This window comes from Cornus florida, unplaced genomic scaffold, assembly GCF_030987335.1.
Source record: "Cornus florida cultivar Cherokee Brave unplaced genomic scaffold, ASM3098733v1 CherokeeBrave_3.0.0_Hap2_Chr08, whole genome shotgun sequence".
NCBI classification, from domain to species: domain Eukaryota; kingdom Viridiplantae; phylum Streptophyta; class Magnoliopsida; order Cornales; family Cornaceae; genus Cornus; species Cornus florida.
In genome coordinates, this window is record NW_026775578.1 from 89,959,722 (window position 1) to 90,103,900 (window position 144,179).

Consider the following 144,179-nt stretch of genomic DNA (forward strand, 5'->3'; position numbering starts at 1 on the left):
CATTAAAACACTCTTCGCGACTGCTAGGATACACGAAAGTTTTTAAATTAAAACTCTTGTTTTGTTTCAAAGATTCAATCTATATGCATTAAAAAGGTTTAATGACATAAAAGGTTCTTTTATTGAGATATTTTCAATCAGAGATTCGATTTTTACTCATTAAAACACTCTTCGCCACTTCATAAGTAACTCGAATAAGTTTAAATCACTACTCTTATTTTCTTTCAAAGATTCAAGGTTTATACATTAAATAGATCTAGTAACATAATTGATAACTTTATTGAGGTATTTTCATTCAAAGATTCTATTTTTATTCATTAAAACACTCTTTGAGACGTCAATAGGAACTCGAATAAGTTTTATTCAAAACTCTCATTTTCTTTCGAAGATTCAATCTTTATACATTAAAAAGGTTTTGTCGTATAATAGGTTCCTTTATTAAGGTATTTTCATTGAAAAATTTAATCTTTAGTCATTAAAACAAGTTTCGCAACTTCATAGGTAACTCGAATAAGTTAATCTCAAAACTCTCATTTTCTTTCAAAGATTCAATCTTTTTACATTAAAAAGGTCTAGTGACATACTAGGTACCTTTACTGAGGTATTTTCATTCAAAGATTCAATCTATACTCAGTAAAACACTCTTCGGGACGTCAAAGGGAACTTGAATAAGTTTCACTCAAAACTCTCATTTTCTTTAAAAGATTCAATCTTTATACATTGAAAAGGTCTAGTCGCATAATAGGTTCCTTTATTGAGATATTTTCATTCAAAGATTTAATATTTAATCATTAAACCACGATTCGCGACTTCATAGGTAACTCGAATAAGTTAATCTCTAAACTATCATTTTATTTCAGAGATACAATCTTTTTACATTAAAAAGGTCTGTTGACATACTAGGTACCTTTATTAAATTATTTCCATTCAAAGATTCAATCTTTACTCTGTAAAACATTCTACGGGACGTCAAAGGGAACTCGAATAAGCTTAACTCAAAAACCTCATTTTCTTTCAAAGATTCAATCTTTATACATTGAAAAGGTCTAGTGACATAAAAGGTACCTTTGTTGAGGTACTTTAATTTAAAGATTCAACATATACTCATTAAAACACTCTTCGCGACTGCTAGGAAACACGAAAGTTTTTAAATTAAAACTCTTGTTTTGTTTCAAAGATTCAATCTATCTGCATTAAAAAGGTTTAATGACATAAAAGGTACTTTTATTGAGATATTTTCAATCAGAGATTCGATCTTTACTCATTAACACACTCTTCGCCACTTCATAAGTAACTCGAATAAGTTTAAATCAATACTCTTATTTTCTTTCAAAGATTCAAGGTTTTTACATTAAAAAGATCAAGTAACATAATTGATACCTTTATTGAGGTATTTTCATTCAAAGATTCTAATTTTACTCATTAGAACACTTTTCGGGACGTCAAAAGGAACTCGAATAAGTTTCATTCAAAACTCTCATTTTCATTCAAAGATTCAATCTGTATACATTAAAAAGGTTTAGTCATATAATAGGTTCATTTATTGAGGTATTTTCATTCAAAGATTTAATCTTTAGTCATTAAAACACGTTTCGCGACTTCTTAGGTAACTCGAATAAGTTAACCTCAAAACTCTCATTTTCTTTCAAAGATTCTATCTTTTTACATTAAAAAGGTCTAGTGACATACTAGGTACCTTTACTGAGGTATTTTCATTCAAAGATTCAATCTATACTCTGTAAAACACTCTTCGGGACTTCAAAGGGAACTCGAATAAGTTTCACTCAAAACTCTCATTTTCTTTAAAAGATTCAATCTTTATACATTAAAAAGGTCTAGTCACATAATAGGTTCCGTTGTTGAGATACTTTCATTCAAAGATTTAATATTTAGTCATTACAACACGATTCTCGACTTCATAGGTAACTCGAATAAGTTAATCTCAAAACTATCATTTTATTTCAGAGATTCAATCTTTTTACATTAAAAAGGTCTAGTGACATACTAGGTACCTTTATTAAGGTATTTTCATTCAAAGATTCAATCTTTACTCTGTGAAACACTCTACGGGACGTCAAAGGGAACTCGAATAAGTTTAAGTCAAAAACCACATTTTCATTCAAAGGTTCAATCTTTATACATTGAAAAGGTCTAGTGACATAAAAAGTACCGTTATTGGGGTACTTTAATTTAAAAATTCAACATATACTCATTAAAACACTCTTCGCGACTACTAGGTAACACGAAAATTTTTAAATTAAAACTCTTGTTTTGTTTCAAAGATTCAACCTATATGCATTAAAAAGGTTTAATGACATAAAAGGTACTTTTATTGAGATATTTTCAATCAGAGATTCGATCTTTACTCATTAAAACATCTTCGCCACTTCATAAGTAACTCGAATAAGTTTAAATCAATACTCTTATTTTCTTTCAAAGATTCAAGGTTTATACATTAAAAAGATCTAGTAACAGAATAGATACCTTTATTGAGGTATTTTCATTCAAAGATTCTATTTTTACTCATTAAAACACTCTTCGGGACGTCAAAAGGAACTCGAATAAGTTTCATTCAAAACTCTCATTTTCTTTCAAAGATTCAATCCGTATACATTAAAAAGGTTTAGTCATATAATAGGTTCCTTTATTGAGGTATTTTCATTCAAAGATTTAATCTTTAGTCATTAAAACACGCTTCACGACTTCATAGGTAACTCGAATAAGTTAATCTCAAAACTCTCATTTTCTTTCAAAGATTCAATCTTTTTACATTAAAAAGGTCTAGTGACATACTAGGTACCTTTACTGAGGTATTTTCATTCAAAGATTCAATCTATACTCTGTAAAACACTATTTGGGACGTCCAACGGAACTCGAATAAGTTTCGCTCAAAACTCTCATTTTCTTTAAAAGATTCAATCTTTATACATTCAAAAGGTCTAGTCGCATAATAGGTTTCTTTGTTCAAATATTTTCATTCAAAGATTTAATATTTAGTCATTACAACACGATTCGCGACTTCATAGGTAACTCGAATAAGTTAATCTCTAAACTATAATTTTATTTCAGAGATTCAATCTTTTTACATTAAAAAGGTCTAGTGACGTACTAGGTACCTTTATTCAGGTATTTTCATTCAAAGATTCAATCTTTACTTTGTAAAACACTCTACGGGACGTCAAAGGAAACTCGAATATGTTTAACTCAAAAACCTCATTTTCTTTCAAAAATTCAATCTTTATACAATGAAAAGGTCTAGTGACATAAAAGTTACCTTTATTGAGGTACTTTAATTTAAAGATTCAACATATACTCATTAAAACACTCTTCGCGACTACTAGGTAACACGAAAATTTTTATATTAAAACTCTTGTTTTGTTTCAAAGATTCAATCTATATGCATTAAAAAGGTTTAATGACATAAAAGGTACTTTTATTGAGATATTTTCAATCAGGGATTCGATCTTTACTCATTAAAACACTCGTCGCCACTTCATAAGTAACTCGAATAAAATAAAATCAATACTCTTATTTTCTTTCAAAGATTCAAGGTTTATACGTTAAAAAGATCTAGTAACATATTAGGTACCTTTATTGAGGTATTTTCATTCAAAGATTCTATTTTTACTCATTAAAACACTCTTCGGGACGTCAAAAGGAACTCGAATAAGTTTCATTCAAAACTCTCATTTTGTTTCAAAGATTCAATCTGTATACATTAAAAAGGTTTAGTCATATAATAGGTTCCTTTATTGAGGTATTTTCATTCAAAGATTTAATCTTTAGTTATTAAAACACGCTTCGCGACTTCATAGGTAACTCGAATAAGTTAATCTCAAAACTCTCATTTCCTTTCAAAGATTCTATCTTTTTACATTAAAAAGGTCTAGTGACATACTAGGTACCTTTACTGAGGTATTTTCATTCAAAGATTCAATCTATACTCAGTAAAACACTCTTCGGGACGTCAAAAGGAACTCGAATAAGTTTCACTCAAAACTCTCATTTTCTTTAAAAGATTTAATCTTTATACATTAAAAAGGTCTAGTCACATAATAGGTTCCTTTGTTGAGATATTTTTATTCAAAGATTTAATATTTAGTTGTTACCACACGATTCTCGACTTCATAGGTAACTCGAATAAGTTAATCTCTAAACTATCATTTTATTTCAGAGATTCAATCTTTTTACATTAAAAAGGTCGTGTGACATACTAGGTACCTTTATTAAGGTATTTTTATCGAAAAATTCAATCTTTACTCGGTAAAACACTCTACGGGACGTCAAAGGGAACTCGAATAAGTTTAACTCAAAAACCTCATTTTCTTTCAAAGATTCAATCTTTATACATTGAAAAGGTCTAGCGACGTAAAAGGTACCTTTATTGAGGTACTTTAATTTAAAGATTCAACATATACTCATTAAAACACTCTTCACGACTACTAGGTAACACGAAATTTTTAAAATTAAAACTCTTGTTTTGTTTCAAAGATTTAATCTATATGCATTAAAAAGGTTTAATGACATAAAAGGTACTTTTATTCAGATATTTTCAATTAGAGTTTCGATCTTTACTCATTAAAACACTCTTCGCCACTTCATAAGTAACTCGAATAAGTTTAAATCAATACTCTTATTTTCTTTCAAAGATTCGAGGTTTATACATTAAAAACATATAGCAACATAATAGGTATCTTTATTGAGGTATTTTCATTCAAAGATTCTATTTTTACTCATTAAAACACTCTTCGGGACGTCAAAAGTAACTCGAATAAGTTTCTTTCAAAACTCTCATTTTCTTTCAAAGATTCAATCTATACACATTAAAAAGGTTTAGTCATATAATAGGTTCCTTTATTGAGGTATTTTCATTCAAAAATTTAATCTTTAGTCATTAAAACACGTTTCGCAACTTCATAGGTAACTCGAATAAGTTAATCTCAAAACTCTCATTTTCTTTCAAAGATTCAATCTTTTTACATTAAAAAGGTCTAGTGACATACTAGGTACCTTTACTGAGGTATTTTCATTCAAAGATTGAATCTATACTCAGTAAAACACTCTTCGAGACGTGAAAGGGTACTCGAATAAGTTTCACTCAAAACTCTCATTTTCTTTAAAAGATTCAATCTTTATACATTGGAAAGGTCTAGTCGCATAATAGGTTCCTTTGTTGAGATATTTTCATTCAAAGATTTAATATTTAATCATTACAACACGATTCTCGACTTCATAGGTAACTCGAATAAGTTAATCTCTAAACTATCATTTTATTTCAGAGATTCAATCTTTTTACATTAAAAAGGTCTAGTGACATACTAGGTACCTTTATTAAGGTATTTTCATCCAAAAATTCAATCTTTACTCGGTAAAACACTCTACGGGACGTCAAAGGGAACTCGAATAAGTTTAACTCAAAAACCTCATTTTCTTTCAAAGATTCAATCTTTATACATTGAAAAGGTCTAGTTACATAAAAGGTACCTTTGTTAAGGTACTTTAATTTAAAGATTCAACATATACTCATTAAAGCACTCTTCGCGACTATTAGGTAACACGAAATTTTTTAAATTAAAACTCTTGTTTTATTTAAATGATTCAATCTATATGCATTAAAAATGTTTAATGACATAAAAGGTACTTTTATTGAGATATTTTCAATCAGGGATTCGATCTTTACTCATTAAAACACTCTTCGCCACTTCATAAGTAACTCGAATAAAATTAAATCAATACTCTTATTTTCTTTCAAGGATTCGAGGTTTATACATTAAAAAGATCTAGTAACATAATAGGTACCTTTATTGAGGTATTTTCATTCAAAGATTCTACTTTTACTCATTAAAACACTCTTCGGGACGTCAAAAGGAACTCGAATAAGTTTAATTCAAAACTCTCATTTCCTTTCAAAGATTCAATCTGTACACATTAAAAAGGTTTAGTCATATAATAGGTTCCTTTATTGAGGTATTTTCATTTAAAGATTTAATCTTTAGTCATTAAAACACGTTTCGCGACTTCATAGGTAACTCGAATAAGTTAATCTCAAAACTCTCATTTTCTTTCAAAGATTCAATCTTTTTACATTAAAAGGGTCTAGTAACATACTAGGTACCTTTACTGAGGTATTTTCATTCAAAGATTCAATCTATACTCAGTAAAACACTCTTCACGACGTCAAAGGGAACTCGAGTAAGTTTCACTCAAAACTCTCATTTTCTGTAAAAGATTCAATCTTTATATATTAAAAAGGTCTAGTCACATAATAGGTTCCTTTGTTGAGATATTTTCAATCGAAGATTTAATATTTAATCATTACAACACGATTCTCGATTTCATAGGTAACTCGAATAAGTTAATCTCTAAGCTATAATTTTATTTCAGAGATTCAATCTTTTTACATTAAAAAGGTCTAGTGACATACTAGGTACCTTTATTAAGGTATTTTCTTTCAAAGATTCAATCTTTACTCGGTAAAACACTCTACGGGACGTCAAAAGGAACTCGAATAAGTTTAACTCAAAAACCTCATTTTCTTTCAAAGATTCAATCTTTACACATTGAAAAGGTCTAGTGACATAAAAGGTACCTTTATTGAGGTACTTTAACTTAAAGATTCAACATATACTCATTAAAACACTCTTCGCGACTGCTAGGAAACACGGAAGTTTTTAAATTAAAACCCTTGTTTTGTTTCAAAGATTCAATTTATATGCATTAAAAAGGTTTAATGACATAAAAAGTACTTTAATTGAGATATTTTCAATCAGAGATTCGATCTTTACTCATTAAAACACTCTTCGCCACTTCATAAGTAACTCGAATAAGTTTAAACCAATATTCTTATTTTCTTTCAAAGATTCAAGGTTTATACATTAAAAAGATCTTGTAACATAATTGATACCTTTATTGAGGTATTTTCATTCAAAGATTCTATTTTTACTCATTAAAACACTCTTCGGGACGTCAAAAGGAACTCGAATAAGTTTTATTCAAAACCCTAATTTTCTTTCAACGATTCAATCTGTATACATTTAAAATGTTTAGTCATATAATAGGTTCCTTTATTGAGGAATTTTCAATCAAAGATTTAATCTTTAGTCATTAAAACACGCTTCGCGACTTTATAGGTAACTCGAATAAGTTAATTTCAAAACTCTCATTTTATTTCAAAGATTCAATCTTTTTACATTAAAAAGGTCTAGTGACAAACTAGGTACCTCTACTGAGTTATTTTCATTCGAAGATTCAATATATACTCTGTAAAACACTTTTCGGGACGTCAAAGGGAACTCGAATAAGTTTCACTCAAAACTCTCATTTCTTTGTAGAGACATTTTCATTCAAAGATTTAATATTTAGTCATTATAACACGATTCGCGACTTCATAGGTAACTCGAATAAGTTAATCTCTAAACTATTATTTTTTTTTTTCAGAGATTCAATCTTTTTACAATAAAAAGGTCAGTGACAAACTAGGTACCTTTACTGACGTATTTTCATTCAAAGATTCAATCTATACACTGTAAAATACTCTTCGAGACGTCAATGGAAACTCGAATAAGTTTCTCTCAAACTCCCATTTTCTTTCAAAGATTCAATCTTTATACATTAAAAAGGTCTAGTCACATAATAGGTTCCTTTGTCGAGATATTTTCAATCAAAGATTTAATATTTAGTCATTACAACACGATTCGCAACTTCATAGGTAACTCGAACAAGTTAATCTCTAAACTATCATTTTTTTTCAGAGATTCAATCTTTTTACATTAAAAAAGTCTACTGACATACTAGGTACCTTTATTAAGGTAATTTCGTTCAAATATTCAATCTTTACTATGTAAAACACTCTACGGAACGTCAAAGGGAACTCGAATAAGCTTAACTCAAAAACCTCATTTTCTTTCAAAGATTCAATCTTTGTACACTGAAAAGGTCTAGTGACATAAAAGGTACCTTTATTGAGGTACTTTAATTTAAAGATTCAACATATACTCATTAAAAAACTCTTCGCGGCTACTAGGTAACACGAATAATTTTAAATTAAAACTCTTGTTTTGTTTCAAAGATTCAATCTATATGCATTAAAAAGGTTTAATGACATAAAAAGTACTTTTATTGAGATAATTTCAATCAAAGATTCGATCTTTACTTATTAAAACACTCTTCGCCACTTCATAAGTAACTCGAATAAGTTTAAATCAATACTCTTATTTTCTTTCAAAGATTCAACGTTTATACATTAAAAAGTTCTAGTAACATAATAGGTACCTTTATTGAGGTATTTTCATTTAAAGATTCTATTTTTACTCATTAAAACACTCTTCGGGACGTCAAAAGGAACTCGAATAAGTTTCATTCAAAACCCTCATTTTCTTACAAAGATTCAATCTGTATACATTTAAAAGGTTTAGTCATATAATAGGTTCATTTATTGAGGTATTTTCAATCAAAGATTTAATCTTTAGTCATTAAAACGCGCTTCGCGACTTCATAGGTAATTCGAATAAGTTAATCTCAAAACTCTCATTTTCTTTCAAACATTCAATCTTTTTACATTAAAAAGGTCTAGTGACATACTAGGTACCTTTACTGAGGTATTTTCATTCAAAGATTCAATCTATACTCTGTAAAACACTTTTTGGGACGTCAAAGGGAACTTGGAAAAGTTTCACGCAAAACTTTCATTCTCTTTAAAAGATTCAATCTTTATACATTAAATAGGTCTAGTCACATAATAGATTCCTTTGTTGAGATATTTTCATTCGAAGATTTAATATTTTGTCATTACAACACGATTAGCGACTTCATAGGTAACTCGAATAAGTTAATCTCTAAACTATAATTTTTTTTTCAGAGATTCAATCTTTTTACTTTAAAAAGGTCTAGTGACATACTAGGTACCTTTATTAAGGTATTTTCGTTTAAAAATTCAATCTTTACTCTGTAAAACAGTCTACGGGACGTCAAAGGAAACTCGAATAAGTTTAACTCAAAAACCTCATTTTCTTTCAAAGATTCAATCTTTATACATTGAAAAGGTCTAGTGACATAAAAGGTACCTTTATTGAGGTACTTTAATTTAAAAATTCAACATATACTCATTCAAACACTCTTCGCGACTACTAGGTAACACGAATAATTTTAAATTTAAACTCTTGTTTTGTTTCAAAGATTCAATCTATATGCATTAAAAATGTTTAATGACATAAAAGGCACTTTTATTGAGATATTTTCAATCAAAGATTCGATGTTTACTTATTAAACCACTCTTCGCCGCTTCATAAGTAACTCGAATAAGTTTAAATCAATACTCTTATTTTCTTTCAAAGATTCAACGTTTATACATTAAAAAGGTCTACTAACATAATAGGTACCTTTATTGAGGTATTTTCATTCAAAGATTCTATTTTTACTCGTTAAAACACTCTTCGGGATGTCAAAAGGAACTCGAATAGGTTTCATTCAAAACTTTCATTTTCTTTCAAAGATTCAATCTGTATACATTAAAAAGGTTTAGTCATATAATAGGTTCCTTTATTGAGGTATTTTCATTCAAAGATTTAATCTTTAGTCATCAAAACACGCTTCGCGACTTCATAGGTAACTCGAATATGTTAATCTCAAAACTCTCATTTACTTTCAAAGATTCAATCTTTTCACACTAAAAAGGTCTAGTGACATAAAAGGCACCTTTACTGAGGTATTTTCATTCAAAGATTCAATCTATACTCTGTAAAACACTCTACGGGACGTCAAAGGGAACTCGAATAAGTTTAACATAAAAACCTCATTTTCTTTCAAAGATTTAATCTTTATACATTGAAAAGGTCTAGTGACATAAAAGGTACTTTTATTGAGGTACTTTAATTTAAAGAATCAACATATACTCATTAAAACCCTCTTCGCGACTACAAGATAACACGAATAATTTTAAATTAAAACTCTTGTTTTGTTTCAAAGATTCAATTTATATGCCTTAAAAAGGTTTAGTGACATAAAAGGCACTTTGTTTGAGATAATTTCAATCAAAGATTCAATTTTTACTCATTAAAACACTCTTCGCCACTTCATAAGTGACTCGAATAAGTTTAAATCAATACTCTTATTTTCTTTCAAAGATTCAAATTTTATACATTAAAAAGGTCTAGTAACATAATAGGTACCTTTATTGAGGTATTTACATTCAAAGATTCTATTTTTACTCATTAAAACACTCTTTGGGACGTCAAAAGGAACTCGAATAAATTTCATTCAAAACCCTCATTTTCTTTCAAAGATTCAATCTGTATACATTTAAAAGGTTTAGTCATATAATAGGTTCCTTTATTGAGGTATTTTCATTCAAAGATTTAATCTTTAGTCATTAAAACTCGCTTTGCGACTTCATAGGTAACTCAAATAAGTTAATCTCAAAACTCTCATTTTCTTTCGAAGATTCAATCTTTTTACATTAAAAAGGTCTAGTGACATACTAGGTACCCTTACTGAGGTATTTTCATTCAAAGATTCAATCTATACTCTGTAAAACACTTTTCGGGACGTCAAAGGGAACTCGAATAATTTTCACTCAAAACTCTCATTTTCTTTAAAAGATTCAATCTTTATATATTAAAAAGGTCTAGTCACATAATAGGTTCCTTTGTTGAGATATTTTCATTCAAATATTTAATACTTAGTCATTACAACACGATTCGCAACTTCATAGGTAACTCGAACAAGTTAATCTCTAAACTATCATTTTTTTTCAGAGATTCAATCTTTTTACATTAAAAAGGTTTAGTGATATATTAGGTACCTTTATTAAGGTATTTTCATTCAAAGATTCAATCTTTACTCTGTAAAACACTCTACGGGACGTCAAAGGGAACTCGAATAAGTTTAACTCAAAAACCTCATTTTCTTTCAAAGATTCAATCTTTATAAATTGAAAAGGTCTAGTGACATAAAATATACCTTTATTGAGGTACTTTAATTTAAAGATTCAACATATACTCATTAAATCACTCTTCGCGACTACTAGGTAACACGAATAATTTTAAATTAAAACTCTTGTTTTGTTTCAAAGATTCATTCTATATGCATTGAAAAGGTTTAATGACATAAAATGTACTTTTATTGAGATATTTTCAATCAAAGATTCGATCTTTACTCATTCAAACACTCTTCGCCCCTTCATAAGTAACTCGAATAAGTTTAAATCAACACTCTTATTTTCTTTCAAAGATTCAACGTTCGTACATTAAAAACGTCTATTAACATAATAAGTACTTTTATTGAGGTATTTTCATTAAAAAATTCTATTTTTACTCATTAAAACACTCTTCGGGACGTCAAAAGGAACTCGAATAAATTTAATTCAAAACCCTCATTTTCTTTCAAAGATTCAATCTGTATACATTTAAAAGGTTTAATCATATAATAGGTTCATTTATTGAGGTATTTTCATTCAAAGATTTAATCTTTAGTCATTAAAACATGCTTCGCGACTTCATAGGTAACTCGAATAAGTTTATCTGAAAACACTCATTTTCTTTTAAAGATTCAATCTTTTTACAATAAAAAGGTCTAGTGACATACTAGGTACTTTTACTGAGGTATTTTCATCCAAAGATTCAATCTATACTCTATAAAACACTCTGCGGGACGTCAAAGGGAACTCGAATAAGTTTCTCTCAAAACTCTCATTTTCTTTGTAAGATTCAATTTTTATACATTAAAAAGGTCTGGTCACATAATAGGTTCCTTTATTGAGGTATTTTCATTCAAAGATTTAATATTTAGTCATTACAACACGATTCGCGACTTCATAGGTAACGCGAATAAGTTAATCTCTAAACTATCATTTTTTTTTAGAGATTCATCCTTTTTGCATTAACAAAGTCTAGTGACATACTAGGTACCTTTATTAAGGTATTTTCGTTCAAAGATTCAATCTTTACTCTGTAAAACACTCTACGGGACGTCAATGGGAACTTGAATAAGTTTAACTAAAAAACCTAATTTTCTTTCAAAGATTCAATCTTTATACATTGAGAAGGTCTGTTGACATAAAAGGTACCTTTGTTGAGGTACTTTAATTTAAATATTCAACATATACTCATTAAAACACTCTTCGCGACTACTAGGTAACACGAATAATTTTAAATTTAAACTCTTGTTTTGTTTCAAAGATTCAATCTATATGCATTAAAATGGTTTAATGACATAAAAGGTACTTTTATTGAGATATTTTCAATCAAAGATTCGATCTTTACTCATTAAAACACTCTTCGCCACTTCATAAGTAACTCGAATAAGTTTAAATCAATACTCTTATTTTCTTTCAAAGATTCAACGTTTATACATTAAAAAGGTCTATTAACTTAATAGGTACCTTTATTGAGGTATTTTCATTCAAAGATTCTGTTTTTACTCATTAAAACACTCTTCGGGACGTCAAAGGGAACTCGAATAGTTTCATTAAAAACTCTCATTTTCTTTCAAAGATTCAATCTGTATACATTAAAAAGGTTTAGTCATATAAAAGGTTCCTTTATTGAGGCATTTTAATTCAAAGATTTAATCTTTAGTCATTAAAACACGTTTCGCGACTTCATAGGTAACTCGAATAAGTTTAAATCAATACTCTTATTTTCTTTCAAAGATTCAACGTTTATACATTAAAAAGGTCTATTAACATAATAGGTTCCTTTATTGAGGTATTTTTATTCAGAGATTCTATTTTTACTCATTAAAACACTTTTCGGGACATCAAAAGGAACTCGAATATGTTTCATTCAAAACTCTCATTTTCTTTCAAAGATTCAATCTGTATACATTTAAAAGGTTTAGTCATATAATAGGCTCATTTATTGAGGTATTTTCATTCAAAGATTTAATCTTTAGTCATTAAAACATGTTTCGCAACTTCAAAGGTGACTCGAATAATTTAATCTCAAAACTCTCATTTTCTTTCAAAGATTCAATCTTTTTACATTAAAAAGGTCTAGTGACATACTAGGTACCTTTACTGAGGTATTTTCATTCAAGAATTTAATCTATACTCTGTAAAACACTCTTCGGGACGTCAAAGGGAACTCGAATAAGTTTCACTCAGAACTCTTATTTTCTTTAAAAGTTTCAATCTTTATACATTAAAAAGGTCTAGTCACATAATAGGTTTCTTTGTTGAGATATTTTCTTTCAAAGATTTAATATTTAGTCATTACAACACGATTCGCGACTTCATAGGCAACTCGAATAAGTTAGTCTCTAAACTATCATTTTTATTCAGAGATTCAATCTTTTTACATTAAAAAGGTCTTGTGACATACTAGGTACCTTTATTAAGGTATTTTCGTTCATAGATTCAATCTTTACTCTGTAAAATACTCAACGGGACGTCAAAGGGAACTCGAATAAGCTTAACTCAAAAACCTCATTTTCTTTCAAAGATTCAATCTTTATACATTGAAATGTCTAGTGACATAAAAGGTACCTTCATTGAGGTACTTTAATTTAAAGATTCAACATATACTCATTAAAACACTCTTCGCGACTACTAGGTAACTCGAATAATTTTAAATTAAAACTCTTGTTTTGTTTCAAAGATTCAATCTATATGCGTTTAAAAGGTTTAATGACATATAAGGTACTTTTATTGAGATAATTTCAATCAAAGATTCGATCTTTACTCATTAAAACACTCTTCACCACTTCATAAGTAACTCGAATAAGTTTAAATCTATACTCTTATTTTTTTTCAAAGATTCAACGTTTATACATTAAAAAGGTCTAGTAACATAATAGGTACCTTTATTGAGGTATTTTCATTCAAAGATTCTAATTTTACTCACTAAAACACTCTTCGGGACGTCAAAAGGAACTCGAATAAGTTTTATTCAAAACCCTCATTTGCTTTCAAAGATTCAATCTGTATACATTTAAAAGGTTTAGTCATATAATAGGTTCCTTTATTGAGGTATTTTCATTAAAAGATTTAATCTTTAGTCAATAAAACACGCTTCGCGACTTCATAGGAAACTCGAATAAGTTAATCTTAAAACTCTCATTTTCTTTCAAAGATTCAATCTTTTTACATTTAAAAGGTCTAGTGACGTACTAGGTACCTTTACTGAGGTATTTTCATTTGAAGATTCAATCTATACTTTATAAAACACTTTTCGGGACGTCAAAGGGAACTCGAATAAGTTTCTCTCAAAACTCTCATTTTCTTTATAAGATTCAATTTTTATACATTAAAAAGGTCTAGTCACATAATAGGTTCCTTTGTTAAAATATTTTCACTCAAAGATTTAATATTTAGTCATTACAACACGATTCGCGACTTCATAGGTAACTCGAATAAGTTAATCTCTAAACTATCATTTTTTTTCAGAGATTCAATCTTTTTACAGTAAAAAGGCCTAGTGACATACTAGGTACCTTTATGGAGGTACTTTAATTTAAAGATTGAACATATACTCATTAAAACACTCTTCGTGACTACAAGGTTACACGAATAATTTTAAATTTAAACTCTAGTTTTGTTTCAAAGCTTCAATCTATATGCATTAAAAAGGTTTAATGACATAAAAGGTACTTTTATTGATATATTTTCAATCAAAGATTCGATCTTTACTCATTAAAACACTCTTCGCCACTTCATAAGTAACTCGAATAAGTTTAAATTAATACTCTTATTTTCGTTCAAAGATTCAACGTTTATACATTAAAAAGGTCTAGTAACATAATAGGTACCTTTATTGAGGTATTTATATTCAAAGATTCTATTTTTACGCATTAAAAAACTCTTCGGGAAATCAAAAGGAATTCGAATAGGTTTCATTCAAAACTCTCATTTTCTTTCAAAGATTCAATCTGTATACATTAAAAAGGTTTAGTCATATAATAGGTTCCTTTATTAAGGTATTTTCATTCAAAGATTTAATCTTTAGTCATTAAAACACGCTTCGCGACTACATAAGTAACTCGAATAAGTTAATCTCAAAACTCTCATTTTCATTCAAAGATTCAATCTTTTTACATTAAAAAGGTCTAGTGACATACTAGGTACCTTTACTGAGGTATTTTCATCAAAAGATTCAATCTATACTCTGTAAAACACTATTCAGGACATCAAAGGGAACTCGAATAAATTTCACTCAAAACACTCATTTTCTTTAAAAGATTCAATCTTTATACATTAAAAAGGTCTAGTCACATAATAGGTTCTTTTTTGTCGAGATATATTCATTCAAAGATTTAATATTTAGTCATTACAAAACGATGCGCGACTTCATAGGTAACTCAAATATGTTAACCTCTAAACTATCATTTTTTTTCAGAGATTCAATCTTTTTACATTAAAACAGTCGAGTGACATACTAGGTACCTTTATTAAGGTATTTTCTTTCAAAGATTCAATCTTTATTCTATAAAACACTCTATGGGACGTGAAAGGGAACTCGAATAAGTTTAACTCAAAAACCTCATTTTCTTTCCAAGATTCAATCTTTATACATTGAAAAGGTCTAGTGGCATAAAAGGTACCTTTATTGAGGTACTTTAATTTGAAGATTCAACATATACTCATTAAAACACTCTTCGCGACTACTAGGTAACACGAATAATTTTAAATTAAAATCTTATTTTGTTTCAAAGATTCAATCTATATGCATTATAAAGGTTTAATGATATAAAAGCTACTCTTATTGAGATAATTTCAATCAAAGATTCGATCTTTGCTCATTAAAACACTCTTCGCGAAATTCATAAGTAACTCGAATAAGTTTAAATCAAAACTCTTATTTTCTTTCAAAGATTCAACGTTTATACATTAAAAAGGTCTAGTAACATAATAGGTACCTTTATTGAGGTATTTTCATTCAAAGATTCTATTTTTACTCATTAAAACACTCTTCAGGACGTTCAATCTGTATACATTAAAAACGTTTAGTCATATAATAGACTCCTTTATTGAGGTATTTTCATTAAAAGATTTAATCTTTAGTCATTAAAACACGCTTCGCGACTTCATAGGTAACTCGAATAAGTTAATCTCAAAATTCTCATTTTCTTTCAAAGATTCAATCTTTGTACATTAAAAAGGTCTAGTGACAAACTAGGAACCTTTACTGAGGTATTTTTATTCAAAGATTCAATCTATACTCTGTAAAACACTTTTTGGGACGTCAATGGGAACTCGAATAAGTTTTACTCAAACTCTCATTTTCTTTACAAGATTCAATCTTTATACATTAAAAAGGTCTAGTCATATAATAGGTTCCTTTGTTGAGATATTTTCATTCAAAGATTTAATATTTAGTCATTACAACACGATTCGCGACTTCATCGGTAACTCGAATAAGTTAATCTCTAAATTATCATTTTTTTTCAGAGATTCAATCTTTTTACATTAAAAAGGTCTAGTGACGTACTAGGTACCTTTATTAAGGTATTTTCGTTCAAATATCCAATCTTTACAATGTAAAACACTCTACGGGACGTCAAAGGGAATTCGAATAAGTTTAACTCAAAAATCTCATTTTCTTTCAAAGATTTAATCTTTATACATTGAAAGGGTCTAGTGACAAAAAAGGTACCTTTATTGAGGTATTTTCATTCAAAGATTCTATTTTTACTCATTAAAACACTCTTCGCCATTTCATAAGTAACTCGAATAAGTTTAAATCAATACTCTTATTTTCTTTCAAAGATTCAACGTTTATACATGAAAAAGTTCTAGTAACATAATAGGTACCTTTATTGAGGTATTTTCATTCAAAGATTCTATTTTTACTCATTAAAATACTCTTCGGGACGTTAATAGGAACTCGAATAGGTTTCTTTCAAAACTCTCATTTTCTTTCAAAGATTCAATCTGTATACATTAAAAAGGTTTAGTCATATAATAGGTTCCTTTATTGAGGTATTTTCATCCAAAGATTTAATTTTTAGTCATTAAAACACGCTTTGCGACTTCATAGGTAACTCGAATAAGTTAATCTCAAAACTCTCATTTTCTTTCAAAGATTCGATCTTTTTACATTAAAAAGGTCTAGTGACATACTAGGTATCTTTACTGAGGTATTTTCATTTGAAAGATTCAATGTATACTCTGTAAAACACTCTTCGGGACGTCAAAGGAAACTCGAATAAGTTTCACTCAAAACTCTCATTTTCTTTAAAAGATTCAGTCTTTATACATTAAAAAGGTCTAGTCACATAATAGGCTCGTTTGTAGAGATATTTTCATTTAAAGATTTAATATTTAGTCATTACAACACGATTTGCGACTTCATAAGTAACTCGAATAAGTTAATCTATAAACTATCATTTTTTTTCAGAGATTCAATCTTTATACATTAAAAAGGTCTAGTGGCATACTAGGTACCTTTATTAAGGTATTTTCGTTCAAATATTCAATCTTTACTCTGTAAAACACTCTACGGGACGTCAAAGGGAACTCGAATAAGCTTAACTCAAAAACCTCATTTTCTTTCAAAGATTCAATCTTTATACATTGAAAAGGTCTAGTGACATAAAAGGTACCTTTATTGGGATACTTTAATTTAAAGATTCAACATATACTCATCAAAACACTCTTCGCGGCTACTAGGTAACACGAATAATTTTAAATTAAAACTCTTGTTTTGTTTCAAAGATTCAATCTATATGCATTAAAAAGGTTTAATGACATAAAAGGTACTTTTATTGAGAAATTATCAATCAAAGTTCGATCTTTACTCATTAAAACACTCTTCGCCACTTCATAAGTAACTTAAATAAGTTTAAATCAATACTCTTATTTTCTTTCAAAGATTCAACGTTTATACATTAAAAAGGTCTAGTAATATAATAGGTACCTTTATTGAGGTATTTTCATTCAAAGATTCTATTTTTACTCATTAAAACACGGTTCGGGACGTCAAAAGGAACTCGAATAAGTTTCATTCAAAACCCTCATTTTCTTTGAAAGATTCAATCTGTATACATTTAAAAGGTTTAGTCATATAATAGGTTCATTTATTGAGGTATTTTCATTCAAAGATTTAATCTTTAGTCATTTTTTTCAAAGATTCATAGGTAACTCGAATAAGTTAATCTCAAAACACTCATTTTCTTTCAAAGATTCAATTTTTTTACCTTAAAAAGGTCTAGTGACATACTAGGTACCTTTGCTGAGGTATTTTCATTCAAAGATTCATTCTATACTCTGTAAAACACTTTTTGGGACGTCAAAGGGAACTGGAATAAGTTTCACTCAAAACTCTCATTTTCTTTAAAAGATTCAATCGTTATGCATTAAAAAGATCTAGTCACATAATAGGTTCCTTTATTTAGATATGTTCATTCAAAGATTTAATATTTAGTCATTACAACACGATTCGCGACTTCATTGGCAACTCGAATAAGTTAATCCCTAAACTATCATTTTTTTCCAGAGATTCAATCTTTTTACATTAAAAAGGTCTAGTGACATATTAGGTACCTTTATTAAGGTATTTTCGTTCAAAGTTTCAATCTTTACTCTGTAAAACACTCTACGGGACGTCAAAGGGAACTCGAATAAGTTTAACTCAAAAACCTCATTTTCTTTCAAAGATTCAATCTTTATACATTGAAAAGGTCTAGTGACATAAAAGGTACCTTTATTGAGGTACTTTAATTTAAAGATTCAACATATACTCCTTAGAACACTCTTCACGACTACTAGGTAACGCGAATAATTTTAAATTAAAACTCTTATTTTGTTTCAAAGATTCAATCTATAGGCATTATAAAGGTTTAATGATATAAAAGGTACTTTTATTGAGATAATTTCAATCAAAGATTCGATCTTTGCTCATTAAAACACTCTTCGCCACTTCATAAGTAACTCTAATAAGTTTAGATCAATACTCTTATTTTCTTTCAAAGATTCAACGTTTATAAATTTAAAAGGTCTAGTAACATAATAGGTACCTTTATTGAGGTATTTTCATTCAAAGATTCTATTTTTACTCATTAAAACACTCTTCAGGACGTTAAAAGGAATTCGAATAGGTTTCATTCAAAAATCTCATTTTCTTTCAAAGATTCAATCTGTATACATTAAAAAGGTTTAGTCATATAATAGGTTCCTTTATTGAGGTATTTTCATTAAAAGATTTAATCTTTAGTCATTAAAACACGCTTCGCGACTTCATAGGTAACTCGAATAAGTAAATCTCAAAATTCTCATTTTCTTTCAAAGATTCAATCTTTGTACAATAAAAAGGTCTAGTGACAAACTAGGTACCTTTACTGATGTATTTTTATTCAAAGATTCAATCTATACTCTGTAAAACACTTTTTGGGACGTCAATGGGAACTCGAATAAGTTTCACTCAAAACTCTCATTTTCTTTACAAGATTCAATCTTTATACATTAAAAATGTCTAGTCATATAATAGGTTCCTTTGTTGAGATATTTTCATTCAAAAATTTAATATTTAGTCGTTACAACACGATTCGCGACTTCATCGGTAACTCGAATAAGTTAATCTCTAAACTATCATTTTTTTCTTCAGAGATTCAATCTTTTTACATTAAAAAGGTCTAGTGACATACTAGGTACCTTTATTAAGGTATTTTCGTTCAAATATTCAATCATTACAATGTAAAACACTCTACGGGACGTCAAAGGGAACTCGAATAAGTTTAACTCAAAAACTTCATTTTCTTTCAAAGACTCAATCTTTATACATTGAAAGGGTCTAGTGACAAAAAAGGTACTTTTATTGAGGTATTTTCATTCAAAGATTCTATTTTTACTCATTAAAACACTCTTCGCCATTTCATTAGTAACTCGAATAAGTTTAAATCAATACTCTTATTTTCTTTCAAAGATTCAACGTTTATACATGAAAAAGTTCTAGTAACATAATAGGTACCTTTATTGAGGTATGTTCATTCAAAGATTCTATTTTTACTCATTAAAATACTCTTCGGGACGTTAAATCTCAAAATTCTAGTGACATACTAGGTACCTTTACTGAGGTATTTTCATTCAAAGATTCAATATATATTTTGTAAAACACTCTTCGGTACGTCAAAGGGAACTCAACTAAGTTTCTCTCAAAACTCTCATTTTCATTAAAAGATTCAATTTTTATACATTAAAAAGGTCTAGTCGTGTAATAGGTTCCGTTATTGAGATATTTTCATTCAAAGATTTAATATTTAGTCATTACAACACGATTCGCGACTTCATAGGTAACTCGAATAAGTTAATCTCTAAATTATCATTTTTTTCCCAAAATTCAATCTTTTTACATTAAAATGGTCAAGTGACATACTAGGTACCTTTATTAAGGTATTTTCGTTCAAAGATTCAATCTTCACTCTATAAAACACTCTACGGGACGTCAAAGGGAACTCAAATAAGCTTAACTCAAAAATCTCATTTTCTTTCAAAGATTCAATCTTTATACATTGAAAAGTTCTAGTGACATAAAAGGTACCTTTACTGAGGTACTTTAATTTAAAGATTCAACATATACTCATTAAAACACTCTTCGCGACTACTAGGTAACACGAATAATTTTAAATCAAAACTCTTGTTTTGTTTCAAAGATTCAATTTATATGCATTAAAAAGGTTTAATGACATAAAGGATACTTTTATTGAGATAATTTCAATCAAAGTTTCGATCTTTACTCATAAAAACATTCTTCGCCACTTCATAAGTAACTCGAATAAGTTTTAATCAATACTCTTATTTTCTTTCAAAGATTCAACGTTTATACATTAAAAAGGTCTAGTAACATAATGGGTACCTTTATTGAGGTATTTTCATTCAAAGATTCTATTTTTACTCATTAAAACACTCTTCGGGACGTCAAAAGGAACTCGAGTAAGTTTCAGTCAAAACCCTAATTTTCTTTCCATGATTCAATCTGTATACATTTAAAAGGTTTAGTCATATAATAGGTTCCTTTATTGAGGTATTATCATTCAAAGATATAATCTTTAGTCATTAAAACATGCTTCGCGACTTCATAGGTAACTCGAATTTGTTAATCTCAAAACTCTCATTTTCTTTCAAAGATTCAATCTTTTTACATTAAAAAGGTCTAGTGACATACTAGGTACCTTTACTGAGGTATTTTCATTCGAAGACTCAATCTATACTCTGTAAAACACTTTTCGGGACGTCAAAGGGAACTCGAATAAGTTTCACCAAAAACTCTCATTTCTTTGTTGAGATATTTTCATTCAAAGATTTAATATTTAGTCATTACAACACGATTCGCGACTTCATAGGTAACTCGAATATGTTAATCTCAAAATTCTTAATTTCTTTTGAAGATTCAATCTTTTTACATTAAAATGGTCTAGTGACATACTAGGTACCTTTACTGAGGTATTTTCATTCAAAGATTCAATCTATATTCTGTAAAACACTTTTCGGGACGACAAAGGGAACTCGAATAAGTTTCACTCAAAACTCTAATTTTCTATAAAAGATTCAATCTTTATACATTAAAAAGGTCTAGTCACATAATTGGTTCCTTTGTTGAGATATTTTTATTAAAAGATTTAATATTTAGTCATTACAACACGATTCGCAACTTCATAGGTAACTCGAATAAGTTAATCTCTAAACTATCATTTTTTTTCAGAGATTCAATCTTTTTACATTAAAAAGGTCTACTGACATACTAGGTACCTTTATTAAGGTATTTTCATTCAAAGATTCAAACTTACATCTGTAAAACACTCTACGGGACGTCAAAGGGAACTCGAATAAGTTTAACTCAAAAACCTCATTTTCTTTCAAAGATTCAATCTTTATACATTGAAAAGGTCTAGTGACATAAAAGGTACCTTTATTGAGGTACTTTAATTTAAAGATTCAACATATACTCATTAAAACACTCTTCGCGACTACTAGGTAACACGAATAATTTTAAATTAAAACTCTTGTTTTGTTTTTAAAGATTCAATCTATATGCCTTAAAAAGGTTTAATGACATAAAAGGTACTTTTATTGAGATAATTTCAATCAAAGATTCGATCTTTGCTCATTTAAACACTCTTCGCCACTTCATAAGTAACTCGAATAAGTTTAAATCAATACTCTTATTTTCTTTCAAACATTCAACGTTTATACATTAAAAAGGTCTAGTAACATAATAGGTACCTTTATTGAGGTATTTTCATTCAGAGATTCTATTTTTACACATTAAAACACTCTTCGGGACGTCAAAAGGAACTCGAATAGGTTTCATTCAAAACTCTCATTTTCATTCAAAGATTCAATCTGTATACATTAAAAAGGTTTAGTCATATAATAGGTTCCTTTATTGAGGTATTTTCATTCAAAGATTTAATCTTTAGTCATTAAAACACGCTTCGCGACTTCGTAGGTAACTCGAATAAGTTAATCTCAAAACTCTCATTTTCTTTCAAAGATTCAATCTTTTTACATTAAAAAGGTCTAGTGACAAAGTAGGTACCTTTACTGAGGTATTTTCATTCAAAGATTCAATCTATTCTCTGTAAAACACTCTTCGGGACGTCAAAGGGAACTCGAATAAGTTTAACTCAAAACTCTCATTTTCTTTAAAATATTCAATCTTTGTACATTAAAAAGCTCTAGACATATAATAGGTTCCTTTGTTGAGATATTTTCATTCAATGATTTAATATATCGCCATTACAACACGATTCGCGACTTCATAGGTAACTCGAATAAGTTAAACTCTAAACTATAATTTTTTTTCAGAGATTCATTCTTTTTACCATAAAAAGGTCTAGCGACATACTAGGTACCTTTATTACGGAATTTTCGTTCAAAGATTCAATTTTTACAATGTAAAACACTCTACGGGACGTCAAAGGGAACTCGAATAAGTTTAACTCAAAAACCTCATTTTCTTTCAAAGATTCAATCTTTATACATTGAAAAGGTCTAGTGAGAAAAAAGGTACCTTTATTGAGGTATTTTCATTCAAAGATTCTATTTTTATTCGTTAAAATACTCTTCGGGACGTCAAAAGGAACTCGAATATGTTTCATTCAAAACGCTCATTTTCTTTCAAAGATTCAATCTGTATACATTAAAAATGTTTAGTTATATAATAGGTTCCTTTATTGAGCTATTTTCATCCAAAGATTTAATTTTTAGTCAATAAAACACGCTTCGCGACTTCATAGGTAAGTCGAATAAGTTAATCTCAAAATTCTCATTTTCTTTCAAAGATTCGACCTTTTTACATTAAAAAGGTCTAGTGACATACTAGGTACCTTTACTGAGGTATTTTCATTTAAAAGATTCAATCTGTACTCTGTAAAACACTCTTCGGTACGTCAAAGGAAACTCGAATAAGTTTCACTCAAAACTTTCATTTTCTGTAAAAGATTCAATCTTTATACATTAAAAAGGTCTAGTCACATAATAGGTTCCTTTGTCGAGATATATTCATTCAAAGATTTAATATTTAGTCATTACAACACGATTCGCGACTTCATCGGTAACTCGAATAAGTTAATCTCTAAACTATTATTTTTTTTTCAGAGATTCAACCTTTTCACATTAAAAAGGTCTAGTGACATAGTAGGTACCTTTATTAAGGTATTTTCATTCAAAAATTCAATCTTTACTGTGTAAAACACACTACGGGACGTCAAAGGGAACTCGAATAAGTTTAACTCGAAAACCTCATTTTCTTTTAAAGATTCAATCTTTATACATTGAAATGGTCTAGTGACATAAAAGGTACCTTTATTGAGGTACTTTAATTTAAAGTTTCAACATATACTCATTAAAACACTCTTCGCGACTACTAGGTAACACGAATAATTTTAAATTAAAACTCTTGTTTTGTTTCAAAGATTCAATCTATATACATTAAAAAGTTTAATGACATAAAATGTACTTTTATTGAGATATTTTCAATCAAAGATTCGATCATTGCTCATTAAAACACTCTTCGCCATTTCATAAGTAACTCGAATAAATTTAAATCAATACTCTTATTTTTTTCCAAAGATTCAACGTTTATAAATTAAAAAGTGCTAGTAAAATAATAGGTACCTTTACTGAGGTATTTTCATTCAAAGATTCTATTTTTACTCATTAAAATACTCTTCGGGACGTCAAAAGGAACTCGAATAGGTTTCATTCAAAACTCTCATTTTCTTTCAAAGATTCAATCTGTATACATTAAAAACGTTTAGTCATATTATAGGTTCCTTTATTGATGTATTTTCATCCAAAGATTTAATTTTTAGTCATTAAAACACGCTTCGCGACTTCATAGGTAACTCGAATAATTTAATCTCAAAACTCTCATTTTCTTTCAAAGATTCAATCTTTTTACATTAAAAAGGTCTAGTGACATACTAGGTACCTTTACTGAGGTATTTTCATTTGAAAGATTTAATCTATACTCTGTAAAACACTCTTCGGGACGTCAAAGGAAACTCGAATAAGTTTCACTCAAAACTCTCATTTTCTTTAAAAGATTCAATCTTTATACAATAAAAAGGTCTAGTCACATAATAGATTCGTTTGTCGAGATATTTTCATTCAAAGATTTAATATTTAGTCATTACAACACGATTCGCGACTTCATAGGTAACTCGAATAAGTTAATCTCGAAACTATCATTTTTTTTCAGAGATTCAATCTTTTTACATTAAAAAGGACTAGTGACATAAAAGGTACCTTTATTGCGGTACTTTAATTTAAAGATTCAACATATACTCATTAAAACACTCTTCGCGACTACCAGGTAACACGAATAATTTTAATTTAAAACTCTTGTTTTGTTTTAAAGATTCAATCTATATGCATTAAAAAGGTTTAATGACATAAAAGGTACTTTTATTGAGATATTTTCAATCAAAGAATCGATCTTTACTCATTAAAACACTCTTCGCCACTTCATAAGTAACTCGAATAAGTTTAAATCAATACTCTTATTTTCTTTCAAAGATTCAACGTTTAAATATTAAAAAGGTCTAGTAACATAATAGGTACCTTTATTGAGGTATTTTCATTCAAAGATTCTGTTTTTACTCATTAAAACAATCTTCGGGACGTCAAACGGAACTCGAATAGGTTTCATTCAAAACTCTCATTTTCTTTCAAAGATTCAATCTGTATACATTAAAAAGGTTTAGTCATATAATAGGTTCCTTTATTGAGGCATTTTAATTCAAAGATTTAATCTTTAGTCATTAAAACACGTTTCGCGACTTCATAGGTAACTCGAATAAGTTAATCTTAAAAGTCTCAGTTTTTTTCAAAGATTCAATCTTTTCACAATAAAAAGGTCGAGTGACATACTAGGTACCTTTACTGAGGTATTTTCATTCAAAGATTCAATCTATTCTCTATAAACCACTCTTCGAGACGTCAAAGGGAACTCGAATAAGTTTTTCTCAAAGATTCAATCTTTATACATTAAAAAGGTTTAGTCACATAATAGGTTCCTTTGTCGAGATATTTTCATTCAAAGATTTAATATTTAGTCATTACAACACGATTCGCGACTTCATAGGTAACTCGAATAAGTTAATCTCTAAACTATCATTTTTTTTTAGAGATTCAATCTTTTTACATTAAAAAAGGTCTAGTAATATACTAGGTACCTTTATTAAGGTATTTTCGTTCAAAGATTCAATCTTTACACAGTAAAAAGTCTACGGGACGTCAAAGGGAACTCGAATAAGCTAAACTCAAAAACCTCATTTTCTTTCAAAGATTCAATCTTTATACATTGAAAAGGTTTAGTGACATAAAAAGTATCTTTATTGAGGTACTTTAATTTAAAGATTCAACATATACTCATTAAAACAGTCTTCGCGACTACTAGGTAACACGAATAATTTTAAATTAAAACACTTGTTTTGCTTCAAAGATTCAATCTATATGCACTAAAAAGGTTTAATGACTTAAAAGGTACTTTTATTGAGATAATTTCAATCAAAGATTCGATCTTTACTCATTAAAACAATCTTCGCCACTTCATAAGTAACTCGAATAAGTTTAAATCAATTCCCTTATTTTCTTTCAAAGTTTTCAACGTTTATACATTAAAAAGGTCTAGTAACATAATAGGTACCTTTATTGAGGTATTTTCATTCAAAGATTCTATTTTTACTCAATAAAACACTCTTCGGGACGTCAAAAGGAACTCGAATAACTTTCATTCAAAACTCTCATTTTCTTTCAAAGATTCAATCTGGATACATTTAAAAGATTTGGTCATATAATAGGTTCCGTTATTGAGGTATTTTCATTCAAAGATTTAATCTTTAGTCATTAAAACAAGGTTCGTGACTTCATGGGTAACTCGAATAAGTTAATCTCAAAACTCTCATTTTCTTTCAAAGATTCAATCTTTTTACATTAAAAAGGTCTAGTGACAAAGTAGATACCTTTACTGAGGTATTTTCATTCAAAGATTCAATCTATACTCTGTAAAACACTCTCCGGGACGTCAAAGGGAACTCGAATAAGTTTCACTCAAAACTCTCATTTTCTTTTAAAGATTCAAACTTTATACATTAAAAAGGTCTAGACACATAATAGGGTCCTTTGTTGAGATATTTTCATTCAAAGATTTAATATTTAGTCATTACAACACGATTTGCGACTTCATAGGTAACTCGAATAAGTTAATCTCTAAACTATCATTTTTTTTCAGAGATTCAAACTTTTTATATTAAAAAGGTCTAGTGACATACTAGGCACCTTTATTATGATATTTTTGTTCAAAGATTCAATCTTTACTCTGTAAAACACTCTACGGGACGGGAAAGGGAACTCGAATAAGCTTAACTCAAAAACCTCATTTTCTCTCAAAAATTCAATCTTTATACAATGAAAAGGTCTAGTGACATAAAAGGTACCTTTATTGAGGTACTTTAATTTCAAGATTCAACATATACTCATTAAAACACTCTTCGCGACTACTAGGTAACACGAATAATTTTAAATTAAAACTCTTGTTTTGTTTCAAAGATTTAATCTATATGTATTAAAAAGGTTTAATGACTTAAAAAGTACTTTTATTTAGATAATTTCAATCAAAGATTCAATCTTTACTCATTAAAACACTCTTCGCCACTTCATAAGTAACTCGAATAAGTTTAAATCAATACTCTTATTTTCTTTCAAAGATTCAACGTTTATACATTAAAAAAGTCTAGTAACATAATAGATACGTTTATTGATGTATTTTCATTCAAAAATTCTATTTTTACTCATTAAAACACTCTTCGGAACGTCAAAAGGAACTCGAATAAGTTTCATTCAAAACCCTCATTTTCTTTCAAAGATTCATTCTGTATACATTTAAAAGGCTTAGTCATATATTGGTTCCTTTGTTGAGGTATTTTCATTCAAAGATTTATTCTTTAGTCATTAAAACACGTTTCGCGACTTCATAGGTAACTCGAATAAGTTAATCTCAAAACTCTCATTTTCTTTCAAAGATTCAATCTTTTTACATTAAAAAGGTCTAGTGACACACTAGGCACCTTTACTGAGGTATTTTCGTTTAAAGATTCAATCTATACTCTGTAAAACACTTTTCGGGATGTCAAAGGGAACTCGAATAAGTTTCACTCAAAACTCTCATTTTCTTTAAAAGATTCAATCTTTATACATTAAAAAGGTCTAGTCACATAATAGGTTCCTTTGTTGAGATATTTTCATTCAAAGATTTAATATTTAGTCATTACAACACGATTCGCGACTTCATAGGTAACTCGAATAAGTTAATCTCTAAACTATCATTTTTTTTCATTGATACAATCTTTTTACATTAAAAAGGTCTAGTGATATACTAGATACCTTTATTAAGGTATATTGGTTCAAAGATTCAATCTTTACTCTGTAAAACACTCTACAGACGTCAAAGAGAACTCGAATAAGTTTAACTCCAAAACGTTATTTTCTTCCGAAGATTCAATCTTTATACATTGAAAAGGTCTAGTGACATAAAAGGTACCTTTATTGAGGTACTTTAATTTAAAGGTTCAACATATACTCATTAAAACAGTCTTCGCGACTATTAGGTAACACGAATAATTTTAAATTAAAACACTTGTTTTGCTTCGAAGATTCTTTCTATATGCATTAAAAAGGTTTAAAGATATAAAAGGTACTTTTATTGAGATAATTTCAATCAAAGATTCGATCTTTACTCATTAAAACAATCTTCGCCACTTCATAAGTAACTCGAATAAGTTTAAATCAATACTCTTATTTTCTTACAAAGTTTTCTACGTTTATATATTAAAAAGGTCTAGTAACATAGTAGCTACCTTTATTGAGGTATTTTCATTCAAAGATTCTATTTTTACTCATTAAAACACTCTTCGGGACGTCAAAAGGAACTCGAATAGGTTTCATTCAAAACTCTCATTATCTTTCAAAGATTCAATCTGTATACATTAAAAAGGTTTAGTCATATAATAGGTTTCTTTATTGAAGTATTTTCATCTAAAGATTTAATCTTTAGTCATTAAAACACGCTTCGCGACTTCATAGTTAACTCGAATAAGTGAATCTCAAAACTCTCATTTTCTTTTAAAGATTCAATCTTTTTACATTAAAAAGGTCTAGTGAAATACTAGGTACCTTTACTGAGGTATTTTCATTCAAAGATTCAATTTATACTCTGTAAAACACTCTTCGGGACGTCAAAGGGAACTCGAATAAGTTTCACTCAAAACTCTCATTTTCTTTAAAAGATTAAATCTTTATACATTAAAAAGTTCTAGTCACATAATAGGTTCCTTTGTCGAGATATTTTCATTCAAAGATTTAATATATAGTCATTACAACATGATTCGCGACTTCATAGGTAACTCGAATAAGTTAATCTCTAAACTATCATTTTTTTCAGAGATTCAATCTTTTTACATTCAAAATGCCTAGTGACATACTAGGTACCTTTATTAAGATATTTTCGTTCAAATATTCAATCTTTACTCTGTAAAACACTCTACGGAACGTCAAAGGGAACTCGAATAAGCTTAACTCAAAAACCTCACTTTCTTTCAAAGATTCAATCTTTATACATTGAAAAGGTCTAGTGACATAAAAGGTACCTTTATTGAGGTACTTTAATTTAAAGAGTCAACATATACTCATTAAAACACTCTTCGCGGCTACCAGGTAACACGAATAATTTTAAATTAAAACTCTTGTTTTGTTTCAAAGATTCAATCTATATGCATTAAAAAGGTTTAATGACATAAAAGGTACTTTTATTGAGATAATTTAAATCAAAGATTCGATCTTTACTCCTTAAAACACTCTTCGCCACTTCATAAGTAACTCGAATAAGTTTAAATCAATACTCTTATTTTCTTTCAAAGATTCAACGTTTGTATATTAAAAAGGTCTAGTAACATAATAGGTACCTTTATTGAGGTGTTTTCATTCAAAGATTCTTTTTTTACTCATTAAAACACTCTTTGGGACCTCAAAAGGAACTCGAATAGGTTTCATTCAAAACCCTCATTTTCTTACAAAGATTCAATTTGTATACATTTAAAAGGTTTAGTCATATAATAGGTTCATTTATTGAGGTATTTTCACTCAAAAATTTAATCTTTAGTCATTAAAACGCGCTTCGCGACTTCATAGGTAAGTCGAATAAGTTAATCTCAAAACTCTCATTTTCTTTCAAAGATTCAATCTTTTTACATTAAAAAGGTCAAGTGACATACTAAGTACCTTTACTGAGGTATTTTCATTCGAAGATTCAATCTATATTTTGTAAAACACTTTTCGGGACGTCAAAGGGAACTCGAATAAGTTTCACTCAAAACTCTCATTTTCTTTAAAAGATTCAATCTTTATACATTAAAAAGGTATAGTCACATAATTGGTTCCTTTGTAGAGATATTTTCATTCAAAGATTTAATATTTAGTCATTACAACACGATTCGCGACTTCATAGGTAACTACAATAATTTAATCTCTAAACTATCATTTTTTTTCTTCCGAGATTCAATCTTTTTACATTAAAAAGGTCTAGTGACATACTAGGTATCTTTATTATGGTATTTTCGTTCAAAGATTCAATCTTTACTCTTTAAAACACTCTACGGGACGTCAAAGGGAACTCGAATAAGTTTAACTTAAAAACCTCATTTTCTTTCAAAGATTTAATCTTTATACATTGAAAAGGTCTAGTGACATAAAAGGTACCTTTATTGAGGTACTTTAATTTAAAGAATCAACATATACTCATTAAAACACTCTTCGCGACTACTAGGTAGCACGAATAATTTTAAATTAAAACTCTTGTTTGTTTCAAAGATTCAATCTATATGCATTAAAAAGGTTTAGTGACATAAAAAGGTACTTTTATAGAGATAATTTCAATCAAAGATTCAATCTTTACTCATTAAAACACTCTTCGCCACTTCATAAGTAACTCGAATAAGTTTAAATCAATACTCTTATTTTCTTTCAAAAATTCAACGTTTATACATTAAAAAGGTCTAGTAACGTAATAGGTACCTTTATTGAGGTATTTTCATTCAAAGATTCTATTTTTACTCATTAAAACACTCTTCGGTACGTCAAAAGGAACTCGAATAAATTTAATTCAAAACCCTCATTTTCTTTCAAAGATTCAATCTGTATACATTTCAAAGGTTTAGTCATATAATAGGTTCCTTTATTGAGGTATTTTCATTCAAAGATTTAATCTTTAGTCATTAAAACACGTTTCGCGACTTCATAGGTAACTCGAATAAGTTAATCTCAAAACTCTCATTTTCTTTCAAAGATTCAATCTTTTTACATTAAAAAGGTCTAGTGACATACTAGGTACCTTTACTGAGGTATTTTCATTCAAAGATTCAGTCTATACTCTGTAAAACACTTTTTGGGACGTCAAATGGAATTCGAATAAGTTTCACTCAAAACTCTAATTTTCCTTAAAAGATTCAATTTTTATATATTAAAAAGGTCTAGTCACATAATAGGTTCCTTTGTTTAGATATTTTCATTCAAAGATTTAATATTTAGTCATTACAACACGCTTCGCGACTTCATAGGTAACTCGAATAAGTTAATCTCAAAACTCTCATTTTCTTTCAAAGATTCAATCTTTTTATATTAAAAAGGTCTAGTGACATACAAGGTACCTTTACTGAGGTATTTTCATTCGAAGATTCAATCTATACTCTGTAAAACACTTTTTGGGACGTCAAAGGGAATTCGAATAAGTTTCACTCAAAACTCTCATTTTCTTTAAAAGATTCAATTTTTATACATTAAAAAGCTCTAGTCACACAATAGGTTCCTTTGCTAGGATATTTTCATTCAAAGATTTAATATTTAGTCATTACAACACGATTCGCGACTTCATAGGTTACTCGAATAAGTTAATCTCTAAACTATCATTTTCTATCAAAGATTCAACCTTTTTACATTAAAAAGGTCTAGTGACATACAAGGTTCCTTTGTTGAGATATTTTCATTCAAAGATTTAATCTTTAGTCATTAAAACACGCTTCGCGACTTCACAGGTAACTCTAATAAGTTAATCTCAAAACTCTCATTTTCTATCAAAGATTCAATCTTTTTACATTAAAAAAGTCTAGCGACATACTAGGTACCTTTACTGAAGTATTTTCACTCAAAGATTCAATCTATACTCTGTAAAACACTCTTCGGAACGTCAAAGGGAACTCGAATAAGTGTCACTCAAAACTCTCATTTTCATTAAAAGATTCAATCTTTATACATTAAAAAGGTTTAGTCACATAATAGGTTCCTTTGTGGAGGTATTTTCATTCAAAGATTTAATATTTAGTCATTACATCGCGATTCGCGACTTCATAGGTAACTCGAATAAGTTAATCTCTAAACTATCATTTTTTTTTTTCAGAGATTCAATCTTTTTACATTAAAAAGGTCTAGTGACATACTAGGTACCTTTATTAAGGAATTTTCGTTCAAAGATTCAACCTTTACTCTGTAAAATACTCAACGGGACGTCAAAGGGAACTCGAATAAGCTTAACTAAAAAACCTCATTTTCTTTCAAAGATTCAATCTTTATACATTGAAAAGGTCTAGTGACATAAAAGGTACCTTTATTGAGGTACTTTAATTTAAAGATTCAACATATACTCATTAAAACACTCTTCGCGACTACTAGCTAAAACGAATAATTTTATATTACAATTTTTGTATTCTTTCAAAGATTCAATCTATATGCATTAAAAAGGTTTAATGACTTAAAAGGTACTTTTATTGAGATAATTTCAATCAAAGATTCGATCTTTACTCATTAAAACACTCTTCACTACTTCATAAGTAACTCGAATAAGTTTAAATCAATACACTTATTTTCCTTCAAAGATTCAACGTTTATACATTAAAAAGGTCTAGTAACATATAAGGTACCTTTATTGAGGTATTTTCATTCAAAGATTCTACTTTTACACATTAAAACACTCTTTGGGACGTCAAACGGAACTCGAATAGGTTTCATTCAAAACTCTCATTTTCTTTCAAAGATTCAATCTGTATACATTAAAAAGGTTTAGTCATATAATAGGTTCCTTTATTGAGGTATTTTCATTCAAAGATTTAATCTTTAGTCATTAAAACACGCTTCGCGACTTCGTAGGTAACTTGAATAAGTTAATCTTAAAACTCTCATTTTCTTTCAAAGATTCAATCTTTTTACATTAACAAGGTCTAGTGACATACTAGGTACCTTTACTGAGGTATTTTCCTTCAAAGATTCAATCTATACTCTGTAAAACACTATTCGAGACGTCAAAGGGAACTCGAATAAGTTTCACTCAAAACTCTCATTTTCTTTAAATGATTCAATCTTTATACATTAAAAAGGTCTACTCACACAATAGGTTCCATTGTTGAGATATTTTCATTCAAAGATTTAATATTTAGTCATTACAACACGATTCGCGACTTCATATGTAACTCGAATAAGTTAATCTCTAAACTATCATTTTTTTTCAGAGATTCAATCTTTTTACATTAAAAAGGTCTAGTGACATACTAGGTACCTTTACTAAGGTATTTTCGTTCAAATATTCAACCTTTACTCTGTAAAACACTCTACGGGACGTCAAAGGGAACTCGAATAAGCTTAAATCAAAAACCTCATTTTCTTTCAAAGAATCAATCTTTATACATTGAAAAGGTCTAGTGACATAAAAGGTACCTTTATTGAGGTACTTTAATTTAGAGATTCAACATATACTCATTAAAATACTTTTCGCGACTACTAGGTAACATGAATAATTTTAAATTAAAACTCTTGTTTTGTTGCGAAGATTCAATCTATATTCATTAAAAAGGTTTAATGACATAAAAGGTACTTTTATTGAGATAATTTCAATCGAAGATTCGATCTTTACTCATTCAAACACTCTTCGCCACTTCATAAGTAACTCGAATAAGTTTAAATCAATAATCTTATTTTCTTTCAAAGATTCAACGTTTATACATTAAAAAAGTATAGTAAGATAATAGGTACCTTTATTGAGGTATTTTCGTTCAACGATTGTAATTTTACTCATTAAAACACTTTTAGGGACGTCAAAAGGAACTCAAATAAGTTTCATTCAAAACCCTCATTTTCTTTCAAAGATTCAATCTGTATACATTTAAAAGGATTAGTCATATAATAGGCTCATTTATTGAGGTATTTTCATTCAAAGATTTAATCTTTAGTCATTAAAACACACTTCGCGACTTCATAGGTAACTCGAATAATTTAATCTCAAAACTCTCATTTTCTTTTAAAGATTCAATCTTTTTACATTAAAAATGTCTAGTGACATACTAGGTACCTTTACTGAGGTATTTTCATTCAAGGATTCAATCTATACTCTGTAAAACACTCTTCGGGACGTCAAAGGGAACTCCAATAAGTTTCACTCAAAACTCTCATTTTCTTTAAAAGATTCGATCTTTATACATTAAAAAGGTCTAGTCACATAATAGGTTTCTTTGTTGAGATATTTTCATTCAAAGATTTAATGTTTAGTCATTATAACACGATTCGCGACTTCATAGGTAACTCGAATAAGTTAACTTCTAAACTACCATTTTTTTTTCAGAGATTCAATCTTTTTACATTAAAAAGGTCTTGTGACATACTAGGTACCTTTATTAAGGTCTTTTTGTTCAAAGATACCTTTATTAAGGTATTTTCGAATAAGCTTAACTCAAAAACCTTATTTTCTATCAAAAATTCAATCTTAATACATTGAAAAGGTCTAGTGACATAAAAGGTATCTTTATTGAAGTACTTTAATTTAAAGATTCAACATCTACTCTTTAAAACACTCTTCGCGACTACTAGGTAACTCGAATAATTTTAAATTAAAACTCTTGTTTTGTTTCAAAGATTCAATCTATATGCATTAAAAAGGTTTAATGACATAAAAGGTACTCTTATTGAGATAATTTCAATCAAAGATTCGATCTTTACTCATTAAAACACTCTACGCCACTACATAAGTAACTCGAATAAGTTTAAATCAATACTCTTATTTTCTTTCAAAGATTCATCGTTTATACATTAAAAAGGTTTAGTAACATAATAGGTACCTTTATTGAGGTATTTTCATTCAAAGATTCTAATTTTACTCATTAAAACACTCTTCGGTACGTCAAAAGGAACTCGAATACGTGTCATTCAAAACCCTCATTTTCTTTCAAAGATTCAATCTGTATACATTTAAAAGGTTTAGTCATATAATAGGTTCCTTTATTGAGGTATTTTCCTTCAAAGATTTAATCTTTAGTCATTAAAACACGCTTCGCGACTTCATAGGTAACTCAAATAAGTTAATCTCAAAACTCTCATTTTCTTTCAAAGATTCAATCTTTATACATTAAAAAGGTCTAGTGACATACTAGGTACCTTTACTGAGGTATTTTCATTCAAAGATTCAATCAATACTCTGTAAAACACTTTTTGGGACGTCAAATGGAACTCGAATAAGTTTCGCTCAAAACTCTCATTTTCTTTAAAAGATTCAATCTTTATACATTAAAAAGGTCTAGTCACATAATAGGTTCCTTTGTTGAGATATTTTCATTCAAAGATTTAATATTGAGTCATTACAAAACGATTCGCGACTTCATAGGTAACTCGAATAAGTTAATCTCTAAACTGTCATTTTTTTTCTTCAGAGATTCAAACTTTTTACATTAAAAAGGTCTAGTGACATACTAGTTACCTTTATTAAGATATTTTCGTTTAAAGATTCAATCTTTACTCTCTAAAACACTCTACGGGACGTGAAAGGGAACTCGAATAAGTTTAACTTAAAAGACTAATTTTCTTTCAAAGATTCAATCTTTATACATTGAAAAGGTCTAGTGACATAAAAGGTACCTTTATTGAGGTACTTTAATTTAAAGATGCAACATATACTCATTAAAACACTCTTCGCGACTATTAGGTAATACGAATAATTTTAAATTTAAACTCTCATTTTCTTTCAAAGATTCAATCTGTATACATTAAAAAGGTTTAGTCATATAATAGGTTCCTTTATTGAGGTATTTTCATTCAAAGATTTAATTTTTAGTCATTAAAACACGCTTCGCGACTTCATAGGTAACTCGAATAAGTTAATCTCAAAACTCTCATTTTCTTTCAAAGATTCAATCTTTTTACATTAAAAAGGTCTAGTGACATACTAGGTACCTTTACGGAGGTATTTTCATTTGAAAGATTCAATCTATACTCTGTAAAACACTCTTCGGGACGTCAAAAGAAACTCGAATAATTTTGACTCAAAACTCTCATTTTCTTTAAAAAATTCAATCTTTATACATTAAAAAGGTCTAGTCACATAATAGGTTCCTTTGTCAAGATATTTTCATTCAAAGCTTTAATATTTAGTCATTACAATACGATGCGCGACTTCATAGGTAACTCGAATAAGTTAATCTCTAAACTATCCTTTTTTTTCAGAGATTCAATCTTTTTACATTAAAACGGTCTAGCGACATACTCGGTACCTTTATTAAGGTATTTTCTTTCAAAGATTCAATCTTTATTCTGTAAAACACTCTACGAGACGTCATAAGGAACTCGAATAAGCTTAACTCAAAAACCTCATTTTCTTTCAAAGATTCAATCTTTATATATTGAAAAGGTCTAGTGACATAAAAGGTACCTTTATTGAGGTACTTTAATTTAAAGATTCCACATATACTCATTAAAACACTCTTCACTACTACTAGGTAACACGAATAATTTTAAATTAAAACTCTTGTTTTGTTTCAAAGATTCAATTTATATGCATTAAAAAGGTATAATGACATAAAAGGTACTTTTATTGAGATAATTTCAATCAAAGATTCGATCTTTGCTCTTTAAAAAACTCTTCACCACTTCATAAGTAACTCGAATAAGTTTAAATCAATACTCTTATTTTCTTTCAAAGATTCAACGTTTCTTCATTAAAAAGGTCTAGTAACATAATAGGTACCTTTATTGAGGTGTTTTCATTCAAAGATTCTATTTTTAGTCATTAAAACACTCTTCGGGACGTCAAAAGGAACTCGAATAAGTTTCATTCAAAACCCTCATTTTCTTTCAAAGATTCAATCTGTATACATTTAAAAGATTTAGTCATATAAAAGGTTCCTTTATTGAGGTATTTTTATTCAAAGATTTAATCTTTAGTTATTAAAACACGCTCCGCGACTTCATAGGTAACTCGAATAAGTTAATCTCAAAACTCTCATTTTCATTCAAAGATTCAATCTTTTTACATTAAAAGGTTTAGTGACATACTAGGTACCTTTACTGAGGTATTTTTATTCAAAGACTCAATCTATACTCTGTAAAACACTTTTAGGGACGTCAAAGGGAACTCGAATAAGTTTCACTCAAAACTCTCATTTTCTTTACAAGATTCAATCTTTATACATTAAAAAGATCTAGTCATGTTATAGGTTACTTTGTTGAAATATTTTCATTCAAAGATTTAATATTTAGTCATTACAACACGATTCGCGACTTCGTAGGTAACTCGAATAAGTTAATCTCTAAAATATCATTTTTTTCAGAGATTCAATCTTTTTACATTAAAAAGGTCTAGTGACATACTAGGTACCTTTATTAAGGTATTTTCGTTCTAAGATTCAATCTTTAGAATGTAAAACACTCTACGGGACGTCAAATGGAACTCGAATAAGTTTAACTCAAAAACCTCATTTTCTTTCAAAGATTCAATCTTTATACATTGAAAAGGTCTAGTGACAAGAAAGGTACCTTTATTGAGGTATTTTCATTCAAAGATTCTATTTTTACTCATTAAAACACTCTTCGGGACGTCAAAAGGAACTCGAATAGGTTTCATTCAAAACTCTCATTTTCTTTCAAAGATTCAATCTGTATACATTGAAAAGGTTTAGTCATATAATAGGTTCCTTTATTGAGGTATTTTCATTCAAAGATTTAATTTTTAGTCATTAAAACACCCTTCGCGACTTCATAGGTAACTCGAATAAGTTAATCTCAAAACTCTCATTTTCTTTCAAAGATTCAATCTTTTTACATTAAAAATGTCTAGTGACATACTAGGTACCTTTACGGAGGTATTTTCATTTGAAAGATTCAATCTATACTCTGTAAAACACTCTTCGGGACGTCAAAGGAAACTCGAATAATTTTGACTCAAAACTCTCATTTTCTTTAAAAAATTCAATCTTTATACATTAAAAAGGTCTAGTCACATAATAGGTTCCTTTGTCGAGAAATTTTCATTCAAAGATTTAATATTTAGTCATTACAACACGATGCGCGACTTCATAGGTAACTCGAATAAGTTAATCTCTAAATTATCCTTTTTTTTTCAGAGATTCAATCTTTTTACATTAAAACGGTCTAGCGACATAGTCGGTACCTTTATTAAGGTATTTTCTTTCAAAGATTCAATCTTTATTCTGTAAAACACTCTACGGGACGTCATAAGGAACTCGAATAAGCTTAACTCAAAAACCTCATTTTCTTTTAAAGATTCAATCTTTATATATTGAAAAGGTCTAGAGACATAAAAGGTACCTTTATTGAGGTACTTTAATTTAAAGATTCCACATATACTCATTAAAACACTCTTCGCGACTACTAGGTAACACGAATAATTTTAAATTAAAACTCTTGTTTTGTTTCAAAGATTCAATTTATATGCATTAAAAAGGTATAATGACATAAAAGGTACTTTTATTGAGATAATTTCAATCAAAGATTCGATCTTTGCTCATTAAAAAACTCTTCGCCACTTCATAAGTAACTCGAATAAGTTTAAATCAATACTCTTATTTTCTTTCAAAGATTCAACGTTTATTCATTAAAAAGGTCTAGTAACATAATAGGTACCTTTATTGAGGTGTTTTTATTCAAAGATTCTATTTTTAGTCATTAAAACACTCTTCGGGACGTCAAAAGGAACTCGAATAAGTTTCATTCAAAACCCTCATTTTCTTTCAATGATTCAATCTGTATACATTTAAAAGATTTAGTCATATAAAAGGTTCCTTTATTGAGGTATTTTCATTCAAAGATTTAATCTTTAGTCATTAAAACACGCTTCGCGACTTCATAGGTAACTCGAATAAGTTAATCTCAAAACTCTCATTTTCTTTCAAAGATTCAATCTTTTTACATTAAAAAGGTCTAGTGACATACTAGGTACCTTTACTGAGGTATTTTCATTCAAAGACTCAATCTATACTCTGTAAAACACTTTTTGGGACGTCAAAGGGAACTCGAATAAGTTTCACTCAAAACTCTCATTTTCTTTACAAGATTCAATCTTATACATTAAAAAGGTCTAGTCATGTAATAGGTTCCTTTGTTGAAATATTTTCATTCAAAGATTTAATATTTAGTCATTACAACACGATTCGCGCCTTCGTAGGTAACTCGAATAAGTTAATCTCTAAAATATCATTTTTTTCAGAGATTCAATCTTTTTACATTAAAAAGGTCTAGTGACATACTAGGTACCTTTATTAAGGTATTTTCGTTCAAAGATTCAATCTTTACAATGTAAAACACTCTACGGGACGTCAAATGGAACTCGAATAAGTTTAACTCAAAAACCTCATTTTCTTTCAAATATTCAATCTTTATACATTGAAAAGGTCTAGTGACAAAAAAGGTACCTTTATTGAGGTATTTTCATTCAAAGATTCTAGTTTTACTCATTAAAACACTCTTCGGGACGTCAAAAGGAACTCGAATAGGTTTCATTCAAAACTCTCATTTTCTTTCAAAGATTCAATCTGTATACATTAAAAAGGTTTAGTCACATAATAGGTTCCTTTATTGAGGTATTTTCATCCAAAAATTTAATCTTTAGTCATTAAAACACGCTTCGCGACTTCATAGGTAACTCGAATAAGTTAATCTCAAAACTCTCATTTTCTTTCAAAGATTCAATCTTTTTACATTAAAAAGGTCTAGTGACATACTAAGTACCTTTTCTGAGGTATTTTCATTTGAAAGATTCAATCTATACTCTGGAAAATACTCTTCGGGACGTCAAAAGGAACTCGAATAAGTTTCACTCAAAACTCTCATTTTCTGTAAAAGATTCAATCTTTATACATTAAAACGGTCTAGTCACATAATAGGTTCCTTTGTCGAGATATTTTCATTCAAAGATTTAACATTTAGTCATTACAACACGATTCGCGACTTCATAGGTAACTCGAATAAGTTAATCTCTAAACTATCATTTTTTTTTCAGAGATTCAATCTTTTTACATTAAAATGGTCTAGTGACATACTAGGAACCTTTATTAAGGTATTTTCGTTCAAAGATTCAATCTTTACTCTATAAAACAAACTACGGGACGTCAAAGGGAACTCGAATAAGTTTAACTCAAAAACCTCATTTTCTTTCAAAGATTCAATCTTTATACATTGAAAAAGTCTAGCGACATAAAAGGTACCTTTATTGAGGTACTTTAATTTAAAGTTTCAACATATACTCGTTAAAACACTTCTCGCGACTACTAGGTAACACGAATAATTTTAAATTAAAACTCTTGTTTTGTTTCAAAGATTCAATCTATATGTATTAAAAAGGTTTAATGACATAAAAGGTACTTTTATTGAAATATTTTCAATCAAAGATTCGATCTTTACTCATTAAAACACTCTTCGCCATTTCATAAGTAACTCGGATATGTTTAAATCAATACTCTCATTTTCTTTCAAAGATTCAACGTTTATACATTAAAAAGTTCTAGTAACATAATAGGTACCTTTATTGAGGTATTTTCAGTCAAAGATTCTATTTTTACTCATTAAAATACTCTTCGGGACGTCAAAAGGAACTCGAATTGGTTTCATTCAACACTCTCATTTTCTTTCAAAGATTCAATCTGTATACATTAAAAAGGTTTAGTCATATAATAGGTTCCTTTATTGAGGTATTTTTATCCAAAGATTTAATCTTTAGTCATTAAAATACGCTTCGCGACTTCATAGGTAACTCGAATAAGTTAATCTCAAAACTCTCATTTTTTTTCAAAGATTCAATCTTTTTACATTACAAAGGTCTAGAGACATACTAGGTACCTTTATTGAGGTATTTTCATTTGAAAGATTCAATCTACACTCTGTAAAACACTCTTCGGGATGTCAAAGGAAACTCGAATAAGTTTCACTCAAAACTCTCATTTTCTTTAAAAGATTCAATCTTTATACATTAAAAAGGTCTAGTCACATAATAGGTTCCTTTGCCGAGATATTTTCATTCAAAGATTTATTATTTAGTCATTACAACACGATTCGCGACTTCATAGGTTACTCGAATAAGTTAATCTCTAAACTATCATTTTTTTTTCAGAGATTCAATCTTTTTACATTAAAAATGTCTAGTGACATACTAGGTACCTTTATTACGGTATTTTCGTTCAAATATTCAATCTTTACTCCGTAAAACACTCTACGAGACGTCAAAGGGAACTCAAATAAGCTTAACTCAAAAACCTCATTTTCTTTCAAAGATTCAATCTTTATACATTGAAAAAGTCTAATGACATAAAAGGTACCTTTATTGAGGTACTTTAATTTAAAGATTCAACATATACTCATTAAAACACTCTTCGCGGCTACTAGGTAACACGAATAATTTTAAATTAAAACTCTTATTTTGTTTCAAAGATTCAATCTATATGCATTAAAAAGGTTTTATGACATAAAAGGTACTTTTATTGAGATAATTTCAACCAAAAATTCAATCTTTACTCATTAAAACACTCTTCGCCACTTCAAAAGTAACTCGAATAAGTTTAAATCAATACTCTTATTTTCTTTCAAAGATTCAACGTTTGTACATTAAAAAGGTCTAGTGGCATAATAGGTACCTTTATTGAGGTATTTTCATTCAAAGATTCTATTTTTACTCATTAAAACACTCTTCGGGACGTCAAAAGGAACTCGAATAGGTTTCATTCAAAACTCTTATTTTCTTTCAAAGATTCAATCTGTATACATTAAAAAGGTTTAGTCATATTATAGGTTCCTTTATTGAGGTATTTTCATTCAAAGATTTAATCTTTAGTCATTAAAACACTCTTCGCGACTTCATAGGTAACTCGAATAAGTTAATCTCAAAACTCTCATTTTCTTTCAAAGATTCAGTCGTTTTACATTAAAAAGGTCTAGTGACATACTAGGTACTTTTACTGTGATATTTTCATTCTAAGATTCAATCTATACTCTGTAAAACACTCTTCGGGACGTCAAGGGGAAGTCGAATAAGTTTCACTCAAAACTCTCATTTTCTTTAAAAGATTCAATCTTTATACATTAAAAAGGTCTAGTCACATAATAGGTTCCTTTGTCAAGATATTTTCATTCAAAGATTTAATATTTAGTCATTACAACACGATTCGCGACTTCATAGGTAACTCGAATAAGTTAATCTCTAAACTATCATTTTTTTTCAGAGAGTCAATTTTTTTACATTAAAACGGTCTAGTGACATACTAGGTACCTTTATTAAGGTATTTTCTTTCAAAGATTCAATCTTTATTCTATAAAACACTCTACGGGATGTCAAAGGGAACTCGAATAAACTTAACTCAAAAATCTCATTTTCTTTCAAAGATTCAATCTTTATACATTGAAAAGATCTAGTGACATAAAATGTGATACCCCCGAATTACATAAAAGGTACCTTTATTGAGGTACTTTAATTTAAAGATTCAACATATACTCATTAAAACACTCTTCGCTACTACTAGGTAACACGAATAATTTTAAATCAAAACTCTTATTTTGTTTCAAAGATTCAATCTATATGCATTAAAAAGGTTTAATGACATAAAATGTCCTTTTATTGAGATAATTCCTATCGAAGATTTGATCTTTGCTCATTAAAAAACTCTTCGCCACTTCATAAGTAACTCGAATAAGTTTAAATCACTACTTTTACTTTCTTTCAGAGATTCAACGTTTATACATTAAAAAGGTCTAGTAACATAATTGGTACCTTTATTGAGGTATTTTCATTCAAAGATTCTATTTTTACTCATTAAAACACTCTTCGGGACGTCGAAATGAACTCGAATAGGTTTCATTCAAAACTCTTATTTTCTTTCAAAGATTCAATCTGTATACATTAAAAAGGTTTAGCCATATAATAGGTTCCTTTATTGAGGTATTTTCATTCAAAGATTTAATCTTTATTCATTAAAACACGCTTCGCGACTTCATAGATAACTCGAATAAGTTAATCTCAAAACTCTCATTTTCTTTTAAAGATTCAATCTTTTTACATTAAAAAGGTCTAGTGAAATACTAGGTACCTTTACTGAGGTATTTTCATTCAAAGATTCAATCTATACTCTGTAAAAGACTCTTCGGGACGTCAAAGGGAACTCAAATAAGTTTCACTCAAAACTCTCATTTTCTTTAAAAGATTCAATCTTTATACATTAAAAAGGTTTTGCCACATAATAGGTTCCTTTGTTGAGATATTTTAATTCAAATATTTAATATTTAGTCATTACAACACGATTCGCGACTTCATAGGTAACTCGAATAAGTTAATCTCTAAACTATCATTTTTTTCCAGAGATTCAATTTTTTTACATTAAAAAGGTCTAGTAACATACTAGGTACCTTTATTAAGGTATTTTCGTTCAAAGATTCAATCTTCACTCTGTAAAACACTCTAAGGGACGTCAAAGGTAACTCGAATAAGCTTAACACAAAAACATCATTTTCTTTCAAATATTCAATCTTTATACATTGAAAAGGTCTACTGACATAAAAGGTACCTTTATTGAGGTACTTTAATTTAAAGATTCAACATATACTCATTAAAACACTCTTCGCGACTACTAGGTAACACAAATGATTTTAAATTAAAACTCTTTTTTAGTTTCAAAGATTCAATCTATATGAATTAAAATGGTTTAATGACATAAAAGTTATTTTTATTGAGATAATTTCAATCAAAGATTCGATCTTTACTCATTAAAACACTCTTCGCCACTTCATAAGTAACTCGAATAAGTTTAAATCAATACTCTTATTTTCTTTCAAAGATTCAATGTTTATACATTAAAAAAGTCTAGTAACATAATAGGTACCTTTATTGAGGTATTTGCATTAAAAAATTCTATTTTTACTCATTAAAACACTCTTCGGGACGTCAAAAGGAACTAGAATAAGTTTCATTCAAAACCCTCATTTTCTTTCAAAGATTCAATCTGTATACATTTAAAAGGTTTAGTCATATAATAGGTTTATTTATTGGGGTATTTTCATTCAAAGATTTAATCTTTAGTCATTAAAACACGCTTCGCGACTTCATAGGTAACTCGAATAAGTTAATCTCAAAACTCTCATTTTCTTTTAAAGATTCAATCTTTTTACATTAAAAAAGTCTAGTGACATACTAGGTACCTTTGCTGAGGTATTTTCATTCAAAGATTCAATCTATACTCTGTAAAACACTTTTTGGGACGCCAAAGGAAACTCGAATAAGTTTAACTCAAAACTCTCATTTTCTTTAAAAGATTTATACATTAAAAAGGTCTAGTCACATAATAGGTTCCTTTGTCGAGATATTTTCATTGAAAGATTTAATATTTAGTCATTACAACACGATTCGCGACTTCATAGGTAAGTCGAATAAGTTAATCTCTAAACTATTATTTTTTTTCAGACATTCAACCTTTTTACATTAAAAAGGTCTAGTGACATACTAGGTACCTTTATTAAGGTATTTTCGGTCAAAGATTCAATCTTTACTCTGTAAAACACTCTACGGGGCGTCCAGGGGAACTCGAATTAGTTTAACTCAAAAACCTCATTTTCTTTCAAAGATTCAATCTTTATTTATTGAAAAGGTCTGGTGACATAAAAGGTACCTTTATTGAGATACTTTAATTTAAAGATTCAACATATACTCATTAAAACACTCTTCGCGACTACTAGGTAACACGAATAATTTTAAATTTAAACTCTTGTTTTGTTTCAAAGATTCAATCTATATGCATTAAAAAGGTTAAATGACATAAAAGATACTTTTATTGAGATATATTCAATAAAAAATTCGATCTTTACTCATTAAAACACTCTTCGCCACTTCAAAAGTAACTCGAACAAGTTTAAATCAATACTCTTATTTTCTTTCAAAGATTCAACGTTTATACATTAAAAAGGTCTAGTGACATAATAGGTACCTTTATTGAGGTATTTTCATTCAAAGATTTTATTTTTACTCATTAAAACACTCTACGGGACGTCGAAAGAAACTCGAAAAGGTTTCATTCAAAACTCTCATTTTCTTTCAATGATTCAATCTGTATACATTAAAAAGGTTTAGTCATATAATAGGTTCCTTTATTGAGGTATTTTCATTCAAAGATTTAATCTTTAGTCATTAAAACACGCTTCGCGACTTCATAGGAAACTCGAATAAGTTAATCTCAAAACTCTCATTTTCTTTCAAAGATTCAATCTTTTTACATTAAAAAGGTCTAGTGACATACAAGATACCTTTACTGAGGCATTTTCATTCGAAGATTCAATCTATACTCTGTAAAATACTTTTCGGGACGTCAAAGGGAACTCGAATAAGTTTCACTCAAAACTCTCATTTTCTTTAAAAGATTCAATCTTTATACATTAAAAAGGTCTAGTCATATAATAGGTTCATTCGTTGAGATATTCTCATTCAAAGATTTAATATTTAGTCATTACAACACGATTCGCGACTTCATAGGTAACTCGAATAAGTTAATCTCTAAACTATCATTTTTTTCCAGAGATTCAATCTTTTTACATTAAAAAGGTCTAGTGACATACTAGGTACCTTTATTAAGGTATTTTCGTCCAAAGATTCAATCTTTACTCTGTAAAACACTCTACGGGACGTTAAAGGGAACTCGAATAAGCTTAACTCAAAAACCTCATTTTCTTTCAAATATTCAATCTTTATACATTGAAAATGTCTAGAGACATAAAAGGTACCTTTGTTGAGGTACTTTAATTTAAAGATTCAACATATACTCATTAAAACACTCTTCGCGACTACTGGGTAACACGAATAATTTTAAATTAAAGCTCTTGTTTTGTTTCAAAGATTCAATCTATATGCCTTAAAAATGTTTAATGACATAAAAGGTACTTTTACTGAGATAATTTCAATCAAAGATTCGATCTTTACTCATTAAAACACTCTTCGCCACTTCATAAGTAACTCGAATAAGTTTAAATCAATACTCTTATTTTCTTTCAGAGATTCAACGTTTATACATTAAAAAGGTCTAGTAACATAATAGGTATCTTTATTGAGGTATTTTCATTCAAAGATTCTATTTACTCATTAAAACACTCTTCGGAAGGTCAAAAGGAACTCGAATAAGTTTCGTTCAAAACCCTCTTTTTCTTTCAAAGATTCAATCTGTATTCATTTAAAAGGTTTAGTCATATAATAGGTTCTTTTATTGAGGTATTTTCATTCAAAGATTTAAAAATTAATCATTAAAACACGCTTCGCGACTTCATAGGTAACTCGAATTAGTTAATCTCAAAACTCTCATTTTCTTTCAAAGATTCAATCTTTTTACATTAAAAAGGTTTAGTGACATACGAGGTACCTTTACTGAGGTATTTTCATTCGAAGATTCAATCTATACTCTGTAAAACACTCTTTGGGGACGTCAAAAGGAATTCGATTAAGTTTCACTCAAAACTCTCATTTTCTTTAAAAGATTCAATTTTTATACATTAAAAAGCTCTAGTCACATAATAGGTTCATTTGTTGAGATATTTTCATTCAAAGATTTAATATTTAGTCATTACAACACGATTCGCGACTTCATAGGTAACTCGAATAAGTTAATCTCTAAACTATCATTTTTTTTCAGGGATTCAATCTTTTTACATTAAAAAGGTCTAGTGACATACTAGGTACCATTATTAAGGTATTTTCGATCAAAGATTCAATCTTTACTCTGTAAAACTCTCTACGGGACGTCAAAGGGAACTCGAATAAGCTTAACTAAAAAACCTCATTTTCTTTCAAAGATTCAATCTTTATACATTGAAAAGGTCTAGTGACATAAAAGGTATCTTTATTGAGGTACTTTAGTTTAAAGATTGAACATATACTCATTAAAACACTCTTCGCGACTACTAGGTAACACGAATAATTTTAAATCAAAACTCTTGTTTTGTATCAAAGATTCAATCTATATGCATTAAAAAGGTTCAATGACATAAAAGGTACTTTTATTGAGATAATTTCAATCAAAGATTCTATTTTACTCGTTAAAACACTTTTCGCCACTTCATAAGTAACCCGAATAAGTTTAAATCAATACTCTTATTTTGTTTCAAGTATTCAACGTTTATACATTAAAAAGGTCTAGTAACATAATAGATATCTTTATTGAGGTATTTTCATTCAAAGATTCTATTTTTACTCATTAAAACACTGTTCGGGACGTCAAAAGGAACTCAAATAAGTTTCCCTCAAAACCCTCATTTTCTTTCAAAGATTCAATTTGTATACATTTAAAAGGTTTAGTCATATAATAGGTTCATTTATTGGGGTATTTTCATTCAAAGATTTAATCTTTAGTCATTAAAACACGCTTCGCGACTTCATAGGTAACTCGAATAAGTTAATCTCAAAACTCTCATTTTCTTTCAAAGATTCAATCTTTTTACATTAAAAAAGTCTAGTGACATACTAGGTACCTTTGCTGAGGTATTTTCATTCAAAGATTCAATCTATACTCTGTAAAACACTTTTTGGGACGCCAAAGGGAACTCGAATAAGTTTAACTCAAAACTCTCATTTTCTTTAAAAGATTCAATCTTTATACATTAAAAAGGTCTAGTCACATAATAGGTTCCTTTGTTGAGATATTTTCATTGAAAGATTTAATATTTAGTCATTACAACACGATTCGCGACTTCACAGGTAAGTCGAAGAAGTTAATCTCTAAACTATAATTTTTTTTCAGACATTCAATCTTTTTACATTAAAAAGGTCTAGTGACATACTAGGTACCTTTATTAAGGTATTTTCGGTCAAAGATTCAATCTTTACTCTGTAAAACACTCTACGGGACGTCCAGGGGAACTTGAATTAGTTTAACTCAAAAACCTCATTTTCTTTCAAAGATTCAATCTTTATTTATTGAAAAGGTCTGCTAACATAAAAGGTACCTTTATTGAGGTACTTTAATTTAAAGATTCAACATATACTCATTAAAACACTCTTCGCGACTACTAGGTAACACGAATAATTTTAAATTTAAACTCTTATTTTGTTTCAAAGATTCAATCTATATGCATTAAAAAGGTTTAATGACATAAAAGATACTTTTATTGAGATATATGCAATAAAAAATTCGATCTTTACTCATTAAAACACTCTTCGCCACTTCAAAAGTAACTCGAACAAGTTTAAATCAATACTTTTATTTTCTTTCAAAGATTCAACGTTTATACATTAAAAAGGTCTAGTGACAAAATAGGTACCTTTATTGAGATATTTTCATTCAAAGATTTTATTTTTACTCATTAAAACACCCTTCGGGACGTCAAAAGGAACTCGAATAGGTTTCATTCAAAACTCTCATTTTCTTTCAAAGATTCAATCTGTATACATTAAAAAGGTTTAGTCATATAATAGGTTCCTTTATTGAGGTATTTTCATTCAACGATTTAATCTTTAGTCATTAAAACACGCTTCGCGACTTCATAGGAAACTCGAATAAGTTAATCTCAAAACTCTCATTTTCTTTCAAAGAGTCAATCTTTTTACATTAAAAAGGTCTAGTGACATACTAGGTACTTTTACTGAGGTATTTTCATTCAAAGATTCAATCTATAATCTGTAAAACACTCTTCGGGACGTCAAGGGGAAGTCGAATAAGTTTCACTCAAAACTCTCATTTTCTTTAAAAGATTCAATCTTTATACATTAAAAAGGTCTAGTCACATAATAGGTTCCTTTGTCGAGATATTTTCATTCAAAGATTTAATATTTAGTCATTACAACACGATTCGCGACTTCATAGGTAACTCGAATAAGTTAATCTCTAAACTATCATTTTTTTTCAGAGATTCAATTTTTTTACATTAAAATGGTCTAGTGACATACTAGGTACCTTTATTAAGGTATTTTCTTTCAAAGATTCAATCTTTATTCTGTAAAACACTCTACGGGACGTCAAAGGGAACTCGAATATGCTTAACCCAAAAACCTCATTTTCTTTCAACGATTCAATCTTTATACATTGAAAAGGTCTAGTGACATAAAATGTGATACCCTCGAATTACATAAAAGGTACCTTTATTGAGGTACTTTAATTTAAAGATTCAACATATACTCATTAAAACACTCTTCGCTACCACTAGGTAACACGGATAATTTTAAATTAAAACTCTTGTTTTGTTTCAAAGATTCAATCTATATGCATTAAAAAGGTTTATTGACATAAAAGCTACTTTTATTGAGATATATTCAATAAAAGATTCGATTTTTACTCATTAAAACACTTTCGCCACTTCATATGTAACTCGAATAAATTTAAATCAATACTCTTATTTTCTTTCAAAGATTCAACGTTTATACATTAAAGAGGTCTAGTAACATAATAGGTACCTTTATTGAGGTATTGTCATTCAAAGATTCTATTTTTACTCATGAAAACACTCTTTGGGACGTCAAAAGGAACTCGAATAGGTTTCATTCAAAACTCTCATTTTCTTTCAAAGATTCAATCTGTATACATTAAAAAGGTTTAGTCATATAATAGGTTCCTTTATTGAGGTATTTTTATTTAAAGATTTAATCTTTTGTCATTAAAACACGATTTGCGACTTCATAGGTAACTCGAATAAGTTAATCTCAAAACTCTCATTTTCTTTCAAAGATTCAATCTTTTTACATTAAAAAGGTCTAGTGACATACTAGGTTCCTTTACTGAGGTATTTTCATTCAAAGATTCAATCTATACTCTGTAAAACACTCTTCGGGACGTCAAGGGGAACTCGAATAAGTTTCACTCAAAACTCTCATTTTCTTTAGAAGATTCAATCTTTATACATTAAAAAGGTCTAGTCACATAATAGGTTCCTTTGTCGAGTTATATTCATTCAAAGATTTAATATTTAGTCATTACAACACGATTCGCGACTTCATAGGTAACTCGAATAAGTTAATCTCTAAACTATCAATTTTTTTCAGAGATTTAATTTTTTTACAGTAAAACGGTCTAGTGACATACTAGGTACCTTTATTAAGGTATTTTCTTTTAAAGATTCAATCTTTATTCTGTAAAACACTCTACGGGACGTCAAAGGGAACTCGAATAAGCTTAAATCAAAAACATCATTTTCTTTCAAAGATTCAATCTTTATACATTGAAAAGGTCTAGTGACATAAAAGGTACCTTTATTGAGGTACTTTAATTTAAAGATTCAACATATACTCATTAAAACACTCTTCGCTACTTCTAGGTAACACGAATAATTTTAAATTAAAACTCTTGTTTTATTTCAAAGATTCAATCTATATGCATTGAAAAGGTTTAATGACATAAAGGTACTTTTATTGAGATAATTCCAATCGAAGATTCGATCTTTGCTCATTAAAAAACTCTTCGCCACTTCATAAGTAACTCGAATAAGTTTCATTCAAAACGCTCATTTTCTTTCAAAGATTCAATCTGTATACATTAAAAAGGTTTAGTCATATAATAGGTTCCTTTATTGAGGTATTTTCATTCAAAGATTTAATCTTTTGTCATTAAAACACGCTTCGCGACTTCATGGGTAACTCGAATAAGTTAATCTCAAACTCTCATTTTCTTTCAAAGATTCAACGTTTATACATTTAAAAGGTCTAGTAACATAATAGGTACCTTTATTGAGGTATTTTCATTCAGAGATTCTATTTTTACTCATTAAAACACTTTTCGGAACGTCAAAAAGAACTCTAATAAGGTTCATTCAAAACCCTGATTTTCTTTCAAAGATTCAATCTATATATATTAAAAAGGTTTAGTGATATAATAGGTTCTTTTATTGAGGTATTTTCATTCAAAGATTTCATCTTTTGTCATTAAAACACGCTTCGCGACTTCTTAGGTAACTCGAATATGTTAATTTCAAAACTCTAATTTTCTTTCAAAGATTTAATCTTTTTACATTAAAAAGGTCTAGTGACATACTAGGTACCTTTACTGAAGTATTTCCAATCAAAGATTCAATCTATACTCTGTAAAACACTCTTCGGGACGTCAAAGGGAACTCAAATAAGTTTCACTCGAAACACTCATTTTCTTTAAAAGATTCAATCTTTATAAATTAAAAAGGTCTTGTCACATAATAGGTTCCTTTGTTGAGATATTTTCATTCAAAGATTTAATATTTAGTCATTACAACACGATTCGCGACTTCATAGGTAACTCGAATAAGTTAATCTTTAAATTATCATTCTTTTTCCAGAGATTCAATCTTTTTACGTTAAAAAGGTCTAGTGACATACTAGGTACCTTTATTAAGGTATTTTCGTTCAAAGATCTTCACTCTGTAAAACACTCTACGGGACGTTAAAGGGAACTCGAATAAGCTTAACTCAAAAACCTCATTTTCTTTCAAAGATTCAATCTTTATACATTGAAAAGGTCTAGTGACATAAAAGGTACCTTTATTGAGGTACTTTAATTTAAAGTTTCAACATATACTCATTAAAACACTCTTCGCGACTACTCGGTAACACGAATAATTTTAAATTAAAACTCTTGTTTTGTTTCAAAGATTCAATCTATATGTATTAAAAAGGTTTAATGACATAAAAGTCACTTTTATTGAAATAATTTCAATCAAAGATTCGATCTTTACTCATTAAAACACTCTTTGCCACTTCAAAAGTAACTCGAATAAGTTTAAATCAATACTCTTATTTTCTTTCAAAGATTCAACGTTTATGCATTAAAAAGGTCTGGTAATGTACTTTATTGAGGTATTTTCATTCAAAGATTCTATTTTTACTCATTAAAACACTCTTCGGAACGTCAAAAGTAACTCGAATATGTTTCATTCGAAACTCTCATTTTCTTTCAAAGATTCAATCTGTATACATTAAAAAGGTTTAGTCATATAATTGGTTCCTTTAATGAGGTATTTTCATTCAAAGATTTAATCTTTACTCATTAAAACACGCTTCGTGTCTTCATAGATAACTCGAATAAGTTAATCTCAAAACTCTCATTTTCTTTCAAAGATTCAATCTTTTTACATTAAAAAGGTCTAGTGACATACTAGGTACCTTTACTGAGGTATTTTCATTCAAAGATTCAATCTATACTCTGTAAAACACTTTTTGGGACGTCAAAGGGAACTCGAATAAGTTTAACTCAAAACCCTCATTTTCTTTAAAAGATTCAATCTTTATACATTAAAAAGGTCTAGTCACATAATAAGTTCCTTTGTTGAGATATTTTCATTCAAAGGTTTAATATTTTGTCATTACAAGACGATTCGCGACTTCATAGGTAACTCGAATAAGTTAATCTCTAGACTATCATTTTTTTCCAGGGATTCAATCTTTTTACATTAAAAAGGTCTAGTGACAGACTAGGTACCTTTATTAAGGTATTTTCGTTCAAAGATTGAATCTTTACTCTGTAAAACACTCTACGGGACGTCAAAGAGAACTCGAATAAGTTTAACTCAAAAACCTAATTTTCTTTCAAAGATTAAATCTTTATACATTGAAAAGGTCTAGTGACATAAAAGGTACCTTTATTGAGGTACTTTAATTTAAAGATTCAACATATACTCATTAAAACACTCTTCGCGACTACTTGGTAACTCGAATAATTTTAAATTAAAACTCTTGTTTTGTTTCAAAGATTCAATCTATATGCATTAAGAAGGTTTAATGACATAAACGGTACTTTTATTGAGATAATTTCAATCAAAAATTCGATCTTTACTCATTAAAACACTCTTCGCTACTTCATAAGTAACTCGAATTAGTTTAAATCAATACTCTTATTTTCTTTCAAAGATTCAACGTTTAAACATTAAAAAGGTGTACTAACATAATAGGTACCTTTATTGAGGTATTTTCATTCAAAGATTCTATTTTTACTCATTAAAACACTGTTCGGGACGTCAAAAGGAACTCGAATAAGTTTCATTCAAAACCCTCATTCTCTTTAAAAGATTCAATCTGTATACATTTAAAAGGTTTAGTCATATAATAGGTTCATTTATTCAGGTATTTTCATTCAAAGATTTAATCTTTAGTCATTAAAACACGTTTCGCGACTTCATAGGTAACTCGATTAAGTTAATCTCAAAACTCTCATTTTCTTTCAAAGATTCAATCTTTTTACATTAAAAAGGTCTAGGGACATACTAGGTACTTTTACTGTGGTATTTTCCTTCAAAGATTCAATCTATACTCTGTAAAACACTCTTCGGGACGTCATGGGGAAGTCGAATAAGTTTCACTCAAAACTCTCATTTTCTTTCAAAGATTCAATCTTTATACATTAAAAAGGTCAAGTCACATAATAGGTTCCTTTGTCGAGATATTTTCATTCAAAGATTTAATATTTAGTCATTAGAACACGATTCGCGACTTCATAGGTAACTTGAATAAGTTAATCTCTAAACTATCATTTTTTTTCAGAGAGTCAATTTTTTTACATTAAAACGGTCTAGTGACAAACTAGGTACCTTTATTAAGGTATTTTCTTTCAAAGATTCAATCTTTATTCTGTAAAACACTCTACGGGACGTCAAAGGGAACTCGAATAAGCTTAACTCAAAAACCTCATTTTCTTTCAAAGATTCAATCTTTATAAATTAAAAAGGTCTAGTGACATAAAATGTGTTACCCCCGAATTACATAAAAGGTACCTTTATTGAGGTACTTTAATTTAAAGATTCAACATATACTCATTAAAACACTCTTCGCTACTACTAGGTAACACGAATAATTTTAAATTAAAACTCTTATTTTGTTTCAAAAATTCAATCTATATGCATTAAAAAGGTTTAATGACATAAAAGGTACTTTTATTGAGATAATACCAATCGAAGATTCGATCTTTGCTCATTAAAAAACTCTTCGCCACTTCATAAGTAACTCGAATAAGTTTAAATGAATACTCATATTTTCTATCAAAAATTCAACGTTTATACATTAAAAAGGTGCAGTAACATAATAGGTACCTTTATTGAGGTATTTTCATTCAAAGATTCTATTTTTACTCATTAAAACACTCTTCGGGACGTCAAAAGGAACTCGAATAGGTTTCATTCAAAACTCTTATTTTCTTTCAAAGATTCAATCTGTATACATTAAAAAGGTTTAGTCATATAATACGTTCCTTTATTGAGGTATTTTCATTGAAAGATTTAATCTTTAGTTATTAAAACACGCTTCGCGACTTCATAGGTAATTCGAATAAGTTAATCTCAAAACTCTCATTTTCTTTCAAAGATTCAATCTTTTTACATTAAAAAGGTCTAGTGACATAGTAGGTACCTTTATTGAGGTGTTTTCATTCAAAGATTCTATTTTTACTCATTAAAACACTGTTCGGGACGTCAAAAGGAACTCGAATAAGTTTCATTCAAAACCCTCATTCTCTTTAAAAGATTCAATCTGTATACATTTAAAAGGTTTAGTCATATAATAGGTTCATTTATTCAGGTATTTTCATTCAAAGATTTAATCTTTAGTCATTAAAACACGTTTCGCGACTTCATAGGTAACTCGATTAAGTTAATCTCAAAACTCTCATTTTCTTTCAAAGATTCAATCTTTTTACATTAAAAAGGTCTAGGGACATACTAGGTACTTTTACTGTGGTATTTTCCTTCAAAGATTCAATCTATACTCTGTAAAACACTCTTCGGGACGTCATGGGGAAGTCGAATAAGTTTCACTCAAAACTCTCATTTTCTTTCAAAGATTCAATCTTTATACATTAAAAAGGTCAAGTCACATAATAGGTTCCTTTGTCGAGATATTTTCATTCAAAGATTTAATATTTAGTCATTAGAACACGATTCGCGACTTCATAGGTAACTTGAATAAGTTAATCTCTAAACTATCATTTTTTTTCAGAGAGTCAATTTTTTTACATTAAAACGGTCTAGTGACAAACTAGGTACCTTTATTAAGGTATTTTCTTTCAAAGATTCAATCTTTATTCTGTAAAACACTCTACGGGACGTCAAAGGGAACTCGAATAAGCTTAACTCAAAAACCTCATTTTCTTTCAAAGATTCAATCTTTATAAATTAAAAAGGTCTAGTGACATAAAATGTGTTACCCCCGAATTACATAAAAGGTACCTTTATTGAGGTACTTTAATTTAAAGATTCAACATATACTCATTAAAACACTCTTCGCTACTACTAGGTAACACGAATAATTTTAAATTAAAACTCTTATTTTGTTTCAAAAATTCAATCTATATGCATTAAAAAGGTTTAATGACATAAAAGGTACTTTTATTGAGATAATACCAATCGAAGATTCGATCTTTGCTCATTAAAAAACTCTTCGCCACTTCATAAGTAACTCGAATAAGTTTAAATGAATACTCATATTTTCTATCAAAAATTCAACGTTTATACATTAAAAAGGTGCAGTAACATAATAGGTACCTTTATTGAGGTATTTTCATTCAAAGATTCTATTTTTACTCATTAAAACACTCTTCGGGACGTCAAAAGGAACTCGAATAGGTTTCATTCAAAACTCTTATTTTCTTTCAAAGATTCAATCTGTATACATTAAAAAGGTTTAGTCATATAATACGTTCCTTTATTGAGGTATTTTCATTGAAAGATTTAATCTTTAGTTATTAAAACACGCTTCGCGACTTCATAGGTAATTCGAATAAGTTAATCTCAAAACTCTCATTTTCTTTCAAAGATTCAATCTTTTTACATTAAAAAGGTCTAGTGACATAGTAGGTACCTTTACTGAGGTATTTTCATTCAAAGATTCGATCTATACTCTATAAAACACTCTTCGGGACGTCAAAGGGAACTCAAATAAGTTTCACTCAAAACTATCATTTTCTTTAAAAGATTCAATCTTTATACATTAAAAAGGTTTTGTCACATAATAGGTTCCTTTGTTGAGATATTTTCATTCAAAGATTTAATATTTAGTCATTACAACACGATTCGCGACTTCACTGGTAACTCGAATAAGTTAATCTCTAAACTATCATTTTTTCCCAGAGATTCAATTTTTTTACATTAAAAAGGTCTAGTGACATACTAGGTACCTTTATTAAGGTATTTTCGTTCAAAGATTCAATCTTCACTCTGTAAAACACTCTAAGGGACGTCAAAGGGAACTCGAACAAGCTTAACTCAAAAACCTCATTTTCTTTCAAAGATTCAATCTTTATACATTGAAAAGGTCTAGTGACATAAAAGGTACCTTTATTGAGGTACTTGAATTTAAAGATTCAACATATACTCATTAAAACACTCTTCTCGACTACTAGGTAACATGAATGATTTTAAATTAAAACTCTTTTTTTGTTTCAAAGATTCAATCTATATGCATTAAAAAGGTTTAATGACATAAAAGTTACTTTTATTGAGATAATTTCAATCAAAGATTCGATCTTTACTCATTAAAACATTCTTCGCCACTTCATAAGTAACTCGAATAAGTTTAAATCAATACTCTTATTTTCTTTCAAAGATTCAACGTTTATACATTAAAAAGGTCTAGTAACATAATAGGTACCTTTATTGAGGTATTTTCATTCAAAGATTCTATTTTTACTCATTAAGACACTCTTCGGGACGTCAAAAGGAACTCGAATAAGTTTCATTCAAAACCCTCATTTTCTTTCAAAGATTCAATCTGTATGCATTTAAAAGGTTTAGTTATATAATAGGTTCCTTTATTGAGATATTTTCATTCAAAGATTTAATCTTTAGTCATTAAAATACGCTTCGCGACTTCATAGGTAACTCGAATAAGTTAATCTCAAAACTCTCATTTTCTTTCAAAGATTCAATCTTTTTACATTAAAAAGGTCTAGTGACATAGAAGATACCTTTACTGAGGCATTTTCATTCGAAGATTCAATCTATAGTCTGTAAAATACTTTTCGGGATGTCAAAGGGAACTCGAATAAGTTTCACTCAAAACTCTCATTTTCTTTAAAAGATTCAATCTTTATACATTAAAAAGGTCTAGTCACATAATAGGTTCCTTTGTTGAGATATTTTCATTCAAAGATTTAATATTTAGTAATTACAACACGATTCGCGACTTCATAGGTAACTCGAATAAGTTAATCTCTAAACTATCATTTTTTTCCAGAGATTCAATCTTTTTACATTAAAAAGGTCTAATGACATACTAGGTACCTTTATTAATGTATTTTCGTTCAAAGATTCAATCTTTACTCTGTAAAACACTCTACGGGATGTCAAAGGGAACTTGAATAAGCATAACTCAAAAACCTCATTTTCTTTCAAAGATTCAATCTTTATACATTGAAAAGGTCTAGTGACATAAAAGGTACCTTTATTGAGGTACTTTAATTTGAAGATTCAACATATACTCTTTAAAACACTCTTCGCGACTACTCGGTAACACGAATAATTTTAAATTAAAACTCTTGTTTTGTTTCAAAGATTCAATCTATATGCATTAAAAAGGTTTAATGATATAAAATGCACTTTTATTGAGATAATTTCAATCAAAGATTCGATCTTTACTCATTAAAACACTTTTCGCCACTTCATAAGTAACTCGAATAAGTTTGAATCAATACTCTTATTTTCTTTCTGAGATTCAACGTTTATACAATAAAAAGGTCTAGTAACATAATAGGTATCTTTATTGAGATATTTTCATTCAAAGATTCTATTTTTACTCATTAAAACACCCTTCGGAATGTCAAAAGGAACTCGAATAAGTTTCATTCAAAACCCTCATTTTCTTTCAAAGATTCAATCTGTATACATTTAAAAGGTTTAGTCATATAATAGGTTCCTTTATTGAGGTATTTTCATTCAAAGATTTAATTTTTAGTCATTAAAACACGCTTCGCGACTTCATAGGTAACTCGAATAAGTTAATCTCAAAACTCTCATTTTCTTTCAAAGATTCAATATTTTTACATTAAAAAGGTCTAGTGACATACTAGGTACCTTTACTGAGGTATTTTCATTCGAAGATTCAATCTATACTCTGTAAAACACTTTTTGGGACGTCAAACGGAATTCGAATAAGTTTCATTCAAAACCCTCATTTTCTTTCAAAGATTCAATCTTTATACATTAAAAAGGTCTAGTCACGTAATAGGTTCCTTTGTTGAGATAACTCGAATAAGTTAATCTCTAAATTATCATTTTTTTTCAGGGATTCAATCTTTTTACATTAAAAAAGTCTAGTGACATACTAGGTACCATTATTAAGGTATTTTCGATCAAAGATTCAATCTTTACTCTGTAAAACACTCTACGGGACGTCAAAGGGAACTCGAATAAGCTTAACTCAAAAATCTCATTTTCTTTCAAAGATTCAATCTTTATACATTGAAAAGGTCTAGTGACATAAAAGGTATCTTTATTATGGTACTTTAATTTAAAGATTCAACATATACTCATTAAAACACTCTTCGCGACTACTAGGTAACACGAATAATTTTAAATTAAAACTCTTGTTTTGTTTCAAAGATTCAATTTATATGCATTAAAAAGGTTTAATGACATAAATTATACTTTTATTGAGATAATTTCAATCAAAGATTCGATTTTACTCATTAAATCAAAACCTCATTTTCTTTGAAAGATTCAATCTTTATACATTGAAAAGGTCTAGTGATATAAAATGTGATACCCCCGAATTACATAAAAGGTACCTTTATTGGGGTACTTTAATTTAAAGATTCAACATATACTCATTAAAACACTCTTCGCTACTACTAGGTAACACGAATAATTTTAAATTAAAACTCTTGTTTTGTTTCAAAGATTGAATCTATATGCATTAAAAAGGTTTAATGACATAAAAGGTACTTTTCTTGAGATATATTCGATAAAAGATTCGATTTTTACTCATTAAAACACTCTTCGCCACTTCATAAGTAACTCGAATAAGTTTAAATCAATACTATTATTTTGTTTCAAAGATTCAACGGTTATACATTAAAGAGGTCTAGTAACATAATAGGTACCTTTATTGAGGTATTTTCATTTAAAGATTCTATTTTTACTCATTAAAACACTATTCGGGACGTCAAAAGGAACTCGAATAGGTTTCATTCAAAACTCTCATTTTCTTTCAAAGATTCAATCTGTATACATTAAAAAGGTTTAGTCATATAATAGGTTCCTTTATTGAGGTATTTTGATTCAAAGATTTAATCTTTTGTCATTAAAACATGCTTCGCGACTTCATGGGTAACTCGAATAAGTTAATCTCAAAACTCTCATTTTCTTTCAAAGATTCAATCTTTTTACATTAAAAAGGTCTAGTGACATACTAGGTACCTTTACTGAGGTATTTTCATTCAAAGATTCAATCTATACTCTGTAAAACACTCTTTGGGACGTCAAGGGAAACTCGAATAAGTTTCACTCAAAACTCTCATTTTCTTTAAAAGATTCAATCTTTATACATTAAAAAGGTCTAGTCACATAATAGGTTCCTTTGTCGAGATATTTTCATTCAAAGATTTAATATTTAGTCATTACAACACGATTCGCAACTTCATAGGTAACTCGAATAAGTCAATTTCTAAACTATCATTTTTTTTCAGAGATTCAATTTTTTTACATTAAAATGGTCTAGTGACATACTAGGTACCTTTATTAAGGTATTTTCTTTCAAAGATTCAATCTTTATCTGTAAAACACTCTGCGGGACGTCAAAGGGAACTCGAATAAGCTTAACTCAAAAACCTCATTTTCTTTCAAAGATTCAATCTTTATACATTGAAAAGGTCTAGTGACATAAAATGTGATACCCCCGAATTACATAAAAGGTACCTTTATTAAGGTACTTTAATTTAAAGATTCAACATATACTCATTAAAACACTCTTCGCTACTACTAGGTAACACGAATAATTTTAAATTAAAACTCTTGTTTTGTTTCAAAGATTCAATCTATATGCATTTAAAAGGTTTAATGACATAAAAGGTACTATTATTGAGATATATTCAATAAAGGATTCGATCTTTACTCATTAAAACACTCTTCGCCACTTCATAAGTAACTCGAATAAGTTAATCTCAAAACTCTCATTTTCTTTCAAAGATTCAATCTTTTTACATTAAAAAGGTCTCGTGACATACTAGGTACCTTTACTGAGGTATTTTCATTCAAAGATTCAATCTATACTCTGTAAAACACTCTTCGGGACGTCAAGGGGAACTCGAATAAATTTCACTCAAAACTCTCATTTTCTTTAAATGATTCAATCTTTATGCATTAAAAAGGTCTAGTCACATAATAGGTTCCTTTGTTGAGATATTTTCATTCAAAGATTTAATATTCAGTCATTACAACACGATTCGCGACTTCATAGGTAACTCGAATAAGTTAATCTTTAAACTATCATTTTTTTTTAGAGATTCAATTTTTTTACATTAAAACGGTCTAGTGACATACTAGGTACCTTTATTAAGGTATTTTCTTTCAAAGATTCAATCTTTATTTTGTAAAACACTCTACGGGACGTCAAAGGGAACTCGAATAAGCTTAACTCAAAAACCTCATTTTCTTTCAAAGATTCAATCTTTATACATTGAAAAGGTCTAGTGACATAAAAGGTACCGTTATTGAGGTACTTTAATTTAAAGATTCAACATATACCCATTAAAACACTCTTCGCTACTTCTAAGCAACACGAATAATTTTAAATTAAAACTCTTGTTTTGTTTCAAAGATTCAATCTATATGCATTAAAAAGTTTTAATGACATAAAAGGTACTTTTATTGAGATATATTCAATCAAAGATTCGATCTTTACTCATTAAAACACTCTTCGCCACTTCATAAGTAACTCGAATAAGTTTAAATCAATACTCTTATTTTCTTTCAAAGATTCAACGTTTATACATTAAAGAGGTCTAGTAACATAATAGGTATCTTTATTGAGGTATTTTCATTCAAAGATTCTATTTTTACTCATTAAAACACTCTTCGGGACGTCAAAAGGAAATCGAATAGGTTTCATTCAAAACTCTCATTTTCTTTCAAAGATTCAATCTGTATACATTAAAAAGGTTTAGTCATATAATAGGTTCCTTTATTGAGGTATTTTCATTCAAAGATTTCATCTTTTGTCATTAAAACACGCTTCGCGACTTCATAGGTAAGTCGAATAAGTTAATCTCAAAACTTTCATTTTCTTTCAAAGGTTCAATCTTTTTACATTAAAAAGGTCTAGTGACATACTAGGTACCTTTACTGAGGTATTTTCATTCAAAGATTCAATCTATACTCTGTAAAACACTCTTCTGGACGTCAAGGGGAACTCGAATAAGTTTCACTCAAAATTCTCATTTTCTTTAAAAGATTCAATCTTTATACATTAAAAAGGTCTAGTCACATAGTAGGTTCCTTTGTTGAGAGATTTTCATTCAAAGATTTAATATTTACTCATTACAACACGATTCGAGACTTCATAGGTAACTCGAATAAGTTAATCTCTAAACTATCATTTTTTTTCAGAGATTCAATTTTTTTACATTAAAACGGTCTAGTGACATAGTAGGTACCTTTATTAAGATATTTTCTTTCAAAGATTCAATCTTTATTCTGTAAAACACTCTAAGGGACGTCAAAGGGAACTCGAATAAGCTTAACTCAAAAACCTCTTTTTCTTTCAAAGATTCAATCTTTATACATTGAATAGGTCTAGTGACATAAAATGTGATACCGCCGAATTACATAAAAGGTACCTTTATTGAGGTACTTTAATTTAAAGATTCAACATATACTCGTTAAAACACTCTTCGCTACTACTAGGTAACACAAATAATTTTAAATTAAAACTCTTGTTTTGTTTCAAAGATTTAGATTCGATCTTTACTCGTTAAAACATTGTTCGCCACTTCATAAGTAACTCGAATAAGTTTAAATCAATACTCTTATTTTCTTTCAAAGATTCAACGTTTATACATTAAAAAGGTCTAGTAACATAATAGGTATCTTTATTGAGGTATTTTCATTCAAAGATTCTATTTTTACTCATTAAAACACTCTTCGGGACGTCAAAAGGAACTCTAATAAGTTTCATTCAAAACCCTTATTTTCTTTCAAAGATTCAATCTGTATACATTTAAAAGATTTAGTCATATAATAGGTTCCTTTATTAAGGTATTTTCATTCTAAGATTTAATCTTTAGTCATTAAAACACGCTTCGCGACTTCATAGGTAACTCGAATAAGTTAATCTCAAAACTCTCATTTTCTTTCAAAGATTCAATCTTTTTACATTACAAAGGTCTAGTGACATAATAGGTACCTTTACTGACGTATTTTCATTCGAAGATTCAGTCTGCACTCTGTAAAAAACTTTTTGGGACATCAAAGGGAACTCGAATAAGTTTCACTAAAAACTTTATTTTCTTTAAAAGATTCAATCTTTATACATTAAAAAGGTCTAGTCACATAATAGGTTCCTTTGTTGAGATATTTTAATTCAAAGATTTAATATTTAGTCATTACAACACGATTCGCGACTTCATAGGTAACTCGAATAAGTTAATCTCTAAACTATCATTTTTTTTCAGGGATTCAATCTTTTTACATTAAAAAGGTCTAGTGACATACTAGGTACCATTATTAAGGTATTTTCGATCAAAGATTCAATCTTTACTCTGTAAAACACTCTACAGGACGTCAAAGGGAACTCGAATAAGCTTAACTCAAAAACTTCATTTTCTTTCAAAGATTCAATCTTTATACATTGAAAAGGTCTAGTGACATAAAAGGTATCTTTATTGAGGTACTTTAATTTAAAGATTCAACATATACTCATTAAAACACTCTTCACGACTACTAGGTAACACGAATAATTTTAAATTAAAACTCTTGATTTGTTTCAAAGATTCAATCTATATGCATTAAAGAGCTTTAATGACATAAAAGGTACTTTTATTGAGATAATTTCAATCAAAGATTCGATCTTTACTCGTTAAAACACTCTTCGCCACTTCATAAGTAACTCGAATAAGTTTAAATCAATACTCTTCTTTTCTTTCAAAGATTCAACGTTTATACATTAAAAAGGTCTAGTAACATAATAGGTATCTTTATTGAGGTATTTTCATTCAAAGATTCTATTTTTACAAATTAAAACACTCTTCGGAACGTCAAAAGGAACTCGAATAAGTTTCATTCCGAACCCTCATTTTCTTTCAAAGATTCAATCTGTATGCATTTAAAAGGTTTAGTCATATAATATGTTCCTTTATTGAGGTATTTTCATTTAAAGATTTAATCTTTAGTCATTAAACCACGCTTCGCGACTTCATAGGTAACTCGAATAAGTTAATCTCAAAACTCCCATTTTCTTTAAAAGATTCAATCTTTATACATTAAAAAGGTCTAATCACATAATAGGTTCCTTTGTTGAGATATTTTCATTCAAAGATTTAATATTTAGTCATTAAAACACGATTCGCGACTTCATAGGTAACTCGAATAAGTTAATCTCTAAACTATAATTTTTTTTCAGAGATTCAATCTTTTTACATTAAAAAGGTCTAGTGACATACTAGGTACCTTTATTAATGTATTTTCGCTCAAAGATTCGATCTTTACTCTGTAAAACACTCTACGGGACATCAAAGAGAACTCGAATAAGCTTAACTCAAAAACCTCATTTTCGTTCAAAGATTCAATCTTTATACATTGAAAAGGTCTAGTGACATAAAAGGTACCTTTATTGTGGTACTTTAATTTAAAGATTAAACATATAGTCATTAAAACACTCTTCGCGACTACTAGGTAACACAAATAAATTAAAATTTAAATTCTTGTTTTGGTTGAAAGATTCAATCTATATGCATTAAAAATGTTTAATGACATAAAAGGTACTTTTATTGAGATATTTTAAATCAAAGATTCGATCTTTATTCATTAAAACACTCTTCGCCACTTCATAAGTAACTCGAATTAGTTTAAATCAATACTTTTATTTTCTTTCAAAGATTCAACGTTTATACATTAAAAAGGTCTAGTAACATAATAGGTACCTTTATTGAGGTATTTTTATTCATTAAAACACTCTTCGGGACATTAAAAGAAACTCGTATAGGTTTCATTCAAAACTCTCATTTTCTTTCAAAGATTCAATCTGTATACATTAAAAAGGTTTAGTCATATAATAGGTTCCTTTATTGAGGTATTTTCAATCAAAGATTTAATTTTTACTCACTAAAACACGCTTCGCGACTTTAAAAGAAACTCGAATAGGTTTCATTCAAAATTCTCATTCTCTTTCAAAGATTCAATCTGTATACATTTAAAACGTCTAGTGACATACTAGGTACCTCTACTTAGGTATTTTCATTCAAAGATTCAATCTATACTATGTAAAACACTCTTCGGGACGTCAAAGGGAACTCGAATAAGTTTCACTCATTAAAACACTTTTCGCGACTACTCGGAAACTCGAATAATTTTAAATTAAAACTCTTGTTTTGTTTCAAAGATTCAATCTATATGCATTAAAAAGGTTTAATGACATAAAATGTACTTTTATTGAGATAATTTCAATCAAAGATTCGATCTTTACTCATTAAAATACTTTTCGCCACTTCATAAGTAACTCGAATAAGTTTAAATCAATACTCTTATTTTCTTTCAAAGATTCAACGTTTATACATTAAAAAGGTCTAGTAACATAATATGTACCTTTATTGAGGTATTTTCATTCAAAGATTCTATTTTTACTCATGAAAACACTGTTCGGGACGTCAAAAGGAACTCGAATAAGTTTCATTCAAAACCCTCATTTTCTTTCAAAGATTCAATCTGTATACATTTAAAACGTTTAGTCATATAATAGGTTCCTTTATTGAGGTATTTTCATTCAAAGATTTAATCTTTAGTCATTAAAACACGCTTCGCGACTTCATAGGTAACTCGAATAAGTTAATCTCAAAACTCTCATTTTCTTTCAAAGATTCAATCTTTTTACATTAAAAAGGTCTAGTGACATACTTGGTACCTTTGCTGAGGTATTTTCATTCAAAGATTCAATCTATACTCTGTAAAACACTCTTCGGGACGTCAACGGAAACTCGAATAAGTTTTACTCAAAGCTCTCATTTTCTTTAAAAGATTCAATCTTTATACATTAAAAAGATCTAGTCACATAATAGGTTCCTTTGTTGAGATATTTTCATTCAAAGATTCAATATTTAGTCATTAAAACACGATTCGCGACTTCATAGGTAACTCGAATAAGTTAATCTCTAAACTATAATTTTTTTTTCGGAGATTCAATCTTTTTACATTAAAAAGGTCTAGTGACATACTAGGTACCTTTATTAATGTATTTTCGTTCAAAGATTCAATCTTTACTCTGTAAAACACTCTACGGGACGTCAAAGAGAACTCGAATAAGCTTAACACAAAAACCTCATTTTCTTTCAAAGATTCAATCTTTATACATTGAAAAGGTCTAGTGACATAAAAGGTACCTTTATTGTGGTACTTTAATTTAAAGATTCAACATTTAGTCATTAAAACACTCTTCGCGACTACTAGGTAACTCAAATAATTTTAAATTTAAATTCTTATTTTGTTTCAAAGATTCAATCTATATGCATTAAAAATGTTTAATGACATAAAAGGTACTTTTATTGAGATATTTTAAATCAAAGATTTGATCTTTACTTATTAAAACACTCTTCGCCACTTCATAAGTAACTCGAATAAGTTTAAATCAATACGTTTATTTTCTTTCAAAGATTCAACGTTTATACATTAAAAAGGTCTAGTAACATAATAGGTACCTTTATTGAGGTATTTTCATTCAAAGATTCTATTTTTACTCATTAAAACACTCTTCGGGACGTTAAAAGAAACTCGAATAGGTTTCATTCAAAACTCTCATTTTCTTTCAAAGATTCAATCTGTGTACATTAAAAAGGTTTAGTCATATAATAGGTTCCTTTATTGAGGTATTTTCATTCAAAGATTTAATCTTTAGTCATTAAAACATGCTTCACGACTTCATAGGTAACTCGATTAAGTTAATCTCAAAACTCTCATTTTCTTTCAAAGATTCAATCTTTTTACATTAAAAAGGTCTAGTGACATACTAGGTACTTTTACTGAGGTATTTTCATTCAAAAATTCAATCTATACTCTGTAAAACACTTTTCGGGACGTCAAAGGGAACTCGAATAAGTTTCACTCAAAACTCTCATTTTCTTTAAAAGATTCAATCTTTATATAATAGGTTCCTTTGACGAGATATTTTTATTCAAAGATTTAATATTTAGTCATTACAATATGAGTCGCGACTTCATAGGTAACTCGAATTGGTTAATCTCTAAACTATCATTTTTTTTCAGAGATTTAATCTATTTACATTAAAAAGGTCTAGTGACATACTAGGTACCTTTATTAAGGTATTTTCGTTTAAATATTCAATCTTTACTCTGTAAAACACTCTACGGGAGCTCAAAGGCAACTCGAATAAGCTTAACTCAAAAACCTCATTTTCTTTCAAAGATTCAATCTTTATACATTGAGAAGATCTAGTGACATAAAAGGTACCTTTATTGAGGTACTTTAATTTAAAGATTCAACATATACTCATTAAAACACTCTTCGCGACTACTAGGTAACACGAATAATTTTAAATTAAAACTCTTCTTTTGTTTCAAAGATTCAATCTATATACATTAAAAAGGTTTAATGACATAAAAGATACTTTTATTGAGATAATTTCAATCAAAGATTTGATCTTTACTCATTAAAACACTCTTCGCCACTTCATAAGTAACTCGAATAAGTTTAAATCAATACTCTTATTTTCTTTAAAATATTCAACGTTTATACATTAAAAAGGTCTAATAACATAATAGGTACTTTTATTGAGGTATTTTCATTCAAAGATTTAATCTTTAGTTGTTAAAACACGCTTCGCGACTTCATAGGTAACTCGAATAAGTTAATCTCAAAACTCTTATTTTCATTCAAAGATTCAATCTTTTTACATTAAAAAGGTCTAGGGACATACTTGGTACCTTTACTGAGGTATTTTCATTCATAGATTCAATCTATACTCTGTAAAACACTTTTTGGGACGTCAAAGGGAACTCGAATAAGTTTCACTAAAAACTCTCATTTTCTTGAAAAGATTCAATCTTTATACATTAAAAAGGCCTAGTCACATAATAGGTTCCTTTGTTGAGATATTTTAATTCAAAGATTTAATATTTAGTCATTACAACACTATTCGCATGTTCATATGTAACTCGAATAAGTTATTCTGTAAACTGTCATGTTTTCCAGAGATTCAATCTTTTTACATTAAAAAGGTCTACTGACATACTAGGTACCTTTATTAAGGTATTTTCGTACAAAGATTCAATCTTTACTCTGTAAAACACTCTACGGGACGTCAAAGAGAACTCGAATAAGCTTAACTCAAAAACCTCATTTTCTTTCAAAGATTCAATCTTTATACAATGAAAAGGTCTATTGACATAAAAGGTACCTTTATTGAGGTACTTTAATTTAAAGATTCCACATATACTCATTAAAACACTCTTCGCGACTACTAGGTAACACGAATAATTTTAAATTATAACTCTTGTTTTGTTTCAAAGATTCAATCTATATGCATTAAAAAGGTTTTATGACATAAAAGGTACTTTTATTGAGATAATTTCAATCAAAGATTCGATTTTTACTCATTAAAACACTTTTCGCCACTTCATAAGTAACTCGAATAAGTTTAAATCAATACTCTTATTTTCTTTCAAAGATTCAACGTTTATACATTAAAAAGGTCTAGTCACATAATAGGTACCTTTATTGAGGTATTTTCGTTCAAAGATTCTATTTTTACTCATTAAAACACTGTTCGGGACGTCAAAAGGAACTCGAATAAGTTTCATTCAAAACCCTCATTTTCTTTCAAAGATTCAATCTGTATACATTGAAAACGTTTAGTCATATAATAGGTTCCTTTATTGAGGTATTTTCATTCAAAGATTTAATCTTTAGTCATTAAAACACGCTTCGCGACTTCATAGGTAACTCAAATAAGTTAATCTCAAAACTCTCATTTTCTTTCAAAGATTCAATCTTTTTACATTAAAAAGGTCTAGTGACATACTAGGTACCTTTACTGAGGTATTTTCATTCAAAGATTCAATCTATACTCTGTAAAACACTCTTCGGGACGTCAAAGGAAACTCGAATAAGTTTCACTCAAAACTCTCATTTTCTTTAAAAGATTCAATCTTTATACATTAAAAAGCTCTTGTCACATAATAGGTTCCTTTGTTGAGATATTTTCATTCAAAGATTTAATATTTAGTCATTACAACACCATTCGCGTCTTCATAGGTAACTCGAATAAGTTAATCTCTAAACTATCATTTTTTTCCAGAGATTCAATCTCTTTACATTAAAAAGGTCTAGTGACATATTAGGTACCTTTATTAAGGTACTTTCGTTCAAAGATTCAATCTTCACTCTGTAAAACACTCTACGGGACGTCAAAGGGAACTCCAATAAGCTTAACTCAAAAACCTCATTTTCTTTCAAAGATTCAATCTTTATACACTGAAAAGGTCTAATGACATAAAAGGTACCTTTATTGAGGTACTTTAATTTAAAGATTCAACATATACTCATTAAAACACTCTTCGCGACTACTAGGTAACACGAATAATTTTAAATTAAAACTCTTGTTTTGTTTCAAAGATTCAATCTATATGCATTAAAAAGGTTTAATGACATAAAAGTTACTTTTCGTGAGATATATTCAATCAAAGATTCGATCTTTACACATTAAAACACTCTTCGACACTTCATAAGTAACTCGAATAAGTTTAAATCACTACTCTTATTTTCTTTCAAAGATTGAACGTTTATACATTAAAAAGGTCTAGTAACATAATAGGCACCTTTATTGAGGTATTTTTATTCAAAGATTCTATTTTTACTCATTAAAACAGTCTACGGGACGTGAAAAGGAACTCGAATAAATTTCATTGAAAACCCTCATTTTCTTTCAAAGATTCAATCTGTATACATTAAAAGGTTTAGTCATATAATAGGTTCCTTTATTAAGGTATTTTCATTCAAAGATTTAATCTTTAGTCATTAAAACACGCTTGCCGACTTCATAGGTAACTCGAATAAGTTAATCTTAAAACTCACATTTTCTTTTAAAGATTCAATCTTTTTACATTAAAAAGGTCTAGTGACATACAAGATACCTTTACTGTTGTATTTTCAATCGAAGAGTCTATCTATACTCTGTAAAATACTTTTCGGGACGTCAAAGGGAACTCGAATAAGTTTCACTCAAAACTCTCATTTTTTTTAAAAGATTCAATTTTATAAATTAAAAAGGTCTAGTCACATAATAGGTTCCTTTGTTGAGATATTTTCGTTCAAAAATTTAATATTTAGTCATTACAACACGATTCGCAACTTCATAGGTAACTCGAATAAGTTAATCCCTAAACTATCATTTTTTTCAGAGATTCAATCTTTTTACATTAAAAAGGTCTAGTGACATACTAGGTACCTTTATTAAGGTATTTTCGTTCATAGATTCAATCTTTACACTGTAAAACACTCTACGGGACGTCAAAGGGAACTCGAATAAGCTTAACTCAAAAACCTCATTTTCTTTCAAAGATTCAATCTTTATACATTGAAAAGGTCTAGTGACATAAAAGGTAACTTTATTGAGGTACTTTAATTTAAAGATTCAACATATACTCATTAAAACACTCTTCGTGACTACTAGGTAACACGAATAATTTTAAATTGAAACACTTGCTTTGTTTCAAAGATTCAATCTATATGCATTAAAAAGGTTTAATGACAAAAAAGGTACTTTTATTGAGATAATTTCAATCAAAGATTCGATCTTGACTCATTAAAACACTCTTCGCCACTTCATAAGTAACTCGAATAAGTTTAAATCAATACTTATTATTTTCTTTCAAAGATTCAACGTTTATACATTAAAAAGGTCTAGTAATATAATAGGTATCTTTATTGAGGTATTTTAATTCAAAGATTCTATTTTTACTCATTAAGACACTCTTCGGATCATCAAAAGGAATTCGAATAAGTTTCATTCAAAACCCTCATTTTCTTTCAAAGATTCAATCTGTATGCATTTAAAAGGTTTAGTTATATAATAGGTTCCTTTATAGAGGTATTTTCATTCAAAGATTTAATCTTTAGTCATTAAAACACGTTTCGTGACTTCATAGGTAACTCGAATAAGTTATTCTCAAAACTATCATTTTCTTTCAAAAATTCAATCTTTTTACATTAAAAAGGTCTAGTGACATATTAGGCACCTTTACTAAGGTATTTTCATTCAAAGATTCAATCTATACTCTGTAAAACACTTTTCGGGACGTCAAAGGGAACTCGAATAAGTTTCACTCAGAACTCTCATTTTCTTTAAAAGATTCAATCTTTATAAATTAAAAAGGTCTAGTCACATAATAGGTTCCATTGCTCAGATATTTTCATTCAAAAATTTAATATTTAGTCATTAAAACACGATTCGCGACTTCATAGGTAACTCGAATAAGTTAATCTCTAAATTATCATTTTTTTTCAGAGATTCAATCTTTTTACATTAAAAAGGTCTGGAGACATACTAGGTACCTTTATTAAGGTATTTTCGTTCAAAGATTCAATCTTTACTCTGTAAAACACTCTACGGGACGTCAAATAGAACTCGAATAAGCTTAACTCAAAAACATTATTTTCTTTCAAGGATTCAATCTTTATATATTGAAAAGGTCTAGTGACATAAAAGGTACCTTTATTGAGGTACTTTAATTTAACATATACTCATTAAAACACTCTTCGCGACTACTAGGTAACACGAATAATTTTAAATTAAAACTCGTGTTTTGTTTCAAAGATTCAATCTATTTGCATTAAAAAGGTTTAATGACATAAAAGGTACTTTTATTGAGATAATTTCAATCAAAGATTCGATCTTTACTCATTAAAATACTTTTCGCTACTTCATAAATAACTCGAATAAGTTTAAATCAATACTCTTATTTTTTTTCAAAGATTCAACGTTTATACATTAAAAAGGTCTAGTAAGATAATAGGTACCTTTATTGAGGTATTTTCATTCAAAGATTCTATTTTTACTCATTAAAACACTCTTCGGGACGTCAAAAGGAACCCGAATAAGTTTCATTCAAAACCCTCATTTTCTTTCAAAGATTCAATCTGTATACATTTAAAACGTTCCTTTGTTGAGGTATTTTCATTCAAAGATTTAATCTTTAGTCATTAAAACACGCTTCGCAACTTCATAGGTAACTCGAATAAGTTAATCTCAAAACTCTCATTTTCTGTCAAAGATTCAATCTTTTTACATTAAAAAGGTCTAGTGACATACCAGGTACCTTTACAGAGGTATTTTCATTCAAACATTCAATCTATACTCTGTTAAACACTTTTCGGGACGTCAAAGGGAACTCGAATAAGTTTCACTCAAAACACTCATTTTCTTAAAAGATTCAATCTTTATATAATAGGTTCCTTTGTCGAAATATTTTTATTCAAAGATTTAATATTTAGTCATTACAACACAATTCGCGACTTTATAGGTAACTCGAATTGGTTAATCTCTAAACTATAATTTATTTTTAGAGATTCAATCTTTTTACATTAAAAAGGTTTAGTGACATACTATGTACCTTTATTAAGGTATTTTCGTTCAAATATTCAATCTTTACTCTATAAAACACTCTACGGGACGTCAAGTTGAACTCAAAAACCTCATTTTCTTTCAAAGATTCGATCTTTATACATTGAAAAGGTCTAGTGACATAAAAGGTATCTCTATTGAGGTACTTTAATTTAAAGATTCAACATATACTCATTAAAACACTCTTCGCGACTTCTAGGTAACACGAATAATTTTAAATTAAAACTCTTGTTTTGTTTCAAAGATTCAATCTATATACATTAAAAACATTTAATGACATAAAAGATACTTTTACTGAGATAATTTCAATCAAAGATTCGATCTTTACTCATTAAAACACTCTTCGCCACTTCATAAGTAACTCGAGTAATTTTAAATCAATACTCTTATGTTCTTTCAAATATTCAATGTTTATACATTAAAAAGGTCTAGTAACATAATAGGTACCTTTATTGAGGTATTTTCGTTCAAAGATTTAATCTTTAGTCATTAAAACACGCTTCGCGACTTCATAGGTAACTCGAATAAGTTAATCTCAAAACTCTCATTTTCATTCAAAGATTCAATCTTTTTACATTAAAAAGGTCTATGGACATACTATGTACCTTTACTGGGGTATTTTCGCTCACAGATTCAATCTATACTCTGTCAAACACTTTTTGGGACATCAAAGGGAACTCGAATAAGTTTCACTCAAAACACTCATTTTCTTTAAAAGATTCAATCTTTATACATTAAAAAGGTCTAGTCACATAATAGGTTCCTTTGTTGAGATATTTTCATTCAAAGATTTAATATTTAGTCATTACAACACGATTCGCGACCTCATAGGTAACTCGAATAAGTTAATCTTTAAACTATCATTTTTTTTCAGAGATTCAATCTTTTTACATTAAAAAGGTCTAGTGACATACTAGGTACCTTGATTAAGGTATTTTCGTTCAAAGATTCAATCTTTACTCTGTAAAACACTCTACGGGACGTCAAAGAGAACTCGAATAAGCTTAACTCAAAAACCTCATTTTCTTTCAAAGATTCAATCTTTATACATTGAAAAAGTCTAGTGACATAAAATGTACCTTTATTGTGGTACTTTAATTTAAAGATTCAACATATAGTCATTAAAATACTCTTCGCGACTACTAGGTAATGCGAATAATTTTATATTTAAACTCTTGTTTTGTTTCAAAGATTCAATCTATATGCATTAAAAATGTTTAATGACATAATAGGTACTTTTATTGAGATATTTTCAATCAAATATTCGATCTTTACTCATTAAAACACTCTTCGCCACTTCATAAGTAACTTGAATAAGTTTAAATCAATACTCTTATTTTCATTCAAAGATTCAACGTTTATACATTAAAAAGGTCTAGTAACATAATATGTACCTTTATTGAGGTATTTCATTCAAAGATTCTATTTTTACTTATTAAAACACTTTTCGGGACGTCAAAAAGAACTTGAATAGATTTCAATTAAAACTCTCATTTTCTTTCAAAGATTTAATCTGTATACATTAAAAAGGTTTAGTCATATAATAGGTTCGTTTATTGAGGTATTTTCATTCAAAGATTTAATCTTTAGTCATTAAAACACGCTTCGCGACTTCATAGGTAACTCGAATAAGTTAATCTCAAAACTCTCATTTTCTTTAAAAGATTCAATCTTTTTACATTAAAAAGATCTAGTGATATATTAGGTACCTTTACTGACGTACTTTCATTCAAAGATTCAATCTATACTCTGTAAAACACTCTTCGGGACGTCAAAGGGAACTCGAATAAGTTTCACTCAAAACTTTCATTTTCTTTAAAAGATTTAATCTTTATACATTAAAAAGGTCTAGTCACATAATAGGTTCCTTTGTCGAGATATTTTCATTCAAAGATTTAATATTTAGTCATTACAACACGATTCGCGACTTCATAGGTAACTCGAATAAGTTAATTTCTGAACTATCATTTTTTTCTAGAGATTCAATCTTTATACATTAAAACGGTCTAGTGACATACTAGGTACCTTTATTAAGGTATTTTCTTCCAAAAATTCAATCTTTATTCTGCAAAACACTCTACGAGACGTCAAAGGGAACTCGAATAAGCTTAACTTAAAAACATCATTTTCTTTCAAAGATTCAATCTTTATACATTGAAAAGGTCTATTGACATAAAAGGTACCTTTATTGAGGTACTTTAATTTAAGGATTCCACATATACTCATTAAAACACTCTTCGCGACTACTAGGTAACACGAATAATTTTAAATTAAAACTCTTGTTTTGTTTCAAAGATTCAATCTATATGCATTAAAAAGGTTTAATGATATAAAAGGTACTTTTATTGAGATAATTTCAATCAAAGATTTGATCTATACTCATTAAAACATTTTTCGCTACTTCATAACTAACTCGAATAAGTTTAAATCAAAACTCTTTTTTTCTTTCAAAGATTCAACGTTTATACATTAAAATGGTCTAGTAACAAAATAGGTACCTTTATTGAGGTATTTTCATTCAAAGATTCTATTTTTACCCATTAAAACATTGTTCGGGATGTAAAAAGGAACTCAAATAAGTTTCATTCAAAACCCTCATTTAAAACGTTTAGTCATATAATAGGTTCCTTTATTGAAGTATTTTCATTCAAAGATTTAATCTTTAGTCATTAAAACACGCTTCGCGACTTCATAGGTAACTCGAATAAGTTAATATCAAAACTCTCAATTTCTTTCAAAGATTCAATCTTTTTACATTAAAAAGGTCTAGTGACATACTAGGTACCTTTACAGAGGTATTTTCTTTCAAAGATTCAATCTATACTCTGTAAAACACTTTTCGGGACGTCAAAGGGAACTCGAATAAGTTTCACTCAAAACTCTCATTTTCTTTAAAAGATTCGATCTTTATACATTAAAAAGGTCTGGTCATATAATAGGTTCCTTTGTTGAGATATTTTCATTCAAAGATTTAATATTTAGTCATTACAACACGTTTCGCGACTTCTTAGTTGACTTGAATAAGTTAATCTCTAAACTATCATTTTTTTCCAGAGATTCAATCTTTTTACATTAAAAAGGTCTAGTGACATACTAGGTACCTTTATTATGGTATTTTCGTTCAAAGATTCAATCTTTACTTTGTAAAACACTCTACGGGACGTCAAAGGCAACTCGAATAAGTTTAACTCAAAAACCTCATTTTCTTTCAAAGATTCAATCTTTATACATTGAAAAGGTCTAGTGACATAAAAGTTACCTTTATTGAGGTACTTTAGTTTAAAGATTCAACATATACTCACTAAAACACTCCTCGTCACTACTAGGTAACACGAATAATTTTAAATTAAAACTCTTGCTTTATTTCAAAGATTCAATCTATATGCATTAAAAAGGTTTAATGACATAAATGGTACTTTTGTTGAGAAATATTCAATAAAAGATTCGATCTTTACTCATTAAAACACTCTTCGCCACTTCATAACTAACTCGAATAAGTTTAAATCAATACTCTTATTTTCTTTCAAAGATTCAACGTTTATACATTCAAAAGGTCTAGTAACATAATAGGTACTTTTACTGAGCTATTTTCATTCAAAGATTCTAATTTTACTCATTAAAACACTCTTCGGCACGTCAAAAGGAACTTGAGTAGGTTTCATTCAAAACTCTCATTTTCTTTCAAAGATTTAATCTGTATACATTAAAAAGGTTTAGTCATATAATAGGTTCCTTTATTGAGGTATTTTCATTCAAAGATTTAATCTTTAGTCATTAAAACACGCTTCGCGACTTCATAGGTAACTAGAATAAGTTAATCTCAAAACTCTCATTTTCTTTCAAAGATTCAATCTTTTTATATTAAAAAGGTCTAGTGACGTACTAGGTACCTTTACTGAGGTATTTTCATTCAAAGATTCAATCTATACTCTGTAAAACACTCTTCGGGACGTCAAAGGAAACTCGAATAAGTTTTACTCAAAACTCTCATTTTCTTTAAAAGATTCAATCTTTATACATTAAAAAGGAATTTTCACATAATAGGTTCCTTTGTTGAGTTATTTTCATTCAAAGATTTAATATTTAGTCATTACAACACGATTCGCGACGTCATAGGTAACTCGAATAAGTTAATCTCCAAACTATCATTTTTTTTTCAGAGATTCAATCTTTTTACATTAAAAAGGTCTAGTGACATACTAGGTACCATTATTAAGGTATTTTCGTTCAAAGATTCAATTTTCACTCTGTAAAACACTCTACGGGACGTCAAACGGAACTCGAATAAGCTTAACTCAAAAACCTCATTTTCTTTCAAAGATTCAATCTTTATACATTGAAAAGGTCTAGTGACATAAAAGGTACCTTTATTGAGGTACTTTAATTTAAAGATTCAACATATACTCATTAAAACACTCTTCGCGACTACTAGGTAACACGAATAATTTTAAATTAAAACTCTTGTTTTGTTTCAAAGATTCAATCTATATGCATTAAAAAGGTTTAATGACATAAAAGTTACTTTTCGTGAGATATGTTGAATCAAAGATTCGATCTTTACTCATTAAAACACTCTTCGCTACTTCATAAGTAACTCGAATAAGTTTAAATCAATACTGTTATTTTCCTTCAAAGATTCAACGTTTATACATTAAAAAGGTCTAGTAACATAATAGGTACCTTTATTGAGGTATTTTCATTCAAAGATTCTATTTTTACTTATTAAAACACCCTTCCGGACGTCAAAAGGAACTCGAATAAGTTTCATTCAAAACCCTCATTTTCTTTCAAAGATTCAATCTGTATACATTTAAAAGGTTTAGTCATATAATAGGTTCATTTATTGAGGTATTTTCATTCAAAGATTTAATCTTTAGTCATTAAAACACGCTTCGCGACTACATAGGTAACTCGAATAAATTAATCTCAAAACTCTCATTTTCTTTCAAAGATTCAATCTTTTTGCATTAAAAAGGTCTAGTGACATACGAGATACCTTTACTGAGGTATTTTCATTCGAAGAGTCAATCTATACTCTGTAAAATACTTTTCGGGACGTCAAAGGGAACTCGAATAAGTTTCACTCAAAACTCTCATTTTCTTTAAAAGATTCAATCTTTATACATTAAAAAGGTCTAGTCACATAATAGGTTCCTTTGTAGAGATATTTTCATTCAAAGATTTAATATTTAGTCATTACAACACGATTCGCGACGTCATAGGTAACTCGAATAAGTTAATCTCTAAACTATCATTTTTTTTCAGAGATTCAATCTTTTTACATTAAAAAGGCCTAGTGACATACTTGGTACCTTTATTAAGGTATTTTCGTTCAAGATTCAATCTTTACTCTGTAAAACACTCTACGGGACGTCAAAGGGAACTCGAATAAGTTTAACTCAAAAACTTCATTTTCTTTCAAAGATTCAATCTTTATACATTGAAAAGGTTTAGTGACATAAAAATTACCTTTATTAAGGTACTTTAATTTAAAGATTCAACATATACTCATTAAAACAGTCTTCGCGACTACTAGGTAACACGAATAATTTTAAATTAAAACAGTTGTTTTGTTTCAAATATTCAATCTATATACATTAAAAAGGTTTAATGACATAAAAGATACTTTTATTGAGATAATTTCAATCAAAGATTCGATCTTTACTCATTAAGACACTCTTCGCCACTTCATAAGTAACTCGAAGAAGTTTAAATCAATTCTCTTATTTTCTTTCAAATATTCAATGTTTATACATTAAAAAGGTCTAGTAACATGATAGGTATCTTTATTGAGGTATTTTCATACAAAGATTTAATCTTTAGTCATTAAAACACGCTACGCGACTTCATAGGTAACTCGAATAAGTTAATCTCAAAACTGTCATTTTCATTCAAAGATTCAATCTTTTTACATTAAAAAGGTCTAGGGACATACTAGGTACCTTTACTGAGGTATTTTCATTCAAAGATTCAATCTATACTCTGTAAAACACTTTTTGGGACGTCAAAGGGAACTCGAATAAGTTTCACTCAAAACACTCATTTTCTTTAAAAGATTCAATCTTTATACATTAAAAAGGTCTAGTCACATAATAGGTTCCTTTGTTGAGATATTTTCATTCAAAGATTTAATATTTAGTCATTACAACACGATTCGCGATTTTATAGGTAACTCGAATAAGTTAATCTCTAAGCTATCATTTTTTTTTTTCAGAGATTCAATCTTTTTACATTAAAAGGGTCTAGGACATACTAGGTACCTTTATTAAGGTATTTTCGTTCAAAGATTCAATCTTTACTCTGTAAAACACTCTAAGGGACGTCAATAAGAACTCGAATAAGCTTAACTCAAAAACTTCATTTTCTTTCAAAGATTCTATCTTTATACATTGAAAAGGTCTAGTGACATAAAAGGTACCTTTATTGTGGTACTTTAATTTAAAGATTCCACATATACTCATTAAAACACTCTTCGCGACTACTTGGTAACACGAATAATTTTAAATTAAAACTCTTGTTTTGTTTGAAAGATTCAATCTATATGCATTAAAAGGGTTTAACGACATAAAATGTACTTTTATAGAGATTATTTGAATCAAAGATTCGATTTTTATTCATTAAAGAACTTTTCGCCACTTCATAAGTAACTCGAATAAGTTTAAATCAAAACTCTTATTTCTTTCAAGGATTCAACGTTTATACATTAAAAAGGTCTAGTAACATAATAGGTACCTTTATTGAGATATTTTCATTTAAAGATTCTATTTTTACTTATTAAAACACTCTTCGGGACGTCAAAAGGAACTCGAATAGGTTTCATTCAAAACTCTCAATTTCTTTCAAAGATTCAATCTGTATACATTAAAAAGGTTTAGTCATATAATAGGTTCCTTTATTGAGGTATTTTCATTCAAAGATTTAATCCTTAGTCATTAAAACATGCTTCGCGACTTCATAGGTAACTCGAATAAGTTAATCTCAAAACTCTCATTTTCTTTCAAATATTCAATCTTTTTACATTAAAAAGGTCTAGTGAGATACTAGGTACCTTTACTGAGGTATTTTCATTCAAAGATTAACTCGAATAAGTTAATCTCTAAACTATCATTTTTTTCCGGAGATTCAATCTTTTTACATTAAAAAGGTCAAGTTACATACTAGGTACCATTATTAAGGTATTTTCGTTCAAAGATTCAATCTTCACTCTGTAAAACACTCTACAGGATGTCAAAGGGAACTCGAATAAGCTTGACTCAAAAACCTCCTTTTCTTTCAAAGATTCAATCTTTATACATTGAAAAGGTCTAGTGATATAAAAGGTCCCTTTATTGAGATACTTTAATTTAAAGATTCAACATATACTCATTAAAACACTCTTCGCGACTAATAGGTAACACGAATAATTTTAAATTAAAACTCTTGTTTTGTTTCAAAGATTCAATCTATATGCATTAAAAAGGTTTAATGATATAAAAGTTACTTTTATTGAGATAACTTCAATCAAAGATTCGATCTTTACTTATTAAAACACTCTTCGCCACTTCATAAGTGGCTCCAATAAATTTAAATCAATACTCTTATTTTCTTTCAATGATTCAACCTTTATACATTAAAAAGGTCTAGTAACATAATAGGTATCTTTATTGAGGTATTTTCAATCAAATATTCTATTTTTACTCATTAAAACACTGTTCATGACGTCAAAAGGAACTCGAATATGTTTCAATCAAAACCCTCATTTTCTTTCAAAGATTCAATCTGTATACATTAAAAAGGTTTAGTCATATAATAGGTTCCTTTATTAAGGTATTTTCATTCAAAGATTTAATCTTTAGTCATTAAAACACGCTTTGCGACTTCATAGGTAACTCGAATAAATTAACCTCAAAACTTTAATTTTCTTTCAAAGATTCAATCTTGTTACATTAAAAAGGTCTAGTGACATACTAGGTACCTTTATTGAGGTATTTTCATTCAAAGATTCAATCTATACTCTGTAAAACACTCTTCATGATGTCAAAGGGAACTCGAATAAGTTTCACTCAAAACTCTCATTTTCTTTAAAAGATTCAATCTTTATACATTAAAAAGGTCTAGTCACATAATAGGTTCCTTTGTTGAGATATTTTCATTCAAAGATTTAATATTTAGTCATTAAAACACGATTCGCGACTTCATATGTAACTCGAATAAGTTAATCTCTAAACTATCATTTGTTTTCAGGGATTCAATCTTTTTACATTAAAAAGGTCTACTGACATACTCGGTACCTTTATTAAGGTATTTTCGTTCAAAGATTCATTCTTTACTCTGTAAAACACTTTACGGGACGTCAAAGGGAACTCGAATAAGCTTAACTCAAAAACCTCAGTTTTTTTCGTAGATTCAATCATTATATATTGAAAAGGTCTAGTGACATAAAAAGGTATCTTTATTGAGGTACTTTAATTTAAAGATTCAACATATACTCATTAAAACACTCTTCGCGACTACTAGGTAACACGAATAATTTTAAATTAAAACTCTTTTTTTGTTTCAAAGATTCAATCTTTATGCATTAAAAAGGTTTAATGACATAAAATGTACTTTTATTGAGATAATTTCAATCAAAGATTGGATTTTTACTCATTAAAATACTTTTCGCCACTTCATAAGTAACTCGAATAAGTTTAAATCAATACTCCTATTTTCTTTCAAAGATTCAACGTTTATACATTAAAAAGGTCTAGTAACATAATAGGTACCTTTACTGAGATATTTTCATTCAAAGATTCTATTTTTACTTATTAAAACACTCTTCGGGACGTCAAAAGGAACTCGAATAGGTTTCATTAAAACTCTCATTTTCTTTCAAAGATTCAATCAGTATACATTAAAAAGATTTAGTCATATAATAGGTTCCTTTATTGAGGTATTTTCATTCAAAGATTTAATCTTTAGTCATTAAAACATACTTCGCGACTTCATAGGTAACTCGAATAAGTTAATCTCAAAACTCTCATTTTCTTTCAAAGATTCAATCTTTTTACATTAAAAAGGTCTAGTGACATACTAGGTACCTTTACTGAGGTATTTTCATTGAAAGATTCAATCTATACTCTTTAAAACACTCTCCGGGACGTCAAAGGAAACTCGAATAAGTTTCACTCAAAACTCTCATTTTCTTTAAAAGATTCAATCTTTATACATTAAAAAGGTCTTGTCACATAATAGGTTCCTTTGTTGAGATATTTTCATTCAAAGATTTAATATTTAGTCATTACAACACGATTCGTGACTTCATAGGTAACTCGAATAAGTTAATCTCTAAACTATCATTTTTTTTTCCAGAGATTCAATCTTTTTACCTTAAAAAGTTCAAGTTACATACTAGGTACCTTTATTAAGGTATTTTCGTTCCAAGATTCAATCTTCACACTGTAAAACACTCTACGGGACGTCAAAGGGAACTCGAATAAGCTTAACTCAAAAACCTCATTTTCTTTCAAAGATTCAATCTTTATACATTGAAAAGGTCTAGTGACATAAAAGGCACCTTTGTTGAGATACTTTAATTTAAAGATTCCACATATACTCATTAAAACACTCTTCGCGACTACTAGGTAACACAAATAATTTTAAATTAAAACTCTTGTTTTGTTTCAAAGATTCAATCTATATGCATTAGAAAGGTTTAATGACATAAAAGGTACTTTTATTGAGATAATTTCAATCAAAGATTCGATCTTTACTTATTGAAACACTTTTCGCCACTTCATAAGTAACTCGAATAAGTTTAAATCAATACTCTTATTTTCTTTCAAAGATTCAATGTTTATACATTAAAAAAGTCTAGTAACATAATAGGTACATTTATTGAGGTATTTGCATTAAAAAATTCTATTTTTACTCATTAAAACACTCTTCGGGACGTCAAAAGGAACTAGAATAAGTTTCATTCAAAACCCTCATTTTCTTTCAAAGATTCAATCTTTTTACATTAAAAAGGTTTAGTCATATAATAGGTTTCTTTCAAAGATTCAATGTTTATACATTAAAAAAGTCTAGTAACATAATAGGTACCTTTATTAAGGTATTTTCATTCAAAGATTCTATTTTTCTCATTAAAACACTCTTCGGGACGTCAAAAGGAACTCGAATAGGTTTCATTCAAAACTCTCATTTTCTTTCAATGATTCAATCTGTATACATTAAAAAGGTTTAGTCATATAATAGGTTCCTTTATTGAGGTATTTTCATTGAAAGATTTAATCTTTAGTCATTAAAACACGCTTCGCGACTTCATAGGTAACTCGAATATGTTAATCTCAAAACTCTCATTTTCTTTCAAAGATTCAATCTTTTTACATTAAAAAGGTCTAGTGACATACTAGGTACCTTTACTGAGGTATTTTCATTCACAGATTCAATCTATACTCTGTAAAACACTCTTCGGGACGTCAAAGGGAACTCGAATAAGTTTTACTCAAAACTCTCATTTTCTTTAAAAGATTCAATCTTTATACATTAAAAAGGTCCTGTCACATAATAGGTTACTTTGTTAAGATATTTTCATTCAAAGATCTAATATTTAGTCATTACAACACGATTCGCGACTTCATAGGTAACTCGAATAAGTTAATCTCTAAACATTCATTTTTTTTCCAGAGATTCAACCTTTTTACACTTAAAAGGTCAAGTTACATACTAGTTACCTTTATTAAGGTATTTTCGTTCAAAGATTCAATCTTCACTCTGTAAAACACCCTACGGGACGTCAAACGGAACTCGAATAAGCTTAACTCAAAAACCTCATTTTCGTTCAAAGATTCAATCTTTATACATTGAAAAGGTCTAGTGACATAAAAGACACCTTTGTTGAGGTGCTTTAATTTAAAGATTCCACATATACTCATTAAAACACTCTTCGCGACTACTAGGTAACCCGAATAATTTTAAATTAAAACTCTTGTTTTGTTTCAAAGATTCAATTTATATGCATTAGAAGGGTTTAATGACATAAAAGATACTTTTATTGAGATAATTTCAATCAAAGATTCGATCTTTACTTATTAAAACACTTTTCGCCACTTCATAAGTAACTCGAATAAGTTTAAATCAATACTCTTATTTTCTTTCAAAGATTCAACATTTATACATTAAAAAGGTCTAGTAACATAATAGGTACCTTTATTAAGGTATTTTCATTCAAAGATTCTATTTTTACTCATTAAAACACTTTTCGGGACGTCAAAAGTAACTCGAATAAGTTTCATTCAAAACTCTCATTTTATTTCAAAGATTCAATCTGTATACATTAAAAAGGTTTAGTCATAAAATAGGTTCCTTTATTGAGGTATTTTCATTGAAAGATTTAATCTTTAGTCATTAAAACACGCTTCGCGACTTCATAGTTAACTCGAATAAGTTAATCTCAAAACTCTCATTTTCTTTCAAAGATTCAATCTTTTTACATTAAAAAGGTCTAGTGACATACTAGGTACCTTTACTGAAATATTTTCATTCAAAGATTCAATCTGTACTCTGTAAAACACTTTTCGGGACGTCGAAGGGAACTCGAATAAGTTTAACTCAAAAGTCTCATTTTCTTTAAAAGATTCAATCTTTATACATTAAAAAGGTCTTGTCACATAATTGGTTACTTTGTTGAGATATTTTCATTTAAAGATTTAATATTTAGTCATTACAACACGATTCTCGACTTCATAGGTAACTCGAATAAGTTAATCTCTAAACTATCAATTTTTCCAGAGATTCAATCTTTTTACATTAAAAAGGTCAAGTTACATACTAGGTACCTTTATTAAGGTATTTTCGTTCAATAATTCAATCTTCACTCTGTAAAACACTCCACGACATGTCAAAGGGAACTCGAATAAGCTTAACTCAAAAACCTTATTTTCATTCAAAGATTCAATCTTTATACATTGAAAAGGTTTAGTGACATAAAAGGTACCTTTATTGAGGTATTTTCATTCAAAGATTCTATTTTTCTCATTAAAACACTCATCGAGACGTCAAAAGGAACTCGAATAGGTTTCATTCAAAAACCTCATTTTCTTTCAAATATTCAATCTTTGTACATTGAAAAGGTCTAGTGACATAAAAGGTACCTTTATTGAGGTACTTTAATTTAAAGATTCAACATATACACATTAAAACACTTTTCGCGACTAAAAGGTAACACGATTAATTTTAATTTAAAACCCTTGTTTCGTTTCAAAGATTCAATCTATATGCATTAAAAAGGTTTAATGACATAAAAGTTACTTTTATTGAGATAATTTCAATCATAGATTCGATCTTTACTCATTAAAACACTCTTCGCCACTTCATAAGTAACGCGAATAAGTTTAAATCAATACACTTATTTTCTTTTAAAGATTCAACGTTTATATATTAAAAAGGTCTAATAACATAATAGGTACCTTTGTTGAGGTATTTTCATTCAAAGATTTTATTTTTACTCATTAAAACACTGTTCGTGACGTCAAAAGGAACTCGAATAAGTTTCATCCAAAACCCTCATTTTCTTTCAAAGATTCAATCTGTATACATTAAAAAGGTTTAGTCATATAACAGGTTCCTTTATTGAGGTATTTTCATTCAAAGATTTAATCTTTAGTCATTAAAACACGCTTCGCAACTTCATAGGTAACTCGAATAAGTTAGTCTAAAAACTCTCATTTTCTTTCAAAGATTCAGTCTTTTTACATTAAAAAGGTCTAGTGACATACTAGGCACCTTTATTGAGGCATTTTCATTCAAAGATTCAATCTATACTCTGTAAAATACTCTACGTGACGTCAAAGGGAACTCGAATAAGTTTCACTCAGAACTCTCATTTTCTTTAAAAGTTTCAATCTTTATACATTAAAAAGGTCTAGTCAAATAATAGGTTCCTTTGTTGAGATATTTTCATTCAAAGATTTAATATTTAGTCCTTAAAACACGATTCGCGACTTCATAGGTAACTCCAATAAGTTAATCTCTAAACTATCATTTGTTTTCAGGGATTCAATCTTTTTACATTAAAAAGGTCTAGTGACATACTAGGTACCTTTATTAAGGTATTTTCGTTTAAAGATTCATTCTTTACTCTGTAAAACACTCTACGGGACGTCAAAGGGAACTCGAATAAGCTTAACTCAAAAACCTCAGTTTCTTTCAAAGATTCAATCTTTATACATTAAAAAGGTCTTGTCACATAATAGGTTACTTTGTTGAGATAATTTCATTCAAAGATTTAATATTTAGTCATTACAACACTATTCACGACTTCATAGGTAACTCGAATAAGATAATCTCTAAACTATCATTTTTTTCCAGAGATTCAATCTTTTTACATTAAAAAGGTCAAATTACGTACTAGGTACCTTTATTAAGGAATTTTCGTTCAAAGATTCAATCTTAACTCTGTAAAACACTCTACGTGACGTCAAAGGGAACTCGAATAAGCTTAACTCAAAAACCTTATTTTCTTTCAAAGATTCAATCTTTATACATTGAAAAGGTTTAGTGACATAAAAGGTACCTTTATTGAGGTATTTTCATTCAAAGATTCTATTTTTCTCATTAAAACACTCATCGAGACGTCAAAAGGAACTCGAATAGGTTTCATTCAAAACTCTCATTTTCTTTCAATGATTCAATCTGTATACATTAAAAAGGTTTAGTCATATAATAGGTTCCTTTATTGAGGTATTTTCATTGAAAGATTTAATCTTTAGTCATTAAAATACGCTTCGCGACTTCATAGGTAACTCGAATATGTTAATCTCAAAACTCTCATTTTCTTTCAAAGATTCAATCTTTTTACATTAAAAAGGTCTAGTGACATACTAGGTACCTTTACTAAGGTATTTTCATTCACAGATTCACTCTATACTCTGTAAAACACTCTTCGGACGTCAAAGGGAACTCGAATAAGTTTTCCTCAAAACTTTTATTTTCTTTAAAAGATTCAATCTTTATACATTAAAAAGGTCTTGTCACATAATAGGTTACTTTGTTGAGATATTTTCATTCAAAGATTTAATATTTAGTTATTACAACACGATTCGCGACTTCATAGGTAATTCGAATAAGTTAATCTCTAAACTATCATTTTTTTCTAGAGATTCAATCTTTTTACATTAAAAATGTCAAGTTACATACTAGTTACCTTTATTAAGGTATTTCATTCATAGATTCAATCTTCACTCTGTAAAACACTCTACGGGACGTCAAAGGGAACTCGAATAAGCTTAACTCAAAAACCTCATTTTCTTTCAAAGATTCAATCTTTATACATTGAAAAGGTCTAGGGACATAAAAGGCACCTTTGTTGAGATACTTTAATTTAAAGATTCAACATATACTCATTAAAACACTTTTCGCGACTGCTAGGAAACACGAAAGTTTTTAAATTAAAACTCTTGTTTTGTTTCAAAGATTCAATCTATATGCATTAGAAAGGTTTAATGACATAAAAGGTACTTTTATTGAGATAATTTCAATCAAAGATTCGATCTTTACTTATTGAAACACTTTTCGCCACTTCATAAGTAACTCGAATAAGTTTAAATCAATACTCTTATTTTCTTGAGGTATTTTCATTCAAAGATTTAATCTTTAGTCATTAAAACACGCTTCGCGACTTCATAGGTAACTCGAATAAGTGAATCTCAAAACTCTCATTTTCTTTCAAAGATTCAATCTTTTTACATTAAAAAGGTCTAGTGACATACTAGGTACCTTTACTGAGGTATTTTCATTCAAAGATTCAATCTATACTCTGTAAAATACTCCTCGGGACGTCAAAGGGAATTCGAATAAGTTTCACTCAAAACTCTCATTTTCTTTAAAAGACTCAATCTTTATACATTAAAAAGGTCTAGTCACATAATAGGTTCCTTTGTCGAGATATTTTCATTCAAAGATTTAATATTTGGTCATTACAACACGATTCGCGACTTCGTAGGTAACTCGAATAAGTTAATCTCTAAACTATCATTTTTTTTCAGAGATTCAATCTTTTTACATTAAAAGGTTCTAGTGACATACTAGGTACCTTTATTAAGGAATTTTCGTTCAAATATTCAATCTTTACTCTGTAAAATACTCTACGGGACGTCAAAGGGAACTCGAATAAGCTTAACTCAAAAACCTCAGTTTCTTTCAAAGATTCAATCTTTATACATTGAAAAGGTCTAGTGACATAAAAGGTATCTTTATTGAGGCACTTTAATTTAAAGATTCAACATATACTCGTTAAAACACTCTTCGCGACTACTAAGTAACACGAATAATTTTAAATTAAAACTCTTGTTTTGTTTCAAAGATTCAATCTATATGCATAAAAAAGGTTTAATGACATAAAAGTATTTTTATTGAGATCATTTCAATCAAAGATTCGATCTTTACTCATTAAAACACTCTTCGCCACTTCATAAGTAACTCGAATAAGTTTAAATCAATACTCTTATTTTCTTTCAAAGATTCAACGTTTATACACTAAAAAGGTCTAGTAACATAATAGGTACCTTTATTGAGGTATGTTCATTCAAAGATTCTATTTTTACTCATTAAAACACTGTTCGGGACGTCAAAAGAAACTCGAATAAGTTTCACTCAAAACCCTCATTTTCTTTCAAAGATTCAATCTGTATACATTAAAAAGGTTTAGTCATATAATAGGTTCCTTTATTGAGGTATTTTCATTCATTGATTTAAGCTTTAGTCTTTGAAACACGCTTCGCGACTTTATAGGTAACTCGAATAAGTTAATCTCAAAACTCTCATTTTCTTTCAAAGATTCAATCTTTTTACATTAAAAAGGTCTAGTGACATACTAGGTACCCTTACTAAGGTATTTTCAATCAAAGATTCAATCTATACTCTGTAAAACATTCGTCGGGACGTCAAAGGGAATTCGAATAAGTTTCACTCAAAACTCTCATTTTCTTTAAAAGACTCAATCTTTATACATTAAAAAGGTCTAGTCACATAATAGGTTCCTTTGTCGAGATATTTTCATTCAAAGATTTAATATTTGGTCATTACAACACGATTCGCGACTTCATAGGTAACTCGAATAAGTTAATCTCTAAACTATCATTTTTTTTCAGAGATTCAATCTTTTTACATTAAAAAGTTCTAGTGACATACTAGGTACCTTTATTAAGGAATTTTCGTTCAAATATTCAATCTTTACTCTGTAAAACACTCTACGGGACGTCAAAGGGAACTCGAATAAGCTTAACTCAAAAACCTCAGTTTCTTTCAAAGATTCAATCTTTATACATTGAAAAGGTCTAGTGACATAAAAGGTATCTTTATTGAGGTACTTTAATTTAAAGATTCAACATATACTCGTTAAAACACTCTTCGCGACTACTAAGTAACACGAATAATTTTAAATTAAAACTCTTGTTTTGTTTCAAAGATTCAATCTATATGCATTAAAAAGGGTTAACGACATAAAAGGTACTTTTATTGAGATCATTTCAATCAAAGATTCGATCTTTACACATTAAAACACTCTTCGCCACTTCATAAGTAACTCGAATAAGTTTTAACCAATACTCTTATTTTCTTTCAAAGATTCAACGTTTATACATTAAAAAGGCCTAGTAACATAATAGGTACCTTTATTGAGGTATTTTCATTCAAAGATTCTATTTTTACTCATTAAAACACTGTTCGGGACGTCAAAAGAAACTCGAATAAGTTTCATTCAAAACTCTCATTTTCTTTCAAAGATTCAATCTGTATACATTAAAAAGGTTTAGTCATATAATAGGTTCCTTTATTGAGGTATTTTCATTCAAAGATTTAATCTTTAGTCATTAAAACACGCTTCGTGACTTTATAGGTAACTCGAATAAGTTAATCTCAAAACTCTCATTTTCTTTCAAAGATTCAATCTTTTTACATTAAAAAGGTCTAGTGACATACTAGGTTCCCTTACTGAGGTATTTTCATTCAAAGATTCAATCTATACTCTGTAAAACACTCCTCGGGACGTCAAAGGGAAATCGAATAAGTTTCACTCAAAACTCTCATTTTCTTTAAAAGACTCAATTTTTATACATTAAAAAGGTCTAGTCACATAATAGGTTCCTTTGTCGAGATATTTTCATTCAAAGATTTAATATTTAGTCATTACAACACGATTCGCGACTTCATAGGGAACTCGAATAAGTTAATCTCTAAACTATCATTTTTTTTCAGAGATTCAATATTTTTACATTAAAAAGGTCTAGTGACATACTAGGTACCTTTACTAAGGTATTTTAGTTCAAATATTCAATCTTTACTCTGTAAAACACTCTACGGGACGTCAAAGGGAACTCGAATAAGCTTAACTCAAAGACCTCATTTTCTTTCAAAGATTCAATCTTTATACATTGAAAAGGTCTGGTGACATAAAAGGTACCTTTATTGAGGTACTTTAATTTAAAGATTCAACATATACTCATTAAAACACTCTTCGCGACTACTAAGTGACACAAATAATTTTAAATTGAAACTCTTGTTTTGTTTCAAAGATTCAATCTATACGCATTAAAAGGGTTTGATGATATAAAAGGTACTTTTATTTAGATCATTTCAATCAAAGATTCGATCTTTACTCATTAAAACACTCTTCGCCACTTCATAAGTAACTCGAATAAGTTTAAATCAATACTCTTATTTTCTTTCAAAGATTCAACCTTTATACATTAAAAAGGCCTAGTAACATAATAGGTGCCTTTATTGAGTTATTTTCATTCAAAGATTCTATTTTTACTCATTAAAACACTCTTCGGGACGTCAAAAGAAACTCGAATAAGTTTCATTCAAAACTCTCATTTTATTTGAAAGATTCAATCTGTATACATTAAAAAGGTTTAGTCATAAAATAGGTTCCTTAATTGAGGTATTTTCATTGAAAGATTTAATCTTTAGTCATTAAAACACGCTTCGCCACTTCATAAGTAACGCGAATAAGTTTAAATCAATACACTTATTTTCTTTCAAAGATTCAACGTTTATATATTAAAAAGGTCTAATAACATAATAGGTACCTTTGTTGAGGTATTTTCATTCAAAGATTTTATTTTTACTCATTAAAACACTGTTCGTGACGTCAAAAGGAACTCGAATAAGTTTCTTCCAAAACCCTCATTTTCTTTCAAAGACTCAATCTGTATACATTAAAAAGGTTTAGTCATATAACAGGTTCCTTTATTGAGGTATTTTCATTCAAAGATTTAATCTTTAGTAATTAAAACACGCTTCACAACTTCATAGGTAACTCGAATAAGTTAGTCTAAAAACTCTCATTTTCTTTCAAAGATTCAGTCTTTTTACATTAAAAAGGTCTAGTGACATACTAGGTACCTTTACTGAGGCATTTTCATTCAAAGATTCAATCTATACTCTGTAAAATACTCTACGTGACGTCAAAGGGAACTCGAATAAGTTTTACTCAGAACTCTCATTTTCTTTAAAAGTTTCAATCTTTATACATTAAAAAGGTCTAGTCAAATAATAGGTTCCTTTGTTGAGATATTTTCATTCACAGATTTAATATTTAGTCCTTAAAACACGATTCGCGACTTCATAGGTAACTCGAATAAGTTAATCTCTAAACTGTCATTTGTTTTCAGGGATTCAATCTTTTTACATTAAAAAGGTCTAGTGACATACTAGGTACCTTTATTAAGGTATTTTCGTTTAAAGATTCAATCTTTACTCTGTAAAACACTCTACGGGACGTCAAAGGGAACTCGAATAGGCTTAACTCAAAAACCTCAGTTTCTTTCAAAGATTCAATCTTTATACATTAAAAAGGTCTTGTCACATAATAGGTTACTTTGTTGAGATAATTTCATTCAAAGATTTAATATTTAGTCATTACAACACTATTCACGATTTCATAGGTAACTCGAATAAGATAATCTCTAAACTATCATTTTTTTCCAGAGATTCAATCTTTTTACATTAAAAAGGTCAAATTACGTACTAGGTACCTTTATTAAGGTATTTTCGTTCAAAGATTCAATCTTCACTCTGTAAAACACTCTACGGGACGTCAAAGGGAACTCGAATAAGCTTAACTCAAAAACCTTATTTTCTTTCAAAGATTCAATCTTTATACATTGAAAAGGTTTAGTGACATAAAAGGTACCTTTATTGAGGTACTTTAATTTAAAGATTCCACATATACTCATTAAAACACTCTTCGCGACAACTAAGAAACACGAATAATTTTAAATTAAAACTTTTGTTTTGTTTCAAAGATTCAATCTATATGCATTAAAAAGGTTTAATGACATAAAAGGTACTTTTATTTAGATAATTTCAATCAAAGATTCGATCTTTACTCATTAAAACACTTTTCACCACTTCAAAGATTCTATTTTTCTCATTAAAACACTCATCGAGACGTCAAAAGGAACTCGAATAGGTTTCATTCAAAACTCTCATTTTCTTTCAATGATTCAATCTGTATACATTAAAAAGGTTTAGTCATATAATAGGTTCCTTTATTGAGGTATTTTCATTGAAAGATTTAATCTTTAGTCATTAAAACACGCTTCGCGACTTCATAGGTAACTCGAATATGTTAATCTCAAAACTCTCATTTTCTTTCAAAGATTCAATCTTTTTACATTAAAAAGGTCTAGTGACATACTAGGTACCTTTACTGAGGTATTTTCATTCACAGATTCAATCTATACTCTGTAAAACACTCTTCGGACGTCAAAGGGAACTCGAATAAGTTTTACTCAAAACTCTCATTTTCTTTAAAAGATTCAATCTTTATACATTAAAAAGGTCTTGTCACATAATAGGTTACTTTGTTGAGATATTTTCATTCAAAGATTTAATATTTAGTCATTACAACACGATTCGCGACTTCATAGGTAACTCGAATAAGTTAATCTCCAAACTATCATTTTTTTCTAGAGATTCAATCTTTTTACATTAAAAATGTCAAGTTACATACTAGTTACCTTTATTAAGGTATTTCGTTCAAAGATTCAATCTTCACTCTGTAAAACACTCTACGGGACGTCAAAGGGAACTCCAATAAGCTTAACTCAAAAACCTCATTTTCTTTCAAAGATTCAATCTTTATACATTGAAAAGGTCTAGTGACATAAAAGGCAACTTTGTTGAGATACTTTAATTTAAAGATTCCACATATACTCATTAAAACACTCTTCGCGACTACTAGGTAACACAAATAATTTTAAATTAAAACTCTTGTTTTGTTTCAAAGATTCAATCTATATGCATTAGAAAGGTTTAATGACATAAAAGGTACTTTTATTGAGATAATTTCAATCAAAGATTCGATCTTTACTTATTGAAACACTTTTTGCCACTTCATAAGTAACTCGAATAAGTTTAAATCAATACTCTTATTTTCTTGAGGTATTTTCATTCAAAGATTTAATCTTTAGTCATTAAAACACGCTTCGCGACTTCATAGGTAACTCGAATAAGTGAATCTCAAAACTCTCATTTTCTTTCAAAGATTCAATCTTTTTACATTAAAAAGGTCTAGTGACATACTAGGTACCTTTACTGAGGTATTTTCATTCAAAGATTCAATCTATACTCTGTAAAACACTCGTCGGGACGTCAAAGGGAATTCTAATAAGTTTCACTCAAAACTATCATTTTCTTTAAAAGACTCAATCTTTGTACATTAAAAAGGTCTAGTCACATAATAGGTTCCTTTGTCGAGATATTTTCATTCAAAGATTTAATATTTAGTCATTACAACACGATTCGCTACATCATAGGTAACTCGAATAAGTTAATCTCTAAACAATCATTTTTTTTCAGAGATTCAATCTTTTTACATTAAAAAGGTCTAGTGACATACTAGGTACTTTTATTAAGGTATTTTCGTTCAAATATTCAATCTTTACACTGTAAAACACTCTACGGGACGTCAAAGGGAACTCGAATAAGCTTAACTCAAAAACCACAGTTTCTTTCAAAGATTCAATCTTTATACATTGAAAAGTTCTAGTGACATAAAAGGTATCTTTATTGAGGTACTTTAATTTAAAGATTCAACATATACTCGTTAAAACACTTTTCGCGACTACTAAGTAACACGAATAATTTTAAATTAAAACTCTTGTTTTGCTTCAAAGATTCAATCTATATGCATTAAAAAGGTTTAATGACATAAAAGGTACTTTTATTGAGATCATTTCAATCAAAGATTCGATCTTTACTCATTAAAACACTCTTCCCCACTTCATAAGTAACTCGAATAAGTTTAAATCAATACTCTTATTTTCTTTCAAAGGTTCAATGTTTATACATTAAAAAGGTCTAGTAACATAATACGTACCATTATTGAGGTATTTTCATTCAAAGATTCTATTTTTACTCATTAAGACACTGTTCGGGACGACAAAAGGAACTCGAATAAGTTTCATTAAAAACCCTCATTTTCTTTCAAAGATTTAATCTGTATACATTAAAAAGGTTTAGTCATATAATAGGTTCCTTTATTGAGGAATTTTCATTCAAAGATTTAATCTTTAGTCATTAAAACACGCTTCGCGACTTTATAGGTAACTCGAATAAGTTAATCTCAAAACTCTCATTTTCTTTCAAAGATTCAATCTTTTTACATTAAAAAGGTCTAGTGACATACTAGGTTCCCTTACTGAGGTATTTTCATTCAAAGATTCAATCTATACTCTGTAAAATACTCCTCGGGTTGTCAAAGGGAATTCGAATAAGTTTCACTCAAAACTCTCATTTTCTTTAAAAGACTCAATCTTTATACATTAAAAAGATCTTGTCACATAATAGGTTACTTAGTTGAGATATTTTCATTCAAAGATTTAATATTTAGTCATTACAACACGATTCGGGACTTCATAGGTAACTCGAATAAGTTAATCTCTAAACTATCATTTTTTTTTTCAGAGATTCAATATTTTTACATTAAAAAGGTCTAGTGACATACTAGGTACCTTTATTAAGGTATTTCCGTTCAAATACTAAATCTTTACTCTGTAAAACACTATACGGGACGTCAAAGGGAACTCGAATAAGCTTAACTCAAAAACCTCAGTTTCTTTCAAAGTTTCAATCTTTAGACATTGAATAGGTCTAGTGACATAAAAGGTTTCTTTATTGAGGTACTTTAATTTAAAGATTCAACATATACTCGTTAAAACACTCTACACGACTACTAAGTAACACAAATAATTTTAAATTAAAACTCATGTTTTATTTCAAAGATTCAATCTATATGCATTAAAAAGGTTTAATGACATAAAAGGTACTTTTATTAAGATCATTTCAATCAAAGATTCGATCTTTACTCATTAAAACACTTTTCGCCACTTCATAAGTAACTCGAATAAGTTTAAATCAATACTCTTATTTTCTTTCAAAGATTCAACGTTTATACACTAAAAAGGTCTAGTAACATAATAGGTACCTTTATTGAGGTATGTTCATTCCAAGATTCTATTTTTACTTAATAAAACACTGTTCGGGACGTCAAAAGGAACTCGAATAAGTTTCACTCAAAACCCTCATTTTCTTTCAAAGATTCAATCTGTATACATTAAAAAGGTTTAGTCATATAATAGGTTCCTTTATTGAGGTATTTTCATTCATTGATTTAAGCTTTAGTCTTTGAAACACGCTTCGCGACTTTATAGGTAACTCGAATAAGTTAATCTCAAAACTCTCATTTTCTTTCAAAGATTCAATCTTTTTACATTAAAAAGGTCTAGTGACATACTAGGTACCCTTACTGAGGTATTTTCAATCAAAGATTCAATCTATACTCTGTAAAACATTCGTCGGGACGTCAAAGGGAATTCGAATAAGTTTCACTCAAAACTCTCATTTTCTTTAAAAGACTCAATCTTTATACATTAAAAAGGTCTAGTCACATAATAGGTTCCTTTGTCGAGATATTTTCATTCAACGATTTAATATTTGGTCATTACAACACGATTCGCGACTTCATATGTAACTCGAATAAGTTAATCTCTAAACTATCATTTTTTTTCAGAGATTCAATCTTTTTACATTAAAAAGTTCTAGTGACATACTAGGTACCTTTATTAAGGAATTTTCGTTCAAATATTCAATCTTTACTCTGTAAAACACTCTACGGGACGTCAAAGGGAACTCGAATAAGCTTAACTCAAAAACCTCAGTTTCTTTCAAAGATTCAATCTTTATACATTGAAAAGGTCTAGTGACATAAAAGGTATCTTTATTGAGGTACTTTAATTTAAAGATTCAACATATACTCGTTAAAACACTCTTCGCGACTACTAAGTAACACGAATAATTTTAAATTAAAACTCTTGTTTTGTTTCAAAGATTCAATCTATATGCATAAAAAAGGTTTAATGACATAAAAGTACTTTTATTGAGATCATTTCAATCAAAGATTCGATCTTTACTCATTAAAACACTCTTCGCCACTTCATAAGTAACTCGAATAAGTTTTAACCAATACTCTTATTTTCTTTCAAAGATTCAACGTTTATACATTAAAAAGGCCTAGTAACATAACAGGTACCTTTATTGAGGTATTTTCATTCAAAGATTCTATTTTTACTCATTAAAACACTGTTCGGGACGTCAAAAGAAACTCGAATAAGTTTCATTCAAAACTCTCATTTTCTTTCAAAGATTCAATCTGTATACATTAAAAAGGTTTAGTCATATAATAGGTTCCTTTATTGAGGTATTTTCATTCAAAGATTTAATCTTTAGTCATTAAAACACGCTTCACGACTTTATAGGTAACTCGAATAAGTTAATCTCAAAACTCTCATTTTCTTTCAAAGATTCAATCTTTTTACATTAAAAAGGTCTAGTGACATACTAGGTTCCCTTACTGAGGTATTTTCATTCAAAGATTCAATCTATACTCTGTAAAACACTCCTCGGGACGTAAAAGGGAAATCGAATAAGTTTCACTCAAAACTCTCATTTTCTTTAAAAGACTCAATTTTTATACATTAAAAAGGTCTAGTCACATAATAGGTTCCTTTGTCGAGATATTTTCATTCAAAGATTTAATATTTAGTCATTACAACACGATTCGCGACTTCATAGGTAACTCGAATAAGTTAATCTCTACACTATCATTTTTTTTCAGAGATTCAATATTTTTACATTAAAAAGGTCTAGTGACATACTAGGTACCTTTAATAAGGTATTTTAGTTCAAATATTCAATCTTTACTCTGTAAAACACTCTACGGGACGTCAAAGGGAACTCGAATAAGCTTAACCCAAAGACCTCATTTTCTTTCAAAGATTCAATCTTTATACATTGAAAAGGACTGGTGACAGAAAAGGTACCTTTATTGAGGTACTTTAATTTAAAGATTCAACATATACTCATTAAAACACTCTTCGCGACTACTAAGTGACACAAATAATTTTAAATTAAAACTCTTGTTTTGTTTCAAAGATTCAATCTATACGCATTAAAAAGGTTTGATGATATAAAAGGTACTTTTATTGAGATCATTTCAATCAAAGATTCGATCTTTACTCATTAAAACACTCTTCGCCACTTCATAAGTAACTCGAATAAGTTTAAATCAATACTCTTATTTTCTTTCAAAGATTCAACCTTTATACATTAAAAAGGCCTAGTAACATAACAGGTACCTTTATTGAGTTATTTTCATTCAAAGATTCTATTTTTACTCATTAAAACACTGTTCGGGACGTCAAAAGGAACTCGAATAAGTTTCATTCAAAACCCTCATTTTCTTTCAAAGATTCAATCTGTATACATTAAAAAGGTTTAGTCATATAATAGGTTCCTTTATTGAGGTATTTTCATTCAAAGATTTAATCTTTAGTCTTTAAAACACGCTTCGCGACTTTATAGGTAACTCGAATAAGTTAATCTCAAAACTCTCATTTTCTTTCAAAGATTCAATCTTTTTACATTAAAAAGGTCTAGTGACAAAGTAGGTTCCCTTACTGAGGTATTTTCATTCAAAGATTCAATCTATACTCTGTAAAACACTCCTCGGGACGTCAAAGGGAAATCGAATAAGTTTCACTCAAAACTCTCATTTTCTTTAAAAGACTCAATTTTTATACATTAAAAAGGTCTAGTCACATAATAGGTTCCTTTGTCGAGATATTTTCATTCAAAGATTTAATATTTAGTCATTACAACACGATTCACGACTTCATAGGTAACTCGAATAAGTTAATCTCTAAACTATCGTTTTTTTTCAGAGATTCAATATTTTTACATTAAAAAGGTCTAGTGACATACTAGGTACCTTTACTAAGGTATTTTAGTTCAAATATTCAATCTTAACTCTGTAAAACACTCTACGGGACGTCAAAGGGAACTCGAATAAGCTTAATTCAAAGACCTCATTTTCTTTCAAAGATTCAATCTTTATACATTGAAAAGGTCTGGTGACATAAAAGGTACCTTTATTGAGGTACTTTAATTTAAAGATTCAACATATACTCATTGAAACACTCTTCCCGACTACTAAGTAACACAAATAATTTTAAATTAAAACTCTTGTTTTGTTTCAAAGATTCAATCAATATGCATTAAAAAGGTTTGATGATATAAAAGGTACTTTTATTGAGATCATTTCAATCAAAGATTCGATCTTTACTCATTAAAATACTCTTCGCCACTTCATAAGTAACTAGAATAAGTTTAAATCAATACTCTTATTTTCTTTCAAAGATTCAACCTTTATACATTAAAAAGGTCTAGTAACATAATAGGTACCTTTATTGAGTTATTTTCATTCAAAGATTCTATTTTTACTCATTAAAACACTGTTCGGGACGTCAAAAGGAACTCGAATAAGTTTGATTCAAAACCCTCATTTTCTTTCAAAGATTCAATCCGTATACATTAAAAAGGTTTAGTCATATAATAGGTTCCTTTATTGAGGTATTTTCATTCAAAGATTTAATCTTTAGTTATTAAAACACGCTTCGCGACTTTATAGGTAACTCGAATAAGTTAATCTCAAAACTTTCATTTTCTTTCAAATATTCAATCTTTTTACATTAAAAAGGTCTAGTGACATACTAGGTTCCCTTACTGAGGTATTTTCATTCAAAGATTCAATCTATACTCTGTAAAACACTCATCGGGACGTCAAAGGGAAATCGAATAAGTTTCACTCAAAACTCTCATTTTCTTTAAAAGACTCAATTTTTATACATTAAAAAGGTCTAGTCACATAATAGGTTCCTTTGTCGAGATATTTTCATTCAAAGATTTAATATTTAGTCATTACAACACAATTCGCGACTTCATAGGTAACTCGAATAAGTTAATCTCTAAACTATCATTTTTTTTCATAGATTCAATATTTTTACATTAAAAAGGTCTAGTGACATACTAGGCACCTTTACTAAGGTATTTTAGTTCAAATATTCAATCTTTACTCTGTAAAACACTCTACGGGACGTAAAAGGGAACGCGAATAAGCTTAACTCAAAGACCTCATTTTCTTTCAAAGATTCAATCTTTATACATTGAAAATGTCTGGTGACATAAAAGGTACCTTTATTGAGGTACTTTAATTTAAAGATTCAACATATACTCATTAAAACACTCTTCGCGACTACTAAGTAACACAAATAATTTTAAATTAAAACTCTTGTTTTGTTTCAAAAATGCAATCTATATGCATAAAAAAGGTTTGATGATATAAAAGGTACTTTTATTGAGATCATTTCAATCAAAGATTCGATCTTTACTCATTAAAACACTCTTCGCCACTTCATAAGTAACTCGAATAAGTTTAAATCAATACTCTTATTTTCTTTCAAAGATTCAACCTTTATACATTAAAAAGGTCTAGTAACATAATAGGTACCTTTATTGAGTTATTTTCATTCAAAGATTCTATTTTTACTCATTAAAACACTGTTCGGGACGTCAAAAGGAACTCGAATAAGTTTCATTTAAAACCCTCATTTTCTTTCAAAGATTCAATCTGTATACATTAAAAAGGTTTTGTCATATAATAGGTTCCTTTATTGAGGTATTTTAATTCAAAGATTTAATCTTTAGTCATTAAAACACGCTTCGCGACTTTATAGGTAACTCGAATAAGTTAATCTCAAAACTCTCATTTTCTTTCAAAGATTCAATCTTTTTACATTAAAAAGGTCTAGTGGCATACTAGGTTCCCTTACTGAGGTATTTTAATTCAAAGATTCAATCCATCCTCTGTAAAACACTCCTCGGGACGTCAAAGGGAAATCGAATAAGTTTCACTCAAAACTCTCATTTTCTTTAAAAGACTCAATTTTTATACATTAAAAAGGTCTAGTCACATAATAGGTTCCTTTGTCGAGATATTTTCATTCAAAGATTTAATATTTAGTCATTACAACACGATTCGCGACTTCATAGGTAACTCGAATAAGTGAATCTCTAAACTATCATTTTTTTTTTTCAGAGATTCAATAATTTTACATTAAAAAGGTCTAGTGACATACTAGGTACCTTTACTAAGGTATTTTAGTTCAAATATTCAATCTTTACTCTGTAAAACACTCTACGGGACGTCAAAGGGAACTCGAATAAGCTTAATTCAAAGACCTCATTTTCTTTCAAAGATTCAATCTTTATACAGTGAAAATGTCTGGTGACATAAAAGGTACCTTTATTGAGGTATTTTAATTTAAAGATTCAACATATACTCATTAAAACACTCTTCGCGACTAACACAAATAATTTTAAATTAAAACTCTTGTTTTGATTCAAAGATTCAATCTATATGCATTAAAAAGGTTTGATGATATAAAAGGTACTTTTATTGAGATCATTTCAATCAAAGATTCGATCTTTACTCATTAAAACACTCTTCGCCACTTCAAAAGTAACTCGAATAAGTTTAAATCAATACTCTTATTTTCTTTCAAAGATTCAACGTTTATACATTAAAAAGGTCTAGTAACATAATAGGTACCTTTATTGAGGTATTTTCATTCAAAGATTCTATTTTTACTCATTGAAACACTGTTCGGGACGTCAAAAGGAACTCGAATAAGTTTCATTCAAAACTCTCATTTTCTTTCAAAGATTCAATCTGTATACATTAAAAAGGTTAAGTCATATAATAGGTTCCTTTATTGAGGTATTTTAATTCAAAGATTTAATCTTTAGTCATTAAAACACGCTTCGCGACTTTATAGGTAACTCGAATAAGTTAATCTCAAAACTCTCATTTTCTTTCAAAGATTCAATCTTTTTACATTAAAAAGGTCTAGTGGCATACTAGGTTCCCTTACTGAGGTATTTTCATTCAAAGATTTAATCTATACTCTGTAAAACACTCATCGGGACGTCAAAGGGAATTCGAATAAGTTTCACTCAAAACTCTCATTTTCTTTAAAAGACTCAATCTTTATACATTAAAAAGGTTTAGTCACATTTTAGGTTCCTTTATCGAGATATTTTCATTCAAAGATTTAATATTTAGTCATTACAACACGATTCACGACTTCATAGGTAACTCGAATAAGTTAATCTCTAAACTATCATTTTTGTTCAGAGATTCAATATTTTTACATTAAAAAGGTGTAGTGACATACTAGGTACCTTCATTAAGGTATTTTCGTTAAAATATTCAATCTTTACTCCGTAAAACACTCTACGGGACGTCAAAGGTAACTCGAATAAGCTTAACTCAAAAACCTCATTTTCTTTCAAAGATTCAATCTTTATACATTGAAAAGGTCTGGTGACATTAAAGGTACCTTTATTGAGGTACTTTAATTTAAAGATTCAACATATACTCATTAAAACACTCTTCGCGACTACTAAGTAACACAAATAATTTTAAATTAAAACTCTTGTTTTGTTTCAAAGATTCAATCTATATGCATTAAAAAGGTTTAATGACATAAAAGGTACTCTTATTGAGTTCATTTCAATCAAAGATTCGATCTTTACTCATTAAAACACTCTTCGCCACTTCATAAGTAACTCGAATAAGTTTAAATCAATACTCTTATTTTCTTTCAAAGATTCAACGTTTATACATTAAAAAGGTCTAGTAACATATTAGGTACCTTTATTGAGGTATTTTTACTCATTAAAACACTTTTCGGGACGTCAAAATGAACTCGAATAAGTTTCATTCAAAACTCTCATTTTCTTTCAAAGATTCAATCTATATACATTAAAAAGGTTTAGTCATATAATAGGTTCCTTTATTGTGGTATTTTCATTCAAAGATTTAATTTTTAGTCATTAAAACACGCTTCGCGACTTCATAGGTAACTCGAATAATTTAATCTCAAAACTCTCATTTTCTATCAAAGATTCAATCTTTTTACATTAAAAAGGTATAGTCACATAATAGGTTCCTTTGTCGAGATATCACGATTCGCGACTTCATAGGTAACTCGAATAAGTTAATCTCTAAACTATCATTTTTTTTTCAGAGATTCAATTTTTTTACATTAAAAAGGTCTAGTGTCATACTAGGTACCTTTATTAAGGTATTTTCGTTCAAAGATTCAATCTTTACTTTGTAAAACACTCTACGGGACGTCAAATAGAACTCGAATAAGCTTAACTCAAAAACCACATTTTCTTTCAAGGATTCAATCTTTATATATTGAAAAAGGTCAAGTGACATAAAAGGTACCTTTATTGAGGTACTTTAATTTAACATATAGTTATTAAAACAATCTTCGCGACTACTAGGTAACACGAATAATTTTAAATTAAAACTCGTGTTTTGTTTCAAAGATTCAATCTATATGCATTAAAAAGGTTTAATGACATAAAAGGTACTTTTGTTGAGATAATTTAAATCAAAGATTCGCTCTTTACTCATTAAAATACTTTTCGCCACTTCATAAGTAACTCGAATAAGTTTAAATCAATACTCTTATTTTCTTTCCAAGATTCAACGTTTATACATTAAAAAAGTCTAGTAACATAATAGGTACCTTTATTGAGGTATTTTAATTCAAAGATTCTATTTTTACTTATTAAAACACTGTTCGGGACGTCAAAAGGAACTTGAATAAGTTTCATTCAAAACCCTCATTTTCTTTCAAAGATTCAATCTGTATACATTTAAAACGTTTAGTCATATAATAGGTTCCTTTGTTGAGGTATTTTCATTCAAAGATTTAATCTTTAGTCATTAAAACACGCTTCGCAACTTCATAGGTAACTCGAATAAGTTAAAAAAGGTCTAGTGACATACCAGGTACCTTTACAGAGGTATTTTCATTCAAACATTCAATCTATACTCTGTTAAACAATTTTCGGGACGTCAAAGGAAACTCGAATAAGTTTCACTCAAAACACTCATTTTCTTTAAAAGATTCAATCTTTATATAATAGGTTCCTTTGTCGAGATATTTTTATTCAAAGATTTAATATTTAGTCATTACAACACGATTCGCGACTTCATAGGTAACTCGAATTGGTTAATCTCTAAACTATAATTTTTTTTTAGAGATTCAATCTTTTTACATTAAAAAGGTCTGGTGACATACTAGGTACCTTTATTAAGGTATTTTAGTTCAAATATTCAATCTTTACTCTGTAAAACTACTCTACGGGACGTCAAAGACAACTCGAATAAGCTTAACTCAAAAACCTCATTTTCTTTCAAAGATTCGATCTTTATACATTGAAAAGGTCTAGTGACATAAAAGGTATCTCTATTGAGGTACTTTAATTTAAAGATTCAACATATACTCATTAAAACACTCTTCGCGACTACTAGGTAACACGAATAATTTTAAATTAAAACTCTTGTTTTGTTTCAAAGATTCAATCTATATACATTAAAAACGTTTAATGACATAAAAGATACTTTTATTGAGATAATTTCAATCAAAGATTTGATCTTTACTCATTAAAACACTCTTCGCCACTTCATAAGTAACTCGAATAAGTTTAAATCAATACTCTTATGTTCTTTCAAATATTCAATGGTTATACATTAAAAAGGTCTAGTAACATAAAAGTACCTTTATTGAGGTATTTTCGTTCAAAGATTTAATCATTAGTCATTAAAACACGCTTCGCGACTTCATAGGTAACTCGAATAAGTTAATCTCAAAACTCTCATTTTCATTCAAAGATTCAATCTTTTTACATTAAAAAGGTCTAGGGACATACTAGGCACCTTTATTGGGGTATTTTCGCTCAAAGATTGAATCTATACTCTGTAAAACACTTTTTGGGACGTCAAAGGGAACTCGAATAAGTTTCACTCAAAACTCTCATTTTCTTTAAAAGATTCAATCTTTATCCATTAAAAAGGTCTAGTCACATAATAGGTTCCTTTGTTTAGATATTTTCATTCAAAGATTTAATATTTAGTCATTACAACACGATTCGCGACCTCATAGGTAACTCGAATAAGTTAATCTCTAAACTATCATTTTTTTTTCAGAGATTCAATCTTTTTACATTAAAAAGGTCTAGTGACATACTAGGTACCTTGATTAAGGTATTTTCGTTCAAAGATTCAATCTTTACTCTGTAAAACACTCTACGGGACGTCAAAGAGAACTCGAATAAGCTTAACTCAAAAACCTCATTCTCATTCAAAGATTCAATCTTTATACATTGAAAAGGTCTAGTGACAAAAAAGGCACCTTTATTGTGGTACTTTAATTTAAAGATTCAACATATAGTCATTAAAATACTCTTCGCGACTACTAGGTAATGCGAATAATTTTAAATTTAAACTCTTGTTTTGTTTCAAAGATTCAATCTATATGCATTAAAAATGTTTAATGACAAAAAAGGTACTTTTACTGAGATATTTTCAATAAAATATTCGATCTTTGCTCATTAAAACACTCTTCGCCACTTCATAAGTAACTCGAATAAGTTTAAATCAATACTCTTATTTTCTTTCAAAGATTCAAGGTTTATACATTAAAAAGGTCTAGTAACATAATAGGTACCTTTATTGAGGTATTTTCATTCAAAGATTCTATTTTTACCCATTAAAACACTCTTCGGGACGTCAAAAAGAACTTGAATAGATTTCATTCAAAACTCTCATTTTCTTTCAAAGATTTAATCTGTATACATTAAAAAGGTTTAGTCATATAATAGGTTCCTTTATTGAGGTATTTTCATTCAAAGATTTAATCTTTAGTCATTAAAACACGCTTCGCGACTTCATAGGTAACTCGAATAAGTTAATCTCAAAACTCTCATTTTCTTTAAAAGATTCAATCTTTTTACATTAAAAAGATCTAGTGACATACTAGGTACCTTTACTGACGTACTTTAATTCAAAGATTCAACCTATACTCTGTAAAACACTCTTCGGGACGTCAAAGGGAACTCGAATAAGTTTCACTCAAAACTTTCATTTTCTTTAAAAGATTTAATCTTTATACATTAAAAAGGTCTAGTCACATAATAGGTTCCTTTGTCGAGATATTTTCATTCAAAGGTTTAATATTTAGTCATTACAACACGATTCGCGACTTCATAGGTAACTCGAATAAGTTAATCTCTAAACTATCATTTTTTTTTTAGAGATTCAATCTTTTTACATTAAAACAGTCTAGAGACATACTAGGTACCTTTATTAAGGTATTTTCTTTCAAAGATTCAATCTTTATTCTGCAAAACACTCTACGGGACGTCAAAGGGAACTCGAATAAGCTTAACTCAAAAACCTCATTTTCTTTCAAAGATTCAATCTTTATACATTAAAAAGGTCTATTGATATAAAAGGTACCTTTATTGAGGTACTTTAATTTAAAGATTCAACATATACTCATTAAAAAACTCTTCGCGACTACTAGGTAACACGAATAATTTTAAATTAAAACTCTTGTTTTGTTTCAAAGATTCAATCTATATACATTAAAAAGGTTTAACGACATAAAAGATACTTTTATTGAGATAATTTCAATCAAAGATTCGATCTTTACTCATTAAAACACTCTTCGCCACTTCAAAAGTAACTCCAATAAATTTAAATCAATACTCTTATTTTCTTTCAAATATTCAACGTTTATACATTAAAAAGGTCTAATAACATAATAGGTACATTTATTGTGGTATTTTCATTCAAAGATTTAATCTTTAGTCATTAAAACACGCCTCGCGACTTCATAGGTAGCTTGAATAAGTTAATCTCAAAACTCTCATTTTCATTCAAAGATTCAATCTTTTTACATTAAAAAGGTCTAGGGACATACATGGTACCTTTACTGAGGTATTTTCATTCAAAGATTCAATCTATACTCTGTAAAACACTTTTTGGGACGTCAAAGGGAACTCGAATAAGTTTCACTCAAAACTATCATTTTCTTTAAAAGATTCAATCTTTATACATTAAAAAGGTCTAGACACATAATAGGTTCCTTTGTTGAGATATTTTTATTCAAAGATTTAATATTTAGTCATTACGACACGATTTGCGACTTCATAGGTAACTCGAATAAGTTAATCTCTAACCTATCATTTTTTTTTAGAGATTCAATTTTTTTACATTAAAAAGGTCTAGTGACATACTAGGTACCTTTATTAAGGTATTTTCGTTCAAAGATTCAATCCTTACTCTGTAAAACACTCTACGGGACGTCAAAGAGAACTCGAATAAGCTTAACTCAAAAACCTCATTTTCTTTCAAAGATTCAATCTTTTTACATTGAAAAGGTCTAGTGACATAAAAGGTACCTTTATTGTGGTACTTTAATTTAAAGATTCAACATATAGTCATTAAAACACTTTTCGCGACAACTAGGTAACGCGAATAATTTTAAATATAAAATCTTGTTTTGTTTCAAAGATTCAATCTATATGCATTAAAAATGTTAATGACATAAAAGGTACTTTTATTGAGATATTTTCAATCAAAGATTCGATCTTTACTTATTAAAACACTCTTCACCACTTCATAAGTAACTCGAATAAGTTTAAATTAATACTCTTATTTTCTTTCAAAGATTCAACGTTTATACATTAAAAAGGTCTAGTAACATAATAGGTATCTTTATTGAGGAATTTTCTTTCAAAGATTCTATTTTTACTCATTAAAACACTCTTCGTAACGTCAAAAGGAACTCGAATAAGTTTCATTCAAAACCCTCATTTTCATTCAAAGATTTAATCTGTATGCATTCAAAAGGTTTAGTCATATAATAGGTTCCTTTATAGAGGTATTTTCATTCAAAGATTTAATTTTTAGTCATTAAAACACGCTTCGCGACTTCATAGGTAACTCGAATAAGTTAATCTCAAAACTATCATTTTCTTTCAAAAATTCAATCTTTTTACATTAAAAAGGTCTAGTGACATACTAGGTAGCTTTACTAAGGTATTTTCATTCAAAGATTCAATCTATACTATGTAAAACACACTTCGGGACGTCAAAGGGAACTCGAATAAGTTTCACTCAAAACTCTCATTTTCTCTAAAAGATTCAATCTTTATACATTAAAAAGGTCTAGTCACATAATAGGTTCGTTTGTCGAGATATTTTCTCATTACAACACGATTCGCGACTTCATCGGTAACTTGAATAAGTTAATCTCTAAACTATCATTTTTTTTTAGAGATTCAATCTTTTTACATAAAAACAGTCTGGAGACATACTAGGTACCTTTATTAAGGTATTTTCTTTCAAATATTCAATCTTTTTTCTGCAAAACACTCTACGGGACGTCAAAGGGAACTCGAATAGGCTTAACTCAAAAACCTCATTTTCTTTCAAAGATTCAATCTTTATACATTGAAAAGGTCTATTGACATAAAAGGTACCTTTATTGAGGTACTTTAATTTAAAGATTCCACATATACTCTCTAAAACACTCTTCGCGACTACTATGTAACACGAATAATTTTAAATTAAAACTCTTGTTTTGTTTCAAAGATTCAATCTATATGTATTAAAAAGGTTTAATGACATAAAAGGTACTTTTATTGAGATAATTTCAATCAAAGATTCGATTTTTACTCATTAAAACACTTTTCGCCACTTCATAAGTACATCGAATAAGTTTAAATCAATACTCTTATTTTCTTTCAAAGATTTAACGTTTATACATTAAAAAGGTCTAGTAACATAATAGGTACAATTATTGAGGTATTTTCGTTCAAAGATTCTATTTTTACTCATTAAAAACTGTTCAGGACGTCAAAAGGAACTCGAATAAGTTTCATTCAAAACCCCCATTTTCTTTCAAAGATTCAATCTGTATACATTGAAAACGTTTAGTCATATAATAGGTTCCTTTATTGAGGTATTTTCATTCAAAGATTTAATCTTTAGTCATTAAAACACGCTTCGCGACTTCATAGGTAACTCGAATAAGTTAATCTCAAAACTCTCATTTTCTTTCAAAGATTCAATCTTTTTACATTAAAAAGGTCTAGTGACATACTAGGTACCTTTACTGAGGTATTTTCATTCAAAGATTCAATCTATACTTTGTAAAACACTCTTCTGGACGTCAAAGGAAACTCGAATAAGTTTCACTCAAAACTCTCATTTTCTTTAAAAGATTTAATCTTTAGACATTAAAAAGGTCTTGTCACATAATAGGTTCCTTTGTTGAGATATTTTCATTCAAAGATTTAATATTTAGTCATTACAACACGATTCGCGTCTTCATAGGTAACTCGAATAAGTTAATCTCTAAACTATCATTTTTTTCCTGAGATTCAATCTTTTTACATTAAAAAGGTCTAGTGACATATTAGGTACCTTTATTAAGGTATTTTCGTTCAAAGATTCAATCTTCACTCTGTAAAACACTCTACGGGACGTCAAAGGGAACTCGAATAAGCTTAATTCAAAAACCTCATTTTCTTTCAAAGATTCAATCTTTATACATTGAAAAGGACTAGTGACATAGAAGGTACCTTTATTGAGGTACTTTAATTTAAAGATTCAACATATACTCATTAAAACACTCTTCGCGACTACTAGGTAACACGAATAATTTTAAATTAAAACTCTTGTTTTGTTTCAAAGATTCAATCTATATGCATTAAAAAGGTTTAATGACATAAAAGTTACTTTTCGAGAGATATATTCAATCAAAGATTCGATCTTTACCCATTAAAACACTCTTCGCCACTTCATAAGTAACTCGAATAAGTTTAAATCAATGCTCTTATTTTCTTTCAAAGATTCAACGTTTATACATTAAAAAGGTCTAGTAACATAATAGGCACCTTTATTGAGGTATTTTCATTCAAAGATTCTATTTTTACTCATTAAAAAACTCTTCGGGACGTCAAAAGGAACTCGAATAAGTTTCATTGAAAACCCTCATTTTCTTTCAAAGATTCAATCTGTATACATTAAAAAGGTTTAGTCATATAATAGGTTCCATTATTGAGGTATTTTCATTCAAAGATTTAATCTTTTGTCATTAAAACACGCTTCCCGACTTCACAGGTAAGTCAAATAAGTTAATCTCCAAACTCTCATTTTCTTTCAAAGATTCAATCTTTTTACATTAAAAAGGTCTAGTGACATACAAGATACCTTTACTGTGGTATTTTCATTCGAAGAGTCAATCTATACTCTGTAAAATACTTTTCGGGACGTCAAAGGGAACTAGAATAAGTTTCACTCATTAAAACACTCTGTAAAATACTTTGATGATATACTCTGTAAAATACTTTGATGATATAAAAGGTACTTTTATTGAGATCATTTCAATCAAAGATTCGATCTTTACTCATTAAAACACTCTTCGCCACTTCAAAAGTAACTCGAATAAGTTTAAATCAATACTCTTATTTTCTTTCAAAGATTCAACGTTTATACATTAAAAAGGTCTAGTAACATAATAGGTATCTTTATTGAGGTATTTTAATTCAAAGATTCTATTTTTACTCATTAAAACACTCTTCGGAACATCAAAAGGAATTCGAATAAGTTTCATTCAAAACTCTCATTTTCTTTCAAAGATTCAATCTGTATGCATTTAAAAGGTTTAGTTATATAATAGGTTCCTTTATAGAGGTATTTTCATTCAAAGATTTAATCTTTAGTCATTAAAACACGTTTCGTGACTTCATAGGTAACTCGAATAAGTTAATCTCAAAACTATCATTTTCTTTCAAAAATTCAATCTTTTTACATTAAAAAGGTCTAGTGACATACTAGGCACCTTTATTAAGGTATTTTCATTCAAAGATTCAATCAATACTCTGTAAAACACTTTTCGGGACGTCAAAGGGAACTCGAATAAGTTTCACTCAGAACTCCCATTTTCTTTAAAAGATTCAATCTTTATACATTAAAAAGGTCTAGTCACATAATTGATTCCTTTGTTGAGATATTTTCATTCAAAGATTTAGTATTTAGTCATTGCAACACGATTCGCGACTTCATAGGTAACTCGAATAAGTTAATCTCTAAATTATCATTTTTTTTCAGAGATTCAATCTTTTTACATTAAAAAGGTCTAGTGACAAACTAGGTACCTTTATTAAGGTATTTTCGTTCAAAGCTTCAATCTTTACTCTGTAAAACACTCTACGGGACGTCAAATAGAACTCGAATAAGCTTAACTCAAAAACCTCATTTTCTTTCAAGGATTCAATCTTTGTATATTGAAAAGGTCTAGTGACATAAAAGGTACCTTTATTGAGGTACTTTAATTTAACATATACTCATTAAAACACTCTTCGCGACTACTAGGTAACACGAATAATTTTAAATTAAAACTCGTGTTTTGTTTCAAAGATTCAATCTATATGCATTAAAAAGGTTTAATGACATAAAAGGAACTTTTATTTAGATAATTTCAATCAAAGATTCGATCTTTACTCATTAAAATACTTTTCGCCACTTCATAAGTAACTCGAATAGGTTTAAATCAATACTCTTATTTTCTTTCAAAGATTCAACGTTTATACATTAAAAAGGTCTAGTAACATAATAGGTACCTTTATTGAGGTATTTTCATTCAAAGATTCTATTTTTACTCATTAAAACACTGTTCGGGACGTCAAAAGGAACTCGAATAAGTTTCATTCAAAACCCTCATTTTCTTTCAAAGATTCAATCTGTATACATTTAAAACGTTTAGTCATATAATAGGTTCCTTTGTTGAGGTATTTTCATTCAAAGATTTAATCTTTAGTCATTAAAACACGCTTCGCAACTTCATAGGTAACTCGAATAAGTTAATCTCAAAACTCTCATTTTCTTTCAAAGATTCAATCTTTTTACATTAAAAAGGACTAATGACATACCAGGTACCTTTACAGAGGTATTTTCATTCAAACATTCAATCTATACTCTGTTAAACACTTTTCGGGACGTCAAAGGTAACTCGAATAAGTTTCACTCAAAACACTCATTTTCTTTAAAAGATTCAATCTTTATATAATAGGTTCCTTTGTCGAGATATTTTTATTCAAAGATTTAATATTTAGTCATTACAACACGATTCGCGACTTCATAGGTAACTCGAATTGGTTAATCTCTAAACTATAATTTTTTTTTAGAGATTCAATCTTTTTACATTAAAAAGGTCTAGTGACATACTAGGTACCTTTATTAAGGTATTTTCGTTCAAATATTCAATCTTTACTCTGTAAAACACTCTACGGGACGTCAAAGGCAACTCGAATAAGCTTAACTCAAAAACCTCAGATTTTTTCAAAGATTCAATCTATATACATTAAAAACGTTTAATGACATAAAAGATACTTTTATTGAGATAATTTCAATCAAAGATTCGATCTTTACTCATTAAAACACTCTTCGCCACTTCATAAGTAACTCGAATAAGTTTAAATCAATACTCTTATGTTCTTTCAAATATTCAATGTTTATACATTAAAAAGGTCTAGTAACATAATAGGTACCTTTATTGAGGTATTTTCGTTCAAAGATTTAATCTTTAGTCATTAAAACACGCTTCGCGACTTCATAGGTAACTCGAATAAGTTAATCTCAAAACTCTCATTTTCATTCAAAGATTCAATCTTTTTACATTAAAAAGGTCTAGGGACATACTAGGCACCTTTACTGCGGTATTTTCGCTCAAAGATTGAATCTATACTCTGTAAAACACTTTTTGGGACGTCAAAGGGAACTCGAATAAGTTTCACTCAAAACTCTCATTTTCTTTAAAAGATTCAATCTTTATCCATTAAAAAGGTCTAGTCACATAATAGGTTCCTTTGTTGAGATATTTTCATTCAAAGATTTAATATTTAGTCATTACAACATGATTCGCGACCTCATAGGTAACTCGAATAAGTTAATCTCTAAACTATCATTTTTTTTTTAGAGATTCAATCTTTTTACATTAAAAAGGTCTAGTGACATACTAGGTACCTTGATTAAGGTATTTTCGTTCAAAGATTCAATCTTTACTCTGTAAAACACTCTACGGGACGTCAAAGAGAACTCGAATAAGCTTAACTCAAAAACCTCATTTTCTTTTAAAGATTCAATCTTTATACATTGAAAAGGTCTAGTGACAAAAAAGGTACCTTTATTGTGGTACTTTAATTTAAAGATTCAACATATAGTCATTAAAATACTCTTCGCGACTACTAGGTAATGCGAATAATTTTAAATTTAAACTCTTGTTTTGTTTCAAAGATTCAATCTATATGCATTAAAAATGTTTAATGACATAAAAGGTACTTTATTGAGATATTTTCAATCAAATATTCGATCTTTACTCATTAAAACACTCTTCGCCACTTCATAAGTAACTCGAATAAGTTTAAATCAATACTCTTATTTTCTTTCAAAGATTCAAGGTTTATACATTAAAAAGGTCTAGTAACATAATAGGTACCTTTATTGAGGTATTTTCATTCAAAGATTCTATTTTTACTCATTAAAACACTCTTCGGGACGTCAAAAAGAACTTGAATAGATTTCATTCAAAACTCTCATTTTCTTTCAAAGATTTAATTTGTATACATTAAAAAGGTTTAGTCATATGATAGGTTCCTTTATTGTGGTATTTCCATTCAAAGATTTAATCTTTAGTCATTAAAACACGCTTCGCGACTTCATAGGTAACTCGAATAAGTTAATCTCAAAACTCTCCTTTTCTTTAAAAGATTCAATCTTTTTACATTAAAAAGATCTAGTGACATACTAGGTACCTTTACTGACGTACCTTAATTCAAAGATTCAACCTATACTCTGTAAAACACTCTTCGGGACGTCAAAGAGAACTCGAATAAGTTTCACTCAAAACTTTCATTTTATTTAAAAGATTTAATCTTGATACATTAAAAAGGTCTAATCACATAATAGGTTCCTTTGTCGAGATATTTTTATTCAAAGATTTAATATTTAGTCATTACAACACGATTCGCGACTTCATAGGTAACTCGAAAAAGTTAATCTGTAAACTATCATTTTTTTTTTAGAGATTCAATCTTTTTATATTAAAACAGTCTAGAGACATACTAGGTACCTTTATTAAGGTATTTTCTTTCAAAGATTCAATCTTTATTCTGCAAAACACTCTACGGAACTTCAAAGGGAACTCGAATAAACTTAACTCAAAAACCTCATTTTCTTTCAAAGATTCAATCTTTATACATTAAAAAGGTATATTGACATAAAAGGTACCTTTATTGAGGTACTTTAATTTAATGATTCAACATATACTCATTAAAAAACTCTTCGCGACTACTAGGTAACACGAATAATTTTAAATTAAAACTCTTGTTTTGTTTGAAAGATTCAATCTATATACATTAAAAAGGTTTAACGACATAAAAGATACTTTTATTGAGATAATTTCAATCAAAGATTCGATCTTTACTCATTAAAACACTCTTCGCCACTTCATAAGTAACTCGAATAAATTTAAATCAATACTTTTATTTTCTTTCAAATATTCAACGTTTATACATTAAAAAGGTCTAATAACATAATAGGTACCTTTATTGAGGTATTTTCATTCAAAGATTTAATCTTTAGTCATTAAAACACGCCTCGCGACTTCGTAGGTAGCTTGAATAAGTTAATCTCAAAATTCTCATTTTCATTCGAAGATTCAGTCTTTTTACATTAAAAAGGTCTAGGGACATACATGGTACCTTTACTGAGGTATTTTCATTCAAAGATTCAATCTATACTCTGTAAAACACTTTTTGGGACGTCAAAGGGAACTCGAATAAGTTTCACTCAAAACTCTCATTTTCTTTAAAAGATTCAATCTTTATACATTAAAAAGGTCTAGTCACATAATAGGTTCCTTTGTTGAGATATTTTTATTCAAAGATTTAATATTTAGTCATTACGACACGATTCGCGACTTCATAGGTAACTCGAAGAAGTTAATCTCTAACCTATCATTTTTTTTTAGAGATTCAATTTTTTTACATTAAAAAGGTCTAGTGACATACTAGGTACCTTTATTAAGGTATTTTCGTTCAAAGATTCAATCCCTACTCTGTAAAACACTCTACGGGACATCAAAGAGAACTCGAATAAGCTTAACTCAAAAACCTCATTTTCTTTCAAAGATTCAATCTTTTTACATTGAAAAGGTCAAGTGACATAAAAGGTACCTTTATTGTTGTACTTTAATTTAAAGATTCAACATATAGTCATTAAAACACTCTTCGCGACTACTAGGTAACGCGAATAATTTTAAATATAAACTCTTGTTTTGTTTCAAAGATTCAATCTATATGCATTAAAAATGTTAATGACATAAAAGGTACTTTTATTGAGATATTTTCAATCAAAGATTCGATCTTTACTCATTAAAACACTCTTCGCCACTTCATAAGTAACTCGAATAAGTTTAAATTAATACTCTTATTTTCTTTCAAAGATTCAACGTTTATGCATTAAAAAGGTCTAGAAACATAATAGGTATCTTTATTGAGGAATTTTCATTCAAAGATTCTATTTTTACTTATTAAAACACAATTCGGAGCGTCAAAAGGAACTCGAATAAATTTCATTCAAAACCGTCATTTTCATTCAAAGATTTAATCTGTATGCATTTAAAAGGTTTAGTCATATAATAGGTTCCTTTATTGAGGTATTTTCATTCAAAGATTTAATCTTTTGTCATTAAAACACGCTTCCCGACTTCACATGTAAGTCGAATAAGTTAATCTCCAAACTCTCATTTACTTTCAAAGATTCAATCTTTTTACATTAAAAAGGTCTAGTGACATACAAGATACCTTTACTGTGGTATTTTCATTCGAAGAGTCAATCTATACTCTGTAAAATACTTTTCGGGACGTCAAAGGGAACTAGAATAAGTTTCACTCAAAACTCTCATTTTCTTTAAAAGATTCAATCTTTATAAATTAAAAAGGTCTAGTCACATAATAGGTTCCTTTGTTGAGATATTTTCATTCAAAAATTTAATATTTAGTCATTACAACACGATTCACGACTTCATAGGTAACTCGAATAAGTTAATTTCTAAACTATCATTTTTTTTCAGAGATTCAATCTTTTTACATTAAAAAGGTCTAGTGACATACTAGGTACCTTTATTAAGGTATTTTCGTTCATAGATTCAATCTTTACACTGTAAAACACTCTACGGGATGTCAAAGGGAACTCGAATAAGCTTAACTCAAAAACCTCATTTTCTTTCAAAGATTCAATCTTTATACATTGAAAAGGTCTAGTGACATAAAAGGTACCTTTATTGAGGTACTTTAATTTAAAGATTCAACATATACTCATTAAAACACTCTTCGCGACTACTAGGTAACACGAATAATTTTAAATTAAAACAATTGCTTTGTTTCAAAGATTCAATCTATATGCATTAAAAAGGTTTAATGACAAAAAAGGTACTTTTATTGAGACAATTTCAATCAAAGATTCGATCTTGACTCATTAAAACACTCTTCGCTACTTCATAAGTAACTCGAATAAGTTTAAATCAATACTCTTATTTTCTTTCAAAGATTCAACGATTATACATTAAAAAGGTCTAGTAACATAATAGGTACCTTTATTGTGGTATTTTCATTCAAAGATTCTATTTTTACTTATTAAAACACTCTTCGGGACGTCAAAAAGAACTCGAATAGATTTCATTCAAAACTCTCATTTTCTTTCAAAGATTCAATCTGTATACATTAAAAAGGTTTAGCCATATAATAGGTTCCTTTACTGAGGTATTTTCATTCAAAGATTTAATCTTTAGTCGTTAAAACACGCTTCGCGACTTCATAGGTAACTCGAATAAATTAATCTCAAAACTCTCATTTTCTTTAAAAGATTCAATCTTTTTACATTAAAAAGATCTAGTGACATACTAGGTACCTTTACTGACGTACTTTAATTCAAAGATTCAACCTATACTCTGTAAAACACTCTTCGGGACGTCAAAGGGAACTCGAATAAGTTTCACCCAAAACTTTCATTTTCTTTAAAAGATTTAATCTTTATACATTAAAAAGGTCTAGTCACATAATAGGTTCCTTTGTCGAGATATTTTCATTCAAAGATTTAATATTTAGTCATTACAATACGATTCGCGACTTCATAGGTAACTCGAATAAGTTAATCTCTAAACTATCATTTTTTTTTAGAGATTCAATCTTTTTACATTAAAACAGTCTAGAGACATACTAGGTACCTTTATTAAGGTATTTTCTTTCAAAGATTCAATCCTTATTCTGCAAAACACTCTACGGGACGTCAAAGGGAACTCGGATAAGTTTAACTCAAAAACCTCATTTTCTTTCAAAGATTCAATCTTTATACATTGAAAAGGTCTATTGACAAAAAAAGTACCTTTATTGAGCTACTTTAATTTAAAGATTCAACATATACTCATAAAAAAACTCTTCGCGACTACTAGGTAACACGAATAATTTTAAATTAAAACTCTTGTTTTGTTTCAAAGATTCAATCTATATACATTAAAAAGGTTTAACGACATAAAAGAACTTGTATTGAGATAATTTCAATCAAATATTCGATCTTTACTCATTAAAACACTCTTCGCCACTTCATAAGTAACTCGAATAAATTTAAATCAATATTCTTATTTTCTTTCAAATATTCAACGTTTATACATTAAAAAGGTCTAATAACATAATAGGTACCGTTATTGAGGTATTTTCATTCAAAGATTTAATCTTTAGTTATTAAAACACGCCTCGCGACTTCATAGGTAGCTCGAATAAGTTAATATCAAAACTCTCATTTTCATTCAAAGATTCAATCTTTTTACATTAAAAAGGTCTAGGGACATACATGGTACCTTTACTGAGGTATTTTCATTCAAAGATTCAATCTATACTCTGTAAAACACTTTTTGGGACGTCAAAGGGAACTCGAATAAGTTTCACTCAAAACTCTCATTTTCTTTAAAAGATTCAATATTTATACATTAAAAAGGTCTAGTCACATAATAGGTTCCTTTGTTGAGATATTTTTATTCAAAGATTTAATATTTAGTTATTACGACACGATTCGCGACTTCATAGGTAACTCGAAGAAGTTAATCTCTAACCTATCATTTTTTTTTCAGAGATTCAATTTTTTTACATTAAAAAGGTCTAGTGATATACTAGGTACCTTTATTAAGGTATTTTCGTTCAAAGATTCAATCCTTACTCTGTAAAACACTCTACGGGACGTCAAAGAGAACTCGAATAAGCTTAACTCAAAAACCTCATTTTCTTTCAAAGATTCAATCTTTTTACATTGAAAAGGTCTAGTGACATAAAAGGTACCTTTATTGTGGTACTTTAATTTAAAGATTCAACATATAGTCATTAAAACACTCTTCGCGACTACTAGGTAACGCGAATAATTTTAAATATAAACTCTTGTTTTGTTTCAAAGATTCAATCTATATGCATTAAAAATGTTAATGACATAAAAGGTACTTTTATTGAGATATTTTCAATCAAAGATTCGATCTTTACTCATTAAAACACTCTTCGCCACTTCATAAGTAACTCGAATAAGTTTAAATTAATACTCTTATTTTCTTTCAAAGATTCAACGTTTATACATTAAAAAGGTCTAGTAACATAATAGGTATCTTTATTGAAGAATTTTCTTTCAAAGATTCTATTTTTACTCATTAAAACACTCTTCGGAACGTCAAAAGGAACTCGAATAAGTTTCATTCAAAACCCTCATTTTCATTCAAAGATTTAATCTGTTGCATTTAAAAGGTTTAGTCATATAATAGGTTCCTTTATTGAGGTATTTTCATTCAAAGATTTAATCTTTAGTCATTAAAACACGCTTCGCGACTTCATAGGTAACTCGAATAAGTTAATCTCAAAACTATCATTTTCTTTCAAAAATTCAATCTTTTTACATTAAAAAGGTCTAGTGACATACTAGGTAGCTTTACTGAGGTATTTTTATTCAAAGATTCAATCTATACTATGTAAAACACACTTCGGGACGTCAAAGGGAACTCGAATAAGTTTCACTCAAAACTCTCATTTTCTCTAAAAGATTCAATCTTTATACATTAAAAAGGTCTAGTCACATAATAGGTTCCTTTGTCGAGATATTTTCATTCAAAGATTTAATATTTAGTCATTACAACACGATTCGCGACTTTATAGGTAACACGAATAAGTTAATCTCTAAACTATCATTTTTTTTCAGAGATTCAATCTTTTTACATTAAAATGGTCTAGTGACACACTAGGTACCTTTATTAAGGTATTTTCTTTCAAAGATTCAATCTTTATTCTGTAAAACAGTCTAAGGGACGTCAAAGGGAACTCAAATAAGCTTAACTCAAAAACCTCATTTTCTTTCAAAGATTCAATATTTTTACATTCAAAAGGTCTAGTGACATAAAAGGCACCTTTATTGAGATACTTTAATTTAAAGATTCCACATATACTCATTAAAACACTCTTCGCGACCACTAGGTAGCACGAATAATTTTAAATTAAAACTCTTGTTTTGTTTCAAAGATTCAATCTATATGCATTAAAAATGTTTAATGACATAAAAGGTACTTTTATTGAGATAATTTCAATCAAAGATTCGATCATTACTCATTAAAACACTCTTCGCCACTTCATAAGTAACTCGAATAAGTTTAAATCAATGCTCTTATTTTCTTTCAAAGATTCAACGTTTATACATTAAAAAGGTCTAGTAACATAATAGGTACCTTTATTGAGGTATTTTCATTCAAAGATTCTATTTTTACTTATTAAAACACTCTTCGGGACGTCAAAAAGAACTCGAATAGATTTCATTCAAAACTCTCATTTTCTTTCAAAGATTCAATCTGTATACATTAAAAAGGTTTAGTCATATAATAGGTTCCTTTATTGAGGTATTTTCATTCAAAGATTTAATTTTTAGTCATTAAAACACGCTTCGCGACTTCATAGGTAACTCGAATAAGTTAATCTCAAAACTCTCATTTTCTTTAAAAGATTCAATCTTTTTACATTAAAAAGATCTAGTGACATACTAGGTACCTTTACTGACGTACTTTCATTCAAAGATTCAATCTTTACTCTGTAAAAAACTCTTCGGGACGTCAAAGGGAACTCGAATAAGTTTCACTCAAAGCTCTCATTTTCTTTAAAAGATTCAGTCTTTCTACATTAAAAAGGTCTAGTTAAATAATAGGTTCGTTTGTCGAGATATTTTCATTCAAAAATTTAATATTTAGTCATTACAACCCGATTCGCGACTTCACCGGTAACTTGAATAAGTTAATCTCTAAACTACCATTTTTTTTTAGAGATTCAATCTTTTTACATTAAAACAGTCTAGAGACATACTAGGTACCTTTATTAAGGTATTTTCTTTCAAAGATTCAATCTTTATTCTGCAAAACACTCTACGGGACGTCAAAGGGAACTCGAATAAGCTTAACTCAAAAACCTCATTTTCTTTCAAAGATTCAATCTTTATACATTGAAAAGGTTTATTGACATAAAAGGTAACTTTATTGAGGTACTTTAATTTAAAGATTCCACATATACTCATTAAAACACTCTTCGCGACTACTAAGTAACACGAATAATTTTAAATTAAAACTTTTGTTTTGTTTCAAAGATTCAGTCTATATGGATTAAAAAGGTTTAATGACATAAAAGGTACTTTTATTGAGATAATTTTAATCAAAGATCCGATTTTTACTCATTAAAACACTTTACGCCATTTCATAAGTACCTCGAATAAGTTTAAATCAATTCTCTTATTTTCTTTCAAAGATTTAACGTTTATACATTAAAAAGATCTAGTAACATAATAGGTACCTTTATTGAGGTATTTTCGTTCAAAGATTCGATTTTTACACATTAAAACACTGTACGGGACGTCAAAAGGAACTCGAATAAGTTTCATTCAAAACCCTCATTTTCTTTCAAAGATTCAATCTGTATACATTGAAAACGTTTAGTCATATAATAGGTTCCTTTATTGAGGTATTTTCATTCAAAGATTTAATCTTTAGTCATTAAAACACGCTTCGCGACTTCATAGGTAACTCGAATAAGTTAATCTCAAAACTCTCATTTTCTTTCAAAGATTCAATCTTTTTACATTCATAAGGTCTAGGGACATACTAGGTACCTTTACTGAGGTATTTTCATTCAAAGATTCAATCTATACTCTGTAAAACACTCTTCTGGACGTCAAAGGAAACTCGAATAAATTTCACTCAAAACTCTCTTTTTCTTTAAAAGATTTAATCTTTAGACATTAAAAAGGACTTGTCACATAATAGGTTCCTTTGTTGAGATATTTTCATTCAAAGATTTAATATTTAGTCATTACAACACAATTCGCGTCTTTATAGGTAACTCGAATAAGTTAATCTCTAAACTATCATTTTTTTCCTGAGATTCAATCTTTTTACATTAAAAAGGTCTACTGACATATTAGGTACCTTTATTAAGGTATTTTCGTTCAAAGATTCAATGTTCACTATGTAAAACACTCTACGGGACGTCAAAGGGAACTCGAATAAGCTTAATTCAAAAACCTCATTTTCTTTCAAAGATTCAATCTTTATACATTGAAAAGGTCTAGTGACATAAAAGGTACATTTATTGAGGTACTTTAATTTAAAGATTCAACATATACTCATTAAAAAACTCTTCGCGACTACTAGGTAACACGAATAATTTTAAATTAAAACTCTTGTTTTGTTTCAAAGATTCAATCTATATGCATTAAAAAGGTTTAATGACATAAAAGTTACTTTTCGTGAGATATATTCAATCAAAGATTCGATCTTTACTTATTAAAACACTCTTCGCCACTTCATAAGTAACTCGAATAAGTTTAAATCAATGCTCTTATTTTCTTTCAAAGATTCAACGTTTATACATTAAAAAGGTCTAGTAACATAATAGGCACCTTTATTGAGGTATTTTCATTCAAAGATTCTATTTTTACTCATTAAAAAACTCTTCGGGACGTCAAAAGGAACTCGAATAAGTTTCATTGAAAACCCTCATTTTCTTTCAAAGATTCAATCTGTATACATTAAAAGGTTTAGTCATATAATAGGTTCCTTTATTGAGGTATTTTCATTCAAAGATTTAATCTTTTGTCATTAAAACACGCTTCCCGACTTCACAGGTAACTCGAATAAGTTAATCTCAAAACTCTCATTTTCTTTCAAAGATTCAATCTTTTTACATTAAAAAGGTCTAGTGACATACAAGATACCTCTACTGTGGTATTTTCATTCGAAGAGTCAATCTATACTCTGTAAAATACCTTTCGGGACGTCAAAGGGAATTAGAATAAGTTTCACTCAAAACTCTCATTTTCTTTAAAAGATTCAATCTTTATAAATTAAAAAGGTCTAGTCACATAAGAGGTTCCTTTGTTGAGATATTTTCATTCAAAAATTTAATATTTAGTCATTACAACACGATTCGCGACTTCATAGCTAACTCGAATAAGTTAATTTCTAAACTATCATTTTTTTTCAGAGATTCAATCTTTTTACATTAAAAAGGTTTAGTGATATACTAGGTACCTTTTTTAAGGTATTTTCGTTCATAGATTCAATCTTTACACTGTAAAACACTCTACGGGACGTCAAAGGGAACTCGAATAAGCTTAACTCAAAAACCTCATTTTCTTTCAAAGATTCAATCTTTATACATTGAAAAGGTCTAGTGACATAAAAGGTACCTTTATTGAGGTACTTTAATTTAAAGATTCAACATATACTCATTAAAACACTCTTCGCGACTACTAGGTAACACGAATAATTTTAAATTAAAACACTTGCTTTGTTTCAAAGATTCAATCTATATGCATTAAAAAGGTTTAATGACAAAAAAGGTACTTTTATTGAGATAATTTCAATCAAAGATTCGATCTTGACTCATTAAAACACTCTTCGCCACTTCATAAGTAACTCGAATAAGTTTAAATCGATACTCTTATTTTCTTTCAAAGATTCAACGTTTATACATTAAAAAGGTCTAGTAACATAATAGGTATCTTTATTGAGGTATTTTAATTCAAAGATTTTATTTTTACTCATTAAAACACTCTTCGGAACATCAAAAGGAATTCGAATAAGTTTCATTCAAAACTCTCATTTTCTTTCAAAGATTCAATTTGTAAGCATTTAAAAGGTTTAGTTATATAATAGGTTCCTTTATAGAGGTATTTTCATTCAAAGATTTAATCTTTAGTCATTAAAACACGTTTCGTGACTTCATAGGTAACTCGAATAAGTTAATCTCAAAACTATCATTTTCTTTCAAAAATTCAATCTTTTTACATTAAAAAGGTCTAGTGACATACTAGGCACCTTTACTAAGGTATTTTCATTCAAAGATTCAATCTATACTCTGTAAAACACTTTTCGGGACGTCAAAGGGAACTCGAATAAGTTTCACTCAGAACTCCCATTTTCTTTAAAAGATTCAATCTTTATACATTAAAAAGGTTTAGTCACATAATAGGTTCCTTTGTTGAGATTTTCATTCAAAGATTTAATATTTAGTCATGGCAACACGATTCGCAACTTCATAAGTAACTCGAATAAGTTAATCTCTAAATTATCATTTTTTTTCAGAGATTCAATCTTTTTACATTAAAAAGGTCTAGTGACATACTAGGTACCTTTATTAAGATATTTTCGTTCAAAGATTCAATCTTTACTCTGTAAAACACTCTACGGGACGTCAAATAGAACTCGAATAAGCTTAACTCAAAAACCTCATTTTCTTTCAAGGATTCAATCTTTATATATTGAAAAGGTCTAGTGACATAAAAGGTACCTTTATTAAGGTACTTTAATTTAACATATACTTATTAAAACACTCTTCGCGACTACTAGGTAACACGAATAATTTTAAATTAAAACTCGTGTTTTGTTTCAAAGATTCAATCTATATGCATTAAAAAGGTTTAATGACATAAAATGTACTTTTATTGAGATAATTTCAATCAAAGATTCGATCTTTACTCATTAAAATACTTTTCGCCACTTCATAAGTAACTCGAATAAGTTTAAATCAATACTCTTATTTTCTTTCAAAGATTCAACGTTTATACATTAAAAAGGTCTAGTAACATAATAGGTACCTTTATTGAGGTATTTTCATTCAAAGATTCTATTTTTACTCATTAAAACACTGTTCGAGACGTCAAAAGGAACTCGAATAAGTTTCATTCAAAACCCTCATTTTCTTTCAAAGATTCAATCTGTATACATTTAAAACGTTTAGTCATATAATAGGTTCCTTTGTTGAGGTATTTTCATTCAAAGATTTAATCTTTAGTCATTAAAACACGCTTCGCAACTTCATGGGTAACTCGAATAAGTTAATCTCAAAATTCTCATTTTTTTTCAAAGATTCAATCTTTTTACATTAAAAAGGTCTAGTGACATACCAGGTACCTTTACAGAGGTATTTTCATTCAAACATTCAATCTATACACTGTTAAACACTTTTCGGGACGTCAAAGGGAACTCGAATAAGTTTCACACAAAACACTCATTTTCTTTAAAAGATTCAATCTTTATATAATAGGTTCCTTTGTCGAGATATTTTTATTCAAAGATTGAATATTTAGTCATTACAACACGATTCGCGACTTCATAGGTAACTCGAATTGGTTAATCTCTAAACTATAAAATTTTTTTAGAGATTCAATCTTTTTACATTAAAAAGGTCTAGTGACATACTAGGTACCTTTATTAAGGTATTTTCGTTCAAATATTCAATCTTTACTCTGTAAAACACTCTACGGGATGTCAAAGGTAACTCGAATAAGCTTAACTCAAAAACCTCATTTTCTTTCAAAGATTCGATCTTTATACATTGAAAAGGTCTAGTGACATAAAAGGTATCTCTATTGAGGTACTTTAATTTAAAGATTCAACATATACTCATTAAAACACTCTTCGCGACTACTAGGTAACACGAATAATTTTAAATTAAAACTCTTGTTTTGTTTCAAAGATTCAATCTATATACATTAAAAACGTTTAATGACATAAAAGATACTTTTATTGAGATAATTTCAATCAAAGATTCAATCTTTACTCATTAAAACACTCCTCGCCACTTCAAAAGTAGCTCGAATAAGTTTAAATAAATACTCTTATGTGCTTTCAAATATTCAATGTTTATACATTAAAAAGGTCTAGTAACATAATAGGTACCTTTATTGAGGTATTTTCGTTCAAAGATTCTATTTTTTCTCATTAAAACACTCTTCGGGACGTCAAAAAGAACTTGAATAGATTTCATTCAAAACTCTCATTTTATTTCTAAGATTTAATCTTTATACATTAAAAAGGTTTAGTCATATAATAGGTTCCCTTATTGAGGTATTTTCATTCAAAGATTTAATCTTTAGTCACTAAAACACGATTCGCGACTTCATAGGTAACTCGAATAAGTTAATCTCAAAACTCTCATTTCTTTAAAAGATTCAATCTTTTTACATTAAAAAGATCTAGTGACATACTAGGTACCTTTACTGAGGTATTTTCATTCAAAGATTCAATCTATACTCTGTAAAACACTCTTCGGGACGTCAAAGGGAACTCGAATAAGTTTCACTCAAAACTTTCATTTTCTTTAAAAGATTTAATCTTTATACATTAAAAAGGTCTAGTCACATAATAGGTTCCTTTGTCGAGATATTTTCATTCAAAGATTTAATATTTAGTCATTACAACACGATTCGTGAATTCGTAGGTAATTCGAATAAGTTAATCTCTAAACTATCATTTTTTTTTAGAGATTCAATCTTTTTACATTAAAATGGTCTAGTGACATACTAGGTACCTTTATTAAGGTATTTTCTTCCAAAAATTCAATCTTTATTCTGCAAAACACTCTACGGGACGTCAAAGGGAACTCGAATAAGCTTAACTCAAAAACCTCATTTTCTTTCAAAGACTCAATCTTTATACATTGAAAAGGTCTATTGACATAAAAGGTACCTTTATTGAGGTACTTTAATTTAAAGATTCCACATATACTCATTAAAACACTCTTCGCGACTACTAGGTAACACGAATAATTTTAAATTAAAACTCTTGTTTTGTTTCAAAGATTCAATCTATATGCATTAAAAAGGTTTAACGACATAAATGGTACTTTTATTGAGATATATTCAATAAAAGATTCGATCTTTACTCATTAAAACACTCTTCGCCACTTCATAACTAACTCGAATAAGTTTAAATCAATACTCTTATTTTCTTTCAAAGATTCAACGTTTATACATTAAAATGGTCTAGTAACATAATAGGTACCTTTATTGAGGTATTTTCATTCAAAGATTCTATTTTTACTCATTAAAACACTCTTTGGTACGTCAAAAGGAACTCGAGTAGGTCTTATTCAAAACTCTCATTTTCTTTCAAAGATTCAATCTGTATACATTAAAAAGGTTTAGTCATATAATAGGTTCCTTTATTGAGGTATTTTCATTCAAAGATTTAATCTTTAGTCATTAAAACACGCTTCGCGACTTCATAGGCAACTCGAATAAGTTAATCTCAAAACTCTCATTTTCTTTCAAAGATTCAATCTTTTTATATTAAAAAGGTCTAGTGACGTACTAGGTACCTTTACTGAGGTATTTTCATTCAAAGATTCAATCTATACTCTGTAAAACACTCTTCGGGACGTCAAAGGAAACTCGAATAAGTTTCACTCAAAACTCTCATTTTCCTTAAAAGATTCAATCTTTATACATTAAAAAGGTATTTTCACATAATAGGTTCCTTTGTTGAGTTATTTTCATTCAAAGATTTAACACGATTCGCGACGTTATAGGTAACTCGAATAAGTTAATCTCTAAACTATCATTTTTTTTTCAGAGATTCAATCTGTTTACATTAAAAAGGTCTAGTGATATACTAGGTACCTTTATTAAGGTATTTTCGTTCAAAGATTCAATTTTCACTCTGTAAAACACTCTATGGGACGTCAAAGGGAACTCGAATAAGCTTAACTCAAAAACCTTATTTTCTTTCACAGATTCAATCTTTATACATTGAAAAGGTCTAGTGACATAAAAGGTACCTTTATCGAGGTACTTTAATTTAAAGATTCAACATATACTCATTAAAACACTCTTCGAGACTACTAGGTAACACGAATAATTTTAAATTAAAACTCATGTTTTTTTTCAAAGATTCAATCTATATGCACTAAAAAGGTTTAATGACATAAAAGTTACTTTTCGTGAGATATATTCAATCAAAGATTCGATCTTTACACATTAAAACACTCTTCGCCACTTCATAAGTAACTCGAATAAGTTTAAATGAATGCTCTTATTTTCTTTCAAAGATTCAACGTTTATACATTAAAATGGTCTAGTAACATAATAGGCACCTTTATTGAGGTATTTTCATTCAAAGATTCTATTTTTCTCATTAAAACACTCTTCGGGACGTCAAAAGGAACTCGAATAGGTTTCATTCAAGACTCTCATTTTCTTTCAAAGATTCAATCTGTATACATTAAAAGGTTTAGTCATATAATAGGTTCCTTTATTGAGGTATTTTCATTCAAAGATTTAATCTTTTGTCATTAAAACACGCTTCCCGACTTCATAGGTAACTCGAATAAGTTAATCTCAAAACTCTCATTTTCTTTCAAAGATTCAATCTTTTTACATTAAAAAGGTCTAGTGACATACAAGATACCCTTACTGTGGTATTTTCATTCGAAGAGTCAATCTATACTCTGTAAAATACTTTTCGGGACGTCAAAGGGAATTAGAATAAGTTTCACTCAAAACTCTCATTTTCTATAAAAGATTCAATCTTTATAAATTAAAAAGGTCTAGTCACATAATAGGTTCCTTTGTTGAGATATTTTCATTCAAAAATTTAATATTTAGTCATTACAACACGATTCGCGACTTCATAGGTAACTCGAATAAGTTAATTTCTAAACTATCATTTTTTTTCAGAAATTCAATCTTTTTACCTTAAAAAAGTCTAGTGACATACTAGGTACCTTTATTAAGGTATTTTCGTTCATAGATTCAATCTTTACACTGTAAAACACTCTACGGGACGTCAAAGGGAACTCGAATAAGCTTAACTCAAAATCCTCATTTTCTTTCAAAGATTCAATATTTATACATTGAAAAGGTCTAGTGACATAAAAGGTACCTTTATTAATGTACTTTAATTTAAAGATTCAACATATACTCATTAAAACACTCTTCGCGACTACTAGGTAACACGAATAATTTTCAATTAAAACTCTCGTTTTGTTTCAAAGATTCAATCTATATGCATTAAAAAGGTTCAATGACATAAAAGGTACTTTTATTGAGATAATTTCAATCAAAGATTCGATCTTTACGCATTAAAACACTTTTCGCCACTTCATAAGTAACTCGAATAAGTTTAAATCAATACTCTTATTTTCTTTCAAAGATTCAACGTTTATACATTAAAAAAGTCTAGTAATATAATAGGTATCTTTATTGACGTATTTTCATTCAAAGATTCAATTTTTACTCATTAAAACACTCTTCAGAACGTCAAAAGGAACTCGAATAAGTTTCATTCAAAACCCTCATTTTCTTTCAAAGATTCAATCTGTATGCATTTAAAAGGTTTAGTCATATAATAGGTTCCTTAATTGAGGTATTTTCATTCAAAGATTTAATCTTTAGTCATTAAAACACGCTTCGCGACTTCATAGGTAACTCGAATAAGTTAATCTCAAAACTCTCATTTTCTTTCAAAAATTCAATCTTTTTACATTAAAAAGGTCTAGTGACATACTAGGCACCTTTAAAGAGGTATTTTCATTTAAAGATTCAATCTATACTCTATAAAACAGTTTTCAGTCGTCAAATGAAACTCGAATAAGTTTTACTCAAAACTCTCATTTTCTTTAAAAGATTCAATCTTTATACATTAAAAAGGTCTAGTCACATAATAGGTTCCTTTGTTGAGATATTTTCATTCAAAGATTTAATATTTAGTCATTACAACATGATTCGCGACTTCGTAGGTAACTCGAATAAGTTAATCTCTAAACTATCATTTTTATTCAGAGATTCAATCTTTTTACATTAACAAGGTCTAGTGACATACTTGGTACCTTTATTAAGGTATTTTCGTTCAAAGATTCAATCTTTACTCTGTAAAACACTCTACGGGACGTCAAAGGGAACTCGAATAAGTTTAACTCAAAAACATCATTTTCTTTCAAAGATTCAATCTTTTTACATTGAAAAGGTCTAGTGACATAAAAGGTACCTTTATTGGGGTACTTTAATTTAAAGATTCAACATATACTCATTAAAACACTCTTCGCGACTACTAGGTAACACGAATAATTTTAAATTAAAACTATTGTTTTGTTTCAAATATTCAATCTATATACATTAAAAAGGTTTAATGACATAAAAGATACTTTTATAGAGATAATTTCGATCAAAGATTCGATCTTTACTCATTAAAACACTCTTCGCCACTTCATAAGTAACTCGAAGAAGTTTAAATCAATTCTCTTATTTTCTTTCAAATATTCAACGTTTATACATTAAAAAGGTCTAGTAACATGATAGGTATCTTTATTGAGGTATTTTCATACAAAGATTTAATCTTTAGTCATTAAAACACGCTACGCGACTTCAAAGGTAACTCGAATAAGTTAATCTCAAAACTGTCATTTTCATTCAAAGATTCAATCGTTTTACATTAAAAGGGTCTAGGGACATACTGGGTACCTTTACTGAGGTATTTTCATTCAAAGATTCAATCAATACTCTGTAAAACACTTTTTGGGACGTCAAAGGGAACTCGAATAAGTTTCACTCAAAACTCTCATTTTCTTTAAAAGATTCAATCTTTATACATTAAAAAGGTCTAGTCACATAATAGGTTCCTTTGTTGAGATATTTTCATTCGAAGATTTAATATTTAATCATTACAACACGATTCGCGATTTCATAGGTAACTCGAATAAATTATTCTCTATGCTATCATTTTTTTTCAGAGATTCAATCTTTTTACATTAAAAAGGTCTAGTGACATACTAGGTACCTTTATTAAGGTATTTTCATTCAAAGATTCAATCTTTACTCTGTAAAACACTCTACGGGACGTCAATAAGAACTCGAATAAGCTTAACTCAAAAACCTCATTTTCTTTCCAAGATTCAATCTTTATACATTGAAAAGGTCTAGTGACATAAAAGGTACCTTTATTGTGGTACTTTAATATAAAGATTCAACATATAGTCATTAAAACACTCTTCGCAACTACTAGGTAACGCGAATAATTTTAAATTTAAACTCTTGTTTTGTTTCAAAGATTCAATCTATATGCATTACAAATGTTTAATGACATAAAAGGTACTTTTATTGAGATATTTTCAATCAAAGATTCGATCTTTACTCATAAAAACACTCTTCGCCACTTCATCAGTAACTCGAATAAGTTTAAATCAATACTCTTATTTTCTTTTAAAGATTCAACGTTTATACATTAAAAAGGTCTAGTAACATAATAGGTACCTTTATTAAGGTATTTTCAATCAAAGATTCTATTTTTACTCATTAAAACACAGTTCGGGACGTCAAAAGGAACTCGAATAAGTTTCATTCAAAACCCTCATTTTCTTTCAAAGATTCAATCTGTATACATTAAAAAGGTTTAGTCATATAATAGGTTCCTTTATTGAGGTATTTTGATTCAAAGATTTAATCTTTTGTCATTAAAACACGCTTCGCGACTTCATAGGCAACTCGAATAAGTTAATCTCAAAACTCTCATTTTCTTTCAAAGATTCAATCTTTTTACATTAAAAAGGTTTAGTGACATACTAGGTACCTTTACTGAGGTTTTTCATTCAAAGATTCAATCTATACTCTGTAAAACACTCTTCGGGACGTCAAAGGGAACTCGAATAAGTTTCACTCAAAACTCTCATTTTCCTAAAAAGATTCAATCTTTATACATTAAAAAGGTCTTGTCACATAATAGGTTACTTTGTGGAGATATTTTCATTCAAAGATTTAATATTTAGTCATTACAACACGATTCGCGACTTCATAGGTAACTCGAATAAGTTAATCTCTAAACTATCATTTTTTTCCCGAGATTGAATCTTTTTACAATAAAAAGGTCAAGTTACATACTAGGTACCTTTATTAAGGTATTTTCGTTCAAAGATTCAATCTTCACTCTGTAAAACACTCTACGGGACGTCAAAGGGAACTCGAATAAGCTTAACTCAAAAACCTCATTTGCTTTCAAAGATTCAATCTTTATGCATTGAAAAGGTCTAGTGACATAAAAGGTACCTTTATTGAGGTACTTTAATTTAAAGATTCCACATATACTCATTAAAACACTCTTCGCGACTACTTGGTAACACGAATAATTTTAAATTAAAACTATTGTTTTGTTTGAAAGATTCAATCTTTATGCATTAAAAAGGTTTAACGACATAAAAGGTACTTTTATTGTGATAATTTGAATCAAAGATTCGATTTTTACTCATTAAAACACTTTTCGCCACTTCATAAGTAACTCGAATAAGTTTAAATCAAAACTCTTGTTTCTTTCAAAGATTCAACGTTTATACCTTAAAAAGGTCTAGTAACATAATATGCACCTTTATTGAGATATTTTTATTCAAAGATTCTATTTTTACTTATTAAAACACTCTTCGGGACGTCAAAAGGAACTCGAATAAGTTTCATTCAAAACTCTCAATTTCTTTCAAAGATTCAATCTGTATACATTAAAAAGGTTTAGTCATATAATAGGTTCCTTTATTGAGGTATTTTCATTCAAAGATTTAATCCTTAGTCATTAAACATGCTTCGCGACTTCATAGGTAACTCGAATAAGTTAATCTCAAAACTCTCATTTTCTTTCAAATATTCAATCTTTTTACACTAAAAAGGTCTAGTGAGATACTAGGTACCTTTACTGAGGTATTTTCATTCAAAGATTCAATCTATACTCTGTAAAACACTCTTCGAGACGTCAAAGGGAACTCGAATAAGTTTCACTCAAAACTCTCAATTTCTTTAAAATATTCAATCTTTATACATTAAAAAGGTCTTGTCACATAATAGGTTCCTTTGTTGAGATATTTTCATTCGAAGATTTAATATTTAGTCATTACAACACGATTCGTGACTTTATAGGTAATTCGAATAAGTTAATCTCTAAACTATCATTTTTTTCCGGAGATTCAATCTTTTTACATTAAAAAGGTCAAGTTACATACTAGGTACCATTATTAAGGCATTTTCGTTCAAAGATTCAATCTTCACTCTGTAAAACACTCTACAGGACGTCAAAGGGAACTCGAATAAGCTTAACTCAAAAACCTCCTTTTCTTTCAAAGATTCAATCTTTATACATTGAAAAGGTCTAGTGACATAAATGGTACCTTTATTGAGATACTTCAATTTAAAGATTCAACATATACTCATTAAAACACTCTTCGCGACTAATAGGTAACACGAATAATTTTAAATTAAAACTCTTGTTTTGTTTCAAAGATTCAATCTATATGCATTAAAAATGTTTAATGATATAAAAGTTACTTTTATTGAGATAATTTCAATCAAAGATTCGATCTTTACTCATTAAAACACTCTTCGCCACTTCATAAGTGACTCCAATAAGTTTAAATCAATACTCTTATTTTCTTTCAAAGATTCAACGTTTATACATTAAAAAGGTCTAGTAACATAATAGGTACCTTTACTGAGGTATTTTCAATCAAAGATTTTATTTTTACTCATTAAAACACTGTTCGTGACGTCAAAAGGAACTCGAATATGTTTCATTCAAAACCCTCATTTTCTTTCAGAGATTCAATTTGTATACATTAAAAAGGTTTATTCATATAATTGGTTCCTTTATTAAGGTATTTTCATTCAAAGATTTAATCTTTAGTCATTAAAACACGCTTCGCGAATTCATAGGCAACTCGAATAAATTAATCTCAAAACTCTCATTTTCTTTCAAAGATTCAATCTTTTTACATTAAAAAGGTCTAGTGACATACTAGGTACCTTTATTAAGGTATTTTCATTCAAAGATTCAATCTATACTCTGTAAAACACTCTTCGGGACGTCAAAGGGAACTCGAATAAGTTTCACTCAAAACTCTCATTTTCTTTAAAAGATTCAATCTTTATACATTAAAAAGGTCTAGTCACATAATAGGTTCCTTTGTTGAGATATTTTCATTCAAAGATTTAAAATTTAGTTATTAAAACACGATTCGCGACTTCATAGGTAACTCGAATAAGTTAATCTCTAAACTATCATTTGTTTTCAGGGATTCAATCTTTTTACATTAAAAAGGTCAAGTGACATACTAGGTACCTTTATTAAGGTATTTTCGTTGAAAGATTCAATCTTTACTATGTAAAACACTTTACGGGACGTCAAAGGGAACTCGAATAAGCTTAACTCAAAAACCTCAGTTTTTTTCAAAGATTCAATCATTATATATTGAAAAGGTCTAGTGACATAAAAGATATCTTTATTTAGATACTTTAATTTAAAGATTCCACATATACTCATTAAAACACTCTTCGCGACTACTCGGTAACACGAATAATTTTAAATTAAAACTCTTGTTTTGTTTCAAGGATTCAATCTATATGCATTAAAAAGGTTTAATGACATAAAAGGTACTTTTATTGAGATAATTTCAGTCAAAGATTCGATTTTTACTCATTAAAATACTTTTCGCCACTTCATAAGTAACTCGAATAAGTTTAAATCAATACTCCTATTTTCTTTCAAAGATTCAACATTTATACATTAAAAAGGTTTAGTAACATAATAGGTACCTTTACTGAGATATTTTCATTCAAAGATTCTATTTTTACTTATTAAAACACTCTTCGGGACGTCAAAAGGAACTCGAATAGGTTTCATTCAAAACTCTCATTTTCTTTCAAAGATTGAATCTGTATACATTAAAAAGGTTTAGTCATATTACAGGTTCCTTTATTGAGGTATTTTCATTCAAAGATTTAATCTTATGTCATTAAAACATGCTTCGCGACTTCATAGGTAACTCGAATAAGTTAACCTCAAAACTCTCATTTTCTTTCAAAGATTCAATCTTTTTACATTAAAAAGGTCTAGTGACATACTAGGTACCTTTACTAAGGTATTTTCATTCAAAGATTCAATCTGTACTCTGTAAAACACTCTTCGGGACGTCAAAGGGAACTCGAATAAGTTTCACTCAAAACTCTCATTTTCTTTAAAAGATTCAATCTTTATACATTAAAAAGGTCTTGTCACATAATAGGTTCCTTTGTTTAGATATTTTCATTCAAAGATTTAATATTTAGTCATTACAACACGATTCGTGACTTCATAGGTAACTCGAATAAGTTAATCTCTAAACTATCATTTTTTTTTCCAGAAATTCAATCTTTTTACATTAAAAAGGTCAAGTTACATACTAGGTACCTTTATTAAGGTATTTTCGTTCAAAGATTAAATCTTCACGCTGTAAAACACTCTACGGGACGTCAAAGAGAACTCGAATAAGTTTTCTTTCAAAGATTCAATCTTTATACATTGAAAAGGTCTAGCGACGTAAAAGGTACCTTTATTGAGGTACTTTAATTTAAAGATTCAACATATACTCATTAAAACACTCTTCGCGACTAATAGGTAACACGAATAATTTTAAATTAGAGCTCTTGTTTTGTTTCAAAGATTCAATCTATATGCATTAAAAAGGTTTAATGACATAAAAGTTACTTTTATTGAGATAATTTCAATCAAAGATTCGATCTTTACTCATTAAAACACTCTTCGCCACTTCATAAGTGACTCGAATAAGTTTAAATCAATATTCTTATTTTCTTTCAAAGATTCAACGTTTATACATTAAAAAGGTCTTGTAACATAATAGGTACCTTTATTGAGGTATTTTCATTCAAAGATTCTATTTTTACTCATTAAAACACCGTTCGTGACGTCAAAAGGAACTCGAATAAGTTTGATTCAAAACCCTCATTTTCTGTCAAAGATTCAATCTGTATACATTAAAAAAGTTTAGTAATATAATAGGTTCCTTTATTGAGGTATTTTCTTTCAAAGATTTAATCTTTAGTCATTAAAACACGCTTCGCGACTTCATAGGTAACTCGAATAAGTTAATCTCAAAACTCTCATTTTCTTTCAAAGATTCAATCTTTTTACATTAAAAAGGTGTAGTGACATACTAGGTACCTTTACTGAGGTATTTTCATTCAAAGATTCAATCTATACTTTGTAAAACACTCTTCTGGACGTCAAAGGAAACTCGAATAAATTTCACTCAAAACTCTCATTTTCTTTAAAAGATTTAATCTTTAGACATTAAAAAGGTCTAGTCACATAATAGGTTCCTTTGTTGAGATATTTTCATTCAAAGATTTCATATTTCGTCATTAAAACACGATTCGCGACTTCATAGGTAACTCGAATAAGTTAATCTCAAAACTCTCATTTTCTTTCAAAGATTCAGTGTTTTTACATTAAAAAGGTCTAGTGACATACTAGGTACCTTTATTGAAGTATTTTCTTTCAAAGAGTCAATCTATCCTCTGTAAAACACTCTTCGGGACGTCAAAGGGAACTCGAATAAGTTTTACTCAAAACTCTCATTTTCTTTAAAAGATTCAATCTTTATACATTAAAATGGTCTAGTCACATAATAGGTTCCTTTGTTGAGATATTTTCATTCAAAGATTTAATATTTCGTCATTAAAACATGATTCGCGACTTCATTGGTAACTCGAATAAGTTAATCTCTAAACTATCATTTTTTTTCAACGATTCAATCTTTTTACATTAAAAAGGTCTAGTGACATACTAGGTACCTTTATTAAGGTATTTTCGTTCAAAGATTCAATCTTTACTCTGTAAAACACTCTACGGGACGTCAAAGGGAACTCGAATAAGCTTAACTCAAAAACCTCAGATTTTTTCAAAGATTCAATCATTATACATTGAAAAGATCTAGTGACATAAAAGGTGTCTTTATTGAGGTACTTTAATTTAAAGATTCAACATATACTCATTAAAACACTCTTCGCGACTACTAGGTAACACTTATAATTTTAAATTAAAACTCTTGTTTTGCTTCAAAGATTCAATCTATATGCATTAAAAAGGTTTAATGACATAAAAGGTACTTTTATTGAGATCATTTCAATCAAAGATTTGATCTTTACTCATTAAAACACTCTTCGCCACTTCATAAGTAACTCGAATAAGTTTAAATTAATACTCTTATATTCTTTCAAACATTCAACGTTTATACATTAAAAAGGTCTAGTAACATAATAGTTATCTTTATTGGGGTATTTTCATTCAAAGATTCTATTTTTACTCATTAAAACACTGTTCGGGACGTCAAAAGGAACTCGAATAAGTTTTATTCAAAACCCTCATTTTCTTTCAAAGATTCAATCTATATACATTAAAAAGGTTTAGTCATGTAATAAGTTCCTTTATTGAGGTATTTTCATTCAAAGATTTAATCTTTAGTCATTAAAACAAGCTTCGCGACTTTATAGGTAACTCGAATAAGTTAATCTCAATCTCTCATTTTCTTTCAAAGATTCAATCTTTTTACATTAAAAAGGTCTAGTGACATAGTAGGTACCTTTACTGAGGTATTTTCATTCAAAGATTCAATCTATACTCTGTAAAACACTCTTCGGGACGTCAAAGGGAATTCGATTAAGTTTCACTCAAAACTCTCATTTTGTTTAAAAAACTCAATCTTTATACATTAAAAAGGTCTAGTCACAAAATAGGTTCCTTTGTCGAGATATTTTCATTGAAAGATTTAATATTTAGTCATTACAACACGATTCACGACTTCTTAGGTAACTCGAATAAGTTAATCTCTAAACTATCATTTTTTTCAGAGATTCAATCTTTTTACATTAAAAAAGTCTAGTAACATACTAGGTACCTTTATTAAGGTATTTTTGTTCAAATATTCAATCTTTACTCTGTAAAATACTCTACGGGATGTCAAAGCGAACTCGAATAAGCTTAACTCAAAAACCTCATTTGCTTTCAAAGATTCAATCTTTATACATTGAAAAGATCTAGTGACATAAAAGGTACCTTTATTGAGGTACTCTAAATTAAAGATTCAACATATACTCATTAGAACACCCATCGCGACTAATAGGTAACGCTATTAATTTTAAATTAAAACTCTTGTTTTGTTTCAAAGATTCAATCTATATGCATTAAAAAGGTTTAATGACCTAAAAGGTACTTTTATTTAGATAATTTCAATCAAAGATTCGATCTTTACTCATTAAAACACTCTTCGCCACTTCATAAGTAACTCGAATAAGTTTAAATCAATATTCTTATTTTCTTTCAAAGATTCAACGTTTATACATTGAAAAGGTCTAGTAACATAATAGGTACCTTTATTGAGGTATTTTCATTCAAAGATTCTATTTTTACTCATTAAAACACTTTTCGGGACGTCAAAAGGAACTCGAATAAGTTTCATTCAAAACCCTCATTTTCTTTCAAAGATTCAATCTTAATACATTAAAACACGCTTCGCGACTTCATAGGTAACTCGAATAAGTTAATCTCAAAACTCTCATTTTCTTTCAAAGATTCAATCTTTTTACATTAAAAAGGTCTAGTGACATACTAGGTACCTTTACTGAGGTATTTTCATTCAAAGATTCAATCTATACTCTGTAAAACACTCTTCGGGACGTTAAAGGGAACTCGAATAAGTTTCACTCAAAACTCTCATTTTCTTTAAAAGATTCAATCCTTATACATTAAAAAGGTCTTGTCAAATAATAGGTTACTTTGTTGAGATATTTTCATTCAAAGATTTAATATTTAGTCATTACAACACGATTCGCGACTTCATGTGTAACTCGAATAAGTTAATCTCTAAACTATCATTTTTTTTTCAGGGATTCAATCTTTTTACATTAAAATGGTCTAGTGACATAATAGGTACCTTTATTAAGGTATTTTCGTTCAAAGATTCAATCTTTACTCTGTAAAACACTCTACGGGACGTCAAAGAGAACTCGAATAAGTTTAACTCAAAAACCTCATTTTCTTTCAAAGATTCAATCTTTATACATTGAAAAGGTTTAGTGACATAAAAGGTACCTTTATTGAGGTACTTTAATTTAAAGATTCCACATATACTCATTAAAACACTCTTTGCGACTACTAGGTAGCACGAATAATTTTAAATTAAAACTCTTGTTTTGTTTCAAAGATTCAATCTATATGCATTAAAAATGTTTAATGACATAAAAGGTACTTTTATTGAGATAATTTCAATCAAAGATTCGATCTTTACTCATTAAAACACTTTTCGCAACTTCATAAGTAACTCGAATAAGTTTAAATCAATACTCTTATTTTCTTTCAAAGATTCAACGTTTATACATTAAAAAGGTCTAGTAACATAATAGGTACCTTTATTGAGGTATTTTCATTCAATGATTCTATTTTTACTCATTAAAACACTCTTCGGGACGTCAAAAGGAACTCGAATAAGTTTCATTCAAAACGCTCATTTTCTTTCAAAGATTCAATCTTTATACATTTAAAAGGTTTAGTCAAATAATAGGTTCCTTTATTGAGGTATTTTCATTCAAAGATTTAATCTTTAGTCTTTAAAACACGCTTCGCGACTTCATAGGTAACTCGAATAAGTTAATCTCAAAACTCTCATTTTCTTTCAAAGATTCAATCTTTTTGCATTAAAAAGGTCTAGTGACATACTAGGTACCTTTACTGAGATATTTTCATTCAAAGATTCAATCTATACTCTGTAAAACACTCTTCGGGACGTCAAAGGAACTCGAATAAGTTTCACTCAAAACTCTCATTTTCTTTAAAAGATTCAATCTTTATACATTAAAAAGGTCTTGTCACATAATAGGTTACTTTGTTGAGATATTTTCATTCAAAGATTTAATATTTAGTCATTACAACACGATTCGCGACTTCATAGGTAACTCGAATAAGTTAATCTCTAAACTATAATTTTTTTCCAGAGATTCAGTCTTTTTACATTAAAAAGGTCAAGTTACATACTAGGTACCTTTATTAAGGTATTTTCGTTCAAAGATTCAATCTTCACTCTGTAAAACACTCTACGGGACATCAAAGTGAACTCGAATAAGCTTAACTCAAAAACCTCATTTTCTTTCAAAGATTCAATCTGTATACATTGAAAAGGTCTAATAACATAAAAAGTACCTTTATTGAGCTATTTTAATTTAAAGATTCCACATATACTCATTAAAATACTCTTCGCGACAACTAGGTAACACGAATAATTTTAAATTAAAACTCTTGTTTTGTTTCAGAGATTCAATCTATACGCATTAAAAAGGGTTAATGACAAAAAAGGTACTTTTATTGAGATAATTTCAATCAAAGATTCGATCTTTATTTATTAAAACACTTTTCGTCACTTCATAAGTAACTCGAATAAGTTTAAATCAATACTCTTATTTTCTTTCAAAGATTCAACGTTTATACATTAAAAAGGTCTAGTAAATTTATAGGTACCTTTATTGAGGTATTTTCTTTCAAAGATTCTATTTTTACTCATTAAAACACTCTTCGGTACGTCAAAAGGAACTCGAATGGGTTTCTTTCAAAACTCTCATTTTCTTTCAAAGATTCAATCTGTATACATTAAAAAGGTTTAGTCATATAATAGGTTCCTTTATTGAGGTATTTTCATTCAAAGATTTAATCTTTAGTCATTAAAACACGCTTCTCGACTTTATAGGTAACTCAAATAAGTTAATCTCAAATTTCTCATTTTCTTTCAAAGATTCAATCTTTTTACATTAAAAAGGTCTAGTGACATACTAGGTTCCCATACTGAGGTATTTTCATTCAAAGATTCAATCTATACTCTGTAAAACACTCCTCGGGACGTCAAAGGGAATTCGAATAAGTTTCACTCAAAACTCTCATTTTCTTTAAAAGACTCAATCTTTATACATTAAAAAGGTCTAGTCATATAATAGGTTCCTTTGTCGAAATATTTTCATTCAAAGATTTAATATTTAGTCATTACAACACGATTCGCGACTTCATAGGTAACTCGAATAAGTTAACCTCTAAACTATCATTTTTTTTCAGAGATTCAATATTTTTACATTAAAAAGGTCTAGTGACATACTAGGTACCTTTATTAAGGTATTTTCGTTCAAATATTCAATCTTTACTCTGTAAAACACTCTACGGGACGTCAAAGGGAACTCGAATAAGCTTAACTCAAAAACCTCAGTTTCTTTCAAAGATTCAATCTTTATACATTGAAAAGGTCTAGTGACTTAAAAGGTATCTTTATTGAGGTACTTTAATTTAAAAATTCAACATATACTCGTTAAAACACTCTTCGCGACTATTAAATAACACAAATAATTTTAAATTAAAACTCTTGTTTTGTTTCAAAGATTCAATCTATATGCATTAAAAAGGTTTAATGATATAAAAGGTACTTTTATTGAGATCATTTCAATCAAAGATTCGATCTTTACTCATTAAAACACTCTTCGCCACTTCATAAGTAACTCGAATAAGTTTAAATCAATATTCTTATTTTCTTTCAAAGATTCAACGTTAGTACATTAAAAAGGTCTACTAACATAAGAGGTACCTTTATTGAGGTATTTTCATTCAAAGATTCTATTTTTACTCATTAAAACACTGTTCGGGACGACAAAAGGAACTCGAATAAGTTTTATTCAAAACCCTCATTTTCTTTCAAAGATTCAATCTGTGTACATTAAAAAGGTTTAGCCATATAATAAGTTCCTTTATTGAGGTATTTTCATTCGAAGAATAAATCTTTAGTCATTAAAACACGCTTCGCGACTTTATAGGTAACTCGAATAATTTAATCTCAAAACTCTCATTTTCTTTCAAAGATTCAATCTTTTTACATTAAAAAGGTCTAGTGACATACTAGGTACCCTTACTGAGGTATTTTCAATCAAAGATTCAATCTATACTCTGAAAAACACTCGTCGGGACGTCAAAGGGAATTCGAATAAGTTTCACTCAAAACTCTCATTTTCTTTAAATTACTCAATCTTTATACATTAAAAAGGTCTAGTCACATAATAGGTTCCTTTGTCGAGATATTTTCATTCAAAGATTTAATATTTGGTCATTACGACACGATTCGCGACTTCATAGGTAACTCGAATAAGTTAATCTCTAAACTATCATTTTTTTTTCAGAGATTCAATCTTTTTACATTAAAAAGGTCTAGTGACATACTAGGTACCTTTATTAAGGTATTTTCGTTCAAATATTCAATCTTTACTCTATAAAACACCCTACGGGACGTCAAAGGGAACTCGAATAAGCTTAACTCAAAAACCTCAGTTTCTTTCAAAGATTCAATCTTTTTACATTGAAAAGGTCTAGTGACATAAAAGGTATCTTTATTGAGGAACTTTAATTTAAAGATTCAACATATACTCGTTAAAACACTCTTCGCGACTACTAAGTAACACGAATAATTTTGAATTAAAACTCTTGTTTTGTTTCAAAGATACAATCTATATGCATTAAAAAGGGTAAACGACATAAAAAGTACTTTTATTGAGATCATTTCAATCAAAGATTCGATCTTTACTCATTAAAACACTCTTCGCCACTTAATAAGTAACTCGAATAAGTTTAAATCAATACTCTTATTTTCTTTCAAAGATTCAACGTTTATACATTAAAAAGGTCTAGTAACATAATAGGTACCTTTATTGAGGTATTTTCATTCAAAGATTCTATTTTTACTCATTAAAACACTGTTCGGGACGACAAAAGGAACTCGAATAAGTTTCATTCAAAACCCTCATTTTCTTTCAAAGATTTAATCTGTATACATTAAAAAGGTTTAGTCAATAATAGGTTCCTTTATTGAGGTATTTTTATTCAAAGATTTAACCTTTAGTCATTAAAACACGTTTCGCGACTTTATAGGTAACTCGAATAAGTTAATCTCAAAACTCTCATTTTCTTTCAAAGATTCAATCTTTTTACATTAAAAAGGTCTAGTGACATACTAGGTACTCTTACTGAGGTATTTTCATTCAAAGATTCAATCTATACTCTGTAAAACACTCTACGGGACGTCAAAGGGAACTCGAATAAGTTTCACTCAAAACTCTCATTTTCCTTAAAAGACTCAATCTTTATATATTGAAAAGGTCTAGTCACATAATAGGTACCTTTATTGAGGTATTTTCATTCAAAGATTCTATTTTTACTCATTAAAACGCTGTTCGGGACGTCAAAAGGAACTCGAATAAGTTTCATTCAAAACTCTCATTTTCTTTCAAAGATTCAATCTGTATACATTAAAAAGGTTTAGTCATATAATAGGTTCCTTTATTGAGGTATTTTCATTCAAAGATTTAATCTTTAGTTATTAAAACACGCTTCGCGACTTTATAGGTAACTCGAATATGTTAATCTCAAAACTCTCATTTTCTTTCAAAGATTCATTCTTTTTACATTAAAAAGGTCTAGTGACATACTAGGTACCCTTACTGAGGTATTTTCAATCAAAGATTAAATCTATACTCTGTAAAACACTCGTCGGGACGTCAAAGGGAATTCGAATAAGTTTCACTCAAAACTCTCATTTTCCTTAAAAGACTCAATCTTTATATATTGAAAAGGTCTAGTCACATAATAGGTTCCTTTGTTGAGATATTTTCATTCAAAGATTTAATATTTCGTCATTACAACACGATTCGCGACTTCATAGGTAACTTGAATAAGTTAATCTCTGAACTATCATTTTTTTTCAGAGATTCAATCTTTTTACATTAAAAAGATCTAGTGACATACTAGGTACCTTTATTAAGGTATTTTCTTCAAATATTCAATCTTTACTCTGGAAAACACTCTACGGGACTCAAAGGGAACTCGAATAAGCTTAACTCAAAAACCACAGTTTCTTTCAAACATTCAGTCTTTATACATTGAAAAGGTCTAGTGACATAAAAGGTATCTTTGTTGAGGTACTTTAATTTAAAGATTCAACATATACTCGTTAAAACACTCATCGCGACTACTAAGTAACACAAATAATTTTCAATTAATACTCTTGTTTTGTTTCAAAGATTCAATCTATATGCATTAAAAAGGTTTAATGACATAAAAGGTACTTTTATTGAGATCATTTCAATCAAATATTCGATCTTTACACATTAAAACACTCTTCGCCACTTCATAAGTAACTCGAATAAGTTTAAATCAATACTCTTATTTTCTTTCAAAGATTCAACGTTTATACATTAAAAAGGTCTAGTAACATAACAGGTTCCTTAATTGAGGTATTTTTATTCAAAGATTCTATTTTTACTCATTAAAACACTGTTCGGGACGTCAAAAGGAACTCGAATAAGTTTCATTCAAAACTCTCATTTTCTTTCAAAGATTCAATCTGTATACATTAAAAAGGTTTAGTCATATAATAGGTTCCTTTGTTGAGGTATTTTCATTCAAAGATTTAATCTTTAGTCATTAAAACACGCTTCGCGACTTTATAGGTAACTCGAATATGTTAATCTCAAAACTCTCATTTTCTTTCAAAGATTCAATCTTTTTACATTAAAAAGGTCTAGTGACATACTAGGTACCCTTACTGAGGTATTTTCATTCAAAGATTCAATCTATACTCTGTAAAACACTCTAAGGGACGTCAAAGGGAACTCGAATAAGCTTAACTCAAAAACCTCATTTTCTTTCAAAGATTCAATCTTTATACATTGAAAAGGTCTGATGACATAAAAGGTATCTTTATTGAGGTATTTTAATTTAAAGATTCAACATATACTCATTAAAACACTCTTCGCGACTATTAAGTAACACAAATAATTTAAAATTAAAACTCTTGTTTTGTTTCAAAGATTCAATCTATATGCATTAAAAAGGTTTAATGACATAAAAGGTACTTTTATTGAGATCATTTCAATCAAAGATTCGATCTTTACTCATTAAAACACTCTTCGCCACTTCATAAGTAACTCGAATAAGTTTAAATCCATACTCTTATTTTCTTTCAAAGATTCAACGTTTATACATTAAAAAGGTCTAGTAACATAATAGGTACCTTTATTGAGGTATTTTCATTCAAAGATTCTATTTTTACTCATTAAAACACTGTTCGGGACGACAAAAGGAACTCGAATAAGTTTCATTCAAAACCCTCATTTTCTTTCAAAGATTTAATCTGTATACATTAAAAAGGTTTAGTCATATAATAAGTTCCTTTATTGAGGTATTTTCATTCAAAGATTTAATCTTTAGTCATTAAAACACGCTTCTCGACTTTATAGGTAACTCAAATAAGTTAATCTCAAATCTCTCATTTTCTTTCAAAGATTCAATCTTTTTACATTAAAAAGGTCTAGTGACATACTAGGTTCCCATACTGAGGTATTTTCATTCAAAGATTCAATCTATACACTGTAAAACACTCCTCGGGGCGTCAAAGGGAATTCGAATAAGTTTCACTCAAAACTCTCATTTTCATTAAAAGACTCAATCTTTATACATTAAAAAGGTGTAGTCATATAATAGGTTCCTTTGTCGAAATATTTTCATTCAAAGATTTAATATTTAGTCATTACAACACGATTCGCGACTTCATAGGTAACTCGAATAAGTTAATCTCTAAACTATCATTTTTTTTCAGAGATTCAATATTTTTACATTAAAAAGGTCTAGTGACATACTAGGTACCTTTATTAAGGTATTTTCGTTCAAATATTCAATCTTTACTCTGTAAAACACCCTACGGGACGTCGAAGGGAACTCGAATAAGCTTAACTCAAAAACCTCAGTTTCTTTCAAAGATTCAATCTTTATACATTGAAAAGGTCTAGTGACATAAAAGGTATCTTTATTGAGGTACTTTAATTTAAAAAATCAACATATACTCGTTAAAACACTCTTCGCGACTATTAAGTAACACAAATAATTTTAAATTAAAACTCTTGTTTTGTTTCAAAAATTCAATCTATATGCATTAAAAAGGTTTAATAATATAAAAGGTACTTTTATTGAGATCATTTCAATCAAAGATTCGATCTTTACTCATTAAAACACTCTTCGCCACTTCATAAGTAACTCGAATAAGTTTAAATCAATATTCTTATTTTCTTTCAAAGATTCAACGTTAGTACATTAAAAAGGTCTACTAACATAAGAGGTACCTTTATTGAGGTATTTTCATTCAAAGATTCTATTTTTACTTATTAAAACACTGTTCGGGACGTCAAAAGGAACTCGAATAAGTTTTACTCAAAACCCTCATTTTCTTTCAAAGATTCAATCTGTACACTTTAAAAAGGTTTAGCCATATAATAAGTTCCTTTATTGAGGTATTTTCATTCAAAGATTTAATCTTTAGTCATTAAAACACGCTTCGCGACTTTATAGGTAACTCGAATAATTTAATCTCAAAACTCTCATTTTCTTTCAAAGAATCAATCTTTTTACATTAAAAAGGTCTAGTGACATACTAGGTACCCTTACTGAGGTATTTTCAATCAAAGATTCAATCTATACTCTGTAAAACACTCGTCGGGACGTCAAAGGGAATTCGAATAAGTTTCACTCAAAACTCTCATTTTCTTTAAAAGACTCAATCTTTATACATTAAAAAAGTCTAGTCACATAATAGGTTCCTTTGTCGAGATATTTTCATTCAAAGATTTAATATTTGGTCATTACAACACGATTCGCGACTTCATAGGTAACTCGAATAAGTTAATCTCTAAACTATCATTTTTTTTTCAGAGATTCAATCTTTTTACATTAAAAAGGTCTAGTGATATACTAGGTACCTTTATTAAGGTATTTTCGTTCAAATATTCAATCTTTACGCTGTAAAACACCCTACGGGACGTCGAAGGGAACTCGAATAAGCTTAACTCAAAAACCTCAGTTTCTTTCAAAGATTCAATCTTTATACATTGAAAAGGTCTAGTGACATAAAAGGTATCTTTATTGAGGTACTTTAATTTAAAGAATCAACATATACTCGTTAAAACACTCTTCGCGACTACTAAGTAACACGAATAATTTTAAATTAAAACTCTTGTTTTGTTACAAAGATTCAATCTATATGCATTAAAAAGGGTTAACGACAGAAAATGTACTTTTATTGAGATCATTTCAATCAAAGATTCGATCTTTACTCATTAAAACACTCTTC